Source organism: Solanum lycopersicum, chromosome 4, assembly GCF_036512215.1.
Source record: "Solanum lycopersicum chromosome 4, SLM_r2.1".
Taxonomy (NCBI): domain Eukaryota; kingdom Viridiplantae; phylum Streptophyta; class Magnoliopsida; order Solanales; family Solanaceae; genus Solanum; species Solanum lycopersicum.
The window spans coordinates 50,824,183-50,968,361 of record NC_090803.1 but is presented as its reverse complement, the minus strand read 5'-3'; the positions used below and the strand labels follow the sequence as shown (position 1 = coordinate 50,968,361).

The following is a 144,179-nucleotide window of genomic DNA, read 5'->3' as shown; positions in this document are numbered from 1 at the left end:
CTTGGATACCAGAACCAGTTGTGTGTACAAGATGTAGATGATTTACGGACCAGGATTGTTGTAGAGGCCCATGGTTCCAGATAATCCATACATCCGGTTTCAATTAAAATGTATCATGATCTTAAAAAGATTTACAGGTGGGATGGCCTGAAGAAGGATATTGCAGAATATGTTGCTAAGTGTCCTAATTGTCAACAGGTTAAGGCAGAGTATCTTAAGACTGGTGGTCTGACTCAGATTATTAAGGTTCTGACTTGGAAATGGGAGGCCATTAATATGGACTTCGTGGTTGTTCTTCCGAGGACTAGAGGCAGTATGACTCCATATGGGTTATTGTGGACAGATTTACTAAGTCTGCCCACTTTATCCCTGTGAAGTCTACTTACAGAGCCGAGGAGTATGCGAGACTCTACAATGATGATATTGTGAGAAGGCATGGGATTTCTTTTTCTATCATTTCAGATACAGGAGCTCAATTTACTTGAAATTTCTGGAGATCTTTCCAGAAAAGCATGGGCACTCAGGTAAAACTTTAGCACTGCCTTTTATCCTCAGACAGATGGGCAGGCAGAGGCACCATTCAGACATTTGAGGACATGTTGAGAGCGTGTGTGATTGACTTCATAGGTAACTGGGATGACCATCTTCCTTTAATAGAGTTCTTGTATAATAATAGCTATCACTACAGCATTGGGATGACACCATTTGAGGCATTCTCTTGTATGAGGTGTAGATCTTTAGTTGGGTGGTTCGAGTTTGGAAAGTCATCCATTTTGGGTCCAGAGATCATTCATGAGGCCTTGGATAAAGTTAGAGTGATTAGGGATAGGTTGGCTATTTTTTACAGCTGATAGAAATCATATGCAAACAACATAAAGCGGCCCTAAGAATTTAACGTTGGTAACCAGGTTTACTTGAAGATATTGCCTATGAAATGGGTGATGAGATTTGGTAGAAAAGAAAACTTGAGTCAGAGGTATGTGGGGCTATATGAGATCCTACAGCGTGTGGGTGAGGTGGCCTATGAGTTAGCATTGCATATGGAGCTAGCTTCTGTTCATCCAGTCTTTCATGTCTCTATGTTGAAGAAGTGCCTAGGTGATCCAGCATCAATCCTACCTGTTTAAGGTTTGGGGGTTGGTGGGGACTTGTGTTATGAGAAAGTACTTGTTGAGATCTTAGACAGACAGGTCAAGCGGCTGAGGAACAAGGAGATTGCCACAATGAAGGTATTGTGAAGAAATCATCTTGTTGAGGGTGTTACGTGGGAGGCTGAGGCCGACATGAGATCCCGCTATCCTCATCTTTTCAGCTCTTGAGGTTAGAAATCCTACTTGTAATACTATAGTTCCTTATCTCTTTGTATTTGGTTGCTATTGGCTAATTGTGCATAGCAACTAAGTTATGATCTGATTGGCATTACGATGTGTAATAATAGTGTCATTCGGGGACGAATGTTCCTAAGGGGATATAATGTAACGATCCGAAATAAATCGAATAAACAAGTACTTAAGGGGATTTGATTATTAATTAAAAATATTAAATTTAAGGGCATAATGGTCCTTTCACGTATTAATTTAAAATAAATCATATTTGTATTAATTTAATTGAAATCCTATTTGACTAAGTCTTGAAATTAGTCTCCTAATTCTAATAACACTCTCTCTCTCACGTTCTCCATATCTATCTCTCACATTGGTTTCTGCCAAAAACAATTTCATGAACTTAAAATACATCAAGAATTATTCACACTTGAAGAACTCACAAAAAATTTTAAGTAAAAGAAAAAGTAGTCAAAACGTCAAGGCTAAGAGAGGTTCGTCGAGTGAGGTGTACATTGAAGTAAAATTGGTGTGGGTTGGAGGTGTTTCCGGGCAGCAACATCAGTGTTTGAACATTGATTAAGGTATGGATTTCTTCTCTCTTGGATTTTTTCCCAAGAGGCCCCTTACGATTCAAACTATTCACCTCAAAACTAAGGTTGTTCCCCGTTGCATGTCCCTATCACTAGCTCCCTAAGATCTTAGGTTGGTTATTCTTGTTGATAGAATTTAGGGATACTTTTTTATGGTGATGATCTCGTTTCTAGTTTGTGTCCATGATTATATATTTATATTTTGTGTATTTTGGGAATATGAAAGTAAATATGTATGTATTTGTGCAAGATTGTGATCATGACTTTGAGTTTTTCTTTAGCATGTAAATATAATTAAAACAAATGATCAAATCATCCCTCTTAACTTACCTTAAGAACCTTAACGAATTTATAAGAAACAAATGCATAATTAACCCGTAAAAATGATGCACAAATTTGTGGAGTAATTTTCCATAATCTGGAGATAAGTTGTAGATGAATTCTGGAAATTTTGAACCAAAAAAATAAAATAAAAATAGGTGAGGTCTGCAGGGATCGAACAAGACACCTCACCAAATTAAGCCTTAATACATTTTTAAAAAGTGTTAGGCGGGACTCGAACTGGGGCACTGACCAGCGAGTTTCGCCTCAGTGAAAAAGGAAAAATGGGGCTAGGGCGGGGATCAAACCCACCACCTTCCAGTTTCTGAAAAAAATGCAAGGCATGGGGATCGAACCCACGACCTCAGCGCTAAAAGGGGGGCGAAATATTAAGGAAATAAAGTGAGACTTTGGGGATTCGATCCCACAACCTCATTGCCACTCGCCGCTTAAAAAAACATAGAGGGGCAGTGGGGGTTCGAACCCACCTCCTCACAGCTCTTATAAAAGCCCTTAGCATTCATCATCCCATATAGTCTTTGAAAAGTATGGAGTTATCAAAAATTTTACAAATTAGAATTCAACTTCTTCTATATATCGAAATAGGAACTAGCTTTGTCTTAACTTACTATCTAGGCATAGGATATCAAAGTTTGGAACTTAGCACATACATAAAATAGGAAATCTCGAATAGGAAATACAACATAGTCTCTTGATAGACAAACAAATTAAAACTAGAATCACAGGTTTAGTATCCTCGGACTTGAGGACTCACGAACTTGTAGAAATCATATCCAAGTATCTTGATAAATGGCCTCAAATCACCTCAACGGCCGGAATCTACATGAGGGGAAAAAGGGAAACAATATGGGTTAGTATGAGACACGTACTAAGTATGGTTCCATGCATATAAAAAATTTGAAATATGCAAAAATGACATTTTAGTCGAAAACATACTCTTTATCAAGTAAAATCCAATAGTCACACAAAATAAGGAACATAAGCTAAGTCAACACAATAGCAACCGAGCATGCAAGCAACTTAAGCAATACTAGTGCAATGCCAATGATAGGATCCCATAACCCCATCAATGGATAAGTATCAACTATAATCCACCTACTACATTTATATTTCATAACATCATAATCATTATAAGCATGTCATAAGATGAAACCAACCATATTCATGATATTCATACATAGTTTACAATACATAATCCATGATCATAAGAGAACCCTACTACAACCACCCCTCAGGATCCTAGCGCCAGCATCTCCTTCTCAATCAATGTGTAATTAGCTTGTGTAGAGTCAAAGGTCTTTGTTGCATAATAGATCAAGTGGAACACTTTATTCTTTAGTTGTCCCAAAACAGCACCCACTACTACGTCGTTGACATCACAAATGATTTCAAATGGTAATTTCGAATCAGGAGCAATCATGATGGGAGCCTTAATTAAGTTCCTCTTCAACATCTCAAAATCTTTCAAACACATCTCATCAAAAACAAACTTCAGCTCCTTCTCCAAAAAAAAATGCACATAGACCTTGTAATCTTGGAAAAATTTGTAACTTCTCATAATCTGAAATACCTAAGATTAAATCAAGAAACTAAGAATAGTTATTTTTGGAAAAAACAGAAAAAATCTGGAAAATCTCCTAAGTTTAAAAAGTAATATTTGGTCATTTTCAAATAGCCATAACTTCTGGCTCAAGCGGAGTTAGGGGCAATTATTTATACGGATGGAAAGCCCTTGTGGAGATCTTTACAACGGTGCCATGCTTGCTCATTTCCAATGTCGTATGAGGGAGATATTCCTTTAGGAAATTGGGTTGTTGGGTTGAGGAAAGTCCAATCCAAATTTTAGTAAGGGTAAAGTGGTCTTTTCACCCTATTATTTCCCAATTTGTTTTATGGGTTTATTAGGGGTAAAAACTAAACCTTAATTCAATTTGAGAATAATATTCACACTTAAGGTTTTGAAGAAAAGAGTGATGAAGAATAAAAATGGGGAAAAGTTCAAGGGTTCATCAAGAACGCCAAGGTCGTCGCGTGAAATTCGTCGGGGGTGATCCCTATTGAGGTATGAAGGATCTTTCGTGTTGGGACAATTCACCCACGCCCCAATTTGTTTCAATCATCAATTTATGGATTGATTTCATGTTAAAATTTAAGTTATTGAAGAAAAGTTTGATTTCTTGTTGATTTAAGTGTTCGCTGCCATTGTTGAACGAATTCTTATTTCTCTAGCTTTTTTGAGTTGAATTTGATAGTTATGAAGAGTACTAATGGTCCCAGGCGTTCAGTGAAACAACTAGAAAGGTTCGGAAGATTTGGAGATGAAAAATGAGTTGAAAAATTTGTCAAACGCACCTAGGCAGCAGTGCACCAGAAATTAGCCTTTGTCAACCAAGATGGAGCGGCATGCCATCAGTACACCAACACTAACCCTCGATTAATAGAGTCTGGAGCGGTGCGCCACCTGTACGTTTGACATGGCATTTTTCATCCAGTCTTCGTAGTTTAGTCCTTTTATGTTTTTCTAAGGTACATTAACACCCTCCATAGATTCTAATACTTCAAATGATTTCTAAATACCAAGTAATAATCAAAGAACTTAAATCAAAACCTTAAATCTATAATCCATTCAAGGAAGGTGAAGATCAAAGTCAAGGAAGCTTCAAAGAGTCTTACTCAAACGTTTTAACTTTGTTTTAAGGCTCAAGTCTCGAGTTAAAGAAAGAGTTGAGTTCATTTATCAAAAGGTATATGGGAACTAAATAGTCCCTAGAAAGTTTATAAATAGTTTTACATTTAAGTTAACAGGGAACTAAGACTTCCCAAAAATAAGATTTTTGAATAAGAAAGGGGAACATCGATTCCAAAGGAGATTTTGTAAAGCTAAAGTGTTGAGAAAATTATCTCAACCCAAAGTAAAGGAAGTTATTAAAAAACTATGAGCTAAATTATATTATAAGAGTAGTATTGAGCACCGATGTGGGGATAATAGTTCATAGTAACTCAAGTCCCCATGTAAACCATGTAACTATCATATGTGTTAACAGGTCATATATTTTAGATGATCACGTATGTTAAGATAGTGGATCCTCTAAGTTAATTAAGGTCTTATACCAGTGGCAAGGTATAGGATGGTCCTTGGCAACGTGAGGTAAAATATTGTATCATCACTTAGGTTCATAGTGATGGTTGTCGGTTAAGAGAATCTCCCACATAAGTTAATGTATTCTTTATACACGGAAGTTAATTGTACTTTCATATGCATCAGTTTACTTGTATTTTTATATACATGTCATAGTTAATTGTATTTATCAGAGTTTCAACATGTTTTTAGACACTTTTATTTATATTGCACTTTACTTTTGAACTGCATTTTAATGAAATGAGTAGTTAATCATGAGTTGAGCCGAGCCAAGGTAAGTATTCTTCCTTACTCCTTTCAAGACTAAGTATGGTTTGTAACGTTCTAACTCGCATCTTATACATTCAATGTACTGATGCCAGTTGTCCTGCATCTTTTTATGATGCACACGCAGGTAACCACGATCAGCATCCAGCTCATCGTTGATCCAGATCGAGCACTCAGAGTCAGTGGTGAGCCTTCTTGCTTTTCGAAGGATCCATTTGTTTCTTTCTAGTTTAGTTCATTAGGATGTTATGGGGTCTGTCCCGAAATCCATCTCAGTTAATAAAAGCTTCATAGATAGATAGTCGGGTTGTCCAATTTGATGTCTCTTTTATCTTACATTTCATATGTTTTAACTTTGAGACTCAAATTCCATTTTTTCTAGATTATTACATTGCAGTATTTTCCCTTGAAAATGTTCTGTACTTTTTATATTAAGTTAACTTAAGTCTTTCGTTGATTTAAATAAGTCAGACCAAGGGTTCACTCGAGGCCAGCAATGGTCAGCGAGTGTGAGTCCCGCCTAGAGTGTAGGCTCAGGGCGTGAACAAATCCTTGATGAATTATCGGTAAAAACCTGCATTACCAAGAAAACTACGCACACCTTTTACAGAAATTGGAGGGGGCAATTTCTCAATAATTAAATCTTGGCCTTATCAACCTCCAAATTAGATTTAGACACCTTGTGTCCCAACAGTATACCCTCTCTAACCAAAAAGTGAAACATTTCTCAATTTAGAATTAAGTTAGTATTGTAACACCGCACTCAAAAAGACCAAAAATTAGATTTTCAGAAGAAAAATAAAGTGCAGGTCTAATAGACGGTTACCAATGACGGACCTTAGTCTGATCTACGGCCTGTACTACAAGTTCGTAGATTGTCACTATACCCCTCCCAAAATTCAGCTCAGCAAAATTGACTAAGTCTCGACCCAAGAACGGACCGATGAGCTGTAGATCACTCTACGGTCCGTCGATGGTGTCCGTGAATTGAGACCATAACTACCCAACCTATGACACGAATGACGGATGACCAGCACGGACCATCGTTCGATCAACTATCCGTAGGTCTGGCAATAGGTGAAAGTTAGCAATCAGTTAGGGAGAAAATGTTGTTAGATCAACTTCAAATGAACATAAATCTTAGCACAAAATGAATTAGGTGTCCTATGACCTATAAAAGATAGATAATGGAATTGTCTTTCCATAGCCACCGAATTTGGTAAAATCCAATCTCCTAGTAAAAATGTTATGCCCGTTTTAGTAAAGGCCTATCTAGTAGACCCAACCTATTGAACTAAATAACACACCGTCGATTGAACAATGGCCTGTCAGTCCAGATCATCATTTGGTCCGACAGCAATTAACACAGAGGTCTTTTGGTCTTTTTCCACTTTGTTTAAACCCTAAGACACGTCGTTTTCACCCTAAATCATCATATATTAGTCAGTTTAAGCCTAGAATCATAACTAAAACTTACCTAAGTCAAATCATTAAATCAAAACATAGAAAATTAGAAGCAAGAAAGGAGAAAAAGGTAAACAACCCTAATTCAAGAACGCAGCGAGGTTCCCTTAGTTCCAGCCCCAAAATCTAAATATTTCTCCGTGGATTTCATCACCACTAGTGGGTCTCTTTCACCCATTAGATCTCTATTTTTAACTCAGTTCTTGATTCTCTTATTATAATTAAACCTAGGGATACTAAAATTACAACATATCATCATAATTAAATATATGTTCCAAATCAGATTGTAAACTTATTATTCAATTTATTCGCAAGAATTTTAGAACACTAACTATTAAGTTTTTTAGTTCTTTAATTACACATGCTAGGCCAGATATTTCAGTTACTTCAGATATACAACCCTCATTTATTAATGCATCATTATCAAATTAATTGTTGCATTCTTAGTTTGCATGTTCAGTTTTGAGCTATCCAATATTTACAGATATTCAGTCATAATGTCTTAATCACTTTATTCACTGGGAGTAGCATAATACTAAGTTGGACTAAGGTTAAGCGTACCCAATTAGTCCCAGAACTACTAGCCAAGTAGCTTGTAAGTCCCCTGTGTGGGCATCAGTTTAGTGATCCTGCCAGCATGCATTATGCCTCTTGCAAGGTAGATTTGATCCTCTCGATGGGGCGTATACATCATAATCCACATTTATCTCATGTGGTTTTATTATCGGTTATTAGTAGTTCCCACAGTTCAGTCAAACTCTCTTGCATTCACCATATTTACAGATCATTTAGTATTCAGTCTCAACATGTTATAAATTTGGTCATTTCAAAATTTAGTATATGTATTATGTTCTGATTATTATACTTGCTTTTGTGCTCGTTTAGTTATGTTTTATTTTAGCTTTACTCTATAGTACATTTTAAGTACCTTTAAGTATTGGCGCATACGTGTGCTACATCTTCTCATGATATAGGTTAAGCTTCTCAGCATCCAGATTGCGCTTAGATTAATTTCTGATCTCCTGTTAAACAAATTCAGTGGTGAGTCCTCATTCTCCGAGGACAATAGTCATGAGTTTTTTTCAGTATTTAGTCCTTTAGTTTCTGTTTTTGCTACACTTAGTTGGGCCCTGTCCCAACATTTCTAGTCAGTTTAGAGGCCATATTCATACATAGTTAGTTTCACCTTAGTGTTGAGATACTAACTTCCTTATATTAAACTTGTCAGTATTTCAAATATCTCAGTTATAGAATATGGGTATTACCCATCTTTTCATTTTAAATTATGATTAACTTTCGCATCAGTTATTTTCTTTGGTATGCTAATTATCATGCTAGCAGGGTTAGCTCGGGATCACTTGTGGTCCCAGGTCCTGTGTCCGCGTCACGGGGGTAGCTCGGGGCATGAAAAACTTGGTATCAGAGCAATAGGTTTAAGTGTCCTTGGATGTCTGAAAAGTCTCACTAAGTAGAGTCCTTTTCATAGGTGTGAAGTGTACCACATCTAATGAGAGGGAGACTATGAAGTGTGTTGACACCTAATTTTGATCCTTCTCGATACGAATTAATCATCAAAGCTTATTGAATCATACGTTTTTAAAATAAGTAGTTGTATGCGAATAAAATATAAATATTTAGAAGTACTTTTATTATTTTATTCATTTTTTTTAGTTATATTTTTTAAGTAACATTTTTATATCTTACAAAGACTTCAAAGTCGTCTCAGAAGACTTTAATTTAGTAAAAATACTTTTAAATTTAGTCTAGTACAATTTATAGTTATAATTTTGAGTCACGAAATTGTTTAGCATACAACTGAATTGATTATTTTATTTCATTAAGTTGAAAAGCTTATTATTAATTTACGCCAATTCATCTAGATCGAATGTAAACCAAATCTATTAAAAATTCCATTTGGTTGCATTTCGAGATTTGTTTTGAATTTTGTTTGACTACCCTTTCCGTAGTCAAATCTCCAATTTTATTTTTAACACTTTTCAAGACCCCCCCCCCCAGCCCCCTTTCTTTTATGGAAAAATTAGCTAATTAGTTAAAATCAATAACTTAATTAGTAAAATACTCACTACTTTAAAAATATTAGTTAAAATGTCAAAAATATCATTATTTTGAAAAAGAATATGTATCCTAATTAAACCCTATTTTATCTCTTAAAAAGATAATTTATTTACATTTCTATGTATATCCATAATTCACTTTTCCCAAATTATTTTAATTTTAAAAAAATCAAAAAAAAATCCTCATATCTCTCTCTCCCATATTTTTCCCATAAGTAAAAAAAGAATTCTCTCTCTCCATATTTTCATGTTCATATTTCTATTCAACCTTCAAATCCTTCTTCTCTTCAACTCCAATTTATTTATTATCTTCTACCGAAATATTTTTTTCTTATCTCCAAAATCTAGATTCACTTGAATTACTCGAATTAAGATATTTGTATCGTTATCTTCTTTTTTAAAATTTATTTTCTAATTTTATTGTTGTTTAAATCATTGGTGAAAGCATGATTCTTCTCATTTAGAACTATAAACACTCTTCAAAGAATGATTCTAAGAGACACTATTCATCTTAGTAAAACGGTTTCTAGTGATTTTCCATCATTTAATCTATGTATTACTCAAGAAATAGCGGATATTGTAAGATCTGCTTCTAAATTAGGGAAGAGAGACGACAAGAATAAAGTTTTCATCAAATTCTGATTGAAAACGTAACTCATAGGGTACAAGAAAATTACGTCAAAGAGCAAATTGTTGATGAAGAGGTATTTAAATATTTTTTACATGCTTAGATTTTTGCATGTTCAGTTGAAGTTAAATAACAATTTGTCCAACAATGTCTACTGAATATATTTGTAAATTTCTTGTTATGTACATCGTGCAATATTCATTAGTTTGTATTATGTATTTAGTTGTTATTTCATTATTGTATTTTGGGTCAGTTTTTCTTAATTTTGATAATGTATTGTTTTTTCCATTCCTTTATATTTTTTTCACATTTGTAGATATTTAATAATTTATGAATACATTTTACATGACTATGACATTTCAAATTTTATTAATAAACTTTTGTTGGATTTGTGTTGTAAACTATGAAATTTTTATGTATTTTTATTTATAATTTTTTCTTAGAATTTTATATCATTTCTCAATTAATATTTAAATTAGTTTATATGCTATTAATATTTATATTCATTCAAAATCTCATGTTGTATAGTTATGAATCTTGTATTTGTTCCTAATTGAATCCATCTCAAATGTATACTAACTAGATATGTATTTTATTTACATGAAGAACAAAATCCTATTAGTTTCTTTTTATATATTAAAAAAATTCAGAATTTCGTATACTTTCTCAATTTGTATTTAAAATCGTATGTATATAATTAATATTTGTATTCATTCAAAAATTATGTCTCATAGTTTATGAATTTGACATTTTTTTTCTAATTTGTATTTATTCTAAAGGTATGTCAACTAGTTATATATTTTATTTAAGAATGAATACACCAAATATTCAATTAATTCTTTTCAATTTTGTATTTCATTCTCACTTTTTCATCATACTAATTTTTTGTATTTTGTATATTATTATACAAAATTCTAAATAAAAATAAGAATAAAAATAAAATACATATTGAAATGAATAGATACAATATTTTGAAGAAAAAAATAACTAAAGAGGGAAAAAAATATATGAATACAAGTATATTTCTTAAATTACTATATAGATACATTTGACATACCTATTGGAATAAATACAAACTAATAAAAAACTATAATGAATATAAGAAGAATATATTGTGGAATGAATATAACTTTAAAAAGGTAGAAATTTTGGAGAAAAAAAAACAAAGTTTAAATTTGATTTGAAAATGTAACTAATGAGAAAATTAAGTGATCCTTACCTTTTTTTGAAATATTCTCTCCCTTGATTTTCACCCTTTTGATAGTAAATAATTATATTCTTTAAATAAAAATAAATAATATAAACATAAATAAGATAAATAACAAACTAAAATTTGACATTTCCACTAAATATTGAAAGTTTTACTAATGAGCCCTCTTAAATGTTAAAATATTGACATTTTTAAAAAAATCCCTTCTTTTATTTATCCAGCCCCACCCTTTCATACCAATCAAAACATTTCTTCAGCCCAATGCCTTTCTAAAATCAAATTCGTAATAACCCAAACCCAATTCGTCCAATTCAGGCCACTAATTCTCCCAAGTCCCGATCCAGCCCACTTCCACACCTAAAGAATTCAAAACAGACGCAGTTCTCAGAAGCTTTCCCTAACTCCACGCGCTTTTCTTTCCCTTCCCAAGACTCTTGCTCCGCGACAATTCCAAACACCCCCTTTTAGCCTCGTCTCCTAACGACGCAACAAGAGCAGCGGTCAAAGAATTCAACCGCGCGTGATTTGTTGTCCTTCCCTCTCCATCGCTCTTTTATCCGATTGTACGGAGAAAACTGAAGGATTGTCCTTTATCAACCACTGAAGTTTTTTTTTTTGGTTTTGCTTTTCCCTTTCTACCCTCCCCCCCCCCCCCCCCCCAAGAATTGAGCAAGAACTTCTCCTCTATATAAATCGATTTACTTCAGAGTTTGAGGGGATATTTTTTGGAGCTCAAAATTTTGCTGGTTTGGGACTTTCTTGACAAAAAGAATAGATACTTTTGCGAGGGGAAGAAATTTTTCAGTTTTCTTTTAGTCTCTTATGAGATAGGGAGATTGAAAAGAAGGGAAAATAATTCTTGAATTTAAAAAAAAAGGCAGTAAGACATCGACTATACCCATTTCTATATAAATATAGGAACATTTAAAAAAAAAGGGAGACGGTGAGAGTTTAGGCCTCGTTTGTGTCTTCGTTTGCTTCTTCTCTACCAGAATTTCTCAGAGGTGAGGTCGTCCAAAGTTGGTCAAGTCTCAAAACACTGCTCCTCTAAAGGTATAACGCCTGTTAATTATCTAATTTGTTAGAGCTCGACCTGTTGATCTTTGTTTTGTCCTTGGTAATTTGTTGACCCTCTTGGTAATGCCTCGCCCAATGTTTGTCGAGATGGGTCTGTGTATCGATCCAAAAAAAATTGAATAAATAGGTACTTAAGGTGATTTAATTATTAATTTAAAAATCTGAAATTTAAGGGCATAATGGTCCTTTCACGTATTAATTTAAAATAAATCAGATTTTTATTTATTTAATTTAAATCCTATTTGACTAAGTCTTGAATTTAGTCTCCTAATCCTAGTAACACTCCTCTCTCTCACGTTCTCCATATCTCTCTCTCACATTGGTTTCTGCCAAAAACAATTTCAAGAATTGAAAATACATCAAGAATTATCCACACTTGAAGAACTCACAAGAACTTTTAAGTAAAAGAAAAAGTAGTCAAAACGTCAACGCTAAGAGAGGTTCGTCGAGTGAGGTGTACGTTGAAGTAAATTGGGTGTGGGTTGGAGGAGTTTACGGGCAGCGACATCACTGTTTGAACATCGATTAAGGTATGGGTTTCTTATCTCTTGGCTCCTTTCCCAAGAGGCCCCTTACGATTCAAAATATTCACCTCGAAACTAAGGTTGTTCCCCATTGCATGTCCCCATCACTAGCTCCCTATGATCTTAGGTTGGGTATTCTTGTTGGTCGAATTTAGGGATACTTGTTTGTGGTGATGACCTCGTTTCGAGTTTGTGTCCATGACTATATATTTATATTTTGTGTATTTTGGGAATATGAAAGTAAATATGTATATATTTGTGCAAGATTGTGATCATGACTTTGAGTTTTTCTTTAACATTTTAATAGTATAGAGATTATTCGTGTTTTATTTGCAATTAGAGACTCTTAAAAATCGTGATATTCACATGGTTAAAATGCTAGAAATTCTAGTTAAAACAAATGATCAAATCATCCCTCCAAACTTGCCTTAAGAATCTTAACGAATGTATAAGAAACAAATGCTAACTTAACCCGTAAAAATGATGCACAAAATTGTGGAGTAATTTTCCAGAAACTGGAGATAAGTTGTAGATGAATTCTGGAAATTTTGAACTAAAATAAAATAGGTGAGTTCTGCAGGGATCGAACCCGATATCTCACCAAATTAAGCGTTAATAAATTTAAAAAAAAGTGTAAGGCGGGACTCGAACTGAGGCACTGACCAGCGAGTTTCGCCTCAGCGAAAAAGAAAAAAAGAGGGTGGTGGCGGGGATTGAACCCACGACCTTCCAGTTTGCGGGAAAAAAAAGAGATGTGAGACGTGGGGATCGAACCCACAATCTCAGCGCTGAAAAGGGGCGAAATATTAAGGATATAAAGTGAGGCTGTGGGGATTCGATCCCACAACCTCACTGCCACTCGCCCTTTAAAAAAATAGAGGGGCTCTGGGGGTTCGAACCCACCACCTCACAGCCTCCTCCTTTTCAGCGAAAATTAAAAGAAAATAAGGGGGTTGTAGGGGTTCAAACCCACAACCTCCCTATTATAGCAAATTTAATTCTAAAACTCAAAGGGTCTGTTGGATCTCGAACCCTCAACCTTTCGGTTAACTAATAGTAAAATTAAATAGAAAATTTATCCCTTCATGTAAATATTTAGATTTAAATTTCCCCACTTACAGCTTTGACGAAGAAGAAAACCAAGTTTGAATGGATGGAGACTTGTGAGAAGAGCTTCCAGGAGCTCAAGGACAGATTCACTTCAGCCCTGGTGCTTACTCTATCTAAGTGTAGTGAGAATTACACGGTTTATTGTGATGCATCTAGGGTTAGTTTGGGTTGTGTTCTCATGCAGGCTGGTAAGGTGATAGCCTATGCTTCCAGACAGCTCAAGGTTCATGAGAAGAATTACCCCACTCATGACCTGGAGTTGGCAGTTGTAGTGTTTGCGCCGAAGCTCTTGAGGCATTATCTGTATGGAGTGCACGTGGATGTGTTCACAGACCATAAGAGTCTCCAGTACATGTTTACACACAGAGAGTTGAATATACGTTAGCGTAGATGGTTGGAGTTGTTGAAAGATTATGACATGAATGTGCACTACCATCTAGCTAAGGCTAATGTTGTGGCTGATGCTTTGAGCAGGATGAGCATGGGGAGTACAGCCCACGTAGTGGATGAGAAGAAGGAGCTGGTTAAGAGGTACACAGACTAGCCAGACTGGGTGTGCGGTTGGTTGACTCTACTAGTGGGGGTGTTTTAGTTCAATCTAGTTCTGAATCATCCCTAATAGTTGAAGTCAAAAAGGGTCAGCATCTTGATCCTGTGTTGATGGAGCTGAAGGACTCAGTGTTGTTAAAATTGAATGAGTCGTTCGCTTTGGGAGATGATGGCATACTTGGATACCAGAACCAGTTGTGTGTACAAGATGTAGATGATTTACGGACCAGGATTGTTGTAGAGGCCCATGGTTCCAGATAATCCATACATCCGGTTTCAATTAAAATGTATCATGATCTTAAAAAGATTTACAGGTGGGATGGCCTGAAGAAGGATATTGCAGAATATGTTGCTAAGTGTCCTAATTGTCAACAGGTTAAGGCAGAGTATCTTAAGACTGGTGGTCTGACTCAGATTATTAAGGTTCTGACTTGGAAATGGGAGGCCATTAATATGGACTTCGTGGTTGTTCTTCCGAGGACTAGAGGCAGTATGACTCCATATGGGTTATTGTGGACAGATTTACTAAGTCTGCCCACTTTATCCCTGTGAAGTCTACTTACAGAGCCGAGGAGTATGCGAGACTCTACAATGATGATATTGTGAGAAGGCATGGGATTTCTTTTTCTATCATTTCAGATACAGGAGCTCAATTTACTTGAAATTTCTGGAGATCTTTCCAGAAAAGCATGGGCACTCAGGTAAAACTTTAGCACTGCCTTTTATCCTCAGACAGATGGGCAGGCAGAGGCACCATTCAGACATTTGAGGACATGTTGAGAGCGTGTGTGATTGACTTCATAGGTAACTGGGATGACCATCTTCCTTTAATAGAGTTCTTGTATAATAATAGCTATCACTACAGCATTGGGATGACACCATTTGAGGCATTCTCTTGTATGAGGTGTAGATCTTTAGTTGGGTGGTTCGAGTTTGGAAAGTCATCCATTTTGGGTCCAGAGATCATTCATGAGGCCTTGGATAAAGTTAGAGTGATTAGGGATAGGTTGGCTATTTTTTACAGCTGATAGAAATCATATGCAAACAACATAAAGCGGCCCTAAGAATTTAACGTTGGTAACCAGGTTTACTTGAAGATATTGCCTATGAAATGGGTGATGAGATTTGGTAGAAAAGAAAACTTGAGTCAGAGGTATGTGGGGCTATATGAGATCCTACAGCGTGTGGGTGAGGTGGCCTATGAGTTAGCATTGCATATGGAGCTAGCTTCTGTTCATCCAGTCTTTCATGTCTCTATGTTGAAGAAGTGCCTAGGTGATCCAGCATCAATCCTACCTGTTTAAGGTTTGGGGGTTGGTGGGGACTTGTGTTATGAGAAAGTACTTGTTGAGATCTTAGACAGACAGGTCAAGCGGCTGAGGAACAAGGAGATTGCCACAATGAAGGTATTGTGAAGAAATCATCTTGTTGAGGGTGTTACGTGGGAGGCTGAGGCCGACATGAGATCCCGCTATCCTCATCTTTTCAGCTCTTGAGGTTAGAAATCCTACTTGTAATACTATAGTTCCTTATCTCTTTGTATTTGGTTGCTATTGGCTAATTGTGCATAGCAACTAAGTTATGATCTGATTGGCATTACGATGTGTAATAATAGTGTCATTCGGGGACGAATGTTCCTAAGGGGATATAATGTAACGATCCGAAATAAATCGAATAAACAAGTACTTAAGGGGATTTGATTATTAATTAAAAATATTAAATTTAAGGGCATAATGGTCCTTTCACGTATTAATTTAAAATAAATCATATTTGTATTAATTTAATTGAAATCCTATTTGACTAAGTCTTGAAATTAGTCTCCTAATTCTAATAACACTCTCTCTCTCACGTTCTCCATATCTATCTCTCACATTGGTTTCTGCCAAAAACAATTTCATGAACTTAAAATACATCAAGAATTATTCACACTTGAAGAACTCACAAAAAATTTTAAGTAAAAGAAAAAGTAGTCAAAACGTCAAGGCTAAGAGAGGTTCGTCGAGTGAGGTGTACATTGAAGTAAAATTGGTGTGGGTTGGAGGTGTTTCCGGGCAGCAACATCAGTGTTTGAACATTGATTAAGGTATGGATTTCTTCTCTCTTGGATTTTTTCCCAAGAGGCCCCTTACGATTCAAACTATTCACCTCAAAACTAAGGTTGTTCCCCGTTGCATGTCCCTGTCACTAGCTCCCTAAGATCTTAGGTTGGTTATTCTTGTTGATAGAATTTAGGGATACTTTTTTATGGTGATGATCTCGTTTCTAGTTTGTGTCCATGATTATATATTTATATTTTGTGTATTTTGGGAATATGAAAGTAAATATGTATGTATTTGTGCAAGATTGTGATCATGACTTTGAGTTTTTCTTTAGCATGTAAATATAATTAAAACAAATGATCAAATCATCCCTCTTAACTTACCTTAAGAACCTTAACGAATTTATAAGAAACAAATGCATAATTAACCCGTAAAAATGATGCACAAATTTGTGGAGTAATTTTCCATAATCTGGAGATAAGTTGTAGATGAATTCTGGAAATTTTGAACCAAAAAAATAAAATAAAAATAGGTGAGGTCTGCAGGGATCGAACAAGACACCTCACCAAATTAAGCCTTAATACATTTTTAAAAAGTGTTAAGCGGGACTCGAACTGGGGCACTGACCAGCGAGTTTCGCCTCAGTGAAAAAGGAAAAATGGGGCTAGGGCGGGGATCAAACCCACCACCTTCCAGTTTCTGAAAAAAAATGCAAGGCATGGGGATCGAACCCACGACCTCAGCGCTAAAAGGGGGGCAAAATATTAAGGAAATAAAGTGAGACTTTGGGGATTCGATCCCACAACCTCATTGCCACTCGCCGCTTAAAAAAACATAGAGGGGCAGTGGGGGTTCGAACCCACCTCCTCACAGCCTCCTCCTCTTTTGCGAAATTAAAAGAAAATAAGGGGGTTGTGGGAGTTCTAACCCACAACCTCCCTATTGTAGCAAATTTAATTCTAAAACTCAAAGGGGCTGTTGAGGCTCGAACGCCCAACCTTTCGATTAACTAATAGTAAAACTAAAATAGAAAATTTATCCCTTCATGTAAATATTTAGATTTAAATTAGAATTCTAATTAAAATAGAATATTAATTCTTTCATGTAAATATTGAGATTTAATTTAGATTTCTAATTAAAAGAGAAATTTAGTTCTTTCATGTAAATATTGAGATTTAATTTAGAATTCTAATTAAAATAGAAAATTAATTATTTCATGTAAATGTTGAGATTTAATTCAGAATTCTAATTAAAATAGAAAATTTATTTCTTTCATGTAAATGTTGAGATTTAATTTAGAATTCTAATTAAAAATAGAAAATTAATTCCTTCATTAAATGTTGAGATTTAATTTAGAATTTTAATTAAAATACAAAATTAATTATTGCATTAAAATGTTGAGATTTAATTTAGAGATCTAATGTTATAAATATTAGAAATAAAATCAATGAAAAATATAAATGATATCCAAGTGATTCAAGATTTGGGTTCCCGTGCCCAAACCTCCGTATTGATACATAAGTCATTACGTGAGTAAAATATTCAAGAATAATGTCATTTACTTAGATAAAAAATCAAGATCTTGACATATATACAAGATACATAAGTCTTGTAATACATAATCTTAGGAAAGTAAGAATCACTTAGCGAACTATGAATGAAGCCCCATGGCTTGTATGTATAGACACATAAGTCTAACACACATTCAAAAATAAGTGAATCTAAGATATACGTAATGAAATGATAAATCTTAGGAGGGTTAAGTACGAGTGTAAGGTGCACTAAATGGCCAAGAGTATTTTCATATGATGAGATGAACTATGAAATGAAGAAATGAACATTCACGTAATAAGAGGTGAGTAACTATGAAAAACAAAGGTGCTAATAATGAAGAATGTGGTGAAAATAATGATGTGAGGCTAATGTATATGATGAGAGCAATCTCAAATGAGCCTAAGTAAATGTTACCAATACGTACTCACCAATGAGAGTGTAAGATAATGAAAAGACCAGTCGCTATGAACGCTCTAATGAAAATATTGAGTTTAAAACACTTAACACTAATGATGAGATGAGAAATCATCTATTGAGCTATGAAGTCCTCATACTATAAGTCAACTTCCATGATGTATGAGTTGAATGTAATGGAACTATATACTGAGCACCGATAGGCTAGCTATGAGCAGTGATGCCTTCTTTCGGAAGGGCAAAGGTTCACATAACTCTCATTAGATAAGACTGTCCGGCAGGCCGGGTATGGGTCTCCATACATCTCCTAGTCTTTGAACCTATACTACCAATATAGGGATCTGGCAAGGTTAAATTCCCATATACACTAGCATGTTATAGAATCACTTTGGCCTGTGATTCTACCTCTTTCGTTGTGGGGGAGACACTGGATTTCATGATGCTCACATGATCTATGTCGATTAAAGTTAAAGTTCCCAATAAATAAATGAGGCCAGCCCCAAATGAATCATATAAAGAAATAAATGATACCGAAGGTGTTAGGATAGGATATCAAGAGGTGAGCTAGATTCAGGTAATGACATTAGATTATTCCTGATCATTGCACAGCAAACCCGATGAAAGTTTTAAACTACATCCTAGGTATAGTTGGTGTTCACACTGCCTATGAATGAACTGAATGAGGTATGTATGAATGAATGAAGCAGACTCTGTGTTTGCTAAATAAGGCTCCCTAGTTGGGGTCCTATATGTTGAGCCCTCATTTTGGAAAGTCTTAAGGTCAAGTCCATGATAACATGGTTTCATGGCATATAAATGAATAATATAAAAGAAGTTATGTGTTATATGTTATGTGCTATATGAAGATATTATGTATTGTGTGCCATATGATAATTATAACGATGCATGTCACTCTTATGGCATAACTTTTCCAATGTCAATTTGGCAAGTCCACTGACTTGACTTCCAAAAATCATGTCATTAGGAAAGAGCTATTTTTTCTCATGAATGTCCCTAGTGTGTGCTTGCATATACCCATACTTAGTACAAGTGTGTACTAATTCCATACAAACATCTACTTTTAGGTGCAGACACAGGTGGAGGTAGAGCTACAGGTTCGTTGTTGCAGCTATCCGGACGTCAACATTCATCTAGAGTTTGGTAGGTCCTCACGTTTTTGAGGATGCTACTGTGTTACATTCTAGCGTAGTTTTAGAGTTGATCTAGTGGAGCATGTTCCACTAGCGTTTCTTTCTTGTTTTGGTTTAGAATTTGTATTAGTGCTATTTTGGCCTATATACAATTAATACTTAATGAATTATTCCTTTCAGTTTCTTATCTCTTAAATGTTAGATGGTTGACAATGAACGATTACGAAATAAAAAAAATATTTAGCTAGTATATTTATAGAATAAAAAATTTCAAATTTTCTGCTAAAATTAACCTATGTTAAGTAAGAATGACATATGTAGGCTTGTCTGCGACCTCTGAGAGGTCAAGGACACCGGTATCATTTGGGGTCTAGATTCCAGTCATGACAAAGTGTCTATTTGCTTTGTCTCCTTTGCTTTGTTTGCTCGTTTGGTTTGACGCTGGCTGTAATGGATGAAACACCTTTAGTTGTTTTTATTTCGACTCTTATCTTTTTATGTTAATGTTGCTTCCATTTCAAAATGGTTGTAGAGTTTTTAACTAATCAATGTCGAACTTGTATGTCGTTTTATTTATGGCTCATTGATGTAGTAGCTTGTTTTCTTTGCCTTCAATTCTAAGGCTGTGCTACTATTCAGCATACATCATTAATCAAGTTTCATGTTTCAGTGTCTCATTTTTTTTAGTCCAAAGTGTTCACCTCATTTTCTAATTAAACTCGTAAGATGTGGAGTCATATCACCGTCTGAACAGTACCTTGCTTTGGTCCTTATTTCTCTCTTCTGATCATTGTTTGCTTCCATTTTCCATGGTCATCTCATTCATGTGCCTACTCATTTTTTTTGTTTTTTAGTTTTGGAAAACAATCAAAAAAAGTTCTCTACACTCAAAGAACTTACAAAAAAAATATACAAACAAGCAAGCTAACTTCAGAAACGAAAATTTTACATCATCTTCTCGATGGGGTAGTGTTGAAGGTTTAGTGGAGGATTTGCGTAGAACTTTGAAGGTGTGGAAAGAAACAACCAGTTATGGGTTTTCTCTCTTGGAATTCTTTCTCCAAGAAAATTTTTTTCTACAAAATTCAACGAATGAAACTAGGGTTGTCCCCTTTATTGTTGAATTCCTTGTCCTTAGTCTCCTACCAATTCCGATCTGAATTAGGTTAGAAATCACGTTGTTGGTATCTTTTATGATAGCTAAGTGTGAATGTGATGTTCTTCGTGATTTTATTTTTGGAAATAGCAAGCATGTTCAATGATGTCAACCAAAATTGATGTGGTGCAATGTGTAAAATGTTTGTTGTTGTTCTCCGTTTTGAAGTCTTAAAATGGTTTGTTTGATGATTGGAATTATTATGCATAAGTTGTGTAAATTGTAATGTTTAAATGAAATGTGAGGGGGCTCATGTTAATTGGAATAATCTAAGCTAAAACAACAATGAATCTACACCTAAAAACGCGTTAAAACGGATTGTGAAAATACCACAAAACGAACATATAAATGTTGTTAAATAAAAGCTAGAAAATTTAGTAAAATTTCCAGCACTTGGTGATGGAGTTTTCGGCCAAAATACTTGAAGTTTGAGAAGTTTAAAAATAAATTTAAAACATGTGAGGTCAATGGGGATTGAACCCAAGACCTCACTACATGAAAGCTGAAAAAAATGAGAGGTGTGGGATTCGAACCCACAACCTCTCGGCCAAACACAAGAGTAAAAGGGAAATTTTAAATTAATAAAAATAATGGGAGTAGTGGATTCAAACCCATCACCTCTTGGCTGAAGGAAGAGACAAGGAGAGAAATTAAAAAATAATAATAATGAGAGGAGTGGGATTCGAACCCACCTCCTCTCAGCAAACATGGGAAAAACATAGGAAAAGGAGAAATAAATGAATGTTGTTATGAAAGACGATCCCGGATCTCCTAATGCTTAAACGCCTAAGGTTAGTGAGGGGAGGGAAAAAAAGGAAAAATAATGTTAGTGAAGGGATTCAAAATCGGGTTCCCCACGCCAAAATGTAAATCCAAAATTAGGTGAAAGAAAATTAACTAAGTGTTGTCCAAGAGATTCGAAGTTGGGTTCCCTTGCCTAATTCCGTACTGACATATAAGTCATACATAAGTGAATACTTAATTAATGCTGCCTCTAAAGACCAAAATCAATATCTTGGCATATCTACAAAATGCATAAGTCTTGTACCACATAATTTTGGATAAACATGAATCACTTAGACAAATTATAAATGAAGAGTCATGGCTTGTATATATTGACTCATAAGTCTAGCATAAGTTTAAAAGTAAGTGACTTAAGATGTATGTGATGAAATGATGTAAAACCTAGAAGGAGTTAAGTAAGAGTGTGGAACACACTAAATGACCAAGTGCATTGGCATATGATGAATGAACATTCATGTAAAGGGATAAGTGATTATGAAGAGCAAATGTGCTAAAGTTAATGAATGTGGTGACAACATAATAGGAGGCTAATGTGAAAGATGAGAGCAATCTCAAATGAGCCTAAGTAAATGTTACCAAAATGTACTCACCTATTAGAGTGTAAAGTTAATGAAGAGACCAGTCTCTATGAACATTCTAATGAAAGTATTGAAGTTAATGCATACTTAATACTAATTATGAGATGAGAAATCATCTAATGATCTATGATGTCCTCATGCTAGAAGTCATCTTCCATGATGTATGAGTTGAATGTAATGGAACTTTATACTGAGCACCGATAAGCTAGCTATAAGAGATGATGCCTTCTTTCGGGAAGGACGGAGGTTCACCTAACTCTTATGAGATGAAACTGTCCAGCATGCGGGGTATGAGTCTCCTTATATCTCCTAGTCTTCGAACCTATACTACCAATATAGGGATCTAGCGGGGTTCAATTCTCATGTACGCTAACATGTTTTGGGTCACTTTGGCTAATGATTCCACCTCTTTTTGGTGTGAGGGAGACACTGGATTTCATGATGCTCACATGATATATGTCGGTTAAAGTTAAAGTTTCCAAAGAATGAATGAGGCCAGCCTCAAATGATGCACAAATGAACGATACCAAAGTGTAAGGATAGGATACTCAAGAGGTGAGCTAGATTTAAGTAATGAAGCTAGGTTATTCTTAATCATTGAATCCGATGAGTGTTTTAAACTACATCCTAGGTATGATTGGTGATTGCACTAGTATGTGAAAGAATGAAAAATGAAGTACGTATGAATAAATGAAGCAGACTCTGTGTTTGCTAAAGAAGACTCCCTAGTTGAGGTCCCATATGTTGAGCCCTCGTTTTGGGAAGTCCTAACGTCAAGTCCATGATCCCAAGGTCTCATGGCATATGAAAGAATGAGATGAACTACGTGATATGATATGTCAAAAATATGTTATGTGATGTTTGCAAAATGATAAGTTTTATGATGCATGTTACACTCATGGCATGACTTTCCAAATCCAAATTTGGCAGGTCCATTTTTCTAATCCAAATTTGACAAGTCCACTAACTTGACTTTCCATAAATCATGTTGTTAGGAAAGAGCTATTCTTTCTCATGCATAATCTTGTGGTTATCGTTTTATAAAGAAGTTAAACCTTTATAAAATCATTAAGATATTGAATTATCGATTATTGATATTATCAGTTCAGTTATCGATTTAACCGTTAAGATTTGACAACAAAAAATCATTGAAAATCACTTAAAAACGAGGTGACAAACCAAATGAACCGCGGACATGAGTTCATAAGTTACATTTGCTCAAAAGCAAACACTTTTATATTGTAGAATAATCAAGAGTTCAGACAACCAAAAATAAAAATAGGAAATCTCTCACAACCCAATAACCTACTCGTGCGGGAACACCTAAGTAGGAGAACCGTTGATTGCCAAATGGTTAACAACAGGCAAAATATTAAGAAAACTGGATATAAAAGGAATTTCACTAGATTTTTATAAAATAAAGAGTTTAAACAGACCAAGTTTAAATTTACAGAATAAATAACACCCCAAAGATCTAGGGTATGTTTTGTATGAAGGAAAATATTTTTATGATAAACAAGTAGAATTTTGACTTATTTTCTTATGTTTGGTTAGTAAGTAGAAAATATTTTTCGAAAAAGATTTTGTGTTTGATTTATGAACGAAAAATATTTTTGAGAAATATATTTTATTTTTACTAGAGTAGAAATAATTTTTGAAATTGAAAATATTTTTTAAAAATAAATTATTACTTTTTTTGGAGGGTGGTGGTGGCATGGGTTAGGGGTGAATTTTTTATTTATATTTTTAATCTGAAAATATTTTAAAAGCAAAATTAAAATTTGTTTGGGAGGTAAGAGGGGGTTGATTAGGGGTAGAGGTGAAAAAATAAAATTTGAAGTTGAAAATCTCTTTTTAAAACAAATTTAATTTTTCTTTGGGGGTGAAGGGTAAGACTGGGCAACGGAACGGGACGTACCGGTACCGTTCCGGTTTGTCCCGTTTCGGTTGCCTACGGGACGGATCGGGATAGTCTAAACCGGTACACGGAACGGGACGGAACCGTAGTTTCATACCGGTGTACCGGTACCGATTCATCCCGGTTCATTCCGGGTCGGGTCCGATCCTGTTCCGGTCCGGTTTATTTAATATATATTAATTTTTTTATATTTTATATAATTTATATTTATATTTTTTATAAATTATATTTTAAAATTTAAATTTTTTCAAATTCCCCGCCCCTGCCCGCCCCTGCAACCTGCAGTCTGCATAAAGCTGCACTGCAGCTGCAGTGCAGGCAGCCCCCCCTCCCCCCCGCGCCCTACCCTTTTCCCGAGACCACCCTTACCAACAGCTTTAAAGTTTAAACGGAAAAAATTAAAACGGCTAGTTTTTTTGTTGTATAAATTAGAGTTGTGTGTAAAAATTTTATAGACAAATTACAAGTTTACAACTTACAAATATAAGTGTGAGTATTTGAGAGAATATATATTTCCAAATTACATTCATATTTATAACTTATATCATTTGGTCATTTGGTGTATTTCGGAGGAGGAATCTTCTTTAAATTTCAAGTTTCGACATTAATATTTTAATTTTCATTATAATCGTTTGTTCTTACACAAACGTTTGGTAACTTCGTTCCACTCTCTAATCTTATATTTATTTTTTGTATTTATTATTTAACTTGTAAGTTGTTCTTGTTATATTATTGTTCTTCTTAAGTTTCGTATTTTATAATTTATAATTTTATATCATGGAGTCTTCTAAAAAAAGTGGAAGTAAAAAAGTTCTAGTAGAATCAGTAAAAAAATTAGTTGAAAAAACTAACAAAGGTGCTAGTTCATCTAAATCTAAAATTCCTCTTGTTAGAATAAATACAGATGAATTTACGCATGTGAATGAAACTAGTTTTTTCCGTCCCGGTCTTATAAATATTAATTCAGATAGTCCGACTCCCCATGAACTCTATGAAAGACATTATGGTATTAATCAAGAAAATGAAGAAGTGGAAACGGATGAACAATTAAATTTAGATGAAAAAATAGATTTAGATGATACACCGACTAGCCCCGCCGCCGACCTCAATACAGTCAATAGTATAGGTATTAAAGCTCCACCTCCGGTTGGAACTACTCGTCCCCCTATTATTCCAACTAGAGGTAAGACCAAGGTACAACGTTCTTTAAAATCACATGTGTGGAAATTTTGTTATTTGAATGAAGAAAAAACTTTTAGTATATGTAATCTTTGTAAACAACATTTTAAATATACATCTGGTGGGACGGGAGGTTCAACGCGGGGATTAAAAAAACATTTGATTAACAAGCATAGTAAAGAGTGGTTTGCATATATGTCTTCTCTTGAAGTTGTTGGAAATTGTAATGTTGAAGAATCGGTTAGAGGATCAAATATGGTTCAAAGTGAGTTAAATACTTCGAACCCAAGTGGTCCTCTTACACATCGAACCTATAACAAGGATCGTGATCGTGAAAACTTTGCTAAAATGGTTGTTGTTTGTGGTTTACCTTTTAGTTTGGGAGAACATCCGGGTTTTATTGCTTATATTCGTGAAACATATAATCCTAGTTTTCAAGGTTTATCAAGAAGCATGGTAAAAAGAGATATTTTCGAATTTCAAGAAAAACATTGTCAATATTTACGTGCCTATTTTGAACTAATGGATTGTAGAGTTGCTATTACTACTGATATGGATCGTAGTCCTAATGGTTTTGATTATTTAACTGTTACTGCGCATTGGATCGATTATAATTGGAATTTACAAAAACGAATTATTGGTTATAAAATTTGTCAAAAGAAAAAAAACCAGAATTTATATTGCTACTACTGTATTGAAAATTTTAGATTTTTTTGGTCTTTGTGATAAAGTCGTTAGTATTACTTTATGATAATGTCTCTGCTAATTTAAATGCTATTAATTTGCTAGAACCTAGACTTTGTCCTATTAGTAAATATGCTTTTCATGTTAGATGTGCCGCGCATATATTAAATTTGGTTGTTAGTGACGGTGTGAAATTATTTGAAAATAGTTGTGATAAAATTGATAATGCTTGTTTTTACATTTTTCATATGAATAGTAGTAGTAGAATTAATCAATTTAAAGAACTTTGTAATGCATTTAAACTTCCGTTTAGAAAAGTTCCGAAGCATGTAAAACTAGATGGAATTCCTTTTATGATATGCTTGAAGTTGCTTATGCATATAGGCAACCTATTACTACGCTATTTAATAATCATAATGCTTATCCTGAATTTAAAATTAATGATAGTGATTGGGATGAAGTAAATGAACTTAGAATATTTTTGAAATCATTTTATGATGCTACTAAAATTTTTACTAGAATATATTATCCTACTATTTCTGAAATTTTAATACACATATGTGAGATTTCATCTATTTTTTCTGAATATAAAACAAATACTTTATTCACCTCTGCTATTGAAGTTAAGATTACAAAATTTAAAAAATATTTTTTTCCTATTCCTCAAATTTATTTAACTCCACTTCTTTTCAACCCCGAATATAAAGAATATGGTGCAAAAGCTTTAGTTGAATGCATTTATCAGAATTTAGATATTCAACCTGAAGAAGAACCTGATTTTGTAACATGTCAAAATAGTGTAAAATACTTTGCAAAATAAATGTATGATAAATATTCATTCTTAGATAATGTTGAAATTCTCAAACGTCTACGAATCAAGTAGGTGCTCATGGACGAGTGAAACATAAACTTGGTCTTGACTCTTCTAATAAATGTGAATTTGTTAAATATCTTGAACAGGGTACAGATGATATTACAAACGATAATGGTATACCGAAACTATTGAACTAGTGGAGAAATCGTGGAGCTCAATATCCAAAACTTAGTAGGATGGTGAAGGATGTGCTTGCAATTCAAGGATCATCAGTAGCTTAAGAGGCAGCTTTCAGCGCGGCAAGATTTCAAATTGGAGACCACAGATATTCGTTAGCAGAAGACAGCCTGGAGATATCAGTGTTATTTAGAGACTGGATAAATGTTGAGCGTAGAAATCAAGGACTTCCAAAATTAGATAGTCAATTTGAACTTTTCATAGATACAACTATTGGATGTGGTAGTGATGATGGCATCGAAATTCAAGATCGTCAACGAGCTTTACCAAGACCAGAAGTTGATCACAATCAATCCCTAGCTGAGTTAGAAAGAGGATTTACGGGACTATACAACTATTAGTATTACATTCGAGACATAGTTGAAACAGAATCCTTCCTAGAAGGTGGCTGCGTAAGCTATGTACTCTACTAATGGTTGTAAATTGAAATTGTAATTTGTTACAAATTTAAATAAATTAAATTGATATTTTTTAATTTTTGTAATTGTTTTATCCGTATTTTAATTTACTTTTTTAAATTACAAATTTTATATTTTTAATATTTACAAGATACAAGTTATAAATATAACTTATAAAATAAATATTAATGAATATAAGTAATAACTTATAAAGTATAAACTTCAAAAGAATTAAATTTTGAAAACTTTATTAGATTACTTGCAAACTTAACAATAATCAAAAAAATTAATAAAATATCTTTAAAATAAACTTAAGTTAAAAATTATAGTATAAATTTAAAAACTATTAATTTATACTTAAAAAATAAAAAAAATATATTTTCGTCATTTAAAAAATATCGTCCCGTTAATCCCGTCCCATTCCATCCCGGTCCGTTCCGGTTCATTCCGGTTCCGTCCCGGTATATAGTGGAAGGGAACGAAACAGATGAACGATCCCGGTAATTCCGGTCCGGTCCGGTACCGGTTCATTCCGGTCCGGTGACCCGGTTCCGGTCCGTTGACCAGACTCATTGAGGGGAGAGGATAGGGGTGAAAAAATGATATTATGAGGGCTAGCCGAGGGGGATAAAACTTGAAATGGAAAATATTTTTAAAAACAAACTTAGTTTTTTTTAAACATGGGCGGTGAAAATATAAAAATTTGAAATTGAAAATATTTTTTAAAAACAACTTAATATTTTTTGAAGGGGGTGGGTCGTGGGTAGGGGCGGGGTGAGGTGAAAAAAAATGGAAATTTGATGTTGGAAATATTTTTAAAAAATATATTTTTCAACAAAAAAAATGTAATTTGAAGTTGAAGAAAGTTTTGAAAAATGTTTTCCTTAATTGTTAAAGGGGAAATCATTTTCCTTAATTTTGAGGAAAATGAGTTGATTTAGAAAAAATTTCCAAAACTTTTAGCCCAACCAAACATGAGAAAATTGAAAAAAAATTTCGAGAAATGTTTTCCTTCATACCAAACAAACTCCTAATTTAAATAGGTACAAGAGCTTCTACAATTACAATATATAAAATTCGGTAACTAACGACACAACTTCCACCACAGGAAAGGAAAAGTAGAAGCTGTTGGTGATTGTCTCTGTCTTCACCTTTGAAATATTGTTGACCTTACAATCAGATTATGTCAAAAGACATAATAAGAGCAGTATTAGTACAAACCACAGGTACTGGTAGGCATCATCGGTCAACTCGATGTGCATCACATAATATAAAGAAATCAACCAGCAGAAAACATGTAATAGAAAAATACATTCTCAACCTTTATCCTCCCACATTTACCGTTAGCATATACCTTAAGCGTATCATAACACTTGACTCTAACCCCCTAAGTCGCTTCGCTCTTAATCATAGCCTAATAGTTCTAACTCGTGGATGAGTTCTTGAATACAATCACTATCAACCCAGCCAATCACTCACAACACACCCTCACTTTTTTTGCACCATAAATTAACCCTTGACTACACATTATACCCTATCAAGGTTTGCTAACTATTTCAAATATGAACCTCCTATCCAAGGTAAAATCTAACTACTATTTAGACCATGAACACTACCCTGTTTCTTATTATTCAAGAACACTTACAACCCTTTTAACCATATTTTGTAATAATTCATGAATCCTCGATCTCTACTAACCAAATCATATATTTGTAGACCTGCTCATTCACAATCAATTTCAATTAACTAGATATAAATCATTTAATTACCATATGGTAAACATACATATAAAATATGCACAATTCAATTATCATTTTAGGTAAACCTACAATTTCTCAATTTTCAAGCCAATTAGATATGAACATAATCATCACAACGAGTTCCCTCATAGAACCCATGTTTACATCCCTACTCTGTCAAAATAAGGTGAAACATCGTGGTGACTCAAAATAAATAAAACTTTAAGTTAAAAAAATTTTAAAACGAGTAGAAGGATATTAAAAGGGGAAAGGGAGTTCAAAGGGATTAAATGGAGTCGTCACCTTTTAGGAAAACTAGGAAACCAATTAATAATTAACTTGAAAGAAAAATCTACGAAACCAATTTGATTCTAGGTAAGAGGTTCAAGTTATTTGTAACGACCTGTTTAGTCGTTTTGAGCAACAGATTTTATTTCTGGAAAACAGGCTGAGACGACGGAACCCACGACGGACCGTCATGGGCACAACGGACCGTCGAGGGTCTCGTTTCAAAACACTTAGAAATTCTGAAAAATGGATACTGAAATCAACTCTCTGAACTTCGTAACGGAATGGCAGGACGGACCGTCACAGACTCTTCAGAGAATTAAGTCTCTGAACTCTGTGACGGAGCAGCAGGACGGACCGTCGCAGGCACGACGGCCCGTCACAGGCTGCGTAATCCCAGGCTGAGTCGAATTTCTGTTAAGTAATTTAGGGGGCATTTTGGACTATTCCTGCTTTAATTATAAAGCTAGTGGGTTAATGTTAATAAGTCTAACTACTTGGGGGTTAAAAGAGGTAACATTGAGTTAATTAATGGGCTAATTCACCATCTTTTATACTTAATTATATGCTAATTAGGGTAAAAGAGAGAGGGTTTGAATAAGAAAAAGAAAAGAACAGAAAGAGAGGGAGAAACGAACGAGAAAGAGGAGAAATGAGAAGAAGAACAAAGCTTTGGGAACTTGCTTGCTTGATTTCTAATCTTCGGTGGAGGTAGGTTATGGCTTTTATACTATTCGTAGTTAACTCTTAATAGCGAATGATATGTGTTGGGTGTATTGTAAGTCTTCTATATGCTTAATTGTATGCTTGCATGAATGTGATTATATAATTGTGATGAAATAAGCATGACGAAGCTATTGAATTCCAAATCTTGAAAACCCCTTGTTAATGATGATGCCTTGGTATAAAAGAAGGCTTGATGAACTAAAGTAATGAGATTGATGATGCCTTAGTATAAAAGAAGGCTTGATGAACTAAAGTAATGAGATTGACGATGCCTTGGTATAAAAGAAGGCTTGAGGAATTAATGGAACGAAATTAGGAGATCGGGTGTCACGAACCGACACGTAGAATTCGGGGATCGGGTGTCACGAACCGACACGTAGAATTAGGGGATCGGGTGTCACGAACCGACACATAGAATTAGGGGATCGGGTGTCACGAACCGACACGTAGAATTAGGGGATCGAGTGTCACGAACTGACACGTAGAATTAGGGGATCGGGTGTCACGAACCGACACGTAGAATTAGGGGATCGGGTGTCACGAACCGACACGTAGAATAAGGGGATCGGGTGTCACGAACCGACACGTAGAACTAGGGGATCGGAGTGTCACGTTCTGACACATAATAGTAAGGGAGCGGAGTGTCACGTACCGACACAAGAATAAAGGTGATGAATCTTGAAAGATGTTAATATACTCAATCTAATAAACCTAATTCCCAAATGAGTATGATATGGAGGCTTGAGTCCTCATGAATGTACTTAACGTTATTTATCAAAGATTCTTGTACATGATGTTGATACAGATTGAGTATTGTAGTTGATTTATGATATTATCTGATATATACTGTTTTCTATTTTGAGTTGGCCGATGATATCTACTCAGTAGCCGTGTTTTGTACTGACCCCTACTTGTATGTTTTCTTTTTGATTATTTGTGGAGTGCAGCAAACGTGCCGTCGTCTTCAACTCAACCGCAACTCTAGCCAGTCTTCATTATTCCGGATTTCAGGGTGAGCTAATGCTTCTAGCTTGGACTGGATCTTCCTCTTCATGTCTTGATGCCTTGAAGTTCCGGCATGGACAAGCTTTTTATGTATTTTAGCTTCTACATACTCTTAGCTTTAGTAATTTGAAGTAGATGTTCTTGTGATGATGACTTCCAGATTTTGGGGATAATAATAGTTGTTGAGTTTTTAGAAGTTATTGAATTGGTTTTTATTAATGAGTTTAAGTCTTCCGCATTACTTTCTGTTGATATTATATTGAAATGTTAAGGTTTAGATTGGTTGGTTTGCTCACATAGGAGGGTAAGTGTGGGTGCCAGTCGCGGCCCGATTTGGGTCGTGACAAACTTGGTATCAGATCATTAGGTTCGTTGGTCTCATCACACAAGAACGAGTCTAGTAGAGTCTTAAGGAACGGTAGGGGAACGCCTTTACTTTTCTTTGAGAGGCTACAAGACTTTAGGAAAATTCCATTCTTTCTTTCTTTCTTTCGTGCTATTACTTGGGTCCAATTGGTATCTAGGTGATACAAATTGGTATCTGACCATCTTCACTCTATTTCGCAGATGATTAGAACTAGAGCAACAACCGCGCCAACATCAACATCGGCAAAACAAGAAGCGTCTGAGCAAGCCATTGGAGTTGTAGCTCGAGGAAGAATAGCGGCAAGAGGCCGTGGTAGAGGTCGTGGGAGGATGTCCTCTAGAGGAAGAGGACGAGCACCTAGCCCATCTGATACTAGGGCGGTGACTCCTCCACCGACTGAAGAAGTAGTAAGAGAAGGGTAGAATGGGGAAAATGAACAAGTACAGAATGAGGAATTACCACCCCAACCTACCCCAGAGATGATCAATCAGGTTCTTGCTTATCTTAGCGGATTATCTGATCAAGGCCAAGCGCCTCCAGTGTTTTCTGCACCAGTACCTCAGGCTCCGGAGGTACAACATGCGGCTACTGTGGCTCCCCGTATGGATGCCTCATTGGAAATAGGCACATTTCCTCGTCTGACTACAGGGTCTGTAATGACAAATGATCAGCATGAACTTTTCAGTAAGTTCTTGAAATTGAAACCTCCAGTCTTCAAAGGTGCTGAATCGGAGGATGCTTATGATTTTCTGGTTGACTGTCACGAGCTACTACACAAGATGGGTATAATAGAACGGTTTGGTGTGGAGTTTGTGACTTATCAGTTTCAAGGGAACGCCAAAATGTGGTGGCGGTCACATGTTGAGTGTCAACCAACAGAGGCACCACCTATGACTTGGGCATCATTCTCTAGCTTGTTTATGGAGAAGTATATCCCCCGAACTTTGAGGGATAGGAAAAGAGATGAATTTTTGAGCCTAGAGCAAGGTAGGATGTCGGTTACTGCATATGAGGCTAAGTTTCGTGCATTATCCCGATATGCCATCCAACTTTGTTTCAGTCCACAAGAGCGGATTTGCCGCTTTGTGAAGGGATTGAGATCAGAATTGCGGATTTCAGCCTTACAGGTAGCGGCTACTGCAAAATCCTTTCAAGAGGTGGTAGACTTCGTGATAGAGGTGGAAGGAGTGAAGCCAGATGACTTCACCATGGCATCGACATCAAAAAGGGTTCGAAAGGGAGGTGAGTTTAATGGTTCTTACTCTAGAGGACAGGGTTCAGGAGGTTACTCAGTCCAATCAATTCAGTCTTCACTACAGACTGTAGTCGGAGGTCCACCTCAGACCGGTCAACACTTCTCTGAGAGACCTATGCTTGACTCCAGAGAGTGTTATGGATGTGGGGAGACTGGACATATTAGGAGGAATTGTCCAAACCAGAGTTATAGACCCCCAATAGCTAGAGGTAGAGGTGGTCATGGCAGAGGCCATTATTCTGGGGGACGTGGTGGCCGAGGTAATGGTGGTCACCAAAACGGCCGGTGTGACGGGCAAACTAGAGACACTACAGCACCACATGGTAGGGGCAACGGGCAGACAGGTGATAGGGCCTATTGTTACGCCTTCCCTGGGCGGTCAGAAGCGGAGATGCTGTTATCACAAGTAATCTTTTGGTTTGTGATTGTATGGCTTCTGTATTATTTGACTCTGGCTCTACATTTTCATATGTATCTTCCGCATTTGCTAATGGTCTTAATTTACATTGTGAATTGCTTGACATACCTATTCGTTTTTCTACTCCGGTGGGTGAGTCTGTGATAGTTGAAAAGGTGTATAGGTCTTGTCTTGTAACTTTTGTGGGGAGCAATACTTATGTAGACTTGGTTATCTTAGAAATGGTTGATTTTGATGTAATTTTGGGTATAACTTGGCTTTCCCCAAATTTTGCAATCTTGCATTGTAATGCAAAAACTGTGACGTTAGCCAAGCCTGGGACAGATCCGTTAGTGTGGGAGGGTGACTACACTTCCAATCCGATTCGTATTATCTCCTTTCTTCATGCTAAGAAAATGGTTAGTAAGGGTTGTTTAGCGTTCTTGGCACATCTCAGGGATGATACTACCCAAGTACCTCCAATTGAGTCGGTCTCGATAGTTCGTGAGTTTTTAGATGTGTTTCCCGCAGACCTTCCTGGCATGCCACCGGATAGAGATATTGACTTCTGCATCGATCTTGAACCGGGTACTCGCCCCATTTCTATACCCCCTTATAGAATGGCTCCCGCGGAGTTAAGAGAGTTAAAGGCACAACTTCAAGAGTTGCTAAGCAAAGACTTTATTAGACCAAGTGCATCTCCTTGGGGTGCTCCGGTATTATTTGTGAAGAAAAAAGATGGGAGCTTTCGAATGTGCATAGACTACAGACAACTAAATAAGGTAACGGTTAAGAACAAGTATCCTCTTCCTCGCATTGATGATTTGTTCGATCAGTTACAAGGTGTTTGTGTCTTCTCTAAGATTGACTTGAGATCCAGTTATCATCAATTGAAGATACGGGCAACGGATGTGCCAAAGACTGTTTTTCGAACCAGGTATGGGCATTACGAATTCGTAGTGATGTCATTTGGTCTTACGAATGCCCCTGCTGCTTTCATGAGCTTGATGAACGAGATTTTTAAGCCATATCTGGATCTCTTTGTGATCGTATTTATTGATGATATATTGGTATACTCAAAGAGCAAGAAGGAACATGAGGAGCATTTGAGAATGGTATTGGAAATGTTGAGGGAGAAAAAGCTTTATGCCAAATTCTCCAAGTGTGAGTTTTGGCTAGATGCAGTGTCCTTCTTGGGGCATGTGGTTTCTAAGGATGGGTGATGGTGGATCCTTCTAAGATTGAGACAGTGAAGAATTGGGTAAGACCTACTAATGTGTCAGAAATAAGGAGCTTTGTCGGTTTAGCTAGCTACTACCGTCGATTTGTCAAGGGGTTCTCTTCCATTGCTTCCTAATTGACGAACTTGACTAAGCAGAATGTTCCATTTGTATGGTCGGATGAATGTGAAGAAAGCTTTCAAAAGCTCAAGACTTTGTTGACTACTGCACCAATCCTTACCCTGCGAGTGGAAGGTAAGAATTTCATTGTCTATTGTGATGCATTCTATTCGGGTTTGGGTGCAGTGCTAATGCAAGAGAAGAACGTAATTGCTTATGCTTCAAGGCAATTAAAGGTGCATGAACGTAATTATCCGACCCATGATTTGGAATTGGCTGCGGTAGTGTTTGCCTTAAAGCAATGGAGACACTATCTATACGGAGTTAAGTGTGAAGTATACACGGATCATCGTAGCCTACAGTATGTCTTTACTCAAAAAATATTTGAATTTGAGACAGAGGAGATGGATGGAACTACTGAAGGACTACGATATCACCATCTTGTATCATCCGGGAAAGGCTAATGTTGTGGCAAACGCCTTAAGTAGAAAGGCAGGGAGCATGGGAAGTCTAGCTCACTTGCAAGTTTCTAGACGTCCATTGGCTAGAGAGGTTCAGATTCTGGCTAACGACTTGATGAGGTTAGAAGTAAATGAGAAGGGAGGATTGTTGGCTTGTGTTGGAGGCAAGATCTTCTTTTCTTGACAAGATTAAGGGAAAACAGTTTGAGGATGAGAAACTAAGCAGAATCCAAGATAAAGTATTGCGAGGAGAGGCTAAGGAAGCACAAATCGATGAGGAAGGTGTTTTGAGAATCAAGGGAAGGGTATGTGTACCCCGCGTTGATGATTTGATCAACACTATTCTGACAGAGGCTCATAGTTCAAGGTATTCTATACATCCTGGTGCAACCAAGATGTATCGTGACCTAAAGCAACACTTTTGGTGGAGTAGAATGAAGCGTGATATTGTTGATTTTATTGCCAAATGTCCAAACTGTCAGCAAGTAAAGCATGAACACCAGAGGCCCGGAGGAACACTTCAGAGAATGCCCATTCCTGAATGGAAGTGAGAAGGGATTGCAATGGATTTCGTGGTTGGTCTTCCAAAGACAATGGGTAAGTATGACTCTATTTGGGTGATTGTTGATAGGTTAACCAAGTCTGCTCATTTCATTCCGGTCAAGGTGACTTACAATGCAGAGAAGTTAGCCAAAATCTATATCTTAGAAATTGTTCGGTTGCATAGGGTTCCACTCTCCATCATATCAGATAGAGGTACGCAGTTTACTTCTAAGTTTTGGAAAACATTGCATGCGGAATTGGTTACTAGGTTGGACCTTAGTACTGCGTTCCATCCTCAGACCGATGGTCAGTCTGAGCGAACGATTCAACTGTTGGAGGATATGCTTCGTGCATGTGTGATAGAATTTGGTGGTCAGTGGGATAGCTTCTTACCCTTAGCAGAGTTCTCCTACAACAATAGCTATTACTCAAGCATTGATATGGCCCCATTTGAGGCACTATATGGGAGAAGATGTAGGTCTCCCATTGGGTGGTTTGATGCATTTGAAGTTAGACCTTGGGGTACTAACCTTCTGAGGGAATCGTTAGATAAAGTGAAATCTATTCAAGAAAAACTTCTAGCGACGCAAAGTAGACAGAAGGAGTATGCACATCGGAAGGTTAGAGACTTGGAGTTTATGGAGGGTGAACAAGTCTTACTGAAAGTTTCGCCCATGAAAGGGGTGATGCGGTTTAGAAAAAGAGGTAAACTAAGCCCAAGGTATATTGGTCCCTTCGAGGTTCTGAAGCGCATAGGGGAGGTGGCTTATGAGTTAGCCTTGCCTCCAGGGCTGTCCGGAATGCATCCGGTATTCCATGTGTCTATGTTGAAAAGATACCATGGGGATGGAAACTATATTATTCGTTGGGATTCAGTCTTGCTTGATGAAAATTTGACTTATGAGGAGGAGCCTGTTGCCATTCTAGATAGAGAAATTCGCAAGTTGAGATCAAGGGAGATTGCATCCATCAAAGTTCATTGGAAGAATCGACCAGTCGAAGAAGCCACTTGGAAGAAAGAGGCTGATATGCGAGAAAGATACCCACACCTGTTTACAGATTCAGGTACTCCTCTTCGCCCTTGTTTTCCTTCTTGTGATCGTTCGGGGACGAACGATGGGTAAATTGGTATCTATTGTAACGACCTGTTTAGTCGTTTTGAACAGCAGATTTTACTTCTAGAAAAACAGGCTGAGACGACAGAACCCACGACGGACCGTCATGGGCACGACGGACCGTCGAGGAGTCTAGTTTCAAAATACTTAGAAATTCTGAAAAATGGGTACTGAAATTGACTCTCTGAACTTCGTAATGGAATGACAGGACGGACCGTCACAGGCGTGACGAACCGTCACAGACTATTCAGAGAATTAAGTCTCTGAACTCTGTGACGGAGCAGCAGGACGGACCGTCGCAAGCACGACGACCCGTCACAGGCTGCGTAATCCCAGGCTGAGTCGGATTTCTGTTAAGTAATTTAAGAGACGTTTTGGACTATTCCTGCTTTAATTATAAAGCTAGTGGGTTAATGTTAACAAGTCTAACTACTTGGAGGTTAAAAGAGGTAACCTTGAGTTATTTAATGGGCTAATTCACCATCTTTTATACTTAATTATATGCTAATTAGGGTAAAAGAGAGAGGGTTTGAATAAGAAAAAGAAAAGAACAGAAAGAGAGGGAGAAACGAACGAGAAAGAGGAGAAACGAGAAGAAGAACAAAGCTTTCGGAACTTGCTTGCTTGATTTCTAATCTTCGGTGGAGGTAGGTTATGGCTTTTATACTATTCGTAGTTAACTCTTAATAGCGAATGATATGTGTTGGGTGTATTGTAAGTCTTCTATATTCTTAATTGTATGGTTGCATGAATGTGATTATATAATTGTGATGAAATAAGCATGATGAAGCTATTGAATCCCAAATCTTGAAAACCCCTTGTTAATGATGATGTCTTGGTATAAAAGAAGGCTTGATGAACTAAAGTAACTAGATTGATGATGTCTTGGTATAAAAGAAGGTTTGATGAACTAAAGTAATGAGATTGACGATGTCTTGGTATAAAAGAAGGCTTGAGGAATTAATGGAATGAAATTAGGGGATCGGGTGTCACGAACCGACACGTATAATTAGAGGATCAGGTGTCACAAACCGACACGTAGAATTAGGGGATCGGGTGTCACGAACCGACACGTAGAATTAGGGGATCGGGTGTCACGAACCGACACGTAGAATTAGGGGATCGGGTGTCACGAACCGACACGTAAAATTAGGGGATCGAGTGTCACAAACCGATACGTAGAATTAGGGGATCGGGTGTCACGAACCGACACGTAGAATTAGGGGATCGGGTGTCACGAACCGACACGTAGAATTAGGGGATCGGGTGTCACGAACCGACACATAGAATTAGGGAATCGGGTGTCACGAATCGACACGTAGAATTAGGGGATCGGGTGTCACGAACCGACACGTAGAACTAGGGGATCGGAGTGTCACGTGCCGACACATAGTAGTAAGGGAGCGGAGTGTCACGTGCCGACACATAGTAGTAAGGGAGCGGAGTGTCACGTACCGACACAAGAATAAAGGTGATGAATCTTGAAAGATGTTAATATACTCAATCTAATGAACCTAATTCCCAAATGAGTATGGTATGGAGGCTTGAGTCCTCATGAATGTACTTGACGTTATTTATCAAAGATTCTTGTACATGGTGTTGCTACAGATTGAGTATTGTTGTTGATTTATGATATTATCTGATATATACTGTTTTCTATTTTGAGTTAGCCGGTGATATCTACTCAGTACCCGTGTTTTGTACTGACCCCTACTTGTATGTTTTCTTTTTGATTATTTGTGGAGTGCAGCAAACGTGTCGTCGTCTTCATTACTCCGGATTTCAGGGTGAGCTAATGCTTCTAGCTTGGACTGGATCTTCCTCTTCATGTCTTGATGCCTTGAAGTTCCGGCATTGACTAGGAGGGTAAGTGTGGGTGCCAGTCGCGGCCCGATTTGGGTCGTGACATTATTCCGAGGGGAAGGGGTTAGGCACCCTCCGAAATCCACAGTTGTGGTTCCCGATTGAATTTATTTTTTCCAAATTGAGGAGAATAAAATAATGTACAAATACAATAAACATGCAATATACACAATAAAATAAAATAATAATTATCGGCCTAAAGTTTGTATAACGTCAATATTTACAAAATAATGAAATAAAAGTATGATTCGAACTACATTCGAATAATTTTAAGGAGAAACCTCTGGATACCTGTAAAGATACTTAGTAAAACACTTAGTACCAAATAAATATAAATAAAAATGAATAACTCAAATAATATCTTAAAAATAAAAATGTGTCTTATTAACATGGGAGGGCTTGGAAATCAACAGTAATTTCTTCATCAACCAATTTAACAAATAAACATATATGAACTTAAATTACATTTCCGTCATTTAAAATGAAAAAAAAAATCTAAACGCGACGCATAGATTTTTTATTGGTCATTTTAACAATTTCAACAAACAAATTATATGAATATAAACTAAGAGCCTGTTTGGCTCAGCTTAAAAACTGGTCAAACTGACTTAAAAGCTGATTTTTGACTTATTTAGTTGTTTGGCAATAGTCAAAATAACTTATTTTAAGTTAAAAAAACATATTTTAAGTCAAAAGTTAAAAGCTGGGTAGGGGTGCTTTTTTTTTCCAGCTTATAAGCTGTTTTAAGTTGACCAAATTTTTACCTTTTTCACCTTAATATTTTTATACAATCTCCAAATTACCCAAATAACCCTAACATCTCTTCCTTCTGTTTTTCCATTTTCAATTGTGGATGATAGACAATTACTTTTACTAATGAATGAAAATAAAATAAATCTTAAATCTTTCAGGTGATCTATTTAAATTATATATTAATAAAATGTAAAATAAGTTGCACATATAACTTAAATAAAAATTTATATTCCTCTTATAAATAATTTGTGATAATAAAAAAAAATATGAACGATAGACAATTATTATTACTTATGGATGAAACTAAAATAAAATCTTAAATCATTCTTTAACCTATTCAAATTATATATCTTTAAAATCTATAATAAGTTTATATTCCTCTTATAAATAATTTGTGATGAGAAAGAAATATGCGAATGATAGCAAAATATAATTATTTATGGCTGTAAAATATAAATTAATCAACTTTTATTATGTTAACAGCTTTTAAGGGTATTTCAGACATTTTGATTTAAAAAGTTGTTTATCAGCACTTATTTGCCAAGCACATCAACAACTTTTTTTTAACTTCAGCACTTTTATCCAAACGCATAACTGCTTATTTTAAAAATAAGTTTCAACACTTTCAAAAGTACTTTTTTAAAGCTGCTTTTATTAAGCTCATCCAAACGGGCTCTAAAAATTTCCGTCTTTTAATATTGGGGAGGCCTCCAAAATCGACGGAGAATTTTTCATTGGCCATTTTAACAATTTCAACAAACAAATTATATGAATATAAACTAAAAATTTCCGTCTTTTAATATTGAGGAGGCCTCCAAAACCGACGGAGAGTTTTTTCATTGGTCATTTTAACAATTTCAACAAACAAATTATATGAATATAAACTAAAAATTTCCGTCTTTTAATATTGGAGAGGCCTCTAAAATCGACGGAAAGTTTTTTCATTGGCCATTTTACCAATTTCAACAAACAAATTATATGAATATAAACTAAAAATGTCCATCTTTTAATATTGGGGAGGCTTCCAAAATCGACAGAGAATTTTTCATTGGCCATTTTAACAATTTCAACAAACAAATTATATGAATATAAACTAAAAATTTCCGTCTTTTAAAATTGAGGAGGCTTCCAAAACCGACGGAGAGTTTTTTCATTGGTCATTTTAACAATTTCAACAAACAAATTATATGAATATAAACTAAAAATTTCCATCTTTTAATATTGGGGAGGCCTCCAAAACCGACGGAAAATTTTTCATTGACCATTTTAACAATTTCAACAAACAAATTATATGAATATAAACTAAAAATTTCCGTCTTTTAATATTGAGGAGGCCTCCAAAACCGACGGAGAGTTTTTTCATTGGTCATTTTAACAATTTCAACAAACAAATTATATGAATATAAACTAAAAATTTCCGTCTTTTAATATTGGGGAGGCCTCTAAAATCGACAGAAAGTTTTTTCATTGGTCATTTTACCAATTTCAACAAACAAATTATATGAATATAAACTAAAAATGTCCATCTTTTAATATTGGGAAGGCTTCCAAAACCGGAGAGTTTTTCTATTGGTCATTTTAACAATTTCAACAAACAAATTATATGAATATAAACTAAAAAATTTTGTCTTCTAATATTTGGGAGTTTTTCAAAACTGACGGAGAATTTTTTCATTGATCATTTAACAAATAAATATTTTAACATAATCCTATCAAAGTAACAAAACAAGTGGCAAAGCAACATACTACCTCCAAAAGATAATAAAATAAGATAGCAACAGTAACCACATGATAACAATAAAATAGCAACAACAATAATAATAATATAAAATTAAGGCGTATACATATTTGATGACAAAAGAAATAATAGCATAGAAAACTAACAATGAACCGAACAAAGTTAAACAATAATAAATCTAACATCGCTAACGAGAAAAAAATCCATTAACAGAGAAGACATCTAAACACACAAAATTCTATGCATATTTTATAACAAATAAAATAAACTAGTAATAATAAAAAGACTTAATAAATGACAATGTCAGTAAACAGAGCAAAGGGTCAAAAATGAAGTATATTTTAACGGAGAGAAAGGAACAGAGGACCTGATTCGTTGATGTGTATGGGTGAGCTATTGGCAGACCTCAACGTTGATTGTTAGCTGCTGTTTGCTGTTGCAGGCTGCCTGGAAGCTGGCCACTGCTGCTGGTTGTTGCAACTCACCGTCGCTGTCCCTGAAAAAGAAGAAGAGAACAGGGGAAGGAGAAAGGGGGAGAAATGGGGGGAAGAGAGGAGAGGGGGCGGCTGCCGGAGATGGAGGGAGAGAAGAAGATTGGAGAGTAGTAATCATAAGAAATAGAGAACGATAGAGAGGCCACTGGGTCTCGTAGAATTTTGTGGGTTTCGCTGGAGAATCGATGGAAACGCTGGAGAATGGAGAAACGAAGGTAGGGTTCTACGCTTTGTCGCTTGAGCTTCGAGCTCGCGGTGGTCGATTTTGGATCTGAGCTTTGCAGGAGCTAGCATGTTTCGCCGGAGAATATGAATGGTGGCTCAATACTCCGATAATAACTTCGCCATTAATGGCTTCAAGCAATGGTCACTGGTGGAATGCTTGATCTTCAAGCCAGATTTGCTCTCTGGAGATGGAGTTTTCATGGTTCGCCGTAGATGGAGTTTTCTTGTTGTTTCTATGGGTATTGTTTGGTCATGAAAACTAATGGGTTTGGGTTTGATAGTACCGAAAAGGGAGGGAAACGGTGTCTGACTTGCTGCGTTATTTATTGTTTCGAGTCGGTTCACTGGCATTTGTGGACTGCCTAGAAGAAAAAGGAAGATAGGTCGTTGGGTGGTCCAAAAAATTATAGGCTTAGTATCTAAAATTATTATAATAAAAAATCTAATTTCTTTTTTATTTGTATTTGACTAAATTTTAGACTGTGCTAAATTCACATGAATACTAATAAATGTAACAAACAAAAATGAAATTTTAAAATAATATAATGAACGTAACTAATGACATGTGAAATGCAATTTTAAAAAAATAACTAACAAAAATTTTAAATTTTGATAAATGAATATAGTTATCGATAAACTTCCTTAAACTATAAAAAAAATTATTTTAAGCTATTAAATAAATAAAATTTCAAAATCACGAAATTTTAAAATGTTAGACCATAATTGGGTGTCAACAACCCACACCTAAATTTTTAGTGTTTTGAAACGTGACACCCGATTCAATATACATGTGTGTCGAAACGTGATATTCGATCGAGAATATATGTGTCGAAATGTGACACCAAATTCAATATATATATTGAAACATGACACTCGATTCAGTTAGTACAACCACAGTCACAATCACACCCACAACGCACGGTACTTATAGTCATACAATCAAGTATCATGTTCATGACATGTATTATTCACATATAATCATTTCATTATTTATGATCCACATTCTTTATTCATATACATGCACGCAGACAATGAAGCAATTTACCTGCACATCACACAACACGAAATCAAACCATCATCTAATCCTTGTTTGTAGGACAAGGTTGTTCCCCACGGTTCACGTCATCCTTAGCAACTAGAGTTCATGTACAGTTATCCATTTTTCTATGCTCGAAGGTCTAAATATGGATTTTATTGTTAATTAACATTATACTACGCAGTGAGCATAAATTTACGACTATTCAATTGAGTAAGCCTAGCATATTTGGACGTCAAGCAGCTGCAAAGGTATTGTAGCTTCAATCTTGGCTTTCGGACAACGAGACGGTGAATTTGATCGAAATTCAGCAAGTTTTCATCATCTTTGCACTAGAAATCTCTTCTTTTTTCCTTCTCAAGCCTAGAGCAGCCTTTTGAGGTTTCTGGAGTGATACTCATCTCTTTTTTGGCACTTGGTGAAAAAGAGAAAAATAAGATTTTGCATCATTTAAGTTCTGACCCCCACCCCCGACCATCTTGCTCTAGAGCTACTTGTTCCTCTGGAGCACCACCGCCTTATCGGCATAATCCCACTCTGTTAGGAGAGTGGAGTCCAGTTATTATCAATGTTTTGCTCTCCATGAATAACGACGTTTGGGATTATTATAAAATAAAACTTTAAATCAACAATTTTATATACAAAATAGTATAAATATGATTATTTAATTTGCTATTGGGTTATCGATTAACCCATTAAGAAAAAACATCAAACCGTTAAGAATCGATAACCCAATAACAAAAAAAATTAAAATTGTTATAAAAATGTTAAATCAATAATTCATTATTGATAAATCAATAACTTTTTTCTTGCTCGATTTTGGTTTGATTTTAAATAACCCTACTATCAACAAATGAATGAAAGAAAAGAAGTTAAGAAGATGATCGAGAAAAGATGAAAAATTATTTACATTTGTTCTGATACCATGAAAGATATCATAGTTACCTTAAAGAAAAAAATTATTTTTTTATGTAAATTATGTTCTGATAGAATCTATACAATCAAATGCATTTTTATATAAAAATTCTATAGACAAAAATGTAATATAAATATTGTAACAAATTTACATCTTATAAAAAATTTAAAAATAATTTATCTACAATGTGTCATTTATCATGTGAGGAGGTATACACCAAATATTTCGTGAGGATGCGGATGATTGAAATTTTTTCATGTTTTATCAATCAACTCACACAAACATATTATAAATAGCATCAAGTTCTTTTCTTTATTCATTTTCTGATTGCGTAACTTAGCATCACATTTACATTCACAACCACAAGTAGTGAAATTGTTCAAAACATTTAATTTTATAATTTCTTTAGCTTGTTAAAATAATTAGGTATATAGATTGTTCTTGTGTCATGTAGCTCATATCTCTTTACAATTGAAATTTCTTATATCAAGGGGATGCTTAGATCTGAAACACTGAGGTAATAGATTCTACTTTTAGATATATTTCTTACACATTATTTTACGGATCTGAAACTCTGATGTAGTAGATCCAATTTTTATATATCTTTTAGGCATCATTTCACATATCTGAAATGATGAGACAGTAGATCATATTTTTATATATCATTCTTAGACATTATTTCATAGATCTGAAGCAGAAAAATAGTAAATTCTTTTTATATATATATTTTCATAGACATCATTTCATAGATCTGAGGCTCTAAAAATGTAGATCTTTGTTTTTTCTTATATATTTTTGTACATCATTTCACAAATTTGAAGTAGTGAGGGAGTAGATCCTACTTTTATATATCTTTCTTAGACATGATTTCATAGATCCAAAGCAAGAAAATAATAGATTTTACTTGTATGTTTTTCTTAGACACCATTTCACAGATCTGAAGCAGTAAGACGGTAGATCTTACTTTATTATATACTTCTAAGACATTATTTTACAGATTTGAAGTAGAGACAGTGCATCTTAGCATTATAAATCTTCCTGAGACATCATCATAGATCTAAAGCGGTAAGATGATAGATTCTAATTTTATATACTTGTTTTTGGAAGCTATTTCATAGATCTGAAGCAGTGATACAATAGATTTTACTTTTAAATATCTTCCTTAAACATCATTTCACAGATCTGAAGTAGTGTACAGTATATTCTACTTTTATATATTTTGCTTAAACTTTACTTCACAGATTTGAAGATGTGAGGCAGTAGATCCTATTTCTAAAAAATTTCTATCGAAAGAAAATCAAGCAGTGATAATGTCGATGCATCTTCTCAAAGGTTAGTCTTCTTACGGAATAATTATCTTATCATTAATTAAATTTTTTTTATTGAAAATCAATTTAAATTTTCTATTTGAATTTTGTTGTTAAATTTATCAAAAGTGATGTTATTTTCATGTGAATAAGATATATTTTTCTTAAACTTTACTTCACAGATCTGAAGATGTGAGGCAGTAGATCCTATTTCCAAAAATATTTTATCGAAAGAAAATCAAGCAGTGACTATGTCGTAGCATCTTCTCAAAGGTGAGTCTTCTTACGAAATAATTATCTTTTCATTAATTAAATTTTTTTATTTAAAATCAAATCAAATTTTTTATTTGAATTTTGTTGTTAGATTTATCATTTTTTATGTTATTTTCATGTGAATAATATATGTTAAATAGAAAATATAATTAGAATTAATGATTTTCTCACCCTAAAGCTCAATTGAAAAGTTTTATTTCATTTTTTACTTCTATGAAGAAATGATTGAAAAGAAAGTAATACAGAAGAGAATCGAGAAAAGATGAATGGACTTTTTTGAATTTGTTCAGATACCATGAAAGATACTAGAATCTACGAGAAACAAATTTGTAAAAGAATTTTGTATTTTTGATGAAATCTACAGAATGAAATGTATTTCTATACAAAAATGTTATGGACTTAGATATTAAAAATAATAATCCACAAGTAATCTAAAAATAATCTCATCAATAAAGTGTTATTTATAATGTGAAGAGATGTTCACTAAATTTATGTTGAGAATCTTAAAACTGATTTTTTTTTAATATTTTCTCAATCAACTCACGAATGCCTATTAAAATTGTATTAACATCTTGTCTTCATTTATTTTATGATTGTATACCTTAGGATCACATTTACATTAATAATCACAAGTCGTGAAGATGTACAATAACTTAATTAGATTTCATAATTTGTTTAGCTAATTAAATAACTAGATATATCATTTGTTTCTTCTGTCATGTTGTTTAGGCCCCTTCGCAATTGAAAACATTTCATACATTCTATAAATTTGAAGCAGTGATCAAATAGAACATCACATTTTTGTAGATTTTCTTGTGAAGAGATTTTATCGATCAACCGATGATCATGTCATTGCATCTTTATCGTTATTCAAACAAAGGTGAGTCCTTTATAAAATAGTTATCTTATTATTAATTTAAAAAAGAATTTAGTTGACACTGATTATAATTCATATCTTTCTATATCCATAAAATATGATATTAATGAGGTTGTTTTCATGTTGAATCTAACTATGCTAAACTGTAAAATCATTAAAATCGATTACTTTAGTAATTTTTTCTCTGAAAATTTCAATTGACAGTTTTAGTGACATTTCTCGTTACTATGATGAAATTAATAAGAGAATTGTCGAGAATAAAATCGAGAGAAGATAGAAGCATTTTTCTTTAAATTTGCTTTGATATTATGAAAGACGTAGTAAAACTTTTGGATAAAAAATTTGTAAAAAAATTATGTATATTTTTTCTGATAAAATCTGTAAAGTGATATGCATTTTCACATATGAACGCTATGAAGTAAAATATAAAAGGAAAAATTTTGTAGCAAATTTACAGCTTATAAAAATAATCTCATCTACAAAATACTTGAATAACAAATTTGTGAAAAACTCATGTATATCTTTTTTGATAAAATTTGTACAATTAAATGCATTTTTACTTAGAGATTCTATTAAGAAGAAATTTTTCATAACAAAATTTGCAAGTCATGAACAACCTAAAATAATTTTATAGTTCATGTAGGCCGGATCATAGCGTAGATAAATGCTATCCGACTTGAATGATCGAGAATTTTGCTTAGAGTTTACAAAATTCTTAAATAACTAATTTGTAAAAAGTTATATATTTTTTCTCTGATAAAATTTGTATAAGGAAACATGTTTTTATATATGAATTATATTGAACTACAATTTAAAAAGAAAAACTTTATAATAAATTTACAATCTAATCTACAAAGTGTCTTCTATCATATGCGAATATATTCATTAGATTTGTAGTGACAATGCTGAAAATTGAAGTTCCTTCGTATTTTTGTCAATAATAGGGAGTAAAACTTTGGAGTAAATGAGGGAAAAAAAGACTCAACTGAGGTAAGTCTCTTTTTTTTTTTAATCATATTTGAATATATTTTTTTATTTGACTATATTTTATTTCTAAGCCTGTGTTAAATTGATTGCAAATACAAAAAGAAATTCAATCTTCAGCACTAACTTGAAATGTATGAATTTTACATAATAATGATAATAAGTGAAGGAGTAAAGTTTTGAAGTATAGCAGAAACAATTATTCATTCAATCAGGATAGGTGGAAAACACATTTAAATAATGTTTAGTTAAAAAAAAATCTCTAAATAGCAATAGCTTCTTTAAAAAACCTAATTAATTTGAATGTCATAAATTGTTAAAAACAAAGTAAAACTATACACACACATTGAATAATGAAGGTAGTTATAAAAAGAATCCCAACAACCATCAAAAGGTATTGGAGCTGAAAAGATCAATGCATAACAAAAAAAAAATATTTTAGGTATGAATTTTAAAATTAAAAAAAAATTGTTTAATTTCTTAAAGGATACATTATATTTTATTTAAGTAGACAGAGTGAGATCATATATAGAAGCCATTTAGGGTACAAATATCGTGGGATCCAACTCCTCTTCATTTCTCTTCTCTCCATTGTTCCTAAGTTTTAGTTTGGATTGAAGACACATGTCCGAGTATAGAATTAATTATTGAGATCTAATTGATTAAAATAAAGTTGTAACAATAGTTATTTCTTCTTAAATATTTTTACTATCCATTATATTTTTCTTAAATATATTAAAAACTTTTCTTTACTGAGTGCATACATATTTAAAACTTTACTAAATATTTCTAGTTTTTTTGGGAAAAAATTATAGTACAATTAAACTTTTTATTATTCTAATAAAGTATTAAGAGCTACAACATCTATTAGAGCAATATGGACTCCATTTAGGAAGTAAAAAATAATTTAAAGTTAAGTGACAAAATTTATTTTACTCCAAAAATTGAAATAAAAAAACATTTGATCACAATTTTTAATTTTTAATTTTTAATTTGACAAATATTATTTGAGAAAACGATAAGGAAAAAAGTAAAAATCAGCAAAAAATTACTCAAAGTAATTAAGAAAAGAAATTCTTTTAAATACATTTATGATGAATATAATATAATGTAAATCTAGAATTGTTGAATTGCAATAATATTTAAGAAGTAAATATACGAAAGTAAATTACTATGATTAGAACGTTGTTTTAATCAATTAGATTTCAACAAATAGTTCTAAACTATGACATATATCACTAATTTAAACTAGAACTTGGGAAAATGATAAGGAGCCGCATCCTTATTCTTACTATTAAATAATTACTTAAAATAGAATTAGTCAAATATAAAATCTCATTAATAAAGTTAATTAGTAGCAAAATAAGTGTACTATGTCAATCGATAACAAATAATATAAAATGAAGAAAATACATAATACATAATAATAAAGTTTTGAATGGTACTAATAAGCCAAAGCCTCTTTTAGCCTCTTCTGCTATTAATTAACTTTATTAATGAGATTTAATATTTGACTAATTCTATTTTGTATAGTTATTTAATAGTAAAAATAATATTATAAATAATAATGTAAAACGATCTTAATTTGCTAAAATAAGTAAATAAGATAAAACTATATTTTAGATTAGGGGTCAAATAAAATAAAATCGAAGAAGTATATGGATCATTATTTTCTTTAATTTTATAATAATGATATTTAAACTTGCGTGGTTCCACTGACTAAACTTGACAACTTTTTGGAGTAAATTATACATTAATTTATTTATTTATTTTTCAAAATTTCTCTTTATTTTTTCATCCCGCTTCTAGAAAAAGTAATTGTGATTCTCCACTTAATTTCACAATAGTTGAATACAGAATATACTCTTGGCTACATCAAAAATATACTTGGCAACAATGAATAAATGATGATTAATTATCATTAAATATGCATATTTAATGACATTTATATTCTCTATATAAATGTCTCTAAAGTCTATAGCAATATATGATTAAATAACATTTAATTAATATCAATAAAAATTTTAATATTTTTTGTTAATGTGCATATTTATTATCGTTAAAAGATATTTTTATGATAAAGTTTGTTCACAATTAAAAGTTTGCAATTATTTGTAGTTATATATACTTATCGTTAAAACAAAGTGTTGCTCAGCTCTCAAAGATATATAATAAAAAAAGAATAATTTATTTAGTAAATTAAATCTTGTATTGTTGTTTTATTATTATTTAAAGAAGAATGAAAGAAGGGTTTCTTTGATTACTTTTTTCTTTTTTTCTCCGAAAGAAAGTCCTTTTAAGGAAATAGTTAAATGATTTTCTAATTTTTGTGGGATTGATTTTTTTGAAAAAAGAGAGTAACTTAAAGACATTCAGTTACGCCAAAATTAGGAATAAGAAAATGTTTATAACAAGATTGATTTATACACCAAAATTCATGGAGGTCATTTAAATTTTTTTTTTTTATATTTATATGTGAGCTGAATAACAAATCAAAACTGATTTGTTATTTATTTGTATATACTTTGATCAAAGAGGCTTATGATTTTGGTGATGTTTCTCATCATTTTATTTTTTTAATGTGCAATGAGTGATATTAAATAAAGTATAAATTGAAATTTATTCATTATCACTCATTACGCTATTTAAAAAAATAATACACTATAAAAATTATGGGCCTCTTTGGTCAAAATAAACACATAAATAAAGTGAATAAAACCTCGAAACAATCATAACAGAACAAATTAAGGGAGTTTGAAAAAATAACTTTAGCCATTACTTTTTATATGACGTATTGAAACAGAATTCAGACGTTATAAATTTTATCAGATTAGAAATATATGTGTTGCCTAATAGGTATTTATCACAAGTAACTTGTAAGTGTATATTTGTCCTCTTCATTATTTTGTGTTTTCAAGGTGTCTAAATAAGTGATAATGAATAAAACAAAAAAAATAAATTCATTATCACTCATTATGCTATTTAAAAAAATTAAAAAACCTACCAAAATTACGGTTTGTCAAAGTAAACACGGAAATAAAGTGAGCAAAACCTCAAAACAAGATCGCAAAAGGACAAATTAAGGGAGTTTCAAAAAATAACTTTAGCGATTACTTTTTTTTATAACGTAACTTATAAATGTATAATTGTCCTTTTCAAAATATATATGGACATAAAACTCAAGAGAGTAGTATCGAGGACAAAAGGCAATAAAACTTCTCCATTATTTAAGCTAATTTTGGTGCAATTCAATGCCTTAAAGTTTCTCTTTTTTATCACATAAATGATAAACCAATCCTAGCTTAGCACAAAAATTAGAAAACCATTTTCTTCTTTCATGTTAAAGATTTTAATTTTGAAAAAAAAAATTGGCCAAAAAATTTGATTAAAATGATATTTTTTTCTATGTTATTTCATCTTTAGTTTTTCCCCCTCTTTTTTCTCCCTATAAGATCTCTTTCTAGTTATGAATAAGTTAAATATCGTTACAAACATCTCTTTCTAGTTATGAATAAGTTAAATATCGTTACAAACATTTTATCATTAATTTCAGCAGCAATTTTGGTCTTTTTGTAGATGTTGTGTGAACTAAAAATGATAAAAAATTAAAGGACAGCATTTTAACTATTTCTTTAAAAGGACTTTCTTTTGGAAAAAAAAGAAAAAGTATATCAAAGAAACCCTTCTTTCATTCTTCTTTATATAAAAGTAACATGCAATTTTTATAGCAACAACTAAATTAAATTAAATTCTTATAAACCTCAAGAATTTACTCAAAAAAGTAGAGTCCAATCCTTGCAAGACTCCATCGTAAGAATAAAAGAAAAAGAAAAAAAATGTGAATAGTTGGATGAAAAATGTGAATAAAAATGATTTGGAAATAACTAATTTATATGTTAGTGCTCATACAAGTCCCCACATTTTACCAACATGGTTTGTGGTGTACTTGTGAGAGTGTTTTACCTTTAATCTATCCATCTCTAAATAAGCTTTGCAATGCTAAATCTGAATATGTTTAGTCAAAGCTCTAACGTGAACTTCAGATATGGATATGAAAAAAAAAGTCTCCACATTTTCCTCCACTACTACATTATTGGCGTGTGTCAAGCACAATCATCTACTTGTTCTTCACTCTTCTTCTACTATAAATTAGTTATTTCCAATTCATTTTTATTCACATTTTCATCCAAAAAAAAACAACAACTACGGTATCAAATGAAGAAAGTAATAACACTCAACAAGAATCAAAGTTCACTCTCTCTATGAATCCTGATATGGAGCAACAACAAATAAGCCTAGATCATCAACAAGTTGAAGAAAAAGAGTTTGATTACTCAAAACGTTCTCAGTGGCTCCGAGCAGCTGTGCTCGGAGCCAATGATGGGTTGGTTTCAACCGCATCATTAATTATGGGAATTAGTGCTGTCAAAAAGGACATCAAAGTCGTGATCCTTACTGTATTCGCCGGCCTAGTGGCCGGCGCATGTTCTATGGCTATAGGAGAATTTGTCTCCGTTTATTCTCAGCTCGATATTGAAATTGCTCAAATGAAGAGAGACAATAAGAGACGAAATAAAATCCAAGGAGATCACGAGGACGAGGAAGAAAAAAATGTCTTGCCTAATCCAGCACAAGCAGCAGCAGCATCAGCTCTAGCATTTTCAGTAGGTGCAATTGTGCCATTACTGGCTGCATCTTTTATAAGAGATTATAAAGTGAGAATTGGAGCTGTTGTTGCTGCTGTCACCATAGCTTTAATGGTGTTTGCATGATTAGGTGCTGTGTTGGGAAAAGCACCAGCAATCAAGTCATCTGCTAGGGTTTTGTTTGGAGGTTGGTTGGCCATGGCTATAACTTATGGCTTGACTAAATTGATTGGTTCTAGTGGTCTTTAACTGGAATTAGCTACCAAATTATTCATAGTTTTTTGATAATCTATTGCTAAATAATTTTAGCCAGTGAATTTTATCATTAAGCTATTGAGTTTGTGTATCGCTAAATCGTATTTTATCTAGTTATATATGCTACTAAATATTAATTGTGGGATAATGCCATAATAATACCTTTTTTTGTGTTTAGAATTTGTTATTATGTGTAGCTAGGATATATATATAGGTCCCTATGTATTATAATATTTGTATGTATGCATGTATCATTATATAATATGATAATATATATTAATTTCCATCCTTAAAAATCTCTGTTTCGTTCTTCTTCTTCTCCTTCTTTTTTGATGATCATCAATTCATCCTATTATAAGGCTAATAATTAGTTCTATAAAAACTTGGGATTTCTATCAAAGAAAAATATAACTTGGGGATTTGTTTCGTTCTTTTTTCTTCTTCTTCTTTTGGGAAAAAAAGTTTTTTTGGCCAGAAATTTTGGTGATACTTTTCTATGTTATTTCACCTTTTTAAATATATTTATCCTTTAACACTTACTATGTTTTTTTTAATTCATGTGTGATTGTGTGTAGTGCTGTTTAAAATCATTAGCTTGACATGAAAGGTATTAATATGAATTAGCAACTTACTAGCATAAAGTTACTCTCTTTTCCCTATTTTCATTATTTCTTTTTTAGACCTTTTTTTTTAGCCGACCACGGAGTCTATTAGAACAGTTACTTTATTTTTGAAGTAAAGATCATGTTAATGTACACTCTATCTTTTAGGTCCTCTAAATCTCTTTATGAAAATTACAATGAATATGTTTGTTTATATCCATATTCGATGTGTGTAATACTATTTAAAATCGTTAATATAGACTTATTATAAGCTTTAGGAAGAGCTTGCATTATCCTTCTTCCATCCCAACATTATTATTAATTAGACTGAGCTAAAAATGTTTATATTTAAACTCAGCGTTTTTCTTTCTTTTTTTCTTTTTTCTGATAATGGAGACTTGCAAGGATTGGACTCTTCTTTTAGGAGTAAAATAATTAAGGTGTATAAGAATTTAATTTAATGTAATTGTTGCTATAAAACAAAACATAAGCTTTTGTTTTTGCATGTTACTTTATTTAAAGAAGAGACGGATAGATTCAAGGGAAAACTAAGATAAATGGGTTATAAAATTTAAAACAAATATAAATTCATAAATCCAAATTCAAAAGTAATTTCTGAATGTTATGAATAATTACAACTCATACCTTATGCAATAAGACTGATAATTTTCGCTTAATTGATACTGAATTAATATCCTATATTGTATTGGTATCATTAAGGTTGATAATTTTTGCTTAACTTATACTAAATAAGTATCATATATTATACCGGTATAAATTTATCATATATGGTAATTGTATCATTAAAATTGATAATTTTACTTAATTATCATCCTTAATGATACCAATACACTAATATATGATACTGATTGAGTATCAGTTAAGCGAAACAATTCTTCACACCAAAATTATTTTGCTATGTCTTTTTGCGATCTTATTTTGAGGTTTTGGTCACTTCATTCCCGTTTTTACTTTGACTAATGATGATTTTGATGGGATTTTTATTTTTTTAAATAGCGTAATGAGTGATAATTATAAAAGAACCATTTTTTGTTTTATTTATTATCATTCATTTACGCACCTTAAAAAATAAAATAATGAAGAGGACAAATATACATTTACAAGTTACATGTGATAAGTACCTATTGGGCGACACATATATTTCTAATTTGATAGATTTTATAATGTCTAAATTATGTATTCAATACCTCATTATATATATATATATATATATATATATATATATATTGGTGTTTAGTGATATGATAAGTTAAAATATAATATAATACAACAATAAAAGAATAAAAATAAAATATTAAATTTAAAAAAATAATTATAATAATTTTCTCTTTCTTACTAACTTTTTTGTCAACCTTAAAACTTTATTTGACTACTTTTGAAAAAAATTGCTTAAATTTTTAAAATAATTTACTTATGGATTTTGAAAATTATCAAGTAATAATTGCACACAAAGTTTTTTTCAATGAATTTTGTTAGATAAAAAAAACATAAGTTAGTGTTCTTTTTTAAATTTTTTGTTTATAATCATCATAAATCTTTATGTAATTTATATATATTTTTTAGAGACATAAATTTAATGAATTTAAAAGGTCGATAGTTTTTTAAATGATGATTTAATAACATGATGTATCAACTAGAATAGAATGAGACTTTTGAGATATTTAGTATTTACTTTTTTGGAATAAAAATAGTAATAATATTATTCACTTTCTATTTTTTTAAAGAAAAAAAAGTATAAGCATGAATTTCAAAATACACCATTGGTTTTATTGTAATAATTAATTGACATTTTATATTGTTGCTTCATCATAAAAATATATGATTAATAGTTTGAGTTAGCATTAATGAGTAATTTGTATATCAAATATTTTCGAATGTATACATCTAATAAGTATTTAAAATTGATGATATTATAGTACGTTTTAAGAAGATATTCTTCCTAACATAAATAAATAAAGAAATTAATTATAATAAAAGAGTTTTTAAGTATAAAAATTTATTCTTAATAAACTCACGTTTTTTTAAAAAAAATATGATCATTAGTTTAGTTAAATGAGTTTAATGAATCAAATTAATCTATTGTTATAAAAATGTAATGACCCGAAAAATCAATTTTTTAAAAAATTCTAAACTATTCTTTTAACTTTAGTTAATTTGTTGATGGGTAATTATAGATAATTAAATTAATTGAAAGTTAGTGGATTAAAGTGATAATTTATTTAAGACCATGTACTATTTAACTATTATATATTGAAATAAGAAGTAGGGTTTGTCAATTTAGTACATAAATTAGAAAATAGATAAAAGAGGAGAACATAAGTCACCTGCGCTAAGAGGCGATCAATGTGGGAATCCAAACTTCACTTTTCAAGTAAAGAATTACTCGTGTTTCGTTAATATCCTACGGCTAAATTTAAAATTTTGCATATGAATTGTATTGTCGTTATATTAAGTGGGTTGGAAGAAAGAAGGTGAAAATTGTTAATGGTGCAACAATTTTTGGGGACAAAACTGTAGCCTAATCATTGCCTAATGATAAAGGCACTGGTAATTCTAGCATTTCAACACAATGAACCATATTATTAATGTCACTTATTTTCTTATTTTTTTAAATATGCCTTATAGTCTTTATATTTTAAATAATCCTAGTTTGGTACATTATTATGTGTAACTAAATATAATGGTAAAATTATATGAAAACAATTAAATTTATGATAATGGAGAAGTTGAAACTTAACCGTAGACTTGAAATTTAGAAATATGAGAATTGATATGTTACTTGACATCAAGATTTGGAACTTTATTATAGATTTGAGTGTTGTTAATTAGTCTTGAAATCTTATGTAGGTCATTTTTTTGAATAGATTACTTTGAGTTGAAAGTTCAACGAAAGAGGAAGGCTCAAGTTTCAGAATGAATTCTTGATTGATTGAGGCAAGTGAATTTCTAAACTCTTGTTAAGTGTAGGAAATGCGTGTATTTCCTGTTGGTATATATTTGGGAGTAATGGGACTTGGTGATGGTTTGACTTGTTCACATCAATTAATTCTAATGATGAAAACAAAGGGTAATAAAAAGGCAATGTGAATAATTGCTTGTGTGTGATGTGTTGATAATAAAGAATGGTTTGAAAGGCTTGTTGAATCATTGTTGATGTTGTTGTGAATTGTGCAGTGTTATGAAAATGGGTGTGTCCTCTTTATTTGTGTGAACATGTCATTTGCATTATTTTAAGACATGATTGTGACAAGTGTTATGTGCATTGAGAAAGAATGAAAACTTAAAGAGGATGTACCATTTCGAGGGACGTATCGCGCGCCGCGATGGTTATTATTATCGAGGGTCGTGTCATGCGCCGCAACAGATGCATAGATAGATATGTCCTACATGGGTCCCGGCCTGAGAGACAGCGGGTGTGTATCACTAGGTCAGACATGCATCATTATACTTGACATTGCATTCCATTGCATTGCACATACTTAGTGAACTTGATATTGTGTTTTGTTGATCTTGTAATTGCCTTTCTGTGAAACTTGTGATTGTTGAATACTGAGCTTGTTATTGAGGATATGTAATTTGTTGATGTGTTGTTGTTGAGGATATGTAATTTGTTGAAGTGTTGCTATTGAGGATATGTAATTTGTTGAAGTGTTGTTGTTGAGGATATGTAATTGGGTAAAGTGTTGTTGTGGAGAATATGTAATTTGTCTAAGTGTTGTTGTTGAGTTACTTTCTATGTAAATTGTGAGCTGTTAGGTTGGACTGATTTTTATGCAGCTTGTAGTTGTGGAGGTTCGGTTGGGGGTGGTAGGAGTACCCGTATTTGATCCCCTTAGCTTGTGTTTAGGGATTTACTTTCTTAGTACCGTGTGGTTTTGGTACTCACCCCTTACTTCTACAATTGTTTGTAGGTTACTAGTCCGGACCTTTTATGATATATTCTCTTCTTTTCCGAGGCTTCCTGGAGATTTGTGAGGTAGTTGTTGATCATCTCAGCATCCCTCCTTACTCCTATTTATGATTTTGTTCTAGTCTAGAAACAATATCATATGAGACTTATATTTTCTTTTGATTCAATTGTAATATTTTAGAGGCTTGTACACGTGACAATTAGGTTTTTTGGGTATAATGTAAGTTGATAGTAAATTTCCGCATTTTATTGTAATAGTTGCGTTTTAGGCTGACTTGTCTTGGTGGGATAAGACGAGTGTCATCGCGTCCATTTTTGGGTCGTGAAAAAAAAACTTTAGTGACATGTCAACTAGGAGAGAATAAGACTTTTGATGTGTCAAATATATTTGAAAAAAATAGTAATAGTTGAATGATATTTTGGTCCTAAATGAAACATAAATGATATTATGTTCTTATTTATAATTAAGAATTAATAAAACTATCTTCTGATATTGTTATACTCAATAAAAGATTTAATTTCCCAACATTGTATATGTTGGATTACAGTTTTTGCTTTGTTTTCCGGATTTAAGATTTAGTAATATTATAGATTTTTAAATATTTTTTATAAATTAAATTTGGGTGAAGTTTCAAAAGTATTTGATCATAATTTTTTAGAGATATATATTTTTATTTACTTAAAAGAAAACATGAAACATGACTTGTAATCATATTTTCTACAAGCTATCAAAAAAAATCTATAACTTGACATAAAATTACCATTTTTACATTAAAATGGACACCATATTATTCTAAATTACAATATGATATTATAATAAAAACTATTAATAACAGAGTGAAGAAGAAAAATTACAACATACATAGTACCAACTATTGCTTGATATATCTTACTAATAATCTTCTGATAGCAAGCATGTATTTCTAAATCAAATTACTGAAAAGTGAAAAGCAAGATAAAGTTTGTTGGGGTAAATAATATATGAAAATTTATATTTTGAAATTTTGGGATTTGTTTTTCGAATATCTTAAAAACTAGACAAATAAAAATTGCCAAATCAAATACAAAATCTGTAATCAAATGATTCCTTAGAAATTTTGATTTATAGATAATAAATATTAGTTTATAGATCCGATTCAATTCAGTCTAACACTAACCTATAACCTAAATTAACCCTATCTGTTGTGTCATCTTCTTTCTCATTTTCTTAGGCAAAGTCTGAAAATTTTTTTAACGGCATTATAAAGATTCATTTTACTATTCATCCAAATAATGAAATTCGCTTGTTTAAGTTTTATACCAAATACAACCTCGTCGTGTAAACTTTCAATTAATTTGACATGTTGGTGAATTTTTTCTTTTTACTACAAACGTGATTCCCAATGAGGTTGATTTGGGTTATGGGTTAGAGTTGAGTTGGATCGCATCAGGTCATGATTTATTGCCATGAAATGAGAAAAAATATTATGTGAACTAAATAAAAAAATGTCATGTCATATTTTGGTGGTCAAATATGAATAGGGTAATTATGAAAACATACAGACAATATTGGATGATCTTGTTAAAAAAAATATAACTTTATTGGATATTTAGTGAAAGATAGCCCGAAATGGTTCAATTGTTGCAGCTCCGTCTAATTACTGGTTGCTAAAATTGTTTTCTTTTTTTTTTTAAAAAAAACTGATTGAATTGATTTTATCATATGCATAGACATAATTATGATATAATAAAATAAGCACAGGCTTTATATATATATATATATATATAATGACGGAGCCAGGATTATGAAGGGATTCAACATATAAAGAAGTAAAGAAAAAAATAGAGCAAAACTGATCGGGGAAGAAAAGTATTATTCTTAATCCGTTAAATTTATTTTGACTTGTCATTCTGCGTTTAATGGTTCTTCCTATTTTTATCTTTCTTCATTGATTTTATTATTATTTTTAAATGACTTTTTATTATTTTACTTTACTTTAAAAAATTTAAATAAATTAAATTAGTGTTCTTTTGATCACATGTTACTTTAAAAAATGTATAATACTCTTTACAAATGTGTGGGGAATGAGTTACCAATATTATAATGCATATTAAAAGGACAAATTAATGGCATCGCCAATTTTTTGTTCATTTATTCAACTTATAAGGTCAATCGGTGAAAAAAAGAGACAAATAACTCAAATAAATATAGCTTATATCTATCTAGAATAGAAATGAAAAAGTAAGAAAGAAATATCATGAATAATAAAGAGATATCATGAATAATCATGCCTTTCAAATTTATTCGTTCGATTAAGTTTTGTTTAACTTACCTTTAAAATATTTTTTCTCTATCTCAATTTCAAGTTTAAGAATAATTGATAGTTTTTTAAAAAGTTCCTTTGAATTATAAAAAGAAAGTTACGTAAAAGTAAAATGAGTAATAGAGATAGAAAGAATAAAATACAAAAAATAAATATAATGTTCCTCCGACATTTGAACAAATGAATATTGAAGAGAAATAACATGGAAACAAAAAAAAAAGCAATTTACAAAAATGATTATAGTTATAGGGATATTGAATTTTAATAGCTATAAGTATGATATTTATAAAAAATAACTACAATTTATGTCTATATCTAGCTGGTTGTATAACTTTTACTATTATTATTATTTATACAGTAATATAGTTACAATTTTAATTCACTAAATAAGATAATTTATGTTACAACCCTTTAATTACTTCCATAAACTCTTAACTTTCCATTATTAAATTACCAATTAATATTTACCTATTGAAAACATATATATATTCAGATTCCATTTAAATAAAAAAAATATTGGATACATTTTACCCCATTCTTTTGTTGTCTCATTATTCTTACTTCATTGTTCTTATTCAGACGTCATAAATATATTTATAAAATTTTGCTTAGTTAAATTTATATATTATATTTGCTGAATTGATAAATGAATCTTATTTCTTTCGATTTTAAAGAGTTGAACTCCATGAGAAGCATAACATGTGCGGTAATTTTGATTTTTGTAAATCTACTTATGCGGCGCTTCAATCGGACGATTCAACACATATAATACAATTTCCTACTAAGAAAAATGTATTATTTAATTTATATAGTTAGCATATGAATACTTTGATTTCAAATGGATACAATGACTTATATAACTTGATGTATTAATATATCTAGGATACAAATCACCATAAAACTTAATGTATTAATATATCAAACTTGATAAAGTATATCAATTTAGCAACAATTTAAATACATTTATCTTATGAATACACCTATATAATTTACATATGACTACCTTTGTTGTTAAACAAAAATACATGGACAACCCAAAAATAAGAAAAATAGAACATAACACAATGTGAGTATCTAAGTGTATTCAAATATACTTATATATCCTAATCAACCTTTCAACTTGTGATGATATTTCAATACAATTGGGCAATTTAAAAAAACGACTATGAAATATAATACAATATAAGTATCCAGATGTATAACCATTTTACTGTATAAAAAATTGAAAAATACAAACCATCATAGAATTTAATGTATTAATATATCAAACTTGGTAAAGTATATCAATTTAGCATAAGAGCACAACAATTTAAATAGTTACCTTATTAATACACCTATATAACATACATTTGAATACACTTGTTGTTGAACAAAAATTGGATACATGGACAACCCAAAAATAAGAAAAATAGAACATACTACAATGTGAATATCCAAGTGTATTCAAATATAATTATATATCCTAATCAACCTTTGTTCATGTCCATCTTGTATTACTTTTTTTACAACTATATACGTATGAATATAACTTATTAATTTTTTCTTCTGCTTTTGTTGTACAATTAAATCTTAATGTCTCTTTTCTCCTGTTTTTGTTGTACTACTTTTTTCCACTGCTATTGAAATCAACGTAGGAAGTTCATCCAATAATTCATCAAATAAATGTATATTGGAGTACTGATTTTCACCATTATAATGAAAAATCTTCAATTGAAACTCTATGAAAATAAATGAAATATATAAATGTATACAAATATAATCTTCATAAAAACAAAAAAAATGCAATTAGAAGATACCTAATGAAGATGAAACACAAAAATAACTCTTGCAATTATGCAAAAAGATTATGAATTAGAAGGATTTTTGAAAAAATAAAATAAATCGATGCTATAGAAATATTGAAAAGGAAAATATTGAAGATGGTAAACATAGAGAACAAGCACCGCAAAACATGCCTAACATAATTGATTAGGCATATACTAATTGCTTTGCTACTTAATATTTCTTAATATTTATATAAAATTTTAAAAAATTGATTATTCATGTATAATTAATTAATTTTGCTATTTAATATTATAGTATAGCTATATAATAAAAAAAAAAGTAAACTATAGCTATTCATCTTAAATATATATTAATGTTCGCTATATCATGTAATTTTTCCAAAAAAAATAATAAAGCTCCAGCTCAAAAATGTTGAGCTCATCTTAGCCTCGTGATTTGATTTTTTTTAAATGGCGATAACAAAACAAAAAGTGCTTTTGGGCAGATTCAAATCTGAGATATTCAGGAGAAATCTTGAACACCCTTTACCACTAAGCTAGCCTCTTTACAAGTGTTGAGGGGGTTTACTTCAAAATATACACATAAAAATAAAATTTATTCTCGTATATACTAATTTTATAATAAAAGGGATTTATTTGTTCCTGTTCATACTAGATATTAGGTGTTTGTGTGAGTGCGGGACCAATATATATTACTTCGTCTCATTTTATATGACATAGTTTGATTCGCCACGGGGTTTAAGAAAGAAAGGAAGACTTTGAAAAATTTATGGTCCAAAATGAACAATATTAATTTGTATGACTATAAATTATTTTATTAAGGAGCCGTTTGGTTACGATATAACTTGTCTCTTATTCATATATAAAATAATGTATTAAGTTATACAATGTTTGGTAGAAATTTTTGTTTAGATAGAAAAGTCAACATAACTTATATCATGTTTGGTTGCATTTTTGTAGTTTTACATGATTAATACCAACATAACTTATGAGGGAATCTATGTATAAAGTTATGCAGGGTAGAAGCTGGAATAAGTTATGTGGGTATTAGTTATACATGTATTAAAATGATAAATTACATATTTACCCTATTAATTTATTTTATTATTTTTAATTGGAAACTTTATTGTTTTCCTATATATAAGTTTGTTGTTTTTATTTCTTTTTTATATTTAGACCACTTTTGTTTCTTTTAATTTTTTATAATTGGAAACTTTATTGTTTCCTATCAACATGTGTTGCTTTTATTTCATATTATATATAGATTATTTTCATTTCTTTTTATATACTTACCATTTTAATTGATTTATGCAAATATAAATATTTTTTTAATATTAGAAATTAATTATATATTTTTTAACGCTACATATGTTAATCAAATATTAGCATTATAAATTATTAAATATATTTTTTACATTTAATTAGTGTGTATTATTATTTTGTAAATAATATAAATTAATAATTTACAACAAGTTTGATATTCAATACTTAATAATTCATGTATTGTAATCTCTAAACCTTGCATAATTAATACCTGCATAGCTAATACTTGTATAACTAAACACCTGCATAACTAATACCTGCATAATTAAACTCTGCATTGCCACACCCCTTTTTTCGCGCGGCGGCGTATGGGTTTTTCCAATTTAAGTGACGTTATTGATTAGGGGATTTTTTTTAGAGTCGCCATTTGGAATTGAGTTACGGTGTTCCAAGTCACCTTATTTACATCCCTAATCAAAAGGAAGTTGACTCATTATTTTATGGTCTGTGAAATCAAAAATTGGGTAAGAAATTCTATTGAACAAAGGGAAGGTATTAGGCACCCCTCGATCCCGTGGTTCTAGCACGGTCGCTTTATGGACATTCATGACTTAAACTAATTTATGAATATTGTATTATTAAGACAAATGTATTTACCCTCATTCTTTGATTTATATTAACATATTTAAAACCATCCAATTTTAGAAGCATGCAAGTTTTTATACATTATTATTTTTTATTATTCTTTCAACATTTTGCTTATTTCTTAATTTCTCTCTTTTTTTTGTATTTTTGTTTTTTTTTTTACATTGATTTTCTTCTTCTTTTTTTTTTTACCCTTTTTAATAGTTTTTTTTTATGATAATAATAAAATATTTCACATATTTTTAACACTATACTTTTTGTATCTTTTCATTTTTAAAGTATTTTTTTTTACTTTTTCGTGTACATTTTTTACATTCTTTTTATTATATATTTATTTTTTATTTTTTATTATTCTTTTTCTAATTCGAACATTCCTTCTTCACTACTTTTCTTTTCTTTTCTTATTCACGTATTCTACCTCTTTTCCTTATTCCATTTTTATTGTTATTATTTTTATTTATTTATTTTTTAATCTTTTTTTCTTTCAATTTATTATCCTCTCCTAACAAGTTTATTATTATTATTTTTTATAGAATCTAAAAATAATAATGTAAGACAACACACATAATATAATATAAAATATAATTTAATACATTTCTAAATACAACCAAACAAAAAATTCATTCAAATTAGTAAGACGTGAAAATAAAAATTTGGATAACTATACATATTATCATTAGAATTATAATAACTACACATATTATCATTAAAAACTAAACATGAAAAATAAGAATAGACTTAGACAATAATTTTACTTAGGCATGAAAGAAACTATGAATTATTTAATATGAAATAAACTACGGTTTGTTATAGCAATTTCACAAAAAATAAAACTATATAAAGGATCTAAACATAAAGTTGATATTAAATATTTGAACAAACTTCATATAAAACATAACAGTTTAACCATATGTGAAATTTGACAACTTTAATATATTGTAATCAGTGCTTGTATAAACATGATATTAAATTATATTTAAAAAAATAATAAAAAATGGTACCTCTTGCCAAAATTCCACCAAAAGAAAACATTCGAATAAGGAACCGCGAACTTGAAACCACGAAGTGAACCTCAAAACTCAACCTTTGTTTGTGATTTTCAAAAAAGTAATAAGATGAGAATAATATTTTTTACGTATGTGTTGCCTTCTTTTCCTTTGATTTTTCCTCCCTTTCGTTCTTTTTTTTTTTTACCTTTCTGATGTTCCTTTCTTTTTTTTCCGTTGATTTCTCTTTTCTTTTTGTTGTCTGATCCTTTTCTTTTTTTATATTTTGTGTTTAGTGTAGTGTGTGCAGGTCGTGGGGGTGAATGGGGAGTGGGATAAAGTGGGGTAATGGGGAGTGGGGTCGTGATTTTTTTTAAAATATTAAATATATATATATATATATATATATATATATATATATATATATATATATATATATATATATATAAATGATAATTATATAATTATTAATTGTTTTGAGTAAATAAATAAATAAAGCTAAATGGGTAATTAAAACAAAAAAGACATAATTAAGAAATATTAGTTTATTTAAATAATATATGTAATATATATATCTTTTTTTTAACAATCAAAATAAACTTATCTAATAAAAATTATATTTATGTTGTTTATTTTTATATCTTTTAAATAAACTTAATGAAAATAATAAAAAGTCAAAATATATTTAATTTAGATTGATAAAATTATTTATGCTCTAAATATTGGTGTTAAAGTTAAATTCGGTCAAAAATTACGTGTCTACAGTTTGCCCCTCTTTGACTGGAAACACGAGGAGTTTTTCAGACAAAGAAGTAGACAAAGTGACAAGTTTTGACCGAACTTTAATTTGAAAGACCAAAATTTGTGCGACCGAGTCCTTGTTTGGACATCCTACATATCCCGGGTGATAAGGGAATCAGGCCACTTGTAGTTCGAGGAGATAAAGTGATGAGTTGGAAGTTAAGTGAGGTTCCATCGAGGCTCCAGATCGCGGCTCTTATCCTTACATAAAAATTGAAAACTATTAGTCAAAAGAAAAACAAATGTACAAACTTCCATCCACGCAGCTTTTCTTGAATCTTCACTTGAATTTTGACTTTAAGATATCACCTTGATTTTTGAGTGAATATCTTAACTTAGAATTGGAATGGAGGCTGAATTTGCCACTTAGACGGAACTTTTGACATTCTTCAAAATGACAACTTGAAAAATGCTCTTGAATGAATGCGTGTAGTTGACCAATAAAAGATGTGTGGAAGTCAGGCTGCTACGTGCATTGAAGAAGCTAATTCTAACCATTGTGGAATTGATTATTCTAAAAAATTTGAAACTTTGTTCTTGAAGTTCAAATCCCGGTCTCGCTTGAGAAAACCTGAGAACCACCACAAACAAAAAAAAAAAAAAAAAAAAAATTTTTGCCCCAGTTTTTACTGGGAAGATTTTTTGTGAGTTATTAGCAAATATAAATATAAAACATAAACTTCGGCTAGGAAGTGTTTATTTCAGGAGAAGATAAAACTAAAAATCTACACTAGGAAGTGTTAATCCTATGAGGAAGTAATTTAATCCCATTATTCATGAGGGTCCTGCTAGTCCCATTATCCAGGAGGGTCCTGCTAATCCCATTATCAAGGAGGGTCCTGCTAATCCCATTATCCAGGAGGGTCCTGTTAATCCCATTATCCAGGAGGGTCCTGCTAGTCCCATTATTCAGGAGGGTTCTGCTAGTCCCATTATCCAGGAGGGTCTTGCTAATCCCATTATCCAGAAGGGTCCTGCTAGTCCCATTATCCATGAAGGTCCTGCTAATCCCATTATCCAGGAGGGTCCTGCTAGTCCCATTATCCAGAAGGGTCCTGCTAGTCCCATTGTCCAGGAGGGTCCTGCTAATCCCATTATCCAGGAAGGTCTTGCTAGTCCCATTATCTAGGAGGGTCCTGCTAATCCCATTATCCAGGAGGGTCATGCTATTCCCATTATCCAGGAGGGTCCTGCTAATCCCATTATCCAGGAGGGTCTTGCTAATAAAATTTTCAACAAACTAATAATACCAACGAAATATTGTGAATGCTATCTTCATTATTTGGAAGTTCCTCCAAGGAGAAAAATAATAATAATAGTAATAAATAAAATAAATACTCCAACATTGAAGTAATTGCTATTTTGATATATATTAGCCAACTTTCATATAATATTCCACAAGTCTTTATTGTAAGGGTTCCCTTTCGCTCGCGGCAAACTAGGTTGAACATCTAGGTTCCTCGAATCCTCAATCTTGAAAAAACTTGTGTCCCTGCTTCAACAAAGAAAATTTATGAGTTTGAAAAGGTGGTGGTTGGTTTGTGGTTCCATCTTTCGACAAGGGCGGCTCAAACACTTATGACGCTTTGGTTGTTTCCAACGGTCAATTCTTCTTATTGATTGATAGTACTTTCATCCGAATTTGCTTACTTTAGGACCTAAATCCAATGTCTTTATCTCCCAACACTCATTATTTATCCTTCATAGGATCAGAGAATTTTCGAATTCAACACTTGAAGACAGATTAACTCAGTAGCCTGATGCTTTGCCTAGTACCGATTAGAGACTTGGTAGCGAGTCTTGAATTTTCTTCATAGTTTTTTTTTTGACAAATACTCGACTCAAATACATACCAAAAAAGTGACGAAAAAAAGTATAAGAAAATTGCGAACTATATGAGAATAAAAGAAAAGATTTGATGAAGACTTTTTTTTAGAAGAAGAAAGAAAAACTTATCTGAGTGTGGAAGCCGAGTCTATTGATCATGTCATGCAATTTGAATTGATTTCCAGACGTGGCTATCCAATCTATTCATCAACCATTATTGATTATTTAATCTTGATGTGGAATCCCAACACTTAATGAAGCTATAAATAATCTGAACCTTTATAGACTTTGTGGTATTCACGAAGGTCTTTGCCGCTAAAACTCAATCATGTTAATTGCTCCAGCTCACGTCTGCCCTATGGTGCATGTCAGGATTTTCACCAATAAGACTCTCTTATATTCAACTCCTTTTCGCCTTACGGTTCCCACTTAGGGTTTTCACCAATATGACTCTCTCATTTTTATTTCTTTTTACTCACATTTGTCTTATGGTGCCCATTCAGGATTTTTACCTACCTTTAACCAACTTATTCTCGACATATCAAGGACTGACGCAAAGACTTTTTTTTTTAGATGATGGGGTTGATTTTGAGCTGTGAGATAAGAAACCGAATAAATAAACAAACGACTTTTGCCCCAGTATACTACAATATGAATTTTTGGATTTGTATTTGGTTGAACCGAACCCAATATTAGGGCTGCCTACGTATCTTGCCGAAACAAGAATCAGGTCAAACGTAGTTCAGACAATTTGTTTTTGTTTTTTTTTGTTTTTTTTGAAAAGTCAAGGACAAAGCATAACCAAGAGATCCCGTTGAATCAACCCTTGAAATACCATGCCCAAACATAAGGGTTTCTAATGTCGAAACTCAATCATATGCAGTATCTTTTCACAACATCAGCATTGACGACCGTTTCTATCACTTTGCCTTCTATATCTGCTAAGTAACGAGCACCATTGGGTAATACCCTTTTAACAACGAATGGTCCTCTCCAATTTGGAGAAAATTTGCCTTTGGTTTCAGCATGATGTGGCAAAATGCGTCTTAACACTAATTGACCCTCTTCAAAATGTCCGGGACGCACCTTTTTGTTGTATGCCCGTGCCATTCTTTTCTGATATAATTGTCCATGACATACTGATGTCAGACGCTTCTCATCAATCAAACTTAATTTCTCTAACCGAGTTTTGATCCATTCATCATCATCAATTTCAGCCTCCACAACGATTCGTAAAGATGGGATCTCAATCTCTGCAGGTATAACTGCTTCAGTCCCGTATACCAGTGAATATGGGGTAGCGCCCACTGACGTACGGACTGTAGTGCGATAACCCAACAAAGTAAAAGGCAACTTTTCATGCCATTGTCGAGAACTTTGCACCATCTTACGAAGTATCTTTTTTATATTTTTTTTGCAGCTTCTACAGCCCCGTTTGCCTTTGGGCGATACGGAGTCGAATTTCGATGCTCAATCTTAAATCGGTAGCATACCTCTTGCATTAAGTGGCTGTTGAGATTTGTGGCATTGTCAGTTATAATCACCTTTGGAATACCAAAACGACAGATGATGTTGAAATGGATGAAATCCACCACGACCTTCTTGGTCACTGATTTGAAAGTTACTGCTTCCACCCACAATGGCCACCAAGATGAACCTGTGACCATTCGACGCTTTTGGTTCTATCGGTCCAATCACATCCATTCCCCATGCCACGAAAGGCCATAGAGCCGACATTGCATGCAACTCAGAAGGGGGAAAATGTATTAAATCACCATGTATTTGACATTCATGACATTTACAAACAAATCGTATGGAATCCCGCTCCATGGTGAGCCAATAATATCCTGCTCGAAGTATTTTCTTGGCTAGAACATATCCATTCATATGAGGTCCACAAACTCCTGAGTGTACTTCAATCATGATTGTGGAAGCCTCTTGAGCATTTACACACCTTAGAAGACCTAAATCGGGTGTCTTCTTGTACAGTATGCCTCCGCTTAAGAAAAAACCCCTTGCTAGTCGTCGAATAGTCCTTTTTTGATTACTAGTTACATCTGACGGACATTCTCCAGACTGAAGATAAGTTTTGATATCATGAAACCAAGGCTTACCATCAAATTCCTCCTCAATCATGTTGCAATAGGCATGTTGATCACGAATTTGTATGTATAAAGGATCGATATGGGCGTCATCAGGGTGTTGGAGCATCGAAGACAAAGTGGCCAATGCATCTGCAATCTCATTGTGCATTCTTGGAATGTGTCTAAACTTTATCGACACGAATAGTTGACAAAGACCTTGTAAACAATGTTGATATGGTATCAGCTTTGGGTCTCGAGTTTCCCATTCTCCTTGAATTTGATGAACTAGTAAGTCTGAGTCTCCTAACACTAACAATTCTTGGATGCCCATGTCAACAGCTAACCTCAGACCCAAAATGCATGCTTCGTACTCAAACATATTATTAGTACAATAGAATCTAAGTTGCGCTGATATAGGGTAATATTCCCCTGATTCAGACACAAGAACAGCTCCTATTCCAACTCCTTTCCTGTTAGAGGCACCATCAAAGAATAACTTCTAACCTTTATCGTTATCGTGAATAACTTCATCGATACAAGATATCTCTTCATCTGGAAATAGATTTTAAGCGGTTCATATTCTTCATCAATTGGGTTCTCTGCCAAATGATCTGCCAATGCTTGAGCTTTCATTGCGGTCCGCGTTATATAGATAATGTCAAACTCTGTGAGTAATATTTGCCATTTCGCAAGCCTGCCTGTGGGCATTGGGCTTTTGAAAAATATATTTCAATGGATCCATACAAGAGATGAGATAAGTAGTGTAAGACGAAAGATAATGTTTCAACTTCTGTGCTACCCAAGTTAGGGCACAACACGTTCTTTCAAGAAGGGTATACTTTGCTTCGTAAACGGTAAATTTCTTGCCGAGGTAATAAATGGCCCGCTCTTTCTTCCCAGTGTCATCATTCTGACCCAGTACACAACCAAAAGAATTATCAAGTACTGACATATACAATATCAAAGGTCTTCCCGGCTCGGGAGGAACCAACACAGGGGGATTCGACAGGTAATTCTTAATTCTTTCAAAAGCTTCTCGACATTCTTCGGTCCACTCAACTGTGGCATTCTTTTTCAACAACTTAAAGATAGGCTCACAAGTTGTTGTGAGTTGAGCAATGAATCTGCTGATGTAGTTTAACCTTCCTAGAAGACTCATAATCTTAGTTTTGTTCTTTGGAGGTGGCAATTCTTGAATTGCTTTTATTTTTGAAGGATCCAACTCGATACCTCTTCGACTGAGTATAAACCCCAAAAGCTTCCCCGATGGTACTCCAAATACACATTTTACAGGATTAATCTTGAGATTGTACCTGCGGAGCCTTTCGAAGAATCTCCTTAAGTCTTTCACATGATCTGACTGTTTTTTAGATTTAATGATAACATGATCCACATAAACTTCGATTTCTCTATGCATCATATTGTGAAACATGGTTGTCATTGCTCTCATATAAGTTGCCACTGCATTTTTTAATCCAAAAGGCATAACACGATAACAATATGTACCCCATGGAGTGATAAAAGATGTTTTTTCTGCATCTTCATCATCCATAATAATCTGATGGTAGCCCGCATGACAATCCACAAAAGATGCAACCTCATGTTTAGCACAATTATCCAATAAAATATGGATGTTAGGCAAAGGAAAATCATCTTTTGGACTTGCCTTATTCAAATCACGATAATCAACACACATTCGAACTTTGCCGTCTTTCTTAGGGACAGGTACGATATTGGCTAACCAAGAAGGATATTGAGTGACTTGAATGACTTTGGCCTCAAGTTGTTTTGTGATCTCCTCTTTAATTATTACACTCATGTCGGTTTTGAGTTTTCTCAACTTCTGCTTTATCGGAGGAAAATTAGGATCAATTGGCAACTTGTGAACAACCATGTCCGTGCTTAATCCAGGCATGTCATCATAAGATGACGCAAAAATATCTTTGTAATCAAATAGGGCCTGGATTATATCGTCCTTTTGATGTCGAACATGTACACTTATCTTAGTCTCCTTAATAATTTCCTGATCCCCTAAATTTATCGTCTCAGTTTCACTCATATTTAGATTTGACTTATTTTCAAAATGATTGAAATCCCTCCTTACTTCTTCAAATACTCTGTCTTCATCATGTTCGATTTCTTGACTTATTATTTCAATATTAGGTCGAAGATTAGATTGGATATTAAGATCTGGCGAAAAATTCTGCATGCATGTCATGTCACTAGAATTAGCATAGAAAGAACTGTATAAAAGAAAATGAACAAATATATTAGACTGAAATAAAGATGCAATTACATCCTATTGAAAAGGGAAATAGAATGTTTGAAATAAAACGACAAGATAAAATCCGAATTACAATCCTTGAATGAATCGGATGACAAAAGAAAAAACAAGACAGACTACCAAGACTCGTCTTTAACGGGGAGAGGGGTGGTCTCCCAATTGTTTAGATTGACATCAGGACCAATGAATTGCACATCTCTGTCGCTAGTGCCTTCTCCGAGTTCCACCATATCAACCTCGACAAATAAATCTTGAAAATAGTTGATCATTTCTTCGCTAACTTTCATCACTGGCTCTGGAAAAGATGATTGATAAGATTCTGTTGCGCGGGCTTTGATGAAAGATTTGTAGATTGGTTGTATAGGCTTAGTAAGTGACCATACATCTCTCTTCTGCTTCTTTGCCTTCATTTTGTCCTCGAATCTAGGTTGGTAGCCTAAGCCAAAAGTACTGATGCTCTTTCGTAGACTCACAGGATAAGATCTTCCTTGCAAGCAGATTCCTAAGCCTTTACCCGGCTCAAACCCATGTTTCAGCAATTCATTCACCACCATTACAGACGCGATGGGCATATTTGGTTTTGGAATGACACTCCCCTCGGGGACATGCTCAATAACCACTACCTCAGAAGTTTGATAAACTAGTGCCTCATTCTCATTATCCGCATTGATAAAAGGGAAGGAAGAGTCTTTGTAGATTGACAAATCCCCCTCACCATAAACAATTACCTTTTGTCGGTCGTATTCAAACTTAATCATTTGATGCAATGTTGAGGGGACGGCTCCAGCCTTATGCACCCATGGCCTCCCCAATAATAGATTGTAGGACGCGTTGATATCCAACACTTGAAAATTCACAGCGAAATCCACAGGCCCTATGGTTAGTACGAGCTCTATCTCACCAATAACATCTGTTTTTGACCCATCAAAAGCTCTAACACATACATTGTTGGGTCGGACCCTTTCAGCACTAACATTCAATTTTGTAGAGTTGATAAAGGACAAATATTTGCTCCAGATCCTCCATCAATTAGAACTCGAGTGACATATGAAAGCTCACACTTTACAGTGATATGTAGGCCTTGGTTATGTCTTGTACCTTCTTTGGGTAGTTCATCATCTGAAAAGGTGATGCGGTTTACCTCAAATATTCTCCCAGCAATCTTCTCTAACTGACTCACTGTAACTTTACTAGGAACATGTGCTTCATTCAAAATTTTCATTACAGCCTTACGATGTTCATCAGAATGTATTAGCAAAGACAACAAAGAGATTTGGGCTGGAGTTTTTCTTAATTGTTCCACCACGGAGTAGTCTGATAGTTTCATCTTCCTTAGAAATTCCTCTGCCTCTCCTTCAGTGACCGGACTCTTTACTTGTATTTGGTCATTTTTAGTTTTCCTTAACTCCATCGGAACATAACATCTTCCTGAACGGGTTATTCCTCCCACTTCATCTATTTCTTCAGCAACTTCTTTTCCCTTGTATGTCACGACAGTAGGTTCATAATTCCAAGGAACAGCTTTGGGGTTAGTCATTGGGAGCTGGGATACTGGCCTGATAATCACAGGAGGAATATGGGCCCCTTGCACGATCAAGATAGGTTTGTTTGGCCTTTTTGGAACAAACGATTTTGCCTTACTCGGACTTGCCCAAACATCTTCAAGGGCTCCTTTCACAGTTAAGATGGGTGTGTTTGATGGACTCAACTTTTCTAACACACTTTCCGCCCCTAAAGGCATCATTTTTGTTAAATCAACAACATTTGCTGACTTCTCAATGCCAGTTCCAACCCTAAGGATTGGCTTATACGGAGATGCAAAATCTTCATGACCCTTCATCATTTCTAGCATGTTTATTTCAGTATGCCTCGGCAATGGATTTTGATTGATGTTGGGTCCACTCGGACTTTCAACTATAATTCGATTAGAATCGATTAAATCCTGAATGGATCTTTTCAAATACCAACATCTCTCTATGTTGTGACCTGGGGCATTAGAACAATATGCGCAATGTTGAGAATAATCCAAATTTCTCGGGGGAGGATTCGACATCTTTCTCTCAATAGGACTCAAAACATTCAACGTCCTTAATTTTTGAAACAAGCTAGCATACGACTCCCCAATGGGAGTGAACTCACCTTTAACGCCATTTCCCTTTTTGTATTGTGGTCTGGGACGGAAAGGAATTCTAGCAGTGTTTTGATAAACTTGTGGGGGTGGTGGATGATTTTGTGGAGTTGGTGCACGCCATTGTGGATAAGAAGGGGGTGCAATTGGTTGTGCATTAAAAACATGATATGGAGTGTATGGGACAGAATATTGTGGAGCTTGGGAAGGAAAATAGTGTTGTGAGGAATTACCTTAGACATGAGTTCTAGGCGCTGATACAATAGCGGCCACATCCTCCCTTCTCTTCTTCCCTCCAATATTTCCAGAACCATTTTGAAGCACTTGTATTGTGGCTTTTAAGGCAGCTTGACTTACAATCTTTCCATACTTTATGCCATTTTCCACCATTTACCCTACCTTAATAACTTCAGTGAATGTCTTCCCTACGGCAGAAAGCAGATAGTGAAAGTAATCAGGTTCTTGCACCTGGAGAAAAACATCAATCATCTCTGACTCCTTCATCGGTGGTTTAACCCTAGCAGCTTGTTCCCTCCATCTGATAGCATATTCACGAAAATTTTCCGTGGTCTTTTTTCTCATGTTGGATAACGAGGAGCGATCTGGAACAATGTCAATATTATATTGGAATTGTTGTACAAAACATCGAGCCAAATCATCCCATGTGTGCCAGTTAGTGATATCCTGATCTATGAACCACTCAGATGCAATCCCTATTAAGCTTTCCCCAAAATAGGCCATAAGTAACTCTTCTTTGCCCTCTGCACCCCTCAATTGGTTGCAATATCTCTTTAGATGAGCTATGGGGTCTCCGTGACCATCGTATTTTTCAAACTTTGGAATTTTAAAACCAGCAGGCAAGTGGACATGAGGAAACATACACAAGTCACTGAACGAGATGTCTTTGTGGCCTCCTAGTCCTTGCATATCTCTTATACTTTGTTCCAAACTCTTCATTTTCTTAGTCATTTCTTCATGTTCCTCATTCTTGACCATCTTCTCAATTTTGACAGGGGAACTATATTGATGAATGTGGGGATGAGAGCTTGGAATTTTAATGGCCTCTTCAAGAGTGCAATTCTGATCACGCCGAACTTTGGGCGGAGGATCGCTGTCGGATTTGGGCACCATCATTGGCTGCGAGATGCTGTTAGTCGGGGCAGTTGACACAAAGAGTGGATTACTTATCACAGGCGTATTTGAAGGGCGCACCATGGAAGTTCCAGCGATATTGAATGTGTTAGCATAGGGGCTGAATCCAGGGGGATATATCGGATCGCTTGTCGACACCTGGATAGGGTGAGACATATTTGTATTAAAATAGTCTCGGATTGAAGATGGTGGAGGTTGTCCACTCATCCAAGCCTCGTACATCTCTGCCATTTGTTGTCTTAACACCCTTATCTCTTCTGTTGTCCCTGTTTCTTGTGAAGTCATCTGGTTTTGGATCTCCTCATCATTGTTCGATTCATTTCCGTCTCTGGGGGCCATTTTCTGTTTCCCTTTCGATCTTGTGTTGTAAGGATGTGATGCAAGTTTAACCACAAACCAACCACCTTTAAGCTAGTATGTCTCTCTCTCTATCTCTCTCTCTCTCTGAATAGAGTAACAAACCGATTAGTGTTAAGAAATTATGCACATTGTATCCACATACATACTTCTAATATGGAGGACCTCATGTTTCATCCCGGCTTACCTACGCATTCTTCTCTTCATTAGTTTTTTAATATTTCATTATTATTACTTATTCATTTACTTATTTGTTTATTTATTTATTCTTATTATGATTATCATTTTTAAGAGAAAGAAGAAAGAAAAAAAATAAAATAATAATAATAATAATAATAGTAATAACAATTTGGATCGAACCCCCTGGGTTGCCTACGTATCATGTTTGGCCCATGAATCAAATCTTGCATAGTTCGAGGAAGATATTAATAATAATAATTTTTTTATATTAATTTACTTTTTTTTTGCATGACATATGCACATAAGGTGACCGAAAGTAAATCTTTTTCATTCATTTTCAAATATTTGAAACAATGATTTGAATAAAACAAACAAAAAAAACAGAAGTACCTAGGACTTAGATAGACTCTAAATGAAATAAAATAACAAAACGAAAAGAAAGAGAAAACCCTAAAATAATAATAATAATAATGAAATAATCACTACTAAGAGAATAGACTCTAAAAGAAACTGAATCCTCGAATCTCAATCATCTCCAAGGCCCTTATAAATCTTCGCCAACGCTTTCGGTAGATATGGAGCCAAAGCACGGGCCTGTCGGCCCAACCTCTCATTGTTATGGTGTAAATATCTAGCATAAACACTGTTGAGTTCATCCCTGAGTTGTAGTATTCGGTCTCTGGCTTCATCCATATTGTCATAACAATTCTGTAACCAGTGGTGAGCAGTATTGACTTCATGTGTCAAATTTTCCTTTTGTTCTTGGAGTTCTTCAATTTGAAGTTGGAGTGCATCTCGCTCGACTATTCTTTGACCTCTCTCAATCTCACAGTCTGCCTGATAAGCACTAAAACGCCTTGCTATTTCTCTTTCCCGTTCCATAGAGGCTTTAACTTGAGTTTGGAGTCTAGACTGTGCGCAGACAAGTTGGGCCTTTTCTTTCTTATACTCCTCTTCCTGTTGCTCCATAGCGCCTGTGGCAATGCCCAAGTCTTCTTGTAAGGTTAGAATGGTAGAGCGGTGTTTTCTAACTCTAACTTCAAATATCGCATCACGTTGGGCCAACTCCTCTTTAGCGTTTTTCAGGTCATTACTTAGGATATCCAGAGTAGATTTGTAGCTTCTTTCAACTTTGAGGCGAGCTTGCTTAATCTTAACCTCAATTTCTGCTTCTCGATATATAGGTCCTTTTATTGACCCTTCTGGCATAACCTTAGGAAGGGGCTGATCATGAACCCAGTCTAAGTATGCTTGGTCCACCTCGCCTCTTGTGCGATCCTTCACCATATCGTGGGGACTTGAGAGTATGCATCCCCCCCAAATCTTAAATATCTCTGATTGCCTTAAAAGTATCTTGTGATGAAACTCATACATGAATTCACGCATATCTTTATTGGGTGGTATAAACTGGCGTCGCCCAAGTTGTCGCATAACTCTAAGTGGCATGTAAGGTTGGACACCTCGAAGACCCATTAGAACAATGAACGATCGAAAAGTAGACATGTATATCACCTCGGCCGATGGAAACCAATGATAATTCTACACAATCTTGTCAGCAGTCAGATTATTGAGGTGTTGCTTCCAAGCTTCAATATCCTTCGGAAAACTATGATCTTTGATTCTTTCTTTGTGACCTCCAATATAATCATTCCATTCTACTTTAAAGTCCACTGCATAAGGGTGATGACGAATGTGTTCAATCATCCATAGTTGTAATAACATATTGCATCCCTCAAAGTAGTCTTTTTCATCCTTGCAAATAGTTAAAGCACGATAGATGTCTGCCAGAATCATTGGTACGAGGGTGATATTAGGCTTCTTCTCAAAAGCTGTAATGACTGCAACTAAGTTCATGCTAATCTTTCCTCCCTTTTTTGGAAATACCATGATTCCCAAAAAAGCCACCACGAAGGCATCATAACTGTGTGCTTCCCAAGTAAGACGACACCCATTATTACGGAGTTTCTTTCCATACACTTCGAATCCATCACTTTTGCCATATATTTTGTACAAAAATTCTAACGGGACCCATCCATTATTGAGAAAACCGCCTATATCACTCTCATTTATATGCAGTAATTCTAGAAACCTCCTCCCATTAATATGTTTTGGTATCATAGGCTCTTCTTTGTGAAGATGTTTACCCTTTCCAATGAATGCCCCTATCTCTTCAAGGGTGGGGGTGAGTTCACAATCAGAAAAACGGAATACATTCCTTAATGGGTCCCAAAAATGCACTAGTGCTTCTATCAAATCCCGTCGTGGCTCAACATACAAAAGGCTTCGTACAAATCCCAAGCGTTTGAACACCATTCCTCGTTCCTGGTTTGTCATATTTTCATACCATGTCTTCAAGAGTGTTGGGGCCTTATCCACTATCATGAATCGAGGTGATTGGTCCTCTCTTTGTCTCTTATCTCCCTTTCCATATGGATTCATATTTCCCTTTATTATGATAGTGACAAACTAGGCTTAATAAAATATATATTTTTTAACAAGAATAACGGAAAAATCAAACACACAAAAAAAGTAAATTTTTTTATAATACAATATATTTTTTAAATAAGAATAAGTAGAAATCATACACACACAAAAAAAAGCAAAATTTTTATTATTTTTTTAATAAAATAGTCTTACACATGCACACACAAAAAAAACAATTTTATTTTTATTTTATTTTTTATTTTTATTTATTTGTTTTTTTTAAAAAAATAGTTATTAAAGGAAGAATGAGAAAAAAATATATATATACAAATAGCCCTTAAAATTTTTTCAAAACTAAAAATATTAATATGTTCGATTGTATTTTATTTTGTTGATTAAATTTTCAATCTTTTTTTTTTATTTTTAAATATATAGAGAAACTTTGATGGTAATAATAGATTTTTCTATTTGTAAAAGAAATATGAATTTTGATAGAAAAAACTGTGTTTAATGAAAGAATTATGTCAAAACTTTAATTTGGTATTTTTCGTTATAATTAATTTTTCATTATAATTCATTCATCTAAAGCCGATCAACATTTGTATAGTCTTCCCCATAATGCAACAAATAACACAAAATAATGTACATGATAGTCTCAAGTCGGGATACTTCTCTTAGACAGGCTCGACCCTTGTGTCGAGCTCCCCATTAATTCAACATTATGCATGATACAGATAAATCGAATCCTATTAGGGATAGTCATTGTTGAGGCTTGTTTTACTAGGTAAACAATCTAATAGGGAAGGTGTCTAGACTGGCCATAAAACGAGCGGACTACTCGAGTCGAGAAGGGACAACTTACCAGTAGCAGGGCTTTCTGGCCTCACTGTTAGTCCTTCCCATCCTAAGACATGTGTTACTATAGAATCCTTCCCAGGAGCGTTGCTGCATCTCTGGTATCTCATGGCTCGGGAGCGTAATCGCATCTCCGAGTAAAGTATCTCAGAAGACTCAGATGGATGCGCGGAGGAAAAACAATTATATGATAATTAACATATTATCAAAAGGGTAAATAAGTAAATAAATAACATATTATGCAATTAAACACAATATTCACAAATCGATAAGTACGTAAATACATAATTAAGTCATGTAAAAGTCCATGTTTACAATCTCGAATTCTAGGTCCCCAGCGGAGTCGCCAGAGATGTCACAGCCCTTTTTTCGCGCGGCGGCGTATGGGTTTTTCCAATTTAAGTGACGTTATTGATTAGGGGATTATTATTTTTTTTCTTAGAGTCGCCGCTTGGAATTGACTTACGGTGTTCCAAGTCACCTTATTTACATCTCTAATCAAAAGGAAGTTGACTCATTATTTTATGGTCTGCGAACTCAAAAATCGAGTAAGGAATTCGGTTGAACAAAGGGAAGGTATTAGGCACCCCTCGATCCCGTGGTTCTAGCATGGTCGCTTTATGGAAATTCATGACTTAAACTAATTTATGAATATTGTATTATTAAGACAAATGTATTTACCCTCATTCTTTGATTTATATTAACATATTTAAAACCATCCAATTTTAGAAGCATGCAAGTTTTTATACATTATTATTTTTTATTATTCTTTCAACATTTTGCTTATTTCTTAATTTCTCTCTTTTTTTTTGTATTTTTATTTTTTTTTACATTGATTTTCTTCTTCTTTTTTTTTTACCCTTTTTAATAGTTTTTTTTATGATAATAATAAAATATTTCACATATTTTTAACACTATACTTTTTGTATCTTTTCATTTTTAAAGTATTTTTTTTTACTTTTTCGTGTACATTTTTTACATTCTTTTTATTATATATTTATTTTTTATTTTTTATTATTTTTTTTCTAATTCGAACATTCCTTCTTCACTACTTTTCTTTTCTTTTCTTATTCACGTATTCTACCTCTTTTCCTTATTCCATTTTTATTGTTATTATTTTTATTTTTTTTATTTTTTTAATCTTTTTTTCTTTCAATTTATTATCCTCTCCTAACAAGTTTATTATTATTATTTTTTATAGAATCTAAAAATAATAATGTAAGACAACACACATAATATAATATAAAATATAATTTAATACATTTCTAAACACAACCAAACAAAAAATTCATTCAAATTAGTAAGACGTGAAAATAAAAATTTGGATAACTATACATATTATCATTAGAATTATAATAACTACACATATTATCATTAAAAACTAAACATGAAAAATAAGAATAGACTTAGACAATAATTTTACTTAGGCATGAAATAAACTATGAATTATTTAATATGAAATAAACTACGGTTTGTTATAGCAACTTCACACAAAATAAAACTATATAAAGGATCTAAACATAAAGCTGATATTAAATATTTGAACAAACTTCATATAAAACATAACGGTTTAACCACATATGAAATTTGACAACTTTAATATATTGTAATCAGTGCTTGTATAAACATGATATTAAATTGTATTAAAAAAAAAAAGGTACCTCTTGCGAAAATTCCACCAAAAGAAAACAATTCGAATAAGGAACATCGAACTTGAAACCACGAAGTGAACCTTAAAACTCAACCTTTGTTTGTGATTTTCAAAAAAGTAATAAGATGAGAATAATATTTTTTACGTATGTGTTGCCTTCTTTTCCTTGATTTTTCCTCCCTTTCGTTCTTTTTTTTTTACCTTTCTGATGTTCCTTTTTTTTTCGTTGATTTCTCTTTTCTTTTTGTTGTCTGATCCATTTCTTTTTTTATATTTTGTGTTTAGTGTAGTGTGTGCAGGTCGTGGGGGTGAATGGGGAGTGGGATAAAGTGGGGTAATGGGGAGTGGGGTCGTGGGTTTTCTTTCTTTCTTTTTTTCTTTTTTTAATATTATATATATATATATATATATATATATATATATATATATATAAATGATAATTATATAATTATTAATTGTTTTGAGTAAATAAATAAATAAAGGTAAATGGGTAATTAAAACAAAAAAGACATAATTAAGAAATATTAGTTTATTTAAATAATATATGTAATATATATATATATATATATATATATATATATATATATCTTTTTTTTTAACAATCAAAATAAACTTATCTAATAAAAATTATATTTATGTTGTTTATTTTTATATCTTTTAAATAAACTTAATGAAAATAATAAAAAGTCAAAATATATTTAATTTAGATTGATAAAATTATTTATGCTCTAAATGTTGGTGTTAAAGTTAAATTCGGTCAAAAATTACGTGTCTACATGCATAACTAATATCTTCATAACTAAACCTTGTATGGCTACTACCTGCATAACTGTAACTAGTAACGAAACACCCCTAAGTGTAAAATAGACATTTTATAGTCAAATTGTTATTTAGCAAAGAAATGTGACCTTTTTTTTGGGACTAGCTAAAAAGAAATGTGAGTGGCATAAATTAGGAGTAGTTCTTTGTTTCATTTTATGCGACACAGATGAAATTTGGAGAGTCAATATAATTTTTTGTATGTGTTTTTGTTAAATATATTTTGAAGTTGTTAATTAATTGTGATTTGTATCATTTTTATATCGTTTTCAATATGTTACTCTTTTTGTTTCATTTTATGTGACATAAATACTTTTAAGAAAATCAACTAAATTTCTTATATAATTCTTAAATATTTTTAGTTGTCATTTTGCTTTTAATTTACATTATTTTTTATGCTATTTTCAAACAATATGTGTTACTTCTTTTGTTTCAACAACGAATTGAAGAGCCAATTTTATGATTTATAATTATGTTTTTTTAATATATTATATTATTACTGTCACGACCCAAAAATCACGAGTCATGATGGCACCTATGTTCCCAACCGATAGGTAAGCCAACCCAATACATTTCACCATTTCAACTTAAACGTGAAAAGATAATATCAACTAATATATATAACATACTAAGTATTCAAAATGAGTGTGGAAAATAAAAATATCATCCCCAAGATTTATTGTCATAAGTACAAGAGCTTCTACACGAGGATACAAGTCCAACTAATATGAAAATCTAAACATAATAAATATCCTATCAGAATACCAAAAAAAACTAATAATAGAGGTCGATTGAAGGTGTCGGTCGCAGAGTATCCCAAGCAACGCACCACAACTCCAAGACAATCCAAACTCATATTCAAGCTTCAAGAACATGCCCGAAATTTGAAATTAAATCTGCACCACAAAATAGTGCAGCAAGTGTAGTATGAGTACGAAATCACGTGTACTCAGTATATCTCATTGACCGACAACGAAGAAGTAGTGACGGGAGTTTATATAAGAAAAATTTATTCTTTAATTATAAAAGTTTATGTTACTATTACCAGTCAAGTTTCATCAAATAAAGGTAACCAAACATCAAGTAACTTCCAACCACCAAATAAAACACATAATCACCAAGAATGAGGGATGTCATGAGATGCAATGCAATATGACACCATGAAATGATATGCCTCAGAATACCCAGTACTCTCTCAACCGTATATACATGATACTCCTCGAAAATACATCGAGAGTTCATGACCCATGGGGGACTCGCGGGGTCCATATACCGACACAGACGATCTCCACGTGTCTGTGCGGACGATCTCAATGCACCATCATAATATCAAACAATTTCCGCACGGACGGTCTTCACGTGCCCAAATTACAATCTTAACATCTTACCATCCCCAGCACGGACAATCTCCACGTGCCCAGCTTATACTCAATCTCATGTCAATGCATGTATACAATATTATTTCAAAATAAGGAGATGATGATGCATCTCACTCAATCAATATCGACATAATACACAACCACCTCAATTATCACAACTATACGGGTGTAATAAATAAAACACAATCACACAAAAATTTCAAGTCAATAATATATCAGTTAATGCCCATATGCTTTGGCAATCTTCAAATTACAATCCACATTTTATAGTAGTAACTTTCTGTTTTATAACACCGGTACTCGTACCAATGCCCCTCACACCATTGATACGAGACCCCCATCTTTTGCCCTTACCCCTTTGTCTATTTTCATTTTTAATTTTTAATTAGGAAAACGTCCTTCAACAAGTCTAAAAGTCTTAACATACCTCGAATGCCGGAAATGTGCCACGAAATCCTCAAGATTTTTCCTTCCCTTTTTGCAAAGCTTTAGAACATTTCCTATCTACCAATTTTGCAATATTTGTAAGCACACGAGTTTGTAGACACTCATACTATATTATGTTTATCTAGACCCAAAAACTTATTCATATCTCAAATGAAGCTCCTAATCTTCATACAATTTATATGTCAAGATTCATCTTTGCTAAATCTCAAACCTAGAGTTAAATCTTAAATTCTCAAATAACAAAATGTTAACAATATTCACATAATTATATATAATTAATATTACTCCCAATATTTAAAGACATTATTTTTAAATAATAAAATAAAATAATATACTTGACCGATAGCGTATAATTTCGAGGATGAACAAAAATTTACAGAACTTAACTCCATATACCAGTTCCTATATAATTTGATCCCCACAATTAAATTTTTTTGTAAGCCAATTACTTCAATCATTTGGCAATGATTAGCCAATGATTGCAAGCAGGCTTTGTCCCCCTTCCAAAACTATTAAACGTTAGTAACATACCACTAAATTTTCAATACTTTCTCAATCAATTTAATATGCTTAATTACATATAATATAATTTAAGGAGAATCAAGATTAATTACTCATTACCCGATCTATGAATTCGAAGTCTCCCTCTTCCGTTCGTTTGCCCAAGTATGTGTATGTGCTTCTCTCTTTTCTAAATATAAAATAATTAGGTATACTAGTAGTAAATTTCATTAACTTTATTTAATCATCTGGCCCAAATAGTAAAAGGAAATACTTATAAATTATGGGCCTCACCCATTAATTATTCAATTACACTTATGTAACGACCTGTTTAGTCGTTTTGAGCAGCAGATTTTATTCTGGAAAAACAGGCTGAGGCGACGGACCCAACGACGGACCGTCATGGGCACGACGGACCGTCGCAGAGTCTCGTTTCAAAACACTTAGAAAATCTGAATTGGGTACTGAAAATCGACTCTCTGAACTTCGTAACGGAGTGGCAGGACGGACCGTCACAGGCCATTCACCCAAAATCAAGTTTCTGAACTATGCGACGGACAGCAGGACGGACCGTCGCAGGCGCGACGGCCCGTCACAGCTTGCGTAATTCCAGTTGGAGTCGAATTTCTGGTTAAGTTTTAAAGGGGCGTTTTGGACTATTCCTGCTATAATTATATATTTCGTGGGTTTATATTAATAACTCAAATTCTTGGGGGTTAAAAGAGGTAACCTTAAGTTAATTAGTGGGGTATTATTGTCATCTTTTATTCTTAATTATATACTAATTAGGGTAAAAGAAAGAGGGTTTGAATAAGAAAATAGAAAGAACAAGAAGGGAGAGAGAGAAACGATCGAGAGAAGAGGAAAGCACCAAGTTTTGAGGATTAACTTGCTTGATTTCAATTTTTCGGTGGAGGTAGGTTATGGTTTTCATGCTTTCATAGTAAACTCTTAATAGAGAATGATATGTATTGGTAGTATTGTAAAATCCTGCTATGTGCTTAATTGTATGCATGCATGAACGTGATTATATAATTGTGATTATATTAAGCATGATGAAGCTATTGAATCCCAAATCTTGATAAAAACCTAATCTCTTGTTAATGATGATGCCTTGGTAAGAAAGAAGGCTTGATGAATTGATGGAAGGAGATTAGGGGATCGGGTGTCACGAACCAACACGTAGATTTAGGGGATCGGGTGTCACGAACTGACACGTAGAATTAGGGGATCGGGTGTCACGAACCGACACGTAGTATTAGGGGATCGGGTGTCACAAACCGACACGTAGAATTAGGGGATCGGGTGTCACGAACCGACACGTAGTATTAGGGGATCGGGTGTCACGAACCGGCACGTAGTATTAGGGGATCGGGTGTCACGAACCGACACGTAGAATTAGGGGATCGGGTGTCACGAACCGACACGTAGTATTAGGGGATCGGGTGTCACAAACCGACACGTAGTATTAGGGGATCGGGTGTCACGAACCGACACGTAGTATTAGGGGATCGGGTGTCACGAACCGACACGTAGAATTAGGGGATCGGGTGTCACGAACCGACACATAGATTTAGGGGATCGGGTGTCACGAACCGACACATAGATTTAGGGGATCGGAGTGTCACGTACCGACACAAGAGGATTAATGAATATTGAGGGAGCGGAGTGTCACGTACCGACACAAGAGAAATAAAGATAATGAATCTTGAAAGATGTTAATATACTCAATCTAATGAACATGATTCCCAAATGAGTATGGTATCGAGGCTTGAGTCCTCATGTGTGAACTTGACGGTAATTGTTAATGATATAGTATTTGTTGATTGCTACATGTTGAGTATCATAGTTGATTTTATGATATTACTTGGTATATATTGATTTCTATTTTGAGTTGGCCGATGATATCTACTCAGTACCCGTGTTTTGTACTGACCCCTACTTTTATGTTTTCTTCTTGTTTATTTGTGGAGTGCAGCAAACGTGCCATCGTCTTCAACTCAACAGTAATTCAAGCAGTCTTACTACATCGGAAATTCAGGGTGAGCTAATGCTTCTAGCTTGGACTGGATCTTCTTCTTCAAGTCTTGATGCCTTGAACTTCCGGCATGGACTAGCTTCTTATGTATTTTAGCTTCTTAGAAACTCTTAGAATTAGTAGTTTAAAATAGATGTTCTTGTGGTGATGACTTCCAGATTTTGGGGAATAATAGATGTTGAATTTTAGAAGTTAATGAATTGGTCTTTATTTAATGAGTTTAAGTCTTCCGCATTACTTTCTGTTGATATTATATTGAAATGTTAAGGTTAGATTGGTTGGTTCGCTCACATAGGAGGGTAAGTGTGGGTGCCAGTCGCAACCCGATTTGGATCGTGACAACTTATCACTCAAAAAAATAGTTATTAACTTAATAATCATAGTTATCAAATAGTTAAAATTTTCTATAAAGATTTACAAGAATGGTCTAAATAGTCTTAGTACTAAAAATTGTCTGACGGGTCATTACAATTACATTGTGATTTTAATTACTTTTTATGTATTTAAATATTATACAAAATAAAAGAAAACAAGGAAAAATTTAAATGAAGAAAGTACTAAAATTTTCAAATAATCATATTTCTATATTAAAATGTTAAAAACTTTTAAAGTCCACATATATGCGTAAATTAATATACGGAAGACAAAATATTTTTTAAAATATATACTAAAACTCTTTCTAATAATATCACATATTTATTCTATTTTTTTTAAAAAAAATATGATTCCTTTTGTATCAATTTATTTGAATATGATTTTTCTATTTCACTTAAAATAAATTACTTTGCAGTTTTAATTTTTTTTATATACGTACCTATGATAATAAAATTAGAAATACTTTTTACTTTAATATATGTGACATATTTTAAATTTAAGATCAGAAAATTTAAAAATATCCTTCATATTTAACACTTCATGCAAAAGAAAATAGATAAAACAATTAGGATCGAAGAAACAATATAGTAAATAATCTATTAATGAAATAATATTCAAATATCCCTGAAGAATAGAAATTGAAAATAATAAATACAAGAACAATGCAAGGAAAAAATGAAAGAAATGAAAGAAATCTCACCTTTGAGTTTTCTTATTACCATTATTCCCTATTAGGTTTACAAATCACCAAAATCTCTCATTTTTTTACATGAGATTAATGTATCAGCGCATCAAATTAATGTATTTTGCGCATAAATTAATGTATTTCGCGCATAAATTAATGTATCTCGCGTATCATATTAATGTATCTCGCACATTATATTAGTGTATCATGCATAAAATGTACACCACATTAGTGTTTCATGTATAAAATGTAATGTATTTAAATTAAACTCGCACATTAGATTAATGTATCAGTGCTTATATCATTGTATCAGTTTGAGGGATTTTTGTAATTATGAACTTATAATGGACAAATGCTAATTTTTCCTTAAAAGTATGTGATTATATATGTATATATATGTATATATATAAATATGTATATATATGTATATATATAAATATGTATATATATGTATATATATAAATATATATATATATATATATATATGTATATATATAAATATATATATATATATATATATATATATATATATATATATATATATAAAGAGCCATGAGAAGGACGACCAATAACATTTTAGTAATTTTAATATAACTTAAGGGTAAAATAATAATTGTATAGTTAATGGTCAAAATGAAAATCTAGAAGAATTCATAGATGTCTTAACTTTTGTTATGGGCCCACAAGGATATTATTGTAATTTTGTTTAGATGAAAAGTTTCTATTACTTAACTTCTTGCGCACAAACTATAATAAATGCTAAGCTTGTTTTGACATATTTTAGAAAGAAAATTTTGAACTAATTAAAATAAAATGTGTTTGAATAGTTAATATTTTGTTCCTAAAAATACTTTAAAGGAATATTGTGTAAACATATTTTTAATATTATGTTACATAATACGATCACTAAATCTGTATTTTGATTATTAAAATAGTCTTTAAAATGACGTATCAGTAGTTTTTAATTAATTTCAAGAAAATATCAAATTTCGTGACTAAAATAATGAACAATGTTTGACTATCAAGAAATCAATAATTTGATAATGTATCAATAGTTTTTAATTAATTTAAAGAAAATATCAATTTTCGTGACTAAAAGAATGAGCAATGTTTGACTATCGATAAATCAATATAATGTATTCATCAAAATTTTAAAAAGTATAAAATTTCTATTCTTATATTTTTTTTAATATCAAATATGATAAACTATTTAATAGAGATAATTTGACAAGGTGAACGTTTAATATTCAAATCCTAATGAATATTAAAATTCAAACTAAAACAATGAGTAGTTAAAAAATAAAGAAGAACAACAAAAGAAAATGTCAATAGAAAAAGACTTTGGTTAGACATATAAAGAAAGAAAAAACTAAAAAAATAAACAAATTCGAAAGAAAACAACCCAAAAAAAAAGTATATTGGTCATTTTATGGGGATAAGCTTTAGAGTTTTCCTTATGGCATGATATTAAGTGAAGTATACAAAAAATTAATTAATGTAATTTAGAATATAATTAACATTACGATAATTGTTATTGTATATAGAAATAAAGTTTCTTTAATGATTATTTTTATTGTTGTGGAGGCAAAAATTATTTTTTTTAAAAAATACTTTAAATATTTAGAATATAACATTACGATAATTGTTATTGTATAAAAAAATAAAGTTGCTTTCTTGATTTTTTTTATTGTTGTGAAATTAGAATTCAATTTTTTAAGTATTTCTATTATTGAAGACAATAATGAAATGTATCACAAAATACATTGACAAAGACAAATACAAACATATTATACTTAGGTTGAAGCAATAGAGATTTGAAAGACTTTAAATCGATCGTTACGAAATGATTGTTCAATGATTAGTATTTTGTTAGATGCAAAGTTTATGGTGCTAATATAAACGAAAAATAATAACATCGTGAACAATAGATACCACTTGCGAATATATATGAAGACCAATGAACTTTTTTAAAGATATTAATTTTATATATTCCTTGAACACAAAATGTTTTAACTCTTAATTAAACGTGATTCTCTATTTTCTTGCTGTAAAGATTTTTTTAGAATTAAACTTTCTCTATTTAGGTTGTAAACGACACATTATGTCATATGACCATTTGAAATAGATTATAAGTAATATATGGAAGTTGTTTCCTAAAGAAAAAAATAGTATAAATACATAAATTCTATATCTTTAGAGGCTAATTACATCATATCCGAGAAGGTTTTCTCAATTACAAAAATCTCAAATTTTTCATTCCTCTCGAATACATTCCTTGATTGTCTAATACATTACAAATGATATATTACTTCGAGGAAGGGATATTTTCGACAAGAGATATATATATGTATCCAAGAGGAAATAGTTGTATCCGAGAGAAGATTATAATATCTTAAGTTGTGAATTTATATAATTTTTTCAACAAAATATGTGAAATTATATTGGGCCCGTATAACGGGCCTTAAAATATCTAGTATTTTCTATTATATAGAAGAGTTAAGCTTAGGACGATCAAGAGTAAAAATGTAATTTTATAAAATAAATATCTATTAAGAAAGATATCAAAAGAAACAAATAATTCTAGAAACATCACTTTTTATATGAAGTGAATGAGGATCAAGGGTAAAAATATAATTTCATTCGAAGAAAAATCTACCAAGAATAATAACAAGAAACTAAATAGTTCAAGAAGCATCTTTGGTTAATGCTATTTCTGTCTACTCATTTTGTTATCACTTCACATTTTTTATGAGTTATTGTGATAACTATTCATTACTCTATTTAACTATTATTTTAATTAATTGCTAATATTTTTGTATTCATTGTGCTTACTATAATGGCTACTTTAACTTAAAAATTCATTACTTAAAAAAATAGTTAATTATTTTCACCTTTATTTTGACTTTAATTGAATATAGCTGAAAGAAAAAGTATGATAAAATTAATAATATATATTAGATTGAAATTGAAGAATAAATAAAATTATTTTTTAATATTTTTAAAAATATATATTCTAAAAAATGTTAAAAAGTAACTTTAATAAAATGAATAAGATAATACATTTGTATTTAAAGTAAACTAAATATGTTTTACTAAATTATAAAAATGGTTCTTCATTGAAATATATAATCAAGTTTGTACTTTTACTTGATTTCAAATAAATTAATCTATATATGTGAACTGATGTAAGTTTGATTTAAAAGTTGAGGACGATCTTGGGTAATATGACCATTTCATATATATTTCATTTTTAAAACTATAAATTGTATTTTTAAACTTCATTAAAATATTTCTTTTCAAGTGGTAAATTCCTACACAAGTTACTTAACTTTTCTAAAACTATAAATTATAAGATTTTTCTAGAACTATCTCTATGACACAAATAAATTGACATTAACTCATTCTTCATTTCATTGACTCTTCAATTCTCTCCCATCTCATGTCTTAAACCAATAAATTTTCCGCCCTTCATTTTTTTATTTGCTTCTTAAATAATATACACTTTGGTACAGATTCTTATTAGGAAAATCAATAATGCAGTTTTTTTTCAAGAACTACATTTCAATGGATTTTCTATATGGTGATCATACTTTTGTAAAATAATTATAAGGCAAAAGTAAAATTTACTATTTCTTAGTAGACACATCAATTTTGAGACTTGTCCGTATAGCCAATTTTCAGCAAAATTCATCTGCTTCACACTTTTCAAACACCCTAATAAATCAGTTAACATGTTAAATTCTATATCAATCACTGCTCCACACTTTCCAAACACCCTAATGAATCAGTTAACATGTTAAATTCTAGATCAATCACCGCTCCACACTTTCCAAACACCCTAATGAATCAGTTAACATGTTAAATTCTATATCAATCACAATTACTTTTCTTAAAATATTTAATTGAAGGAATGCAACCAGTGAGCAAGCTCTTCAAGAACAAAATTTCAAACAATTTCAGAAGCATGTTATGTCCTTTCCTTTGGTTCTGTTCATACTTTTCAATTATATGGCCTTTTTTTTGAATTGTGGAGATAATTTATAAAGTATGTAATTTACTTGATTTCTCTTTTTATGTATAATCTCAAAACTTTACGTAATATATATGTCATTATATAATTTATTGAAAAATACATATTTTTTTATTACTATTGTTTTATCATAGTTAGAATCATTTTAAGCAAGTTATATAAATTATTATGCTAACTACCTCATGTTAAATTATTGCAGTATATTTTTTATCAACTTTTTTTGATATTTTTAAATCATCTTTATTTGAGATAAAATATTAATTCATCATGTTTATTAATTACATTAGAATTTTTTTCTTTACTATACAAAATTATTCTCCTAATTTTAATAAATATTAAGACATAAAGTAATAACTTTTTTTCATCCTTTTATTACTTTGTAAAGAATGAGTTGATTCATTATAAATTTCATCAAGTAGGTCATTATCTTGTTTGTTAAAAATCGATTATGTTTTATTGTTATTTCCTATCATGTTTATTTGAATATATCATAATATATATTTTTTTAAAAAAAAATCAATTTTTATCGTAAGATTGTAATATTGGGCGTGTAAATGGGCCGTGTAAATGGGCCTTTCATTATCTAGTTATTATTATATTTTTCTATTATATATATAAAAGAATCATGGTAAGGATGACCAATGACGTTTTAGTAATTTTAATATCACATAAGGGTAAAATAATAATTGTATAATAAATGATTAAAATAAAAATCTAGAAGAATTCATACATGTCTTAATTTTTGTTATGGCCCACATGGATATTATTGTAATTTTGTTTAAATGAAGAGTTTCTATTACTTAACTTCTTACAAAAAATAATAAATGTTAAGTTCGTTTTCACATATTTTAGAAAATTTTTTTGAACTAATTAAAGTAAAATGTGCTTAAATAGTTAATATTTTGTTCCTAGAAATACTTTAAATAAAAATTACGTAAACATATTTTTAATATTGTGTTACATAATATGACCACTAAATTCGTATTTTGATTATTAAAATAATCTTTAAAATGATGTATTAATATTTTTTAATTAATTTGAAGAAAATATCAAATTTCGTGACTAAAATAATGAACAATGTTTGACTATCAAAAAATCAATAATTTAATATTGTATTCATCGAAAGATAAAAAAATATAAAGTTTTCATTTTTATATTTTCTTAATATCAAATATGATAAACTATTTAACAGAGAAAATTTGACAAGGAGACCGTTTAATGTTCAAATTATGATGAATATTAAAATCCAAACTAATGAAAATGAGTAGTTATAAAATAAAGAAGAACAATAAAATAAATTGTCAATAGAAAAAACTTTGTTTAGAAATATAGAGGAACAAATATACTAAAATAAATGAATTAGGAAAAAATAACTTGAAAAAAGTATATTGTTTATTTTTGGAGGTAAATTTCAAAGTTTTCTTTATGACATGATATTAAGTGTAGTATTAAAAAAAATAATTAATATAATTTAAAATATAACATTACGATAATTGTCATTGTATACAGAAATAAAGATTCTTTCATGATTTCCTTATTTTGTGGAGTCAAAAATTAATTTTTTAATAAATACTTTCGATATTTAGAATATCACATTACGATAATTGTTATTTTATATAGTAACAAAGTTGCTTTCTCAATTGTTTTGATTGTGAAATTAGGAATCAGTTTTTTAAGTATTTCTATTTATCGAAGACAATAATAAAATGTATCACAAAATTCATCGACAAAGTCAAACACAAACACAGTAGAACGTTTAACATTCAAATTCTAATGAATATTAAAATTCAAACTAAAGAAAATGAGTAATTAAAAAATGAAGAAGAAAAACAAAAGATAGAAAAAAACTTTGTTTAGAAATATAGAGGAAGAAAAAAACTAAAAAATAAATGAATTATGAAAAAACAACCTAAAAAAATATATTGATTATTTTTTGGGGGTAAGCTTTAGAGTTTTCTTCACGGCATGATATTAAGTGTAGAATAAAAATAATTAATTAATGTAATTTAGAATAGAACATTAAACGATAATTGTTATTTGTATATAGAAATAAAGTTTCTTTCACGATTGCCTTTATTTTTGTGGAGTCAAAAATTATTTTTATAATAAATACTTTCCATATTTAGAATATCACATTATAATAACTGTTATTTTATATAGTAATTAAGTTGCTTTCTTGATTTTTTTTATTGTCGTGAAGTTAGAAATAATTTTTTAAAAGTATTTCTATTTATCGATGTCACGACCCAAAAATCACGAGTCGTGATGGCACCTATGTTCCCAACCGATAGGTAAGCCAACCCAACAAGTATCACCAATTCAACTTAAACGTGAGAAAGATAAGTATCAAACTAATATCTAACATACTAAGTATTCAAATAAATGCGGAATATAAATAAAATTATCCCAAGATTTAGTGTCATAAGTACAAGAGCTTCTACAATATGATACAATTCCAAACTAATATAAAAATCTAAACTTAAGAATTATCCTATCAGCATAACAAAATAACCTAATAAATAGAGGTAGACTGAAGGTGTGAGCCGCAGAATATCCCAAACAGCACACCACAACTCCAAGATAATTCAAACTCATATCCAATCTCGAAGAACGTTCCCAAATTGAAAGTCAATCACTCAATCTGCACCACAAAAAGTGCAGCAAGTGTAGTATGAGTACAAAACCACGTGTACCCAATATGTCTCATTGACCGACAACGAAGAAGTAGTGACGAGAGTTATATAAGAAAATAAATTCTTAGATTGTACAAGTATATATATATATATATATTACACTTACTATTTAAGTTTCATCAATAAAGGAAATCAACATTTAATATTTTCCAAACACCAAACGAAACATATAGTCATCAAGAATGAATGATGGGATGAAATGCAATGCAATATGATGCCATGTAATGATATGTCTCAGAATACCCAGTACTCACTCAACCGTATATATATTATACTCCTCAAAAATACATCGAGAGTTCATGACCCATGGGGGACTCGCGAGGTCCATATACCGACACGGACGATCTCCACGTGTCTGTGCGGACGATCTCAACGCACTATCATAATATCAAATAATTTTCGCACGGACGGTCTTCACGTGCCCAAATTACAATCTTAACATCTCAGCATCCCCATCACGGACGATCTCCACGTGCCCAACTTATACTCAGTCTCATGTCTATGCATGTGCACAATATTATTTCAATAGAGGGGATGATGATGCATCTCAATCAATCAATATGAACATAATACATAACCACCTCAATTTTCACAACTATACGGGTGAAATAAATAAAACACAATCACACAAGGAATTCAAGTCAATAATATATCAGCTAATGCCCATATGCTTTGGCATTCTCAAATTTCAATCCACATTCTATAATAGTAATTTTCCTTTTTATAACACCGGTACTCGTACCAATGCCCGTCACACCATTGATACGAGACCACCATCTTTCCCCCTTACCCCTTGTCTGTTTTCATTTTTTTAATCTTTAATTAGGAAAACGTCCTTCAACAAGTCTAAAAAGTCTTAACATACCTTAGATGCCGAGCTTGTGCCACGAATCTTTTAAGGTTTTTCCTTTCTTTTTCGCAAGGTTTCGAAACATTCCCAATCTACCAATTTTGCAATATTCGTAAGTAAGCAATTTTTGTAGACATTCAAATTATTATATGTCTATCATAGACGCTAACACTCACTCATTTTTTTCAACAAACTCCAAATCTTGATATATATTGGCAATGCCAAATTTTTCATACTTGCTAAATTTCAAGCCAAGAACTTAACTCTAACCTTTTCAAATGGACTAAAATTCAATGTTAGATCATATAAAATAACACCTAATAATTAATTACCAATTAAAAAATCTATTATCATTGTATACATTATTATTATTTTTTTTTTTGCAGAAACCCATTTGTAAACAAGTGCCAATTTTCTAGAATATTTATAAAATTCCAATCATTGGCAATCATTGACAATGATTGGCTCAATCTTATTCCTACCATTCTGAAACTAACAATATATATAATAAATTCTTTTGTCAAAATCACAGAAAACATTAACCTGCAGCCATTCAACTATTCGACTTCGATCGATTTTTTTTTTTATATATATATATATATATATATATATATATATATATATATATATTTTATTTTTTTTGAATACTAAACCAATTGCTAACAATGTAATATAATTTAGTAATCATCACCAACTTACCAATTATTTCTTATCACCCATTATCAATATAGCATAAAATAATAACATAATCCCAAGCACTCCGACAATATATTACTATATATAGAATTGAAAAGAACAAATATCTCATACCTTTACCTGAACAATGGCTATGATTTTTCTCCCTCTCGCTGGTCGCCTGTGGTAAGGTTTCGCATCCATTTTTTTTCTAAACAAGAGTTTATTAACCGTGAAACCCCACTAACCTATTATCTATATTACTTATTTAATAAAAGTTTCATCAATTGGGTACTCATAGTTATCTAATAGTTTAAAAATACCCCTTTAAATTTTTCAATGGAGTCAAACTAGCCCTAGTTTTCAAAACGACCTAGCGGGTCGTTACAATCGAAGACAATAATAAATGTATCACAAATTCATTTAACGACCCATTTAGTCGTTTTGAATATTAGACGTTTTTATTTCATAAATACTTTCCAATAGATTCTAAATGGGTATTTTGGACTATTCGTAATTATAATTATAAAATTAGTGGGTAGTTTTACTAATTAATTTAGTTTGTGGTTAAAGAAGATAACATTATAATTAATAGTGGGTTACTTTCACCACTCTTATAATTAGTCATTTAATAATTAGGGTAAAAATAATCCGTAGAAGAAAAGAGAAGAGCGGAAGAGAAGAATGACAGAGAGCAGCGTAAATGAAAGAAGAACGCGAGCGACTTAGACTTCAGGTAAATCATCCGCCAAAATTTTATGCTAGGAATATTGGTATGAATTATGGTATTATAATTATTGTTATAATGTTTGGAGAAAGAATGAAATTTGGTGTGTTATGCGGATATGTTTACTATCATATTACAATTCGTTGTTGTGTAGGTTAGACATAAAATAAGGTAACTATTAAGAACAAGTATCCTCTTCCTCGTATTGATGATTTGTTCGATCAGTTACAAAGTGCTTGTACCTTCTCAAAAATCGATTTGAGATCTGGTTATCATCAATTGAAAATACGGGCAGTAGATGTGCCAAAGACTACTTTTCGAACTAGGTATGGACATTATGAATTCTTAGTAATGTCTTTTGGGCTTACGACTGCCCCTGCTGCTTTTATAAGCCCGATGAACAGGATTTTTAATTCATATCTGGATCTCTTTGTTATCGTATTTATTGATGATATACTGATATACTTAAAGAGCAGGAAAGAACATGAGGAGCATTTGAAAATTGTATTGGAATTGTTGAGGGGGAAAAGGCTTTATGCCAAATTCTTCAAGTGTGAGTTTTGGTTAGATTCACTGTCCTTTTTGGGGCACGTGGTTTCTAAGGATGGGGTGGTGGTGGATCCTTCCAAGATTGAAGCAGTGAAGAGTTGGATAAGACCTACTAATGTTACAGAGATAAGAAGCTTTGTTGGTTTAGCTAGCTACTACCGTCAATTTATCATGGATTCTCTTCTGTTGCTTCCCAACTGACAAATTTGACTAAGCAGAACGTTCCATTTGTGTGGTCGGACGAATGTGAAGAAAGCTTCCAGAACCTCAAGACCTTGTTGACTACTGCACCAATTCTTACCTTGCTAGTGGAAGGTAAGAATTTCATTATTTACTGTGATACATCTTATTCTTGTTTGGGTGCAGTGCTAATGCAGGAGAAGAATGTAATTGCTTATGCTTCGAGGCAACTAAAGGTGCATGAACGCAACTATCCGACCCATGATTTGGAGTTGGTTGCAGTAGTGTTTGCATTAAAGCAATGGAGACATTATCTATATGGGGTTAAGTGTGAAGTCTATACAGATCATCGTAGTTTACAGTATGTCTTTACTCAGAAAGATTTGAATTTGAGACAGAGGAGGTGGATGGGACTACTGAAGGACTATGATGTTACTATCTTGTATCACCCAGGAAAAGCTAATGTTGTGGCAGATGCTTTAAGTAGAAAGGCAGGGAGCATGGGAAGTCTAGCGCACTTGCAGGTTCCTAGACGCCCATTGGCTAGAGAGATTCAGACTCTGGCTAATGACTTTATGAGGTTGGAAGTACTAGAGAAGGGAGGATTTTTGGCCTGTGTGGAGGCAAGATATTCCTTTCTTGACAAGATTAAGGGAAAACAGTTTACTGATGAGAAATTGATCCGGATTCGAGATATGGTATTGCGAGGAGAGTCTAAAGAAGCAAAAATTGATGAGGAAGGCGTTTTGAGAATTAAGGGAAGGGTATGTGTGCCCCGCGTCGATGATTTGATTCATACTATTCTTACAGAGGCTCATAGTTCAAGGTATTCTTTACATCCTGGTGCAACCAAGATGTATCGTGACCTAAAGCAACATTTCTGGTGGAGTAGGATGAAGCGTGACATTGTTGATTTTGTTGCCCAATGCCCGAATTGTCAGAAGGTAAAGTATGAACACCAGAGGCTTGGAGGGAAACTTCAGAGAATGCCCATTCCTGAATGGAAGTGGGAGAGAATTGCAATGGATTTTGTAGTTGGTCTTCCAAAGACCTTGGGTAAGTATGACTCCATTTGGGTAATTGTTGATAGGTTAACTAAGTCTGCTCACTTCATTCCGGTCAAGATGACTTAAAATGTAGAGAAGTTAGCCAAACTCTATATCTCAGAAATCATTCGATTGCATGGAGTTCCACTTTCCATCATATCAGATAGAGGTACGCAGTTTACTTCTAAGTTTTGGAGAACATTGTATGTTGAATTAGGTACTAGGTTGGATCTTAGTACTGCATTTCACCCTCAGATCGATGGTCAGTCTGAGCGAACGATTCAGGTGTTAGTAGATATGCTTCGTGCATGTGTGATAGAATTTGGTGGTCATTGGGATAAATTCTTACCCTTAGAAGAGTTCTCATACAATAATATCTATCACTCAAGTATTGATATGGCCCCATTTGAGGCACTGTATGGGAGGAGATGTAGGTCTCCCATTGGTTGGGTTGATGCATTTGAGGTGAGACCATGGGGTACCGACCTTTCGAGGGAATAGTTAGATAAAGTAAAATTCATTCAGAAAAAGCTTCTAGCAGCTCTAAACAGGCAGAAAGAATATGCAGATCGAAGGGTTAGGGACTTGGATTTTATGGAGGGTGAACAAGTCTTGCTGAAGGTTTCACCCATGAAGGGTGTGATGCGGTTTGGTAAGCGAGGTAAGCTTAGTCCGAGGTATATTGGTCCATTTGAAGTTCTGAAGCGCGTGGGGGAGGTAGCTTATGAATTAGCCTTGCCTCCAGGACTGTCAGGAGTACACCCGGTATTTCATGTGTCTATGCTGAAAAAATACCATATGGATGGAAACTACATTATTCGCTGGGATTCAGTTCTCCTTGACGAGAATTTGTCTTATGAGGAGGAGCCTGTTGCTATTTTAGGTAGAGAGGTCCGCAAGTTGAGATCAAAGGAGATTGCATCTATCAAGGTTCGGTGGAAGAATCGGCCAATTGAAGAGTCCACTTGGGAGAATGAGGATGATATGCAAGAAAGATATCCACAACTTGTTACAGATTCAGGTACTCTTTCTCGCCCTTGCTTTTCTTCTTGTGATCATTCGGGGACGAACGATGGGTAAATTGGTATCTATTGTAACGACCTGTTTAGTCATTTCGAGCAGTAAAACTACTTTTGATAAAAACTAACTGGGTCGACGGATCACGCGATGGAGCGTCATGGTCACAACGAACCGTGATGGACTCCGTCGTCCCACACTTGTGTAAATTCTTCTGTTGCTCTCCTCATTGCCCTCGACGACAGGTAGGACGAACTGTCATATGCACAACGGTCCGTCGGGATTTTCCGTTCCAAAACACTTCAACTCGAAAATCTGGGTATTGGGATCAACTCTCTGAACTTCGCGATGAAATTGCAGCACGGACCGTCGAAGATACGACCTACCGTCACAAACCTCTTTACTGAATTTGAGTCTCTGAACTTTGTGAAGGACCTGCAGGACGGCCCGTCATAGATACTACGGACCGTCACTAGTTGCATAACCCTGATTGGGTCGGATTTCTGCTAAAAGTTTTAAAGGGGTGTTTTGGACTATTCATGACAAACTTTATGAAATTAGTGGGGTAAGTTTAATAATTTATTTACTTGGGGGTTAAAGGAGATAACCTTGAAATAAATAATGGGTTACTTTTGTCATAATGAATTATATGATAACTAGGGTAAAAGAAAAAGAATTTGGACAGGAAAAATAAAAAGAACTGAGAGAGGGAGAATGAGCGATAAAAGGGAGAAGCGAAGAGGAAAGCAAAGGCATTGGGAAGTAGCTTGTTTGATCACGATTCTTCGGTGGAGGTAGGTTATGGTTTATGCTATTTCATAGTAAACTCTTAATAGCGATTGATATGTATTGGGTGGTATTGTAAAGTCTTCTATATGCTTGATTGTGGGTTTGTATGTTGTAATTGTGTAATTGTGGTGGAATAGAATGTTGATAGTGTTGAATATTTAATCTTGAATCCTCTCTGTTAAGATGACGCCTTGGTATAGCGAAAACTTGATGAAATAAAATTAATGAGATTAGTGGATCAGAGTGTCACGTTCCGACACGTAGTATTAAGGGATCGGGTGTCATGTTCCGACACGTAGTATTAGGGGATCGGGTGTCACGTTTCGACACGTAGTATTAGGGTATCGGAGTGTGACATTCCGATATGTAGTATTAGGGGATCGGGTGTCACGTTCCGACACGTAGTATTAGGGGATCAGAGTGTCACGTTCCGACACGGTAATATTGGAAGGAATGAATCTTGAATTAGGTTAATGAACTCAAAATTCGAAGAACCTATTTTCCCCAAATGAGTATGGTGTGGAGGCTTGAGTCCTCAAGGGTATGCTTGTTGTTGTTGCCGATGGTTCTTGTACTTGTTGATAGTCACCTGTTAAGTATTATGGTTGATTTTATATTATTATTCCATATATATTGCTTTCTATTCTGAGTTGGCCGATGATACCTACTCAGTACTTATTCCTTGTACTGACCCCTACTTGTATTTTCTTATTTGTTATTTTGTGGAGTGCAGCAAGTGTGCCATCGACTTCGACTCGCCCTCAACTCTAGCTAGTCTCCAGCATATCAGAATTCAGGTTGAGCTATTGTTCCTAGCTCGTGCTGGATTCTCTCCTTCGCGTCTTGATGTCTTGAAGTTCGGACATGGACCATCCTTTTACTTATTTTATCTTTTTAATACTCTTAGATTTAGAAATTTGAGGATAGATGTTCTTGGTGTGATGACTTCCAGATTTTGGGAATAATAAGTATTGAGTTTTAGAAGTTATTCAATTGATTTTCGTTAATGAGTTTTGAGTCTTCCGCATTATATTTTGTTCACTATGGTTGAAATATTGGTAAATGTTGGGGTTTATATTTGTTGGTTCGCTCACATAGGAGGATAAGTGTGGGTGCCACTCGCGGCTCGTTTTGGATCGTGACAGATATTGAATTAATTTAATGTACTCAATCTCAAAGAACTCATTTTCCAACGAACGTGGTGTGGAGGCATGAGTCCTTGTGTGTGCTTGATATTGTGATTGATTAGGTACTTGCTTTAGTTGTCACTTGTTCATGTTGTTTGTTGCTTATCACCTATTAAGTACTTTAGTTGATTTTATACTATTATTCTTTATATATTAGTTACTATTTTGAATTGGCCGATGATAATTACTCAGTACATGTTGCCTTGTACTAAGCCCTACTAGTTTTCCTTATATGGAGTGTAGCATGTTTACCGATAAATTTGAATCGCCCTAAGCTAATCAAGTCTCGGCATATCAGGTTCAAGGGTAAGCTATTCATTCGAGCTTGAGTTGGATTCTCTCAGTCATTACCTGATGTCCGTAGCTTTCAGACACAAATCACTTTATTTCATTTATTTTGGTGTCTTTGATACTCTTAGACTTAGTAATTGGAGATTAGATGTCCTTATTGTGATAATTTTTGGTTTTGGGAAAAGATATTTAGTAAGTTTTTGAGCTTCCGCATTATGCTTGTAGTTTGTAAGTTGGGGTTAAATTCGTTGGTTCTCCCACCTAGGGTGTTAAGTGTGGGTGTCACTCACGACTCATTTTGGGTCGTGACAGTTCATCGACAAAGTCAAATACAAACACGACAGAACGTTTAACATTCAAATTATAATGAATATTAAAATTTAAACTAAAGAAAATGAGTAATTAAAAAATAATGAAGAACAATGAAAGATAGAAAAAAACTTTGTTTAGAAATATAGAGGAAGAAAAAAAATTAAAAATAAATGAATTAGGAAAAACCTACCAAAAAAAATATATTGGTTATTTTTTTGGGGTAAGCTTTAGAGTTTTCTTCACGACATGATATTAAGTGTAGTATAAAAAAATTAATTAATGTAATTTAGAGTATAATATTACGATAATTGTTATTTGTATATAGAAATAAAGTTTCTTTCATGATTGCCTTTATTTTTGTGGAGTCAAAAAAAAATTATAATAAACTTTCAATATTTAGAATATCACATTACGGTAATTGTTATTTTATATAATAATAAAGTTGCTTTCTCGATTGTTTTTATTGTTGTGAAGTTATAAATCAATTTTGCAAGTATTTCTATTTATCGAAGACAATAATAAAATGTATCACAAAATTCATTGACAAAGTCATATACAAACACATTATATTTAAGTTGAAGCAATAGAGATTTGAAAGACTTCAAATCGATCTTTAGAATTGATTGATCAATGATTAGTATTTAATCATATGCAAAGCTAATGGTGCCAATATCACAAAACGATGATAATAACATTGTAAATAATAGATACCAGTTGCGAATATATATGAAGATCGATGAACTTTTTTAAAGATATCGACATTTGATATATTCCTTGAACACGAAATGTTTTAACTCATAATCTAATACAATTCTCTATTCCTTTGATGCATAGAATTTTTTAGAATTTCACTTTCTCAATTTACGTTGTAAACGACACATTTTTGTTGTATGACCATTTGAATTGCTGATATTGATTCCAAAAAGAAAGATTTTATCATTATAAAGTAAAATATTGAAGTTGTTTACTAAAAAAAAAGTATAAAGTATAAAAATCTCATAAATTTGGAGGCTAATTACATTATATTTGAGAAGTTTTCTCAATAACAAGAAGCTCGAATTTTTCATTCATCTCGTGTACATTCTCTGGTTGTCCAATACATTGTAAATGACATATTACTTCGGGGAAGGTATGTATTCGAGATAGGATAGATATGTATTCAAGAGGAAGTAGATGTATCCGAGAGGAAATAGAAATGTACCGAGAGAGTATTATAATATCTTAAGTTGTGAATTTATGTAATTTTTTCAACAAAATATGTGAAACTGTATTGGGCCACTATCACGGACCTTAAAAAATCTAGTATTTCTATTTCTATTATATAGAAGAGTGAAGTGGGAGGACGACCAAGGTCAAAAATGTAATTTCACGCTAACAAAAATCTATTAAGAAAGATAATTAATAATTCTAGAAATATCTTTCTATATATGAAAAGAATATTTTTTTTCTATTATATAAAAGAGTGAAGTGGGAGGACGACCAAGGGCAAAAATATAATTCACGCTAATAACAATCTATCAAGAAAGATAATTAAAAATTTTAGAAACATCATTCTATATATGAAGTGAATAATGATCAAGGGCGAAAATGTAATTTCACGATAACAAAAATATATCAAGAATTATAACAAAAAATTAAATAGTTCTAAAAACATCTTAAGTTATTGTTATTACCATTAACTTATTTTGTTATTACTTCACTTTCTTTTCTTTTGTGAGTTATTGTGATATCTATTATATTGTTGCTCTATTTTACTACTATTGCAATTTAATTCTTAATATTTTTTTATTCATTATGATCATAAAAAATGTCTACTTTTTATATAAAAATTTATCATGAATCAATTATTTTCATCTTTATTTTGTCTCTAAGAATATACTTGAAAATAAATAAGTGTGATAAAATTAATAATATATATTAGATTGAAATTAAAGAAAAAGATGTTAAAAAGTAACTTTATTAATAAAAATGTAATTTCATTCTAACAAAAATCTATCAAGAATAAATAATTCTAGAAACACCTTCTATATATGAAATGAATGATTATCAAAGATAAAAATGTAATTCATGCAAGAAAAATATACCACGAATGATAACAAGAAAATTAAATTATTATTTCTATTATATAGAAGAGTCAAGTTGAGGACGACCAAGGGCAAAGTTATAATTTGTAAATAATCTAATATTCTAGGGCAATATAAAATTGTAATTATGATGACCATGTGTCTATCTAAAATTATGAGACCCGTTTTTTAGAAGAGTACTTATTATTTTATTATGTTTCTGTCCCAACCCAAAAACGGATGTGATGGTACTCGTCTTATCCCACCAAGACAAGTTAGCCTAAGACCCAATATCTAAGAAAGTGCGGAAATACACAACAATCCAACAACAATTTCTATTATGAAAACAAGTTAACTTAATTCAATCCCCAAAAATCAGGTTGTCACGTGCACAAGTCTCTAATGTAAATATTAGAATTGATATAAAATATGAGTCTAAGATGAGGTTGTCTTTCAAGTAAAAACAAACTCATAAACTTGAGTAGAAAAGTTCGCTGAGATGAGAAGCAGCTACCTCACAATCCTCCACAAGATGCCTCAGAAATAAAGAGAATGAGAGGTATAACGAAGATCTGGGCTCGTAACCTACAAAAATTTATAGAAGCAAGGGGTGAGTGCCAAATCACACGATACCCAACAAGTTAACCTCTAAACACAAGTTAAGTGAACAAAATACGGGTACTCCTTACAACCTATCTGAACCTCCACACTACAGCCTAACAGTTCATAGTTTACGAAACACACAACTCAATAACCACACTCTATCGGTTTGCATATTCTCAGTATTCAACACTCACAAATTTCACAAAGGAACACTCACAAGATCAACAAAACACAATATCAAGTTATTAATGATAAGTATGCGCAATGTAATGGAATGCAATGTCAAGTACAGTGATGCATGTCTTTCCTAACGATACACACCAGTTGTCTCTCAGTCTGGGACCCATAGGGGACATATCTGTCCATGCATCTGTCGCGGCGCACGACACGACCATCGATAATAGTAAACATCGTGGCACGATACGTCCCTTGAAATATAATATCCATCACAGCGCACGATACGACCCTCGAAATGGTACATCCTCTTATGACATAACTCTTATTACAACCATGTCTCAAATGCAATGCAATGACATGCTCAAATCAAAATGAGGAGATAACCATTTTGACATCAAAACACAATTTACAACAAGGAATACAACACCAACAAATAAGCAACAATTCTCCAAATCATTCTCAACACCACACAAGGAAATACACGCATTTCATAACTTAACAAGAGTTTAGAAATCCATTTGCCTCAAATAGTCGAACAATCACTCTGAGACTTGAGCCTTTCCTTTTCGTTGTACTTCAAACTCAAAGCAATCTATTCAAATTAATAATCACAATAAAATTTCGCAACTAACAACGCTCATATGTCTAGCTTAGACCCAAAACTCACTCAAATGTATATTAAAGTTCCTAAATATTGATTCCAACCAATAGGTCAAATCTCATATTTCCTTAATTTCAAGTGTAGGGTTAAGTCATAATGTCTCCAAACACTACAACCCTATGGTTAGCAAATACTATAAGAAAATTGTGAAACTAAAAATTAATGTCATACACATTAACCTTTACTACATCATACGACATAAAATTCACAACCCAAAACCATCAATTGATTATCATAATTAATTAGCAATCACGTGGCCATCATTACATAATGATTGGCCACTGATATATTCTTTTCCAATTCCAAACATATGTACATAAAGTGGCAAAATTTAATTTACACGATCATACTTTCAACTTGCTTCACATTTAATTATAATAATAATAATATAATAATAATAATAACAGTAACGAGTCAGTATGCACAAACTTGCCTATATTATTCAAAATTTTATCAAAAATCTTCTCAAGTGATTTACCCATCATTAGATCATTAGCTTCATAAAATGATATCCCCATTACATAATTCTTAATTATAAAACACTTATCATTATTTCTGGCCGAACTTTTCAACAACGATGACTAAAATTTAGACTTTCTCTCAAAGATATATAATTACACTATCGATCCTATAATTACTACAATAAATAAAAGTTAAACTTGAGACTTACCTTAAGCATAAACTAATTTTCTTGGGCGACAACCTGCCGCTATGTTGAGGTCATAGGTTAATTCTTTCCAGACTCCTTTCATATTCTTTTTACTAAATAAAATAATATATATTAAAACTAATAAACCCTACTAACTTATTTTAATATTTCATATTTTACCCATTATTATTAATGATATTTAAATTACCCATAAATTAATTAAATATTGTTAAATAACAATAAAAAATTATCAACAATGACCTTTCGGGTCCGGGTCATTACATAATCCACCATTAAAAATCATGTTCGTCCTCGAACATAAAGTAAAAGAAAGTACCTGAAGCTTAAAAAAGTTTAGGATATCTGGCACGCATGTCAGACTCAGTCTCCCAAGTATCCTCTCCCACTGATCGGTGCTTCCATTGCACCTTCACTGAAGCAATCTCTTTGGTCCTAAGCTTTCGTACATGCCTATCTAATATAGCTATAGGCTCCTCCTCAAATGTCAAGTCTAGACTCAACTCCACATAATCAAGTGAAAGCAGATGAGATTCATCTGGAATATACTTTCGAAGCATACAAACGTGAAAAACAGGATGAAATGCTGACAAACTAGGTGGCAACGCCAACTTATAAGCCACCTCTCCCACTTGGATCAAAATCTCAAAAGGTCCAATGAACCTAGGGCTAAACTTTCCCTTCTTTCCAAACCTCATCATAACCTTAATGGGTGATACTCAAAGCCAAACATGATCACCCTCAATAAAAACAAAGACTCTAACTCTCCAGTCTGCATAACTCTTCTGTCGACTCTAGGCTGTCAACAGTCTATACTGAATCATATGGACTTGCTCCATAGAACCTTTAAGAAAATCTGTATCCAAAGAGTCCATCTCCGCCGAAACGAACCAACCAGTCAGAGATCTACACCTTCTTCCATACAACGCCTCAAATAGGGCCATCTAGATACTAGAGTGATAACTATTATTGTAGGCAAACTCTGCTAAGGGTAAATGTCGATGCTATCTAGCACCAAAATTGATCACACACGCTTGAAGCATATCTTCAGATACCTGAACGGTCCGCTCAGATTGACCATCTGTTTGAGGGTGAAATGTCGTACTCGTATCTAACTGAGTACCGAGACCTTGTTATAATGCCTTCCAGAAGTGAGAAGTATATATTGAACCTCGACCTGATATGATAAAAATAGGAACTCCATGTAGTTGCACAATTTGACTGATATATAGCTCGACTAACTTTTCTACCGTGTACTTCACCCGAACCGGAATAAAGTGGGCAGACTTGGTCAGCCTATCAACAACAACCCAAATAGAGTCATAACCACCCACTGTGGTAGGAAAACCCACAACAAAGTCCATAGTTATCCGCTCCCACTTCCAAGTAGGAATAGGCATCCATTGAGATACACCCCCGGGCCGCTGGTGCTCACACTTAACCTGCTGGCAAGTCAAACACCTCGAAACAAAGTCTAAAATATCTCTTTTCATCCCACACCACCAGTAATGCTGACTCAGATCGTGATACATCTTTGACGCCCCCGGATGGATGCAATATCGAGAACAATGAGCCTCCTCAAGAATTAATCTAATCAAATCGCCCGTTTTAGGCACACAAATCCTGCTTCCGATCCTCAAGATTCTATCAGAATCAAGGACAGCCTCCTTGGATTCCCCTCTCAATACCTTTTCTCGAATGAGACATAACTTCTTATCATCAAACTGGTGCGCACGGATCTGCTCGACTAAAGAAGATCGAGCCTTAATAAAAGCAATCATCCCATCACTCTCCTCTAAAATCTACAATTGGACAAGACTATTAGCTAACATCTGAACATCTCTAGCCAATGATCTCTCCTTAATACTAAGATATGCAAGACTCCCCAAAGCATCAAAGCATCGGCCACAACACTAAAATTGTCAAAAATGACCTTTCGGGTTTGGGTCTTTTTGCACTATAATAAATATGATTTAAAATATATCAAATGACAGAAAAATATTTTAATTAGGGAGCATTAAAATAAAATATAATAAATAAAAATAAATAGATAAATAAACTAAATAAAATTAAAGCAAACTAAGAGTCTTACTAAATTTATAATAATAGTTCTTTTGGTTAGATTTTTAAAATTTTGCGAATCAAATATTGAAGAGAAATAGTTCAATTTACGTACATTGATAATAAGAATACGGAAAAGGGTCTAAAATACCCTCAAAGTATTGGAAATGGTACAAAATTACCCTCCATCCACCTATTGGCTCTAAAATACCCTTCCCACCCACCTATTGGGTCCAAAATACCCTTATCATTCACCTTTTGATTCAAAATTGACCACTTATTTAACGGTTTTATATTTAAACTATTTAAATATTTTTTTAAAATACGTGGCGCTCACCTATTTGTTATAATTTAACTTATTAGTATAATTTATAAATCAATCGACTACCCATCCATTACTAATTAAACCCTCCAAATTAATAAATCACTCACATTATTAATGCAACAATAGAAAAGCCACTGCCAATTGATTGTTTTAAAAAATTTGAGACGAAAATATCTATAGTAGTAAATTATCATACATTCAAGTGTCTAAATAAAAATTACTGATAAACTTAAAAGTCTGACTATGTTCATCTTAATTATTCTTACGTCTCAATTATGTGATGTTACTTCATAGGTAACCTTTTTCCAAAATAATATACTATAAGTTTTAAAATAAATCATAAATATTTATAAAATTATATTTTAAAAAAAGTGTATGAATTAATTTGGAATGTATTACTTCTTTACCTTTAATCATAAATTTCTAATTCAATCTTGAAAGAGAATCAAATTGAAAGTGTCCTCCTAAATAAGAGGCTCAACATAAATTTAATTGGGGCTTCGATTCGGACTCGAATAATTTTGGATGTCATTTTCATTAATCCATAATATCATCGTGTTTTAGTAGTGTTTATGACGATTTTGATATTATAGTTGGATTATTAATTGGGTGTAGTTTAGTTAGTAATGGGTGGGTAGTGGGTTGGTTTATAAATAATACAAATAAATTAAATTATAACCAATAGTTGAACATCAAGTATTTTAAAAATATTTAAATAGTTTAAATTTAAAATCATTAAATAAGTGGTTAATTTTGAACTCAAAGGTGGATGACAAGGGTATTTTGGAGCCAATAGGTGGATGAAAAGGGCATTTTGGAGCCAATAGGTGGATAAAGGGTAATTTTGTACCATTTTCAATACTTCAAGGATATTTTAGACCCTTTTCCGATAAGAATATTTTGATGAATAAATGTTTTATATTTTAAAATTAACCAAATTAAAATTATTTAATTATAGTAGATTATTTACTTTATTTACTTAATATTGCTATTCTTTTGTCTCAAATAAGAAGTCAAGAATCGAAACCCATGAAATCAATACATTGTTTAGAGAAAATAAATTTAAGTTGGTAACTATTTAGAAAGAGATGACAAAAATAACAAATTTAATAGTAATTTTAATAATTATGCAATATTCGTATGGAAATTCGATTAATTATTCTTTGCATCGAAATAAGGCCTATCCAGATATAGCGCTCCATATTAAGAATTTTTTATATCCAAAACTCAAAATCAAGATGTAGATTTATCCTTAATACGTTAAAAAATAGAATAATTTTTTTTATATAAAATATAGTCATTAGTGGCGAAATTAGATTTTCTTCAACTACGAAATATATTTAATTATAGAGACAATTGATTTTGTCACTGGTTGAAGTAAAATAACAAGCGACAATATAATTTTGTCGGTAGTAATAACCTTTTTAGAGACAAAACATACTATTAACTACAAAAAAAAAATACGTACTTTTTACGACTAATAAATTTGTCACAGTTGTTTCATAATTTGGGGACGATTTTTCTTTTTGTAGTTAATATAATATTTTCAACGACGAAGCACTAAATTGTCTTTGTATACTTCTAGTGACGAATTCTTTTTCGTCTCACAATATTTTTAGTGACGAAATATGATTTATAAATTAAATAATTATTTGTTCCTGATAATCGAATTTGTTGTAGCGTATAGACATGAATTTCTAAACTCAAGGACCTTCGTGGGTAACATGTAGTAGACGCATGATTAGGAATATAATCCCTAAATGATTAGGAACTCAATACTTAAGACATAGACCTCGAAGATACTACTCCTCTCAAAGATACTCAACTAATGTCACGACCCAAAACGAGCCGTGACTGGCACCCACACTTATCCTACTATGTGAACGAACCAACCAATCTAAACCCCAACATTTCAACCATAATTAACATAATATAATGCGGAAGACTTAATCTCATTAATGAAAATCGATTAAATAACTTCTAAAAACTCATTACTTATTATTCCCAAAATCTGGAAGTCATCATCACAAGAACATCTATCCTCAAATCACTAATTCTAAGAGTATCTAGAAAGCTAGAATAAATAAAAAGCTAGTCCATGCCGGAACTTCAAGGCATCAAGACATGAAGAAGAAGATCCAGTCCAAGCTAGAAGCGTTAGCTCACTCTGAAATCCGGTGTAATGAAGACTGGCTAGAGTTGCGGTTGAGTTGAAGACGACGGTACGTTTGCTGTACTCAACAAATAACAAAGAAAGAAACATACAAGTAGGGGTCAGTACAAAACACAGGTACTGAGTAGATATCATCGGCCAACTCAAAATAGAAAACAGTATATATCAGATAATATCATAAAATCAACTACAATGCTCAAGATGCGGCATTAACAATTACCATAACCCTTGGTCACAACACCAAGCACATCAATGAGGACTCACGCCTCCCCATCATACTCATTTGGGAATTAGGTTCATTAAATTGAGTATATTAACATATTTCAAGATTCATTCTCTTTACTAATCCTGGTGCCGGAACGTGACACCCGATCCATATTCTATCCTGGTGTCGGAACGTGACACTACGTTCCTCATATACTATCCTGGTACCAGAACGTGGCACCCGATCCATATACTATCCTGGTGTCGGAACGTGACACTCCGATCCTCATATACTATCCTGGTACCGGAACGTGGCACCCGATCCATATACTATCCTAGTGTCGGAACGTGACACTCCGATCCTCATATACTATCCTGGTACCGGAACGTGGCACCCGATCCCCTAATCTCACTACTTTCGTTCATCAAGCCTTCTTTTATACCAAGGCATCATCATTAACAAAGTAGATTAAGGCTTTTCAAGATTTAAGATTCAATAGCTTCATCATGCTTATTTTATCACAATTATATAATCACATTCATGCAAGCATACAATTAAGCATATAGAAGGTTTTACAACACTACCCAATACATATCATTCGCTATTAAGAGTTTACTACGAATAGCATAAAACCATAACCTACCTCCACCGAAGATTCGTGATCAAGCAAGCAATTTCCCAAAGCTTCATTTTTCATCTCTCTTGATCAATCGTTCTCCCTCTCTCTGTTCTTTCTGTTTTTCTTATTCAAACCCTTTTTCTTTTACCCTAATTAGCATATAATTAAGTATAAAAGATGATGAATTAAACCATTAATTAATTTAAGGTTATCTCCTTTAACCCTCAAGAAATTGGATTATTACTATTCAACCACTAACTTTATAATTATAATCAGGAATAGTCCAAAACGCCCCTTAAAACATTTAACAGAAATTAGACCCAGCTTGGGATTACGTAGCCTGTGACGGGCCGTCATGCCTGCGACGGTCCGTCCTGCTGAGTCGTCACAGAGTTCAGAGACTCACTTTTTATTGAAGACCTTGTGATGGCTCGTCATGCCTGTGACGGTCCGTCCTGCCACTTCTTCATGAAATTCAGAGAGTCGATTTCAGTACCCAAATTTTAGAATTCTAAGTGTTTTGGAACGAGACCCCCTCGACGGTCCGTCGTGCCTATGATGGTCCGTCATGGGATCCGTTGTCTCAGCCAATTTTTCCAGAAATAAAATCTGCTGCTCAAAACGACTAAACATGTCGTTACAATAGATACCAATTTACCCATCGTTCGTCCCCGAACGATCACAAGAAGAAAAACAAGGGCGAAAAGGAGTACCTGAATCTGTAAACAGGTGTGGGTATCTTTCTCGCATATCAGCCTCCTTCTCCCAAGTGGACTCTTCAACTGGTCGATTCTTCCATTGAACTTTGATGGATGCAATCTCCCTTGATCTTAACTTGCGAACTTCTCTATCTAGAATGGCAACAGGCTCCTCCTCATAAGTCAAATTCTCATAAAGAAGAACCGAATCCCAACGAATGATGTAGTTTCCATCCCCATGGTATCTTTTCAACATAGACACATGAAATACCGGATGCACTCCTAACAGTCCTGGGGGCAAGGCTAATTCATAAGCCACCTCCCCTACTCGCTTAAGTACTTCAAATGGTCCAATATACCTTGGGCTTAGCTTACCTCTTTTTCCAAACCGCATCACCCCTTTCATGGGCGAAACCTTCAGCAAGACTTTCTCACCCTCCATGAACTCCAAGTCTCTAACCTTTCAATCTGCATATTCCTTTTGCCTGCTTTGAGCCGCTAAAAGCTTTTCTTGAATAGATTTCACCTTCTTTAATGAATCCCTCAAAAGATCAGTACCCCAAGGTCTAACCTCAAATGCATCAAACTAACCAATGGGAGACTTACATCTCCTCCCATACAATGCTTCGAAAGGAGCCATATCAATACTTGAGTGATAGCTATTATTGTATGAAAACTCCGCTAAGGGTAAGAAGCTATCCCAATGACCCCCAAATTCTATCACACATGCACGAAGCCTATCTTCCAACACCTGAATTGTTCGCTCAGACTGACCATCGGTCTGAGGGTGAAATGCAGTACTAAGGTCCAACCTAGTACCTAATTCAACATGCAATGTTCTCAAAAACTTAGAAGTAAACTGCGTACCTCTATCTGATATGATGGAAAGTGGAACTCCATGCAATCGAACAATTTCTGAGATGTAAATTTTGGCTAACTTCTCTGCATTATAAGTCACCTTGACCGGAATGAAATGAGCAGACTTAGTTAATCTTTCCACAATTACCCAAATAGAGTCAAACTTCCCCAATGTCTTTGGAAGACCAACCACGAAGTCCATTGCAATTCTCTCCCACTTCCATTCAGGAATGGGAATTCTCTGAAGTGTTCCTCCGGGCCTCTGGTGTTCATACTTTACTTGCTGACAATTTGGACATTTGGCAACAAAATCAACAATGTTGCGCTTCATCCTACTCCACCAAGAGTGTTACTTTAGGTCACGGTACATCTTGGTTGCACCAGGATGTATAGAATATTCGGAACTATGAGCCTCTATAAGAATAGTGTGGATCAAATCATAACCACGGGGCACACATACCCTTCCCTTAATCCTCAAAACACCTTCCTCATCCATTATTGCTTCTTTAGCCTCTCCTCGAAACACCATATCCCAAATTCGGCTTAGTTTCTCATCATCAAACTGTTTCCCCTTGATCTTGTAAAGAAAACAAGATCTCGCCTCCACACTGGCCAAAAATCCTCCCTTCTCATTTACTTCTAACCTCATAAAGTCGTTAGCCAGAGTCTGAACCTCTCTAGACAATGGGCGTCTAGAAACTTGTAAGTGGGCTAAACTACCCATGCTCCCTGCTTTTCTACTTAAGGCGTCTGCCACAATATTAGCCTTTACTGGGTGATACAAGATGGTAACATCATAATCCTTCAGTAGTTCCATCCACCTCCTCTGTCTCAAGTTCAAATCTTTCTGAGTAAAGACATATTGTAGACTACGATGATCTGTATAGACTTCACACTTGACTCCATATAGATAGTGCCTCCATTGCTTTAATGCAAACACTACCGCAGCCAACTCCAAATCATGGGTCGGATAATTACGTTCGTGCACCTTTAATTGCCTCCAAGCATAAGCAATTACATTCTTCTCTTGCATTAGTACTGCACCCAGACCCGAATAGAATGCATCACAATAGACAATGAAATTCTTACCTTCCACTGGCAAGGTAAGGATTGGTGCAGTAGTCAACAAAGTCTTGAGCTTCTGAAAGCTTTCTTCACATTCATCCGACCATACAAATGGAACATTCTGCTTAGTCAAGTTCGTCAATTGGGAAGCAATGGAAGAGAATCCCTTGACAAATCGATGGTAATAGCTAGCTAAACCAACAAAGATCCTTTTTTCCGACACATTAGTAGGTCTTACCCAATTCTTCACTGTCTCAATCTTAGAAGGATCCACCATCACCCCATCCTTAGAAACCACATGCCCCAAGAAGGATACTGCATCTAGCCAAAACTCACACTTGGAGAATTTGGCATAAAGCTTTTTCTCCCTCAACATTTCCAATACAATTCTCAAGTGCTCCTCATGTTCCTTCTTTCTCTTTGAGTATACCAATATATCATCAATAACTTCGATCACAAAGAGATCCAGATATGGCTTAAAATTCCATTCATCAAGCTCATGAAAGCAGCAGGGGAATTCGTAAGCCCAAAAGACATTACTAAGAACTCATAATGCCCATACCTTATCCGAAAAGCAGTCTTAGGCACATGTGCTGCCCGTATTTTCAATTGATGATAACCAGATCTCAAGTCGATTGTTGAGAAGGTACAAGCACCTTGTAACTGATCGAACAAATCATCAATGCGAGGAAGACGATACTTGTTCTTAACCGTTACCTTATTCAGTTGTCTGTAGTCTATGCACATCCGAAAGCTTCCATCCTTCTTCTTCACAAACAAAATAGGAGCACCCCAAGGGGATGCACTTGGTCTAATGAAGCCTTTGCTCAACAACTCTTTGTAACGACCTTTTTAGTCATTTTGAGCAGCAGATTTTATTCGGGAAAAACAGGCTGAGGCGACGGACCCAACGACGGACCGTCATGGGCACGACGGACCGTCGCAGGGTCTCGTTTCAAAACACTTAGAAAAATGGAAAATTATGTACTGAAAATCAACTCTCTGAACTTCATAATGAAATGGCAGGACGGACCATCACAGGTGTGACGGACCGTCACAGACCCTTGGTGGAAATTTGGGTCTCTGAACTTTGCGATGACCTGCAGGACGGACCGTCGCAGGCACAACGGCCCGTCACAGGTTACGCAAATCCCAGTCCGGGTCGGATTTCTTGATACGTTTTAAGGGACGTTTTGGACTATTCCTGCTATAATTATATATTTTGTGGGTTTATATTAATAACTCAAATTCTTGGGGGTTAAAAGAGGTAATCTTAAGTTAATTAGTGGGGTATTATTACCATCTTTTATTCTTAATTATATACTAATTAGGGTAAAAGAAAAAGGGTTTGAATAAGAAAAATAGAAAGAACAAAGAGAGACAGAAAAAGAAAGAGAACGAGTAGAGAGAGAGAGAAACGAAGAGGATAGCAAGGATTTTGAGAAGATAGCATGTTGATCGCAATTCTTCGGGTGGAGGTAGGTTATGGTTTTCATGCTATTCGTAGTAAACTCTTAATAGTGAATGATATGTGTTAGTAGTATTGTAAACCCTTCTATATGCTTAATTGTATGCTTGCATGAATGATGTGATTATGTAATTATGAATAAATAAGCATGATGAAGCTATTGAATCCCAAATCTTGAAAAGAAACCCTAATCTACTTTGTTAATGATGATGCCTTGGTATAAAAGAAGGCTTGATGAATGAAAGTAGTGAGATTAGAGGATCGGGTGTCACGTTCCGACACCAGGATAGAATATGGATCGGGTGCCACGTTCCGGTACCAGGATAGAATATGGATCAGGTGTCACGTTCCAACACCAGGATAGAATATGGATCGAGTGTCACGTTCCGACACCAGGATAGAATATGGATCGGGTGCCACGTTCTGGTACCAGGATAGAATATGGATCCGGTGTCACGTTCCAACACCAGGATAGAATATGGATCGGGTGCCACGTTCCGGTACCAGGATAGAATATGGATCGGGTGTCACGTTCCGACACCAGGATAGAATATGGATCGGGTGCCACGTTCCGATACCAGGATAGTATATGAGGATCGGAGTGTCACGTTCCGACACCAGGATAGAATATGGATCGGGTGCCACGTTCCGGTACCAGGATAGAATGAGGATCGAAGTGTCACGTTCCGACACCAGGATAGTATATTGAGGAGCGGAGTGTCACGTACCGACACGAGGGGAATAAAGATAATGAATCTTGAAAGATGTTAATATATTCAATCTAATGAACCTAATTCCCAAATGAGTATGATGAGGAGGTGTGAGTCCTCATTGATGAGCTTGGTGTTGTAACCAAGGGTTATGGTAACTGTAAATGCTGCATGCTAAGGATATTAGTTGATTTTATGATATTGCTTAATACATACTGTTTTCTATTTTGAGTTGGCCGATGATATCTACTCAGTATCCGTGTTTTGTACTGACCCTACTTTTATTGTTTTCTTCTTGTTTATTTGTGGAGTGCAGTAAACGTGCCGTCATCTTTGACTTAACAGTAACTCAAGCCAGTCTTACTACATCGGAAATTCAGGGTGAGCTAATGCTTCTAGCTTGGACTGGATCTTCTTCTTCAAGTCTTGATGCCTTGAACTTCCGGCATGGACTAGCTTCTTATGTATTTTTAGCTTCTTAGAATACTCTTAGTTTAGTAATTTGATTATAGATGTTCTTGTGATGATGACTTCCAGATATTGGGAATAATAATAGTTATTGATTTTATTAATGAGTTTAAGTCTTCCGCATTACTTTATGTTGATATTACCTTGAAATGTTAAGATTTAGATTGGTTGGTTCGCTCACATAGGAGGGTATGTGTGGGTGCCAGTCGCGGCCCGGATTTGGGTCGTGACACTCTTGAAGTTGGTCCTTTAACTCCCTTAACTCAGCGGGAGTCATTCTATAAGGGGGTATAGAAATGGGGCGAGTACCCGGTTCAAGATTGATGCAGAAGTCAATATCCCTATACGATGGCATACCAGGAAGGTCTGCGGAAATATATCTAGAAACTCACGGACTATCGAAACTGACTCAATTGAAGGTACTTGGGTAGTATCATCCCTAAGGTGTGCCAAGAAAGCTAAACAAACCTTACTAACCATTCTCTTAGCACGAAGAAAGGAGACGATACGAACCGGGTTGGAAGTGTAGTCACCCTCCCACACTAACGGATCTATCCCAGGCTTGGTAACGTCACAGTTTTAGCATTACAATCCAAGATTGCAAAATTTGGAGAAAGCCAAGTCATACCCAGAATTACATCGAAGTCAACCATTTCTAAGATAACCAAGTCTACATGAGTATTGCTTCCCACAAAAGTCATCAGACAAGACCTATATACTTTTTAAACTATCACAGACTCACCCACCGGAGTAGAAACACGAATAGGCGTGTCAAGAAATTCACAATGTAAATTAAGACCATTAGTAAATGAGGAAGATACATAAGAAAATGTGGATCCAGGATCAAATAATACAGAAGCCACGCAATAACAAACCAAAAGATTACTTGTGATAACAGCATCAGATGTCTCCGCTTCAGACCGCCCAGGAAAACGTAACAATGGGCCCTATCACATGTCTGTCTATTGCCTCTACCAGGTTGCGCTGCAGTAGTTCCCATTTGTTCGTCACCCCGGCCGTTTTGGTGACCACCATTACCTCTACCACCACACCCTCCAGAATGACAGCCTCTTCCATGACCACCTCTACCTCTGACTATTTGAGGTCTGTAACTCTGTTTTGGACAATACCTCTTAATGTGTCCAGTCTTCCCACATCCATAACATTCTCTGGATTCAAGCATAGGTCTCTCAGAGAAGTGTTGACCGGTCTGAGGTGGACCCCCAACTACAGTCTGTAGTGAACACTGAATTGGTCGGACTGAGTAACCTCCTGAACCCTGTCCTCTAGAGTAAGAACCATTAATCTCACCTCCCCTTCGAAACCTTTTTGATGTCGATGCCATGGTGAAGTCATTTGTCTTCACTCCTTCCACCTCTATCACGAAGTCTATCACTTCTTGAAACGATTTTGCCGTAGCCGCTACCTGTAAGGCTGAAATCCACAATTCTGACCTCAACCCCTTCACAAAACGGTGAATCCGCTCTTGTGGACTGAAACAAAGTTGGGTGGCATACCTGGATAATGCACGAAACTTAGCCTCATATGCAGTAACCGACATCCTACCTTGCTCTAGGCTCAAGAACTCATCTCTTTTCCTATCCCTCAAAGTCCGGGGGATATACTTTTCCATAAATAAGCTAGAGAATGATGCCCAAGTCATAGGTGGTGCCTCTGTTGGTTGACACTCAACATGTGACCGCCACCATATTTTGGCGTTCCCTTGAAACTGATAAGTCACAAACTCAACACCAAACCGTTCTACTATACCCATCTTGTGTAGTAGCTCATGACAATCAACAAGAAAATCGTACGCATCCTCAAATTCAGCACCCTTGAAGACTGGAGGTTTCAATTTCAAGAACTTATTGAAAAGTTCATGCTTATCATTTGTCATTATAGGCCATGTAGTCAGACGAGGAAACGTGCCTATTTCCAATGAGGCATCCATGCGGGGAGCCACAATAGCTACATGTTGTACCTTCGGAACCTGAGGTGCTGGTGCAGAAAACACTGGAGGTGTCTGGCCCTGATCAGATTAACCCACTCAGGTAAGCAAGAACCTGATTGATCATCTCTGGGGTAGGTTGGGGTGGCAATCCCTCATTCTATACTTGTTCATTCTCCCCTTCCTCACCCTCTCTTACTACTTCCTCAGTCGGTGGAGGAGTCACCGCCCTAGTATCAGATGGGCTAGGTGCTTGTCCTCTTCCTCTAGATAACATCCTCCCACGACCTATTCCATGGCCTCTTACCACTACTCCTCTTCGAGCTACAGCCCCAGTGGCTGGCTCAGACGCTTCTTGTCTTGCCGGTGTTGGTGTTGGCGCAGTTGTTGCTCTTGTTCTAACCATCTGCGAAATAGAGTGAAGATGGTCAGATACCAATTTGTATCACCTAGATACCAATTGGACCCAAGTAATAGCACGAAAGAAAGAAAGAAAGAATGGAATTTTTCCTAAAGTCTTATAGCCTCTCAAAGAAAAGTAAAGGCGTCCCCCTACCGTTCCTTAAGACTCTACTAGACTCGTTCTTGTGTGATGAGACCAACGAACCTAATGCTTTGATACCAAGTTTGTCACGACCCAAAACGAGCCGTGACTGGCACCCACACTTATCCTACTATGTGAGCGAACCAACCAATCTAAACCCCAACATTTCAACCATAATTAACATTGTATAATGCGGAAGACTTAAACTCATTAATGAAAATCGATTAAATAACTTCTAAAAACTCATTACTTATTATTCCCAAAATCTGGAAGTCATCATCACAAGAACATGTATCCTCAAATCACTAATTCTTAGAGTATCTAGAAAGCTAGAATAAATAAAAAGCTAGTCCATGCCGGAACTTCAAGGCATCAAGACATGAAGAAGAAGATCCAGTCCAAGCTAGAAGCGTTAGCTCACCCTGAAATCCGGTCTAATGAAGACTGGCTAGAGTTGCGGTTGAGTTGAAGACGACGGTACGTTCGCTGTACTCCATAAATAACAAAGAAAGAAACATACAAGTAGGGGTCAGTACAAAACACAAGTACTGAGTAGATATCATCGGCCAACTCAAAATAGAAAACAGTATATATCAGATAATATCATAAAATCAACTACAATGCTCAAGATGCGGCATTTACAATTACCATAACCCTTGGTCACAACACCAAGCACATCAATGAGGACTCACGCCTCCTCATCATACTCATTTGGGAATTAGGTTCATTAAATTGAGTATATTAACATATTTCAAGATTCATTCTCTTTACTAATCCTGGTGCCGGAACGTGACACCCGATCCATATTCTATCCTGGTGTCGGAACGTGACACTCCGATCTTCATATACTATCCTGGTACCGGAACGTGGCACCCGATCCATATACTATCCTGGTGTCGAAACGTGACACTCCGATCCTCATATACTATCCTGGTACCGGAATGTGGCACCCGATCCATATACTATCCTGGTGTCGGAACGTGACACTTCGATCCTTATATACTATCCTGGTATCGGAACGTGGCACCCGATCCATATACTATCCTGGTGTCGGAACGTGACACTCCGATCCTCATATACTATCCTGGTACCAAAACGTGGCACCCGATCCCCTAATCTCACTACTTTCGTTCATCAAGCCTTCTTTTATACCAAGGCATCATCATTAACAAAGTAGATTAGGGTTTTTCAAGATTTAGGATTCAATAGCTTCATCATGCTTATTTTATCACAATTATATAATCACATTCATGCAAGCATACAATTAAGCATGTAGAAGGGTTTACAACACTACCCAATACATATCATTCGCTATTAAGAGTTTACTACGAATAGCATAAAAACCATAACCTACCTCCACCAAAGATTCGTGATCAAGCAAGCAATTTCCCAAAGCTTCATTTTTCCTCTCTCTCGATCAATCGTTCTCCCTCTCTCTGTTCTTTCTGTTTTTCTTATTCAAACCCTTTTTCTTTTACCCGAATTAGAATATAATTAAGTATAAAAGATGATGAATTAACCCATTAATTAATTTAAGGTTATCTCCTTTAACCCTCAAGAAATTGGATTATTACTATTCAACCACTAACTTTATAATTATAATCAGGAATAGTCCAAAACGCCCCTTAAAATATTTAACAGAAATCCGACCTAGCCTGGGATTACGTAGCCTGCGACGGTCCGTCCTGCTGAGTCGTTACAGAGTTCAGAGACTCACTTTTTATTTAAGACCCTGTGACGGCCCGTCATGCCTGTGACGGTCCGTCCTGTCACTTCGTCACGAAGTTCAGAGAGTCGATTTCAGTACCCATATTTCAGAATTTTAAGTGTTTTGGAATGAGACCCCCTCGACGGTCCGTCATGCCTATGGCGGTCCGTCGTGGGATCCGTCGTCTCAGCCAATTTTTCCAGAAATAAAATCTGCTGCTCAAAACGACTAAACAGGTCGTTACAACTAATAAAGTTCATGTCAAGTTTATGGGCATGAACGACTCGACTTAAAGGTCTAAATAACAAAATGGAATTGATGTATATGATTTTTCTCATTTTCATACTTACTTCATCAAAACTTAGCCTAAATCAATAGTTGATCTCAAAGGATTCACAATTGAACTCAAAAATTTTCTTGAACTCTACTCTTAACTCTTTCTTCAATTTGAATTATGAATTAAAGATTTATGATTCATAATATGAAGGATCTCGATGATAATTTAGACTCATGAATACATTTTCATCATTCTCATACTCACTTGCTCAAGTCTTGAAACAAGTTATTAGAAATTAGAGAAGACTCAAAGGGACTTTCTAAAAAAGACTTGAAAGAACTCTCAAGACTTAACTCTTAGCTCTACCTTGAATTTGATTTATGAATTCAAGGTCAAGAAAACACTGTATGGGAGTAAGTCCGCGACATAGATATGCATTTTAATATTTAATCACGCAATAATAAATTTAAGATTGAAATATTGGGCCTGTTAACGGGCCCTTTCATATCTAGTATTTTATATATATTATATTACATATATTATATATATATTATATAGAAGAGTGAAGTGGGAGGACGACCAAGGGCAAAAATATAATTTCACTCTAACAAAAATCTATTTAGAAAGATAATTAATAATTCTAGAAACATCTTTCTATATGTGAAGTGAATAATGATCAAGGGTAAAAATGTAATTTCACGCTAACAAAAATCTATCAAGAATGATGACCAAAAAAAAATTAAATAGATCTAGAAACATCTTAAGTTATTTTATTACTATTAACTTAGTTTGTTATTACTTCACTTTCTTTTCTTTTGTAAGTTATTGTGCTATGTATTTTATCATGACTTTATTTTACTATTATTTTAATTTAATTCTTAATATTTTTTTCTATTTATCATGCAAATAAAAAATGTCTACTTTTTATATAAAAATTTATCATGAATTAATTATTTCCATATTCATTTTGGCTCTAATAATATATTTGAAAATAAATAAGTGTAATAAAATTTATAATATATATTAGATTGAATTTCAAGAAAAAAATGTAAAAAAGTAACTCTACAAATAAAAATGAATAGGATGATATATTTGTATTAAAGACGACTAAGAATAAAATGTAATTTTATTCTAACAGAAATCAATCAAGAATAAGTAATTTTAGAACATCTTTCTAGATATGAAGTGAATGATGATCAAAGGAAAAAATTTAATTTCATGCAAGTAAAAATCTATCACGAACGATAACAAGAAAATTAAATAGTTCTAGAAATATCTTTAGTTAGTATTATTAGTATTACCTCATTTTTGTTATTTCTTCATTTTTGAAAGAGTAATTGTGATGTCTATTTATCATATGAAAGTGAATAAATAATGATTATACTTATCTCTTAATAATTACATATCAAGTGTGATATTAGGTGGGATCAATCAAAATTAAAATTTAAATGTATATTTAAATTTTGTGTATTGAAACATTTTTAAATTTTGTGATCTTAAAGATACTATATAAAAAAATTAAAATTCAGAAGTTATTTTCTTTTTGAAATAAAATAAAAAAATAAGTTCATATAAATCAAAAAAAGAGGGATTCATATATTAAAAATGAAATATATAAGTTTTGTTAGGGGTGTCAAATGGGCGGGTTAGGTTGAAATTGGAAATATGAAACGAGTTCAAAAGAAAGCGGGTTAGGTCTTGACCCGCCCAAGTTTACTTTGAGCTGAAATGGTTGGGCTCAAACGGGTTAAAAATGGGTTGGGTCTTGACCCGTCCTATTCGACCCAATTAATCTCAACAATTTAACATATTGATATTTAACTTTTATAATCACAATTTGAATATCCGCTCTAAATTTTTTTGTTAAAAGAGTAACAAATGGATAGATTAATCCTAAAAGATTTTATATCAATAATAATTCATACCTTCAATATAGGAACATATCTTAATAAAAAGTTTTAAAGTGGTTGAAATTGAAGATTGAATTGAGCTCAATTGAGAATTTCTTCAAATGGGTTAAGCTTGATTGGACTCAATCCAAATTATCTTGAGCTCAACCCTTAAAATTCTGGGCGGATTGGGCTGGTTACCTTGTAACGACCTGTTTAGTCGTTTTGAGCAGCAGATTTTATTTCTGGAAAAACTAGCTAAGTCGATGGATCCCACGACGAACCGTCATGGGCACGACGGACCGTCGTGGGGGTCTCGTTCCAAAACACTTAGAATTCTGAAATTTGGGTACTGAAATCGACTCTCTGAACTTCGTAATGGAATGGCAGGACGGACCGTCGTGGGCACGACGGACCGTCACACATCTTCCACAGAAATTAACTCTCTGAACTTTGCGACGGACCTGCAGGACGGACCGTCACAGCCATGACGAACCGTCACAGGCTGCATAATCCCAGGCTGAGTCGAATTTCTTTAAATGTTTTAAGGGACGTTTTGGACTATTCCTGCTACAATTATAAATTTAGTGGGTTAATGTTAATAATTTAACTACTTGAGGGTTAAAGGAGATAACCTTGAATTAATTAATGGGTTAATTCATCATCTTTTACACTTAATTATATGTTAATTAGGATAAAAGAAAGAGGGTTTGAATAAGAAAAATATAAAGAACAAGGAGAGGGAAAGAGAACGATTGAGAGAAGAGGGAAACGAAGAGGAAACAAAGCTTTGGGAAATTGCTTGCTTGATCACGAATCTTTGGTGGAGGTAGGTTATGGTTTTTATGCTATTCGTAGTAGACTCTTAATAGCGAATGATATGTGTTGGGTAGTATTATAAAACCTTCTATATGCTTAATTGTGTGCTTACATGATGTGATTATATAATTGTGATGAATAAGCATGATGAGTCTATTGAATCTCTAATCTTAAATTTACCTTGTTAATGATGATGCCTTGGTATAAGAGAAGGCTTGATGAACTAAAGTAATGAGATTGATGATGCCTTGGTATAACAGAAGGCTTGATGAATGAGATTGATGACGCCTTGGTATAAAAGAAGGCTTGATGAATTAATAGAATGAGAATTAGGGGAGCGGGTGTCATGAACCGACACGTAGAATTAGGGGATCGAGTGTCACGAACCGACACGTAGAATTAGGGGATCGGGTGTCACGAACCGATACGTAGAATTAGGGGATCAGGTGTCACGAACCGACACGTAGAATTAGGGGATCGGGTGTCACGAACAGACACGTAGAATTGGGGGATCGGAGTGTCACGTTCCGGCACATAGTAGTAGGGGAGCGGAGTGTCACGTACCGACACAAGAGAAATAACGATAATGAATCTTGAAATTATGTTAATAAATTCAAATGAATAGAACCTATATCCCAAATGAGTATGATGTGGAGGCTTGAGTCCTGAAAGGTATACTTGGCGTTATTATCAATGATCCTTGTACTTGTTGTTGCTACCTGTTGAGTATTGTAGTTGATTTTATGATATCATCTAATATATATTGCTTTCTATTTTGAGTTGGCCGATGATATCTACTCAGGACTTGTGTTTTGTACTGACCCCTACTTGTATGTTTTCTTTTTGTTAATTGTGGAGTGCAGCAAACGTACCGTCGTCTTCAACTCAACCGCAACTCTAGCCAGTCTTCATCACGTCAGATTTCAGGGTGAGCTATTGTTTCTAGCTTGGACTGGATCTTCTTCTTCACGTCTTGATGCCTTGAAGTTCGTGCATAGACTAGCTGTTTAGTTATTTTAGCTTCTTATATACTCTTAGATTTAGTAAGTTGAGGATAGATGTTCTTGTGATGATGACTTCCAGATTTTGGGGATGATAAGTATTGAGTTTTAGAAGTTGATTATTGATTTTGTCAATGGGTTTTAAGTCTTCCGCGTTGTTTTCTATTTATTATGTTTGAAATGTTGGGCTTTAGATTGGTTGGTTCGCTCACATAGGAGGATAAGTGTGGGTGCCACTTGCGGCTCGATTTGGGTCGTGACAAACTTGGTATCAGAGCATTAGGTTCGTTGGTCTCATCACACAAGAACGAGTCTAGTAGAGTCTTAAGGAACGGTACGGGGACGCCTTTACTTTTCTTTCAGAGGCTATAAGACTTTAGGAAAATTCCATTCTTTCTTTCTTTCTTTTGTCCTATTACTTGGGTCCAATTGGTATCTAGGTGATACAAATTGGTATCTGACCATCTTCACTCTATTTCGCAGATGGTTAGAACTAGAGCAACGACTGCGCCAACACCAACACCGGCAAGACAAGAAGCGTCTGAGCCAGCCACTGGGGCTGTAGCTCGAAGAGGAGTAGTGGTAAGAGGCCATGGAATAGGTCGTGGGAGGATGTTATCTAGAGGAAGAGGACAAGCACCTAGCCCATCTGATACTAGGGCGGTGACTCCTCCACCGATTGAGGAAGTGGTAGGAGAGGGAGAGGAAAGGGAGAATGAACAAGTACAGAATGAGGGATTGCCACCCCAACCTACCCCAGAGATGATCAATCAGGTTCTTGCTTATCTTAGCGGGTTATCTGATCAGGGCCAGACACCTCCAGTGTTTTCTGCACCAGCACCTCAGGTTCCGGAGGTACAACATGCAGCTATTATGGCTCCCCGCATGGATGCCTCATTGGAAATCGGCACGTTTCCTCGTCTGACTACAGGGCCTATAATGACAAATGATCAGCATGAACTTTTCAGTAAGTTCTTGAAATTGAAACCTCCAGTCTTCAAGGGTGCTGAATCTGAGGATGCCTATGATTTTCTGGTTGACTGTCATGAGATACTACACAAGATGGGTATAGTAGAACGGTTTGGTGTTGAGTTTGTGACTTATCAGTTTCAAGGGAACGCCAAAATGTGGTGGCGGACACATGTTGAGTGTCAACCAACAGAGGCACCACCTATGACTTGGGCATCATTCTCTAGCTTGTTTATGGAGAAGTATATCCCCCGGACTTTGAGGGATAGGAAAAGAGATGAGTTCTTGAGCCTAGAGCAAGGTAGGATGTCGGTTACTACATATGAGGCTAAGTTTCATGCATTATCCAGGTATGCCACCCAACTTTGTTTCAGTCCACAAGAGTGTATTCGCCGTTTTGTGAAGGGGTTGAGGTCAGAATTGTGGATTTCAGCCTTACAGGTAGCGGCTACGGCAAAATCCTTTCAAGAAGTGGTAGACTTCGTGATAGAGGTGGAAGGAGTGAAGCCAGATGACTTCACCATGGCATCGACATCAAAAAGGTTTCAAAAGGGAAGTGAGTTTAATGGTTCTTACTTTAGAGGACAGGGTTCAGGAGGTTACTCAGTCCGACCAATTCAGTCTTCACTACAGACTGTAGTTGGGGGTCCACCTCAGACCGGTCAACACTTCTCTGAGAGACCTATGCTTGACTCCAGAGAGTGTTATGGATGTGGGGAGACTGGACATATTAGGAGGAATTTTCCAAAACAGAGTTATAGACCCCGAATAGCTAGAGGTAGAGGTGGTCATGGTAGAGATCGTTATTCTGGAGGACGTGGTGGCCGAGGTAATGGTGGTCACTAAAACGGCCGGGGTGACGGGCAAAGTAGAGCCACTACAGCACAACATGGTAGGGGCAACGGGCAGACAGGTGATAGGGCCCATTGTTACGCTTTCCCCGGGCGGTAAGAAGCGGAGACATCAGATGCTGTTATCACAGGTAATCTTTTGGTTTGTGATTGTATGGCTTCTGTATTATTTGACCCTGGCTCTACATTTTCATATGTATCTTACGCATTTGCTAATGGTCTTAATTTACATTGTGAATTGCTTGACATGCCTATTCGTGTTTATACTCCGGTGGGTGAGTCTGTGATAGTTGAAAAGGTGTATAGGTCTTGTCTTGTGACTTTTGTGGGGAGCAATACTCATGTAGACTTGGTTATCTTAGAAATGTTTGACTTCGATGTAATCTTGGGTATGACTTGGCTTTCTCCAAACTTCGCAATCTTAGATTGCAATGCCAAAACTGTGACATTGGCCAAGCCTGGGACAGACCCGTTAGTGTGGGAGGGTGACTACACTTCCAATCCAGTTCGTATCGTCTCCTTTCTTCGTGCTAAGAGAATGGTTAGTAAGAGTTGTTTAGCTTTCTTGTCACACCTCCGGGATGATACTACCCAAGTACCTTCAATTGAGTCGGTTTCGATAGTTTGCGAGTTTTTAGATGTGTTTCCTGCAGACCTTCCTGGTATGCCACCGGATAGAGATATTGACTTCTGCATCGATCTTGAACCGGGTACTCGCCCCATTTCCATACCCCCTTATAGAATGGCTCCCGCTGAGTTAAGAGAGTTAAAGGCCCAACTTCAAGAGTTGTTAAGTAAAGGTTTCATTAGACCAAGTGCATCCCCTTGGGGTGCTCCGGTGTTATTTGTGAAGAAGAAGGATGGGAGTTTTTGGATGTGCATAGACTACCGGCAGTTGAACAAGGTAACTATTAAGAACAAGTATCCCATTCCTCGCATTGATGACTTGTTCGATCAGTTACAAGGTGCTTGTGTCTTCTCTAAGATTGACTTGAGATCTGGTTATCATCAATTGAAAATACGGGCAGCAGATGTGCCCAAGACTGCTTTTCGGACCAGGTATGGGCATTATGAGTTTTTAGTAATGTCTTTTGGGCTTACGAATGCCCCTGCTGCTTTCATGAGCTTGATGAATGGGATTTTTAAGCCATATCTGGATCTCTTTGTGATCGTATTTATTGATGATATATTGGTATACTCAAAGAGCAAGAAGGAACATGAGGAGCACTTGAGAATTGTATTGGAAATGTTGAGGGAGAAAAAGCTTTATGCCAAATTCTCCAAGTGTGAGTTTTGGCTAGATGCAGTGTCCTTCTTGGGGCATGTGGTTTCTAAGGATGGGGTGATGGTGGATCCTTCTAAGATTGAGACAGTGAAGAATTGGGTAAGACCTACTAATGTGTCAGAAATAAGAAGCTTTGTTGGTTTAGCTAGCTATTACCGTCGATTTGTCAAGGGATTCTTTTCCATTGCTTCCCAATTAACGAACTTGACTAAGCAGAATGTTCCATTTGTATGGTCGGACGAATGTGAGGAAGCATTCAGAAACTCAAGACCTTGTTGACTACTGCACCAATCCTTACCCTGCCAGTGGAAGGTAAGAATTTCATTGTCTATTGTGATGCATCCTATTCGGGTTTGGGTGCAGTGCTAATGCAAGAGAAGAACATAATTGCTTATGCTTCAAGGCAATTAAGGGTGCACGAACATAATTATCTGACCCATGATTTGGAATTGGCTGCGGTAGTGTTTGCCTTAAAGCAATGGAGACACTATCTATATGGAGTTAAGTGTGAAGTATACACGAATCATCGTAGCCTACAGTATGTCTTTACTCAAAAAGATTTGAATTTGAGACAGAGGAGATGGATGGAACTACTGAAGGACTACGATATCACTATCTTGTATCATCCGGGAAAGGCTAATGTTGTGGCAGACGCCTTAAGTAGAAAGGCAGGGAGCATGGGAAGTCTAGCTCACTTGCAAGTTTCTACACGTCCATTGGCTAGAAAGGTTCAGACTCTGGCTAACGACTTTATGAGGTTAGAAGTAAATGAGAAGGGAGGATTTTTGGCCACTGTGGAGGCGAGATCTTCTTTTGTTGACAAAATCAAGGGAAAACAGTTTGATGATGAGAAACTAAGCCGAATTTGGGATATGGTGTTGCGAGGAGAGGCTAAAGAAGCAATAATGGATGAGAAAGATGTTTTGAGAATTAAGGGAAGGGTATGTGTGCCCTGTGTTGATGATTTGATCCACACTATTCTTACAGAGGTTCATAGTTCCAGATATTCTATACATCCTGGTGCAACCAAGATGTACCGTGACCTAAAACAACACTTTTGGTGGAGTAGAATGAAGCGTGACATTGTTGATTTTATTGCCAAATGTCCAAATTGTCAGCAAGTAAAGTATGAACACCAGAGGCCCAGAGGAACACTTCAGAGAATGCCCATTCCTGAATGGAAGTGGGAGAGAATTGCAATGGACTTCGTGGTTGGTCTTCCAAAGACATTGGGGAAGTTTGACTCTATTTGGGTAATTGTGGACAGATTAACTAAGTCTGCTCACTTCATCCCGGTCAAGATGACCTACAATGAAGAGAAGTTAGCCAGACTCTACATCTCAGAAATTGTTCGATTGCATGGAGTTCAAATTTCCATCATATCAAATAGAGGTACGCAGTTTACTTCTAAGTTTTGGAGAACATTGCATGCTGAATTAGGTACTAGGTTGGACCGTAGTACTGCATTTCACCCTCAGACCGATGGTCAGTCTGAGCGAACAATTTAGGTGTTGGAAGATATGCTTCGTGCATGTGTGATAGAATTTGGGGGTCATTGGGATAACTTCTTACCCTTAGCGGAGTTTTCATACAATAATAGCTATCACTCAAGTATTGATATGGCTCCTTTCGAAGCATTGTATGGGAGGATATGTAGGTCTCCCATTGGTTGGTTTGATGCATTTGAGGTTAGACCTTGGGGTACTGATCTTTTGAGGGATTCATTAGAGAAGGTGAAATCTATTCAAGAAAAGCTTTTAGCGGCTCAAAGCAGACAAAAGGAATATGCAGATCGAAAGGTTAGAGACTTGGAGTTCATGGAGGGTGAGCAAGTCTTGCTGAAGGTTTCGCCCATGAAAGGGGTGATGCGGTTTGGAAATAGAGGTAAGCTAAGCCCAAGGTATATTGGACCATTTGAAGTACTTAAGCGAGTAAGGGAGGTGGCTTATGAATTAGCCTTGCCCCCAGAACAGTCAGGAGTGCATCCGGTATTTCATGTGTCTATGTTGAAAAGATACCATGGGGATGGAAACTACATCATTCGTTGGGATTCGGTTCTTCTTGATGAGAATTTGACTTATGAGGAGGAGCCTGTTGCCATTCTAGATAGAGAAATTCGCAAGTTGAGATCAAGGGAGATTGCATCCATCAAAATTCAATGGAAGAATCGACCAGTTGAAGAGTCCACTTGGGAGAAGGAGGTTGATATGCAAGAAAGATACCCACACCTGTTTACAGATTCAGGTACTCTTTTTCTCTCTTGTTTTTCTTCTTGTGATCGTTCGGGGATGAACGATGGGTAAATTGGTATCTATTGTAACGACCTGTTTAGTCGTTTTGAGCAGCAGATTTTATTTCTGGAAAAACTGGCTAAGTCGATGGATCCCACGACGAACCGTCATGGGCACGACGGACCGTCGTGGGGGTCTCGTTCCAAAACACTTAGAATTCTGAAATTTGGGTACTGAAATCGACTCTCTGAACTTCGTAATGGAATGGCGGGACGGACCGTCGTGGGCACGACGGACCGTCACACATCTTCCACAGAAATTAACTCTCTGAACTTTGCGACGGACCTGCAGGACGAACCGTCACAGCCATGACGAACCGTCACAGGCTGCATAATCCCAGGCTGAGTCGAATTTCTTTAAATGTTTTAAGGGACGTTTTGGACTATTCCTGCTACAATTATAAATTTAGTGGGTTAATGTTAATAATTTAACTACTTGAGGGTTAAAGGAGATAATCTTGAATTAATTAATGGGTTAATTCATCATCTTTTACACTTAATTATATGTTAATTAGGATAAAAGAAAGAGGGTTTGAATAAGAAAAATATAAAGAACAAGGAGAGGGAAAGAGAACGATTGAGAGAAGAGGGAAACGAAGAGGAAACAAAGCTTTGGGAAATTGCTTGCTTGATCACGAATCTTTGGTGGAGGTAGGTTATGGTTTTTATTCTATTCGTAGTAGACTCTTAATAGTGAATGATATGTGTTGGGTAGTATTATAAAACCTTCTATATGCTTAATTGTGTGCTTACATGATGTGATTATATAATTGTGATGAATAAGCATGATGAGTCTATTGAATCTCTAATCTTAAATTTACCTTGTTAATGATGATGCCTTGGTATAAGAGAAGGCTTGATGAACTAAAGTAATGAGATTGATGATGCCTTGGTATAACAGAAGGCTTGATGAATGAGATTGATGACGCCTTGGTATAAAAGAAGGCTTGATGAATTAATAGAATGAGAATTAGGGGAGCGGGTGTCATGAACCGACACGTAGAATTAGGGGATCGAGTGTCACGAACCGACACGTAGAATTAGGGGATCGGGTGTCACGAACCGATACGTAGAATTAGGGGATCAGGTGTCACGAACCGACACGTAGAATTAGGGGATCGGGTGTCACGAACAGACAAGTAGAATTAGGGGATCGGAGTGTCACGTTCCGGCACATAGTAGTAGGGGAGCGGAGTGTCACGTACCGACACAAGAGGAATAACGATAATGAATCTTGAAATTATGTTAATAAATTCAAATGAATAGAACCTATATCCCAAATGAGTATGGTGTGGAGGCTTGAGTCCTGAAAGGTATACTTGGCGTTATTATCAATGATCCTTGTACTTGTTGTTGCTACCTGTTGAGTATTGTAGTTGATTTTATGATATCATCTGATATATATTGCTTTCTATTTTGAGTTGGCCGATGATATCTACTCAGGACTTGTGTTTTGTACTGACCCCTACTTGTATGTTTTCTTTTTGTTAATTGTGGAGTGCAGCAAACGTACCGTCGTCTTCAACTCAACCGCAACTCTAGCCAGTCTTCATCACGTCAGATTTCAGGGTGAGCTATTGTTTCTAGCTTGGACTGGATCTTCTTCTTCACGTCTTGATGCCTTGAAGTTCTGGCATAGACTAGCTGTTTAGTTATTTTAGCTTCTTAGATACTCTTAGATTTAGTAAGTTGAGGATAGATGTTCTTGTGATGATGACTTCCAGATTTTGGGGATGATAAGTATTGAGTTTTAGAAGTTGATTATTGATTTTGTTAATGGGTTTTAAGTCTTCCGCGTTGTTTTCTATTTATTATGTTTGAAATGTTGGGCTTTAGATTGGTTGGTTCGCTCACATAGGAGGATAAGTGTGGGTGCCACTCGCGGCTCGATTTGGGTCATGACAAACTTGGTATCAGAGCATTAGGTTCGTTGGTCTCATCACACAAGAACGAGTCTAGTAGAGTCTTATAGATATATATATATATATCTTAAATAAAAAAACTGGGTTGGAGCGACTTTACGAGCCAATTCCATTTTAACAAGGTTAAACTACATAAATTCCACTATTTAGGTATTACTAATTAAGATTTTTTTTAAAATTCAAATATTACTTTTTTTTATCATATTTTGTGCTTAAGATAGATGAGTCTGAATATGTGTGATACATGTATCTCCTGACTTTGAAATCGAGATACATATTTTATTTGTTTAAATTAATTAGTTATAATTGATTTTCTTAATTAGAGGTTTAATTGTGATACATCATGTATCATACACGCGAGATACATGTATTCATTGATTATAAGAATCGAAATGCACGATATATAACTTTGAATTAATGAGTATAACTTATTTTCCTTAATTAAAAGATTAATGGATGAATAATTAACAATCTAAACCGATTTACAGGATCCTTACTTAATCACTTTAACAAGTTCCCCTAAAATAATAAAATCTTAGTAATTCTGTATTTGTAAACTTCTTTTTCTTCATTAATTTTTTGTTTTGTATCTTAAATTTTCGAATATTCCAGCCTTGAGATACACGTATCATTTTTCGCAAGATATATGTATTCATCAGTTTTAAAAATTGAGATACATGATTTATTACCTTAAATTCAACGGGTGTAACTTATTTCATTAGTTGATGAATTATAGCAAACTAAACAGATTTACACGATCCTTGCGTGTCAACTCTAACAAGTGTTCCTAAAATAACAAAAGTATAAATCATATTAAATTTGTAATTGTACGCATGATCTTCTTTACCCATTCCTTCCTTTGTGTCTTAAATTTTTGACATGAATGTTGGCGGATGAAAACCCAGCAATGACAAAAACCTAATTTGTAAAAGTTAATACAATAAGATTAACACCAATATAAACTCTATCTTAGATACTTGAATGGAATGTAAATCGAGATACATGAGAATAATGAATAATAATAATAATTTACCCCATTGGTACACGGAATGTAAATCGAGATATCTGAGAATAATGAATAATAAGAATAATTTACCCCATTGATATATATAACAGTTGTGTTGAAGAAACCTTGAACTTCTTCTGGATAATATTGGTCATCTTGAAAGAAGACAATTAATGACTAATTTATAGAAAAGATGTATGATGACGATAATGAATATAAGTTTGTATGATGGTGAACTTCACGATTTAGTTAAGGAAGTTAGAGAGATGCATAGATATAAAGTACGTGTGAGGTGGAGGTGAACATTAGGGTAGTGAGAAAATAATTTGAATTGCAAATGTAGCATTAATTAAGGAGTTTAAAATTTAAGATAATTATTTAATATTATTTAAGAGATTTGTGTATCTAATTAAATCTTTTTAAAATATATAATATAAATATTAAAAATGGTATTATGTGTAATTTTTTAAAATTTATAATAAAATAAATATATATAATAGTAAAGAATGTCTAGTTAGGTAATTTTTATTTTTAACAACTTTATGTATGTTTAGTCTTTTGGGGAAAGTTACACATATATACCATCTAATATTAATAGTTTAAGGTCCGTGTAATTCCATTTCAATTTAGGGAAAATTACCTTATTAGATATTTATTTATATTATATATACTAATTATACCTATACTTTTAAATAATAATGCATCTTATCATTAATCAAGAGTTTTCTATCATATATTGAGGAAGATATATATCTAGATACATATATTTTTGCTATTAGATATACTAAAATAGGGAGAGATGTGAGAGAGACAGGGAGAGAGACGAGCGAGATTGAGAGAGAGGCAAGCGCGATATATAATCATGTATCCGATATACATGTGAATCACACTAGATACATACTACATATGTGAATTTGTATGTATCCAGTGTAATTCACATGTACCTCAGATAAAAAATACATTGGAGAGTGACAAACGAGATGGGAGGGACGCGAGCGAGATAGTCATGTATCCTAGATACAGATGTACATGTAAATGTATATATCTAGTGTAGTTTGCATGTATCTGTAATCAGATAAATTATAGGGGAGTGGCGAGTGAGATGGAAAGAGACAAGCTAGATTTGTTTGTATCCCATATCTATGCAAATTCACCTTGGATACGGTGTATTTAGACTAAATTACATATAATTTTAATTCATGTATCTCGAGATACATGGGTCTGAACATATTTGAATGCATCAAAATATTATAAATTCATTATATTACAAGTTAAATTTATCTAAATAATTAGCTCCTAAATTAGTGAGACCCAAACGTGACTTCCCTCCGGTTGGCCCATATCAAATATCCAAAATTTCTATATCTTTTCCAAAAATTTCACTCTTTCTATCCACGGCATCACCACTCTCCAATACCTTTGTTTTCTCTCCAATATTTTCAAAATAAATTTTTAATACTCACATAAGCATAATAATGCTAACACAATATATTTTTCAAGTATTCATTTATAAATATTATTTAATTATGATCACCGTTGTTAGTCCTTATTTCATTTAAAAAATAGAGAGGAAAATAATGATCACCATTATAAGCTCAAAACATTTCCATTTCAGTCAACAAGTATGCAAGAAAATTATAACCTCTAAAAAACTTCATAAATTCATTTGTTCAGCATTGGTATAAAACCACAACTTCATCCTCCAATCACACTTCCTCTCCGCACCAAGAAACCAATCACAATCAATGTTTTAAAAGACTTTTTTGGGACTCACCTCGGGGGCTCTCCCTGGGGCGAGACTCTAGCAAAACCCTTCAAGACTCAATTGCAGGACTTGGTTCTGTAAGACTTACGTCCTAAGTTTCTGATTGTACGCCCTAAGCACCCGATTATACACCCTAAGCACGCCCAACGCTCAATGCTCGAGGCTCGCCTAATAGATCTTATACAAATTATGTGTTAAAATCTTTAGTTAACATTGTTGACATATTTAATATTTTTTTTATCCATAGAGATAAGAAGATTGAGAGTACCTCAAACAACAAGTCAAAGTATCGTATCTTTACTATTTGGTAACATTATGAAGATAATTATTTAGTACGTAACATTGCTTTTAAAAATATATAGTGAAATTTTACTTGTTCACTTATCATTGGTCATCATGGTTTTGTCATATGTCTCAAAATTATCACATTTTATTTATCTATTTGAAAGTAATTTATTTTTTATTCATGATAAATTGATGTTTTTATTAGGAACTTTTTTATTAATAATTTTTTACCCCTTTTCGGTCTACGTGACACTTTCTTTGTGGGCCCAACGCTAATTGACTTTTTTTTAAGCTAGTGCCACATAGGCCGAAAAGGGTAATAAATTACTTATAAAATAAGTTCAAGGGGGTAATAGGACCTTGATATAGTATAAGTGTGTTTATGTGATTTCTGGCGTAGGTGGAGAGGGTACTTGTACATTTTCCCTTTTTATTATAATAGTAGTAAGTTTTATTTATTATTTTCTTTTAGGGGGCTAAATTGTATAGTGTAATAATAATATTTTTTTCTAGAAATAATAATTATTTTATTATTAGAAAGTTAAGACATTAGATCATTTATACTAGTATAATCATGTTAGAATTTTATTTTCTATGAGTTTCCTTAATTATGTTTATAATTATTTAAAACTATTGATGTATTGTTATAATTTTGTGTTATTATACTATATTGTAAATTAAAAATCTATGAGGCTTACGCCTCGGCTCACACCCTCGCTTTTAAAACGCTGATCACAACTAAAAATAATACAAAAGTAAATGTCTATCTATAACATAAAATATCATAAGTTTCACAACTCTTGCAACAATTACACTGAAGAATCAACAACAATCCAAAAAAAAAAAGAAAAAGAGTAGGAAAACTCATATACAAAAAAGAAGAGATGAAAAATCAAATGTCAATCCTTCATAGATCCAAGTTTAAACATAATAACAAAATAGTTTTCTTCATTGCAACAATGTTAGAAGCTCATCTGGAGGAGATATCGCTAAGCAAAATCACGACTATAAAATATCATTGAATTGTAAGCGTACGTATTAGCTTAACTAATATAAGTGAGAAATTATATAAATTTAATGAAATAGCTTAATTATATCGAATTTTTTTTTGAAAAACATTGTATTTAGTTTGCAGGAATTAGGATACAAGCGACTCCACCAATAGAAAGATTTTATGGTGTCTCTGCATTTCTTAGTATATATAATCCTAAAGTAGATGGAAATGGTTCATACAGTGCTGCAACCATTTTTCTTTCTAATGGGAAAGGGCAAAACGTCGAGGAGATACAAGTCGGATGGATTGTAAGTTGTCATTTCTTATTGCATCTATTCAATTTCAAAAGATTACGATCAGTACATATTCATTTTTCAGGTGCATCCAAGTTTGAATGGTGACACACGAACTCATTTGTATACCAAGTGGACAGTAAGTGTAACTTTGATTGAATGACAAGTTCCTTTTGAAAAAAAATAATATGAAATAATCGAGAAATACTTTGGGATAGGTGGATAGCTATCAGAAAACAGGATGTTACAACACAAAGTGTCCGGGATTTATCCAATTAAGTCGTACAATACCTATAGATTATGCTTTTCCAAGGACCTCAGAAATAGAAAGTTATTACAAAGAGGAAGTGCTTCTCAGGTTGTATCAGGTATGTTATGCTACACACTTTCAATAATTTTCTTACTTGTCTTTTATGTAAATAATCATGCATACTTTTCTCATTTTGTTAGACAAAATATTTTGATTATCATCTTACTATGCCGGTGATGAATGAGGAGATAGGAATGTGGCCCTATGAAGTGTTCAACAAATTGACTGAAAATGCAGGGGACTTAGTGCAATACGGAGGGAAAGTGTACACACCAGGAGGTCAATATATTACGCCTCCTATGGGAAATGGTCAATTTAGAGGTGGACATTGGCTGCTCACTAGTTATATGATTAAAGTCTTGTATGAAATAGAAGTAGATGGCCACAAACAACAAGTTTCACCAGATGAATCTAAGGTTGAACCTCGTGAATCAAGGTGTTTTTACCAAGGCAATCATTATAATGCAAAGGATGGCTACTGGGACTATAACTTTTTATTTGGGGGTGCAGGTGGTGGAGATCAAAGTGAATTTTGTCAGTATTAGCATAAGGGAAAAACATTAGTACCTAGCAATTATGTCATATTGTATTTTTGTTTGAATGGAAAAAACATTTTTATATACTTGTATTTTTGCTTGATTTTGAAGCTGTCATCGATTAAAAATCAACCTGTAAAATGCAGACAATATGATTGACGATGTGGTTGATGTTCGTACCATTTACAGGTACCCTTGTTCAGCTGTGTTATCTATTGATGTACATGTTTGGAAGTATATAAGTAGTATGTCGCTATAAAACATGTTTTTTTGCCCATTCTTTTGCTTCTTCGCCGCCATCTGAGAAAAAGTTCTATGCTAAATCATATTGGTATGATGCAACATCAAGTAATAAATAGTCCCAAAACTCTTTTAATTGCTTTGTTTTTAATTTGATGAATATGGAGAACTAAAGACTTGGTCTATCCACTATGATTGTGACTTTATCATTTGATTTTTGTGTTCATCATCGTGCTCTTTGTTTCAAATTTGATTTAGCCAAGCCTCCCTTTTGTCCTGTTTTATGCTTCTTTGATTGGGAGTGGAAGAAGGTAAGCAGGGTACCTTAAGATAAAAAAATATTAGGAAACATTTGTCATTGAACATGAGTTTTTCGCTTTTTAAAAAATTTCTGAAAACAAAACCCTTCTTGACAATCTGATTTTGTAAAAAATTGAGGGATTGCAACAAAGATGGACTCCGGATTTTAAGCAGAGGAAGATCTTCCTATATCTCCAGTTTGGGTACTCTTTACCTCTTCACATGCCTAATTGGCAGATAGTTAGTGATGAGAGAAAACATGATATAATTATATGGAAGACGCTTGCTATGGTGGTAGTTAATGAAAACTAGAGTGATTTGTTTCCATTATTGATGTTTTCCATCTTCCAAGAGTGAGCTCTGATCGTTATCCCATATTAATTTCCAATGGGATGCAATAAGGGAATCATATGAAATATTTGTGGGGTTTTAAAAGGTGTAACTGAAAAATGAAGAGTCGCAATTTTTATGAAGAGTTACTATTTTTATAAAGGTTGCGATTTTTATGAAAAGTTATGACTTTAATGAAAAGTTGTGACTTTTATGAAAAGTGACGACCTTTCTAAAAGATTGTGACTTTTCTTGTAAGGAACAATAAAAATCTTTTCTCACTACCCTTTGTTTTCTATAAATTAAAGGATTTTCTCTCATTTTGAAAATAGATTTTTTTAGACTTCTTCTACTACTACTAAATCTAGCATTTTAAGTGTACTTTATTATCGGCTCGCTAACACCAGAATTTTGGGTATCAATATACTGGTGATTGAGATCATTCTGTCCTGGAAGGATATATTCCAAATCAAACCTCGGATACTAGAGGGAAATAATTTCCTTAATGGGACAATGTGCATTCAATGGACTTGATCTTCTTTCTATTTTCCAAATTTTAGTATTTGTTACAGATTTTAGATTTTTGGATTAATTTATGTTCTTTTGTTCTTACTGGTTCATTGAACTTTGGTAACTTCGTGTTTCTACAAAATTTGTTGGAATTAGTAAAATTCTTTCTTTAAACACAGATTGACAATAATTCTTCTTTAGGAAATATGTTGTATAATTTTTTTAATTTGTTTCTAATTCTAGTTTCATTACTAGTTTTAATTTTCTATTTCTGAAAATGTTCTTTAACTTTGTTGTGTCATATCAAGTTTTTCAAAGTTTTGGTTCAAAGTATTTTAGGAATACTAGATGAACAACAGTCTTAAGAAAATTTTTATACTATTAGAATTTTTTGTATTCTACTGATCTGAGAATCTGATCATGGAAGTAGAAGATAAATGCATTATTTTTTCATAATTCGATGCTTTGTTTAGCAAGGTCGAAGTGAAAATGTAACAGAAAAAGTTTGTGGTATTCCAGTTACAAATTACACCAGATATCCTTCTTATTATTTGTCTAAGGAGGAAAATAGTTTCTAAGAGTTAACAATTTTGATTTTTTATCATGTGTATCTTTGGAAAAAGATCTGCAAACTATATGTTGTGGAATTAATTTTGCTTGACAAATAGTTTTCCTTTAAAATTCGTTAGCTTATAAAATGAGAGATCCACAATTTTGTTTGATAAATTAGTATGTCAAAATGTTATAGTTGGAAGGCTATTTGAAAAGAAAAATATTTTTATGTGATAAAGAATATGTTTAATTCCGTTTGGAGACTAATAAATTTTTGTATTTTTATACTCCTTGTGTATTAAAAACTTTTGTTGTTTTCTACTCTGAATAAATTAGACTATGCAATTGATTTGAAGAATATGAAAACTTCACCTACCAAGTCTGTTGTACTTTTGATTTTCTATAAATTTCACTATTATATAGAAACATTCTAAATACTAAGTGGTATGTCTATTTGTGATAGAGGTAAAAGACCGGTAACTTAGAGTTGGTGAGTTTGTGGAATGTACTTTGGCACTATGTAAAGATTGTCTAAGAGAACTGAAACTCTATAATTCTTTTGTAAAATAATATTTTCAAAAGAGATTTCATACCGCCAATGACATTTTGATAGTCTGGGAAAATATGTGGAAAAACTATTTTCAAATACTTGAAAAATATTTTTGAGATCACTTTTGACACCCAATTTTGGATCTACACAATGCAAATTAATCATCGTGCTTCCTAAATTTCAACCGAGTTGAAATAATTGACTTTATAAAATTCAAAATATTTTTAAAGTAATTTTAAAATAGTTTTAGTCGATTTTTATAATTATAAGTGATATATATTTTTATATGTTTTTATATAATTACTTTATTTTATAAAATATTCGAAAATCGTCTCAAAAAGACTTTACTCTTATTTAACGCGTTATTAAATTAATTTTGTCCAAATTAGCAGTTTGTATTTTTAATCCTTAGTTTATAATTAAATTAATTTTTTTATTTTGTTAAAATTGAGAAGCTCGTTAATTAATTAACGTCAATTCAATTTATTTAAATTTTAGCCGAATTTGCTAATCAACTCAATTTGATTAAATTTTTAAAATTTATTTGGCCAAAACTGCAATCCATGGGCCAAATTCTTAACTCAAAACCTAATCTTTTGTCAATCCATTGTGAAACCAATTTTGGGCTCTTGTCTCAATATTTTCAGACAACCCATTTCTTTTTCCAATCCCAAACCAGTAGCCCACCAAATAACACCTCTTCCATCAACCCTTTTAATCATGAGTAAATCACATAAATATGCAATATTAAAAAAATATTTATCATTTATGTTAATATAATTTTTTTTTAACTAAACATAACAATTTTTTAGAATTAAAATTTTTTTAGAATTAAAAAACTATACTGTATATCTTCCTTCGCCTCTTTCTCTGCCTATTTTTTTCTCTTCCTCCTTTTTTCCCTCCTTCTTCGTCGTCTCTTCCTGTGTCATTCTTTCTCTTCCTTTTTTTAATTCTTCTTCTTTTTTCTTTTTATCTTTTTTGGAAATTTTCATTTAAATAATTGTTTTTCAATTAGTTTTTGTCTATATTTCACTAATTTTATCCAAAAACACGACAAGAAGAGAAATAGAAAAATAAAAAAAAAATGTACAATATCATATTCTCAAATGGAAATTTCACATCTTTAAAATTATAGAATTAAGAGTTCACCATTGATGGTCATTATAATAGATTCAAATTTTTAATTCATTATTAGAATTTTACGAATTTGTGATTAGTTTGGATAGGTTATTTCTTAAAGTAATTGAAAATGTCATTTGGAGTTTATAGCACAATTTTAAGAGGGTTTTGTTAAGTTTATGATTGATTTAGGAGAAATATTAGATTGAAACTCGAAAAAGATAAAGTTTATCGAACGGTATCACAATTGTATTAAAGTTGTATTAGATATGTTTCATAATTGCACCAAAATTTGTATTAAAATCACGAACTATATATTTATAATACATAATACAAACTTCACTCTTTTTTTCGTTCTATCAATCAAAATAATTTAAGTAAAACACTTGTAATATATTTATAACATATGCACAATATATATGTAATACATATTACAAACATCACTCATGTTCTTAGTGATATAAACTAAAATAATTTATAAGACGCATATGATACATGTTTTATATATGAATAATACAAGTTTAATTCAGTCTATAGATTATTGTCTAGTCTTTCGTTAGTTACGTTTTTCATGTATTGTTAATTTTCGCTTCTAATATAACTTTAATATGTGTGTAATACATTTTTTATTCAAGTTTATTCCATTTGACAATTTATTATGTTTCTTCGTTTGTTACAATTAGAGCCTGTTTGGCTCAGCTTAAAAGCTGGTCAAAGTGATTTAAAAGCTGTTTTTTGACTTATTTAGATGTTTGGCAATACTCAAAATAACTTATTTTAAGTTTAAAAAATCTTATTTTAAGCCAAAAGTTAAAAGCTGGGGTAGGGGTGTTTTTTTTTTTTTTTAGCTTATAAGTTGTTTTAAGTTGACCACATTTTTATCTTTTTACCCTTAATATTTTTATACAATCTCCAAATAACCCACATAACCCTAACATCTCTTTCTTCCATTTTTCCCTTTTCACGTTTGGCATAGCAACTTCAGCACTTTTATCCAAACGCATAACTACTTATTTTAAAAATAAGTTTCAGCACTTTCAAAAGTACTTTTTTAAAGTTGCTTTTATTAAGCCCATCCAAACGGGCCCTTAGAGTACTATTCTAATTAATTATTAGTACAAGTTTTATTTAGTTTACGAATCATTGACTGATCTTTCCTTTGCGATTAGTTTAGATAGGCAGTTCCTAAAAATAGTTGAAAATATTTTTCGGAGTTTATATCTCAATTTTAAGAGGGTTTGGTTAACTTTAGAATTTATTTTAGAAAAATTATTAGATTGAAGCTCGAAAAGGATGAAGTTTACGGAACTATATCGCATTTGTATTAAAGTTTTATTAGATATGTTTCATAATTGTATTATATTTGTATTAAAATCATGAACAATACATCCTATATTTATAATACATATTGCAAACTTCACTCCAATTTTAATGATATCTGCTAAAATAATTTGGGTAACACACTTATAATACATTTATAATACATACACAATACATTTTAATATATATTTCAACTCACATTCTTAGTGATACAAATAAAAAGTAATTTATAATACACGTATAATACATGTTTTATTAATGACTAATACATTTATAATATGTATTACACACTTAACTTTTTTACGGATACCAACAGGAAAAATTTAGGTAACATACTAATAAATAATATTACATTTATAAGACATGCACAATACCTTTTTAATACATATTGCAACCATCACTCATTTTCTTAGTGATAAAAGCAAAAATAATTTATAAGATACATATGGTATTAGTTTTATTCATGAATAATATGAGTTTAATTCAGTTTACATATCGTTGTCTTGTCTTTTGTTAGTTATGTTTCTCATTCATTCTTAATTCAATTTTAATATTGTGTAATAAAATTTTAAAGTAATGAATTTATTTTGCAATTTTTTGTTTATTTATTCTTATTGGATTACTTCTTTAATTTATTATTAATACAAGTTTAATTTAATATGTAGATCATTGTGTGTAATACATTTTTAATTCAACTTTAATATGTGTGTATACATTTTTAATTCAAGTTTAATTCATTTCGCAATTTGTAACGTCTCTTCATTTGTTGCGACTAAATTATTTGTTTAATTAATTAATTAATTATCGATACAAAATTTTATTCATTTTACGATTATTGACTACTCTACGAAAGAAAGTACAAAGTGAAACAAAAGGGAAAAAAACAACAGAAAGAGAGAGAGAGCAACAAAGAGAAAGCAAAAAATAAAAAATAATAAAAGAAAAAGGTAAAAGAGAAAGAGCAACAAAAAAAAAGGATCGAGAGAAATATTAAAAAGCTGAGAGAGAAAAAAAAGAGAAAGAGGCGAGAGAAAAATCTAATAAAATATGTAGTTTTATTTATATTGCTATAAATGATAATATTTAAAGAGTATATCTAAAACAAGTAATTATTTTTTAAAGAGATCCACTCAAGTAATTAATCCTTTAATCATAACCCAACCCAATTCCTTCACCCTTACACCTTCCCTTAAGCCGACCCCACATATGTTTCCTCTTCCAAAGAAAGGCAGAACAACGTTACAGTTAGAATGCAGTCACGAAGTGACCAAACGACGATCCCAACGACATCAATTTTAGCGTGAAGATAGACGGAAAAGCAACATCACGCCTAGAAATGATTTTATTGAATGATTTTATTTCGTATAGCAGGTCGTGTTTGGGTTTAAAAAAGAGAATTTGTTGAGTTCGCAAAATGACCGTAGGGTATAATAGAGGGTAAAATTAGCTATTAAAAAGGAAAAAAAGACAAATATGCCCCGAACTTTCGTAAATGATATGCGTATACCCTTTGTTATACTTTTAGGACGTCACCTTGTTGTCCAAACTTTGGAGCATATCTACCCTTTAAGTTAACGGAGGTACATGAGTCTTGATCCTAACCACTAACCTGATATTTGTCAAATTTCTGCCCAAAATTAAAAAAATCCGCCCAAATACATAATACTCATAACCCAAAAATATTAACCAGATCCCCAAATCAATTTTGTCGTTTACTTTATTCGGAATAAGTTATCTTGAGATTATTCTACCATCCAAAGGGAATGATAACTTATCATGGTACGAATTATTGATAAGTTCGGGATAACTTCGAAAATAATAATTAGTACCATAACAAGTTATCTCTCTCTTTGGGTGGTATAGTAATTCCGGGATAACTTACCTCGGGATAAAATAAGTATATAACAAAAATGTCTCTTTCAACCCTTTTGTTACACCACTCTTTACATTCATGAAGGATATTTTTGTAAACATATAAATTGTTCTTAAAATTTATTATTTTGAATACAACAAATCAAATGCTCAATAACAAATAAAATCATCATAATTAATCCATCATAATTTGTCCCATCATAATTAATCACATCATAACTTGAATTCAAACCAAACTACCCCTAAGGAGTCATTTGGTACAAGGATAAATGGATAACTAATTTTTAGATTAATTTTAGCATGGATTTATTATATATTTAGTTATGATAATATTACGGAATAACTTACACCGAAACTAATTATTTCAAAATTATAATATTCTATTTATTCTACATTAAAGGTCAATAATAATTCTGAAATAATTCATCTAAAATAACTTGTTCCTCGATTAAATGAGCCCTAAGGGGGTGTTGCGTTGTGATGAAAAGTATATAATTGTCTAATTAATATTGTGTATACCTTTATATATATATATATATATATATATATATATATATATATTCATTTCAAATTCATGAAATACAAGTAATAATTAATTAAATTTCTTATTTTAATTCAATAATATACATATTAAATGAGATTAATATACTGATAAATAAAGATCAAAATTTTACTTTCTGAAATATACTTATCAGTTTCTATTTTCTTTCCAAAAAAATAAATATCAAAAGTATGGATTTCAAAGTATCCGATCAATTATTTTTTAATAGTTAATTGAACTTTAAGATTATTTATCCATCATATAATATATGATTAATTAATGTAATTTGCCATTCATGAGTTATTTATAGCTTAATATTTTTTAAATATATAAGTATTCAAAATTGATGACATTATAGTAAGTTTTAAAAAATTATTTTTCATAGCATAAAAAAAGTTATTATGATAAAAGATTTCTTCCTAATAAACTAATATATATACTTTTTAGAAAATAAAAATATAATTATTTTAGTAAAATGAGTTTGATGAATCAAATAAGTCTTAATTTTTTTTTTTAAAAAAAGCTTCAATGACATAACATGCCAACTAGAAGATAGTGAAAATGTTGAAATCTTACGTTTATTTGGAGGAAAATACTAATAGTTAAATAATATTTTAATTCTAAATAAAATATAAATGATATTTTGATACAATTCCCTAAACTTAAATAACCTTTTAGGAAATTGATCATGTATGTACAACTACAAACAAATCCGAGAAGTTTTGATGCAACATAAAGATGGAACTTTGGATCACAAGTTCTTTCTTTTCACCACCCACCTCCACTCATCTTGAGGAGAACACTACATTGACATCTCTCCTCTCTTGGACTTTGTTTTGGCCAATAGATAGCCCATTCTGTATTCGGCTGTTTTGGAGCCATCATCTCTTCAATCTTCTCCCACGTAGTAGGCTTGTGAAAAAAGGAATCATAATGTGAGTATTTCAATCTCAATAACTCAACCCCACAGAACAGATTGTGCTCTATTGTTATAATAATGAACAACTACATTCAAAATTCTAACTAAGAATAATAGGTTAGATATGATACAAACATATATTTAGAGGATGTAATATAATAAAATAACATTTGTAGAGGCTCAACCCTTATTGTTTGCTAAAAATTTTGTCTTTTCAAATTGTTAATGTAGTTGATAAGATATTTAAAGGAATTACATTGAGATATTCAATAGTAAACAAATGGTATGCTAAACTAATGGCTGATAATCTCATATGGTATGATAAACTTGTTACTTTATAATGTATAGGGAGTTAAATAACATATATTTAACTGGTAAATAACATATTAATGATGAAAATGCATTTACATAAATAATTGAACGGTACAATAAAAATCTCTATATAAAATAAAATATCTTTATCAAACATTACATGTTCTATATATTAATTACCCGAAACACACAAACTTATAGAAATTATGAAAATAAAAATGTCAGTATATCATATAAAACCAAAAAAAATTGAACAAAACAATATATCAATAAGAGAAAAAAGATTTCATAAAAATATAAGTAGATAACGACTATAAGATGATACATCACAAAATGTAGTGGACTAATATTTACTATCCAATTTATAAAAGGAGAAATTATGTGCATGAATGAACGGTAGAAACTAGAAACTAAAATTTTTA

General features: G+C 33.2%; 5 protein-coding genes and 4 long non-coding RNA genes across 12 annotated transcripts in view; 4 read left to right on the top strand and 5 right to left on the bottom strand.

The window, feature by feature from the left end:
• Positions 1 to 26,675: 26,675 nt before the first annotated feature.
• On the bottom strand, positions 26,676 to 41,983 carry LOC112941370 (uncharacterized). The gene is made up of 2 exons (XR_003246547.2): positions 41,184 to 41,983; positions 26,676 to 26,938 (listed from the first exon to the last, which is right to left on the bottom strand). It is a non-coding gene; the product is annotated as an uncharacterized lncRNA (long non-coding RNA).
• A 1,744-nt stretch (positions 41,984 to 43,727) lies between these two features.
• On the top strand, positions 43,728 to 56,873 carry LOC109118736 (uncharacterized). 3 transcript variants are annotated; one of them, XR_002027635.3, is made up of 8 exons: positions 43,728 to 44,004; positions 44,485 to 44,552; positions 44,729 to 44,819; positions 44,977 to 45,067; positions 45,875 to 45,947; positions 46,889 to 46,934; positions 55,300 to 55,386; positions 56,364 to 56,873. It is a non-coding gene; the product is annotated as an uncharacterized lncRNA (long non-coding RNA). The 3 variants fall into 3 exon arrangements; XR_002027637.3 differs by having other exon boundaries at positions 43,782 to 44,004; positions 55,317 to 55,386; XR_002027636.3 differs by having other exon boundaries at positions 43,806 to 44,004; positions 45,797 to 45,947.
• Positions 50,781 to 52,009, top strand: LOC101251976 (vacuolar iron transporter homolog 1-like). The gene has a single exon (XM_069297170.1). The coding sequence runs from the start codon at positions 51,191 to 51,193 to the stop codon at positions 51,698 to 51,700; it is 510 nt and encodes a 169-aa protein (XP_069153271.1). The 5' UTR covers positions 50,781 to 51,190; the 3' UTR covers positions 51,701 to 52,009.
• A 7,081-nt stretch (positions 56,874 to 63,954) lies between the features above and the next one.
• LOC138348161 (uncharacterized) lies at positions 63,955 to 72,857 on the bottom strand. The gene is made up of 4 exons (XM_069296774.1): positions 72,779 to 72,857; positions 71,438 to 72,667; positions 70,460 to 71,249; positions 63,955 to 70,298 (listed from the first exon to the last, which is right to left on the bottom strand). The coding sequence occupies exons 1-4, from the start codon at positions 72,855 to 72,857 to the stop codon at positions 68,714 to 68,716; spliced, it is 3,684 nt and encodes a 1,227-aa protein (XP_069152875.1). The 3' UTR covers positions 63,955 to 68,713.
• Positions 67,502 to 68,688, bottom strand: LOC138348162 (uncharacterized). Its single transcript, XM_069296775.1, has 2 exons — positions 68,582 to 68,688; positions 67,502 to 68,525 (listed from the first exon to the last, which is right to left on the bottom strand). Exons 1-2 carry the CDS (start codon positions 68,686 to 68,688, stop codon positions 67,502 to 67,504), a joined length of 1,131 nt encoding a protein of 376 aa, XP_069152876.1.
• Positions 72,858 to 73,958, bottom strand: LOC138348160 (uncharacterized). The gene has a single exon (XM_069296773.1). It carries the CDS (start codon positions 73,956 to 73,958, stop codon positions 72,858 to 72,860), a length of 1,101 nt encoding a protein of 366 aa, XP_069152874.1.
• A 56,693-nt stretch (positions 73,959 to 130,651) lies between these two features.
• Positions 130,652 to 131,281, bottom strand: LOC109120104 (uncharacterized). 2 transcript variants are annotated; one of them, XR_002027556.3, is made up of 2 exons: positions 131,034 to 131,281; positions 130,652 to 130,918 (listed from the first exon to the last, which is right to left on the bottom strand). It is a non-coding gene; the product is annotated as an uncharacterized lncRNA (long non-coding RNA). The 2 variants fall into 2 exon arrangements; XR_002027555.3 differs by having other exon boundaries at positions 131,097 to 131,281.
• Positions 131,282 to 134,218: 2,937 nt separating this feature from the next.
• LOC138347912 (uncharacterized) lies at positions 134,219 to 135,292 on the top strand. The gene is made up of 3 exons (XR_011220473.1): positions 134,219 to 134,482; positions 134,562 to 134,711; positions 134,794 to 135,292. It is a non-coding gene; the product is annotated as an uncharacterized lncRNA (long non-coding RNA).
• Positions 135,293 to 143,258: 7,966 nt separating this feature from the next.
• Positions 143,259 to 144,179, top strand: part of LOC104647058 (sugar transport protein 10-like) — a 4,475-nt gene continuing 3,554 nt past the window's right edge. The window contains exon 1 of the mRNA XM_026030719.1: positions 143,259 to 143,461. Within this exon, the coding sequence (XP_025886504.1) occupies positions 143,265 to 143,461 (197 nt within the window). The 5' untranslated portion in view covers positions 143,259 to 143,264. The remainder of the gene's footprint in view (positions 143,462 to 144,179) is intronic.

Bases quoted from the DNA above. Each gene is read 5' to 3' on its own strand.
- LOC101251976 (XM_069297170.1), top strand. From the start codon at position 51,191: ATGAATCCTGATATGGAGCAACAACAAATAAGCCTAGATCATCAACAA.
- LOC138348162 (XM_069296775.1), bottom strand. From the start codon at position 68,688: ATGAAAGCTCAAGCATTGGCAGATCATTTGGCAGAGAACCCAATTGAT. The intron at 68,526-68,581 runs GTTATTCACGAT...TGCCTCTAACAG, and splicing joins AGATATCTTGTATCGATGAA to GAAAGGAGTTGGAATAGGAG.
- LOC138348161 (XM_069296774.1), bottom strand. From the start codon at position 72,857: ATGGTGGAAAATGGCATAAAGTATGGAAAGATTGTAAGTCAAGCTGCC. The intron at 72,668-72,778 runs GTTCTGGAAATA...TTCCTTCCCAAG, and splicing joins AATACAAGTGCTTCAAAATG to CTCCACAATATTCTGTCCCA. The intron at 71,250-71,437 runs GTACAAGACATA...GGTCAAAAACAG, and splicing joins TGATGAACTACCCAAAGAAG to ATGTTATTGGTGAGATAGAG.
- LOC138348160 (XM_069296773.1), bottom strand. From the start codon at position 73,958: ATGGCCCCCAGAGACGGAAATGAATCGAACAATGATGAGGAGATCCAA.